At 40.5% G+C, this 144,179-nt stretch overlaps 2 protein-coding genes, 1 long non-coding RNA gene and 1 pseudogene across 8 annotated transcripts; 2 read left to right on the forward strand and 2 right to left on the reverse strand.

Annotated features, from left to right (window-relative positions):
• Positions 1–25,002: 25,002 nt before the first annotated feature.
• LOC116556409 lies at positions 25,003–28,120 on the forward strand (annotated as a pseudogene). The gene has a single exon (XR_004270982.1). The product of XR_004270982.1 is annotated as a transcription factor COE3 pseudogene (transcript).
• Positions 28,121–35,265: 7,145 nt separating this feature from the next.
• On the reverse strand, positions 35,266–46,506 carry LOC116556414. Its single transcript, XR_004270985.1, has 2 exons — positions 45,781–46,506; positions 35,266–35,856 (listed from the first exon to the last, which is right to left on the reverse strand). It is a non-coding gene; the product is annotated as an uncharacterized LOC116556414 (long non-coding RNA).
• On the forward strand, positions 44,788–105,267 carry TMEM123 (transmembrane protein 123). Of its 2 annotated transcripts, none has more exons than XM_032285764.1 (4): positions 44,788–45,286; positions 99,228–99,515; positions 99,725–99,878; positions 102,726–105,267. In XM_032285764.1, exons 1-4 carry the CDS (start codon positions 45,184–45,186, stop codon positions 102,748–102,750), a joined length of 570 nt encoding a protein of 189 aa, XP_032141655.1. In that variant the 5' UTR covers positions 44,788–45,183; the 3' UTR covers positions 102,751–105,267. The 2 variants fall into 2 exon arrangements, 1 of the variants encoding a protein (XP_032141655.1); XR_004270984.1 differs by lacking the exon at positions 44,788–45,286 and adding an exon at positions 47,441–49,253.
• Positions 105,268–121,248: 15,981 nt separating this feature from the next.
• On the reverse strand, positions 121,249–142,170 carry BIRC2 (baculoviral IAP repeat containing 2). Of its 4 annotated transcripts, none has more exons than XM_032285770.1 (9): positions 140,727–141,141; positions 137,486–139,647; positions 137,285–137,384; positions 131,244–131,322; positions 130,195–130,243; positions 125,425–125,667; positions 122,613–122,684; positions 122,312–122,353; positions 121,249–122,210 (listed from the first exon to the last, which is right to left on the reverse strand). In XM_032285770.1, exons 2-9 carry the CDS (start codon positions 138,378–138,380, stop codon positions 122,017–122,019), a joined length of 1,674 nt encoding a protein of 557 aa, XP_032141661.1. In that variant the 5' UTR covers positions 138,381–139,647; positions 140,727–141,141; the 3' UTR covers positions 121,249–122,016. The 4 variants fall into 4 exon arrangements, with proteins under 4 accessions (XP_032141661.1, XP_032141658.1, XP_032141659.1 ...); XM_032285767.1 differs by having other exon boundaries at positions 122,613–122,867; positions 140,727–141,138; XM_032285768.1 differs by lacking the exon at positions 140,727–141,141 and adding an exon at positions 141,199–142,170 and having other exon boundaries at positions 121,520–122,210; positions 122,613–122,867.
• Positions 142,171–144,179: the final 2,009 nt, after the last annotated feature.

Raw genomic sequence — 144,179 nt, forward strand, 5'->3', positions numbered from 1 at the left:
CTCACTTCTGCCATAACTCTACTGATAAAAGTAATCACAAACACAACCAGAGTTAAAATAAGGCAATCAATATACACTACCTCCTTGAAGCTGGGAATGCTAAATAATTTGCTGTTATGTTTCCAAATCGCCACATGGGGTCACCCTTTCTCTTATGAAACCACTAAGTTCCATCAATTTCACGAGACTTTTCATTCAAACCAGAAGAGATGTATTAATTCTAACCAAAAATATACTTGCTACAATAAAAACGCTATATGGATCAGCAAAGGTAAGTTCTAGTTTATAACCTCTTTTGTCATTACAGCCCAACTGTCAATGCCTCAATCAACAAAAAGGGAATTCAGATCTAGTGCTTTATAGTCCAGATGACATGAATCTAAAGACCAGGACCCTGTTGACCACAGTACTGTAGTTTCTATGAGGGTAAATTCTGTATTTTCTATAAGTATAGAAGGCTGTCATCCAGCATGAACCCTGGCCACTGACTCAATGATCATTCTAGGTGTGTGAAACTGTTACTCCTTTGATTACTAGCAAGCATACAGAGGAGAATAAATTGCGCCTGAGCCTAAACTCCAGCTAAGAGACAGCTGTGACCTACTGTTGCCTTTTGGAACTTTAATTGGGGAGGCATAAAACATGGAGTTATGGTCACCAAAGGATAATGAGCTAAACTTCAAAGGAACAACACAGTCTTATATACCTGTCATCTTTTGCTGAGGCATCTTCATAAAGATTAAGCACCTTAGGACCAGGCAGCAGTGACTTTCCTTGGTTACAAAGCAAGAGTGGATTTGCCATCCCAGTCATTGATAATGGTGAATGTCATTGATAATGTCATTGATAATGGTGAATTGTTTTGTGTGCATGTGTATGTGCTAAACATTCACCTGAAAGATACCTTGAGAACTATTTTGGTATAATACAAATGCATTCAACAGGCTTTTCTGTCTTGGCTCTCAAATTAGCAAATTTTTTTTTTTTTTTGAGACGGAGTTTCACTCTTGTGACCCAGGCTGGAGTGCAATGGTGCGATCTCGGCTCACCGCAACCTCTGCCTCCTGGGTTCAAGCAAGTCTCTTGCCTCAGCCTACTGAGTAGCTGGGACTACAGGCATGCGCCACCATGCCCAGCTAATTTTTGTATTTTTAGTAGAGGCAGGGTTTCACCATGTTAACCAGGATGGTCTTGATCTCTTGACCTTGTGATCCGCCCACCTCGGCCTCCAAAAGTGGTGGGATTACAGGCGTGAGCCACCGTGCCCAGCCAAATTAGCAAATTTACTTAGCCCTGAATAAAACCAAGAAACTACAGTATACGGAAAAACTTAGGAACCCTAAATAATGGATTGAAATTCTATTCAAACTTACCACCTAACTGTACTTTTTTAGTTATCAGTAACTAGACCACTCATTCAGGGATCAATCTATCTCAAAGTAAATAGATTACAATCTCTTAATCTAAGAAATCATTCAGTTATAAAAAATACGATTAACCTAGTACTTTTTTTTCAAGTTTTTCCTCCTCTACCATAAAATATTGATATGAAAAGTGGAGTTCTTGGCAGAAAAAGCAGAGTCTATGTCTGAATCGTTCAGAGTTAGAAACAATGTTTAGCGTAGTTTAGCACATAAAAGTTGTTCAACAGGCTGGGCGCGGTGGCTCAAGCCTGTAATCCCAGCACTTTGGGAGGCCGAGGCGGGTGGATCACGAGGTCAAGAGATCGAGACCATCCTGGTCAACATGGTGAAACCCCGTCTCTACTAAAAATACAAAACATTAGCTGGGCATGGTGGTGCGTGCCTGTAATCCCAGCTACTCAGGAGGCTGAGGCAGGAGAATTGCCTGAACCCAGGAGGCGGAGGTTGTGGTGAGCCAAGATCGCGCCATTGCACTCCAGCCTGGGTAACATGAGTGAAACTCTGTCTCAAAAAAAAAAAAAAAAAAAAGTTGTTCAACAAATATTTGTTGAAGCCAGGCACCATGGCTCGCTCCTGTAATTCCAGCACTTTGGGAGATCAAGGTGGGTGGGTCACTTAAGACCAGGAGTTTGAGACCAGCCTGGCCAACATAGCGAAACCCCATCTTTACTAAAAATACAAAAAATAAAAAATAAAATAAAATAGCTGGGTTTGGTGGTACACACCTGTAGTCCCAGCTACTCAGGAGGCTGAGGCAGGAGGATCGCTTGAACCTGCAAGGTGGAGGTTGTAGTGAGTCGAGATCATGCCACTGTACTCCTGCCTCAGCAACAGAGTCAGACTCTGCCTCAGAAAGTAAATAAATGAAATAAAATATTTGTTGAATGATTGAATGAATGGATGGATGGATGGATATTTATTTGTGTTAACTTACTCAATTAGAATTTTCATTTACACATCTTCCAGGAAGGAGTGGTATAAATTAAAAATAATAGGTAAGACAGAGGCTAATTTAAATTTGAAAGAGCTAAATGGTTTCTATTCAGTTTGTTAGCGATTAATACTTAGGTGTTAATTATAATTTACCTAGGACAGATTTACTTTGAACTTCATTTTTTACATGTCCATATCAGACAATTAAGCCTTTTTAGCTAAACCCTGACATTGTGGTTATCTTAATAACCATTACATCACCAACAATGATTAAAAGGTATTATCTTAATTACTTTCAGGCAAGAAATTTATCTACTTTGTTCAGCAGCAAGAAGGGCAAGTGACACCGAGTAAGCACCCATTAAATATCTGCTTAATAAGGCAATGAACTATTAAAATCCATTTCTTAATGTGAGTACATAACAAAGAATGTGCAACCATCCCCAATCCACCCTGCATACTTATATTCTGATCATTACAGCAACCCTGAAAAGTAGGTATTATTTCACTCATTTCATAAATGAAGAAATTCTCATGGCTAGGGTGTGATAGTACTTGGATTTGAAGCTATATTTATATCCCCCAAAGTCTTTTTAATTGCCTCTCCAGGCGCGGTGGCTCATGTAATCCCAACACTTTGGGAGGCTGAGACAGGAGGATCACCTGAGGTCAGGAGTTCAAGACCAGCCTGACCAACATTGTGAAACTCCGTCTCTACTAAAAAGAAAAAAAAAACACAAAAAAAAAATTATCCTAAAAAATTAGGGGGTGGCACATGCCTGTAATCCCAGCTACTCAGGAGGCTGAGACAGAAGAATCACTTGAACCAAGGAAGCAGAGGTTGCAGTTAGCCAAGATCGTGCCACTGCACTCCAGCCTGGATGACAGAAGCAGACTCCATCCTGAAAAAATAAAAAATGCTACTTATAATAATTGACTCTCCAATAACATAATTTTTAGGACATATAGAAAATAAAAACAAACAACAATTACTGGATATCTGACTTTGTGTCTGAACTTAGTCATTTACCTCATGACTGTCCCTGATAGCCATGTTCAGGGACAATCTACTTTCATACAAAATCATCCATCAGGGCTTTGTACCCCCTTTTGGCTCCAAATTCTCCCTCTTGGGGTTTCCCTATCAATTGTTGTCGACACAAAGACCAGACCACCATTCCATATTCAGCCTGGATTTCCTGTCTTTTCACAAACCAATTATTCAGCCATCAATAAATAACCATTCCTTGGTTCTTTTTTTTTTTTTTTTTTTTTTTTTAAATAGAGACCAAAACCACTTTCAGCTAGACCTTGGTTCTCTGAAAAAAGACGATGCTTGCCTGAGTTAACAACACAGAATTGACCTCTAGGCTAATTTGTTCTTATATAACCCAATAATTTTTTCTGATGTGTCCCCAGAGAATGCAAAATAGGTTAATACTGGCCTGATGATCAAATTCTTCTCTACTCCAAAATCCTAAAGATATTCTACATTTTATTTTCAGTTGTCGTTGAGACAGGTTCTTGCTCTGTCACCCAGTCTGGAGTACAGTGCAGGCTCACTGTTGCCTCAATTTCCCAGGCTCAAGAGATCTTCCCACCTCACCTTCTTGGATAGCTAGGACTACTGGCACATGCCACCACACCCAACAAATTTTTGTATTTTCTGTAGAGACAGGGATCTTATTATGTTGCCCAAGTTGGTCTTAAACTCCTGGACTCAAGCTACCCTCTCACCACAGCCTCCCAAAGTGCTGGGATTACAGGCATGAGCCACCATGCCTGACCTCTATATTTTCTTCTAGCAGTTACAATCTTTCACATTTAAGTCCTTAATGGTTTTTATATTCCCACCTTAGGCAGGGATCTAATTTTAATTTTTCCGTAAAAACTAATTTTTTCTCCAAAATAGACCAAATTCTCATTTGCTTGTTTCTGGGTTCTACTCAATTCCCTGGTCTATTCGTATGTTCCTGTACCAGTACTACATCGGCTTACCTACTATGGCTGGGAAATATATTTGAATATTTAATGGAATAAATCTGTCCCCTCTTTTCTTTTCTTTTTTTTTTTTTTTTTTTTTCAGTGATTGTCTTAGGCCAGAGTCAGGGAATTATAGGTCATGGGCCTAACCCTATTCACTCACTATTTTAATAAGTAAAGTTTTATTAAAACACAACTACTCTCATTTGCTTCTCAACAACCAAATTGGGTAGTTGCATCCAGCCACCAAAGACTAATGTTTACTATATGGTCTTGTATAGAAAAAGTTGACCAATCCATGGTCTTAATTACTCAGGGACATGTATGCTTTTACATGAATTTCAGAATCATTTTGTAAACTTCCCAGTTCCAAGTTATTGATTGTAAGAAACAGAAACTGATTCTAAATTAATACAGAAATAAACTTTATTGGAAAATAGAGAGCTTACAAAATCAGAAAGAAAGTTAGAGAAACAGGCTCAGAAAATGGGCAGGAACCAAGGGCGGCCTGGCAACAGGGAAAGTTACACTACAGCAGAGAGCCTGGTTAGGACACCACCAGGAGGCTGCCACAGAGAAAGTTCTTCCAAACTGTCCCCGCATCACCCTACCACTCACACAAGCTTCAATGTTCTGCAAAGGAGAATGTTATGTCCAAGTTAGGATCACATACTCATATCCTAGTCTCCAGAGAGAAAGAAGGTTCTGGTTCTTTTCCCACCACCACAAAGAGAGGCAGGGCCCTGCCCTCTATCAAGACTTAATCAATGGGGGTTCGTTCAAAATATGAGGAGGCAGATTCTCCCTAAAGGTGGCTATAATTTTGCTTGGAATTACCCCAAATTGGAGGAAAATGGTTATCTTAAATACTGCTGTCTCATTCATGAAGATGATTTTTCTGATTATTAATTCAGGTTTCTGTATGCCCTTTGGTAGAGTTTCAAAATGTTCTTCTGTGATGGTCTTATGAGTTTTTGTCTATTAAGTCCTTCATATTTTACAGGGTTTTTTTGTGCTTGTTTTAGACAGTATCTCCTTTACTATTATCTTCTTTATTATTTCTAGTATTGAAAAATACTACTGATTTTTGTATATTGATCTTGCAATCCACAAGCTTCTTATTACTTCTAAGAGTTTGTTGATATACTCTAATTTTCTATGTAAATGGTCATAGCAATCATAACACTTGCAAATGACAATTTTATTTCCTCAAATCCAATCCTTGTATTTCTTAGTGTTCTATTCTATGTTACTACATTGCCCTGAGCCTCCAGTGTGAGGCAGAACATTATGATAGTCAGTATTCTTGAATTATCCCTAATCTTAAAGTAAACGTTTTTCAAGATTTTCCAGGTAAACAGTAAATATCTTTTTATCATATTATGGAAATTTCCTTCTGTTCCTAGTTTTCTGCCAATTTAAACTGTAAATAAATATAGAACTTTATTGAATGCTTTCTCTGTTGAAATGTTCTATTTTTTTCTTTAGTTTCTTAGTATGGGAAATCACATTAATAAATTTTTCTAATGTAGAATTATCTCCTTACACGGGGCTATTTTTTGTATTTTTAGCAGAGACAGGGTTTTGCCATGTTAGCCAGGCAAAAAAGAATTTGTAAAGATTTTTTAAAAGTAGAAATGATTACAAAGATTACAATTTGTTCTTTAAAAAGTTAATAAGAATAAAGAAATTACCAAGTTTACTGACCACACAGGAAAACTCTGTTTTATACTTGTAGTCCTGAGATAATTATTAATAGCAGCCCCTCTCATTCTCAAATTACCACTATTGGGCAACAAACTATCCACTAGGGTAAACCTACAATAACTGACATAGATTTGAAGCCACATATTAGCCGTATTACTGTGATAAATTCCCCAGGCCTCTTTGAGCTTCAGGTTTCCCATCAGCAGAATGGAAACTGTGACATTTACCTCTCTGGGTAGTTTGAAGAACGAATGAAACAAAGCAAGTAAACTGACCAATTATTTTTTAAAGTTAGTTAATTTCAGCAATGGCCATCCCCAACAATTCACAAATTAGAGCAAAAATTCAGCACCCAGTACCAACAAAATTCCAAATCCTTCTTGACTAGAAGCAGGAAAGTAATATACAAGGTTAGATCACCAATGCCCAGCCCCCACCCCCACCACCTGCAGCCCTGTCTACTAGGTAACTGAGGGTATCCAGGTTTATCTATGGACCCTGAGGGCAGGCTCATTGCAATGCTGCATTCTAAAAATCAGGGAAGCCCAAGTCTAAAGACACCACCTTCAGTCACTGTTGGACCCATCATATGTCCTGCCAATTGTCTCATTCATTGAGTCCTTCCTGAGGCCTGGGTATTTCCTTGTACTTGCTGATCTTCCTCTCCACAAATATGTGACACGTTGTAGATGCTCACTACTTCAGTGCAAAATCTTAATTGTTTTTTGTTTTTCTTCCCTTTCTTTGATGGACTAGAAAGTGAAATGCAAATATTTTCCCTCACTTTGAATTAGTAATCCCTCTCTTCCCTGGAGCAAAGGGGAACATGTTTTTCAAGTTACGAATCTGACAAACGATGAAATCATATGGTGAAACAACAAGAGGGAGGAATATCCACCCAGACTAGAGACTAGTTTAGAGGTGCTGAGAAGAGATCTGTAGGTCTAGAAGCAAGAAGGACCCATTCTCTGCTTGGATCATTGTTACCGGAAGCAAGGCTCCAGGCAGGAGGTACCAAGTTCATCTAGGAAAACAGAGCCCTAGGCAATGGGTTGCAGAGCTTTGCCAAATAGTCCAGTGTCCTAAATATGTCATGCAGACTGCCAGATTCTTCCAGACATGCCAGTATTATGTAGACACAGACAATAGGCACGTCAGCATTGACTGGTGTGGGAGATGAAAGGAAGGCCTCCAGAGCCTTGGCAGAGTAAGGGAGTGTGACTGAGGTGGGACTCAAACCTACTGGAATGATTTACGTTCACCTTCCTACCAGCCTAATGCATGGCAGCCTGGAGTCAAAATTAGGTGGATTCATAGGTCATAAAGAAACTTTATGCTTCTCTCACACCTGAGCTTTAGGATTTAGGGTAAAACATAATACAGGATATTCCTAATTCAGGGTGTAAATCTAGTAGTTGAGAGACTATCCCCTGGAGAAAAGCACCATGATTATTTTCCATACAAAGGAAAAAAAAATTACCTTTAATGACTTGGCTTTGCTTGACCTAAGTAGAGCCTTTGAGCTTTCTTGGAGATTTTATGTCAAACTAACACCAAAAGAAGTAGAAAGATATTCTTTTTCTTTTTTTCTTTTTTTTTTTTTTTTTTTTTTTTTTTTGCTATTTTCAATTTCCATCTCCTTCTTGAATTATTCTTTTTTCTTTGAGTCAGGATCTCACTCTGTCACCCAAGCTAGAGTACAGTAGCATAATCACAGCTCATGACAGCCTCAAACTCCTGTGCTCAAGCAATTTTCCCACCTCGGCCTCCCAAGTAGCTGGGACTATAGGTGCACAACACTATACCCAGCTAAGTTTTTGCATTGTTTGTAGAGATGGGATCTCACCAAGTTGCCCAGGCTGGTCTTGAAGTCCACGCTAAACCTCCCAAAGGGCTTGGATTACAGGTGTGAGCCACTGTGCCCAGTGATATTATTTTCTTGGTCATGGATGCCATACCCTGTCATACATCCATTTTCCAAGTTAGTCCACCAGTACTCACACTGGCAGAAATGAAAATCAGGTTCTTTTGCATAATCTGGATGGCACTGACATAACCAGCAATCAGATTAGTTAACATGGCCAAGTTTGGAAAACTGGTGTAAGGGGGTGTTAGGTCTGCACTTAACCTGTTGAGAAAACAGTCAGGGCTAATAAAAGAGAGACATAGTTTCAAAAAAAGGTCATAGTGGAGGATCAGAGGGCACATCAAACAGACTGAGACAGTCATCTCCACAGTCAGCCCTTAAATAAAAGGCCAATAAAGCAACATGATGGAGGGGTTGGTGAACAGAATCTGTTCATAGGTAGCCTGTGATGAAGGAAGAGGGTTTGTTTGTTGTTTTCAGAGCTCTTTTGTTTTTATATTTATTGAAGTCGAGAGGCTGAAAAGGGGAAGAAAATATTAATAGAGGCAAGCAAAGTTTTTTGATCTGTGATCTTGAGAAAAACTGTCTACTTCGTGATACTGTTTGCTTCCAGGGCCTAGGTCTAGACTCTGGAAATCCTTACTTTAAGGTCACCTGTGGGGACGGTCTTCCAATTGCCCTGGGAGAAGTAACTCGGGTCTAGTTTGGCATGGCTTGCATTAATCCAGGAGGATTTTTCTTTTATTTTGACAGTAGCATAGGTGGTTAGCGGTACTTCGTAAGGGCCTTCCCTGTTAGGTGACAGCATATGTTTTCTTCTAAAAACCTTGATGTACTCCAATTTCTCAGTCAAAAAGTTTATCGTAAGGCTTGTCAGTCAGCAGAAGTCATGCCCCTTTTACCTGTTGATGATATGCTCTAAATATGATAGGGTCTGTGTATAGCTAGTCATAGCATCAAATTTTTCACTTAAGTCCCTGTAATGTTCATTCAATCCAGAAATGGAAAGTTTAGAGATGCCAGTAGGCATGGGGCAACCAAACACTATTTCAAAGGGAGTTAATCCATGTCTTCAATTTGGAGTATTCTATATTTTTATAAGGGCTGGGCATAATGCTTTCAGCCAATTAAGTCCAATTTCTTGACAGACTTCTAAAGTCACTTTTGTGTCTCAGTGTTATATATTCCACTTGCTCTGAGGATTGGGAATGATACAGGGTATTAAATTTCAATGAATATCCTAGAATTTTTATAAGCAACTGTTTTATTTCTGCTGTAAAATAAGTTCCAGTGGTCTGATTCAATCCATAATGGAATGCCCAAAAGAAGAATGACCTGTTATTTATTATTTATTAATTGATTAATTTATTTTCGAGACAGAGTCTTGCTCTGTCTCCCCGGCTAGAATACAGTGGCACAATCTCAGCTCACTGCAATCTTCATCTCCCAGGTTCAAGTGATTCTCCTGCCTCAGCCTCCCCAGTAGCTGGGACTAGAGGCATGCACCACCACACCAAGCTAAGTTTTGTATTTTTTGTAGAGATAGGGTTCTGCCATGTTGGCCAGGCTGGTATTGAACTCCTGACCCCAGATGATCTGCCCACCTCAGCCCTTCAAAGTGCTGGGATTACAGGTGGAAGCCACCATGCCTGACCTGTTATTAATTTCTTTATCACTGTCATGGTGTCAGCACATATAGTCAGATAGCATTCAGTCTATTCTCTAAACACACAGACAACAACCAAACCATGAGAAGAGCCTAAAGCCTAATGTCTTAGAGGACCTGCTGAGGCATGTTGGTCTCCTCCAAAAATTTGATGGGATTTATTGGTAGTGTACTGAGAATATTTCAGTCAGAAATTTTGTAAACACCCAAGGCAAAACCAATTATCTCTTCATTCCTTAACCTCTGTATGTACATACGTGTCACCTGAAGGGAGATAAGTGCTTTAAGCCAAAAAGGAAAAAAAAAGGGGGGGGATGGGCCATAGAAAGTCCATTGGCCCAATGCATAATACACCTGATAATTATCTGACTTCTTTTGTATTCATCTGTGGGGTTTTTTGCATTGTGGGGCATTCCTCTGGTAATCAATAACACCAGTAAGCAATAAAGGCAGGTTAATAAAGGGTGGAAAGTAACAGAATGGACCTTTTGGGCTGCATTCTTAGTAGCCTTCTCCACCCTCTCATTCCCTAGAGATGTAGTATCGGTTGCCTTAGGATGAGCTGAACAATGAACATTAGCAATTTTAGTAGGGAGGTGAATAGCCTGTAATAGGGCAGCAATTATATGCTTATTGGCAACAGGATTATCAGCAGAAGTTACAAATCTGCTGGATTTCCAGAGTGTCAATAGTGTGGCAGATGCCAAAGGCATATCTAGAGTCAGGGTAAATAGTGGCAATTTTTCTGTTTGCCATTATGCCAGCTCTAGCAAGAGCCATACATTCAGCAGCTTGGAATGACTTTATAGGGAACAAAGAGGATGCCTCAAGTATTTCACAAGGAAAAACTATGGCTTAATAGTTACATTTCCTGGAAATGTCATCTACAGAAGCCATTACAAAATAGAAATATGTCTAGAGGAGTATCTAGGAGGTCTTCCTGTGGCTTTGAGATATTTTCTATGGTTGCAAGGAAATCATATGGAATGGAGGCTCTCCATCATAGGGGGTAAGTAGAGCAGCTGGGTTTAAAGTGTTACAACAATGCAGCATGATGGAGGAGGTGGTGAACAGGGCCTGTTCATAGGTGGCCTGCCACCTGGAGAAAGGTACTGTATCTTACAAACTTGTAAATGAACGTACAGCATGGGGAACATATTGACAAATGAAGGAATCTAATAAAGAGTATACTGGCTGGGTGTGGTGGCTCATGCCTGTAATCCCAGTATTTTGAAAGGCGGAGGCGGATGGATCATGAGGTCAGGAGTTCTAGATCAGCCTGCCCAGTATGGTGAAACCCTGTCTCTACTAAAAATACAAAAATTAGCCGGGCGTGGCAGTGCACCTGTAGTCCCAGCTGCTCAGGAGGCTGAGGCAAGAGAATCGCTTGAACCCGGGAGGTGGAGGCTACAGTGAGCCAAAATTGTGCCACTGCACTGCACTCCAGCCTGGGTGACAGAACAAGACTCCATCTCAAAAAAAAAAAAAAAAAAAAGCTGGTCACGGTGGTGCGTGCCTGTAGTCCCAGCTACTCAGGAGGCTGAGGTGGGAGGATCACTTGAGCCCAGGGGTTCTGGGCTGTGGTGCGCTATGCCGATAGGGTGTCTGCACTAAGTTTGGCATCAATATGATGACCTTCTGGGAGCAGGGGACCACCAGGTTGGCCTAAGGAGGGGTGAACCAGCCCAAGTTGGAAACCGAGCAGGTCAAAATTCCCGTGCTGATCAGTAGTGGGATCGTGCCTGTGAAAAGCCACCGCACTCCTGCCTGGGCAATATAGCGAGACCCCGTTTCTAAAAAAAAATAAAAAAAAAAAAAAAAAAAAAGAGTATACTGGCTTTGTCGCTTTGTCAATTACTAAGGTGGTAGCTGTGGCTACTGCATACCAGCACGGGGGTCCAACTGACATGAGAAATATGCTACAGGGTGTATCAGAGAGGCCAAAAAAAATTGTTCTCATTATCTGCAGCAATCCCATTATTTCATGGCAAGATGGGTGAAAAGGTTTGTCAAAATCTCATTAGCTGAGAGCAGGGGATATGAACGTTAATTTTAAGGCTCCGGAGGATATTTATGGCTCTGCAGGCCAAGAAAATGGGCTCAGAAGTATTATCTGGGATAAGGGTATATAGGAGCTTAGCAAGGGCAACAAAATTAGGAATATACTGGTGCCAATAACTAGCTGCCCCTAGAAATTTATGTAGATATTTTTTGGGAGCGGAATGCACAAAATTGACTCTAGGCATTTTGGGGTGAGCTTTTGAGTTACCTGAGGTATGATAACCTAACAATTCAGTCCTACATAAGAAACAGTTACTTGTACCCACTGAAGTTTAGATCAGAAGGCTTTATGGCCTCTGTTGATCTAGTGCCTTTAGGAGAGTGAGGGAGTCTAGAAGAGCAGCCGGCTTAGTTCATTAACAAACTAATGGATCATCAGAATAGTGAACAAGAGTGGAGCCTGGGGTAAAGGACACAGAATCTCAGTTGGCTTTAAGGACTCCAGAAAACACTGAAAAGGACTCACAGTATCCCTAAGGTAGATAAGTTCATGTTAATTGTCTCCCTCTAAATGTAAATGTAAATAGAAATTTTGAGTCAGAGTGCAATGGGATTGAAAAGAAAATTGAGCAGGTGTTAATCATTGTAAACCAGGCTGTATCAGCAGAAATTGAAGTAGAAATGTCAGCTGGATTCTGGACTAAGGGGTGGTGAAAAAGCACAAAGGAGTTTACGGGCTCTTAGATCTTGTACAAATCAATAGATTTTATTCCAGTTATCAAATGTTCCTTCTTTCTTTACTGACAAGATTAAGGTATTACAGAGTAAGAAAGGAAGTAAAGACAAGAGCACCCTCTGTAAAAGAGAGTCTATTAGAAATTTCTTGACCTAAAAGGAAGAAGCTGAGGCAAAATTAAAGAATTTATCTGCACCAAGGCTGAGGATTGCAGCCTGATTCCAGGTTGCCTTGGCAAGCCTTCAGGAGAACAAAGGAGAGGCTCAAGTTTTTAAAGAAAAAGGACGAATCAGGAGAGGGGTGATTACAAAATACATTCGTCAAGAATTCAGAAATACATTGGTTAGTGATTAGCTATACATTGTTGAACTATAGAGTATATGACATTTTATAGCTACATGGCATCAATTAGTCTACAGCTCACACAGAACATATAGCTTTAAGAGATAATTCTTTAGCTCAAGGGCGAATGAAACCTAACTACTATATTATAAATACCTCTCTGGGCCTGGTAATTTAAAGGGGTTTGCATTCCTCAGATAAAAGGGGTTGTGTTTTTTTTTTTTTTTCTTTCTCTTTCAGGTTTAGTTTCTTGCTCTGCATTTTGTGAGAGGACATACTGAGAAACTAACAGGGAAGGTTTATTCTTTTCCAGGCAATACCTACAGGCTCTGCATACAGTAGCAATTCAACCTCATTGGCATGTGAGGCTGGCAGATGAGTTGAGACATCTTTTAAGGTTGCATCCTCTTTAGAGGATTAAAATCAAGATGAATTTCCATTAGGGAAAGGAGGAAGTCTAAGGCCAGGGAAATAAAAATGTCTCTCTCCTTACATTGGATAACACACCTCCAACTAAAAAGTTTGTTGGTAAGGACTCAGAAACTAGAAAGGCTTGACTGAAACCACTCCCACAGGGTTGACAAGCATTGAATATCAGTTTCTAGACAGAAATACAGTTATAATTCAGCATTAATCAGGCTGCACTTTGGCACACTTCCTTGTTGCTGAAAGTCACATAGTACTAGAATCTCAGCCATCTGCAGATGCAACTGTTTTGTTCCTTATGGAAAGGATTGCTGACATTCAGGTCATAACACTGTTTAAGAATTGATTTGCATCCCCATTGTTCCTACAAACAGGATCTCTGACATTAGAATCATGTATTTTCTTTCACACCCTGAATTCCAGCAACCAGTTTAAAGAACAGCACAGAGGAATGGGATCAGCATGAAAATACAGCTTCTTCATCTCCCATGTCATTACTTTATCCTGTACTCTTCAACCAATTAACAATCTCCATGCGTTGGCCTACTTCAAAATCCTTAAAAACCTTAACCTCAAATTCCTCAGAAAGGTGGATTTGAGGTTTCCTCTCATCTCCTCATTTGGTACAATTAAACCTCTTTCTCTGCTGCCCCCAATATGTGTTTCAGCATGTTGACTTGCTGTATACATTGTACAATGAACCTATTAGAGTTACATGATGGGCGTTAAGAAGACCTAAGCGTTTCTTGGTTCAGTGGCTCACGTCTGTAATCCTAGCACTTTGGGAGGCCAAGGTAGGAGAATCACGAGGTCAAGAGATCGAGACCATCCTGGCCAAAATGGTGAAACCCTGTCTTTACTAAAAATACAAAAATTAGCTGGGCATGGTGGTGCACGCCTGTAGTCCCAACTATTTGGGAGGCTGAGGCAGAAGAATTGCTTGAACCCAGGATGCAGAGGTTGCAGTGAGCTGAGATTGCGCTACTGCACTCCAACCTGGTGCCAGAGTGAGACTCCTTCTTATAAAAAAAAAAGGAGGCCTAAGGGTGTTGTAGTGACCTGATACATGGGCAGTGAAATAGGTTGCCCAGAAACTCCGATAGCTTGAACAGAATGAGGTAACAGGGCGAGACAGATTCTGTAAGCAGATAGTAGGGAAAGTTGCACCAGTGGCAATTAAGTATTACAGTTCCCAGCTGGCCCTGTGGCCCATGTCTGTAGTCCTAGCTACTGAGGAGGCCAAGGAGGGAGGGTTGCTTGAGCCCAGGATTCCAGTATGTGCAACATGGCAAGACTTTTTCTCTTTATATTAAAAAAAAAAAAAAAAAAAAAAAAAAAAAGCAAGAGAATTTCCGTTCCCAATCCACTGCTATAAGTTTAATAGTGGGATCTAGGGTGTGATTGAAAATTAGCTGATCCCATCAATCGATGGGGTACTGTGCTGCAGGAGAGAGAAAGCTGACCTCATGAAGGTGCTGGGGTCTAGGGAGAGTGTTATTTAAGTTTTCCTTTCTCGTATACATAGGACAGTTGTTTTTCCAATGCCCTTGGTTTTTACAATATTTGCAAACATCTGAAGACAAAACTCTGTAGTTGGTGAGAAAGATGGGTGGGTTTTGAGTTTTCCCTGGAGTTATGATTTTGTTTTTGAAAAGAATCAATTTGCAAAGCAAGTATATTGACTGTAATATACTTGTAATATGTTACAGTATATATATTACAAGTATATATATATACTTGTAATATGTTACAGTATATATATTATAAGTATATATATATACTTGTAATATATTACAGTATATATATATACTTGTAATATACTTTTTCCTCTTATTTTCCTGCAAGTTATTTTTATTTTTTATTTATTTTATTTTTGTTTAAAGACAGGGTTTCACCATGTTGGTCAGGCTGTTCCTGAACTCCCAACCTCAGGTGATCCGCCCACCTTGGCCTCCAAAGTGCTTGGATTACAGGCGTGAGCCACCGCGCCCGGCCTCCTGCAAGTTATTTTTAAATAATTGCATAGGTCCTTCTATAACGTTGAGAGACTGACCTGTCCAGCCAATGACACTATTTTTGATTTGCCTCTTTATATCAGGGTGATTTCTAACCAAGACAGAATTTTAATTTTTTTAAATGTCCTAGTGAAGCAGAAGCAGCCGAAAACAAATCTCTCAAACACTAAACAGGAAAGGAAATGGTGATTTATTCAGCCAGGAGCTGCGGCAGGTGAAAATACCATAAACAACCGAGCTCCCTGACAAAGAAAATCCTTGCCATTTTAAAGGCTTAGAATTCTAGAAATTACATGTGAAAGGGTCTTGAGCCATGAAGTAGGCATGAGGTACGTGACTAGGTGGGGGTTTTATCATGTTTAAGCAAAAACAATGCCTTCCGGAAAGATTCCTCCATACCATGCCTGCAATCTACAGAAGTGCAATTAAGGGTGGCCCCTGGTCTGCCAGCCTTTACTTCTCCTATTGAAATGAAATTTAGAAGTTTAGGGGGAAGGGCTCTTAGAAGCTTAAGAGGATTAAGGGTCTCCTTCCTCACTAGAACGTCAGGATTTAATGCAGTACACCTTCCAAAAGTTTGTATAAATCATTCCACATAGGCCTTTCTTCTGAGTATGTAATTCAATTCTAGACCAGCTCACCTTAGAATAAAAGCCCTCTGACCCTATCAGGCCCCATAACTCAGCCATTTCCTGGGAAGACTTGGGAGAAGTTTTGGCCACCTGTTCCCTCTATAGGTAAGATATTCATCTGGAGGCTTTCTGGAATATCTGATAACCACAGTATAATCATGGGTAGAAAGAACACCCCTTAGTAGCCAGTGGAGGTTCCTATGAATGGGAGCCTTCACTGGCTACCAAGTTGTAAATGACTACTAATGTTTCTAACTCCTTTCTAAATTTGATAAGCTCTTTCAAAAGCGGAGGCAAAGGGGCTTTGTCATTTAAAAGATCTGTTTCTGTCTAAGGGACATGAATTCTTTGCCATGGGGAGCCAGGATATATTCTCAGGCATTGTATAGGAAGGTCTGTGACTGAAGGAGTTTGATAATAGAACACCAGGAAGTAGGAGGAGTTGTAAGGTATAGCAAAGCAAGACTAGCTGCACGTACCAGGGCCTGTGCCAGGTTTATTTTCTGGCTGTCAGTATTGACGTGAGTGACCTACATACTCTGAGCCTAGAGATCAGGCTGGTGTGCTTTCTGAAAATTTTGCAAGGAAAGGGAAGATGAAGCAGACAGTTGATGTTTAAAGGATTTTCAAGGGAAGTAGGAGTTTTAGAACTTACATAGGAATGTGTTGAGGAGGTGGGACTGGATTTTGGAGAGCAGAGTTTAAGCCACTGCCCCAGAGATCAAAAGATCTTCTATCTTCTAGAGGACCAGTGACTGGGAGCTGGAGATAAAGGGGCCTACAGGAACTGAAATTGTCTCCTTGCAAGTTTCACCCATTGCTTTTGGAATACATGTTTGCCGTCTTCACATGAGAGATCCCATATTTTTCAGAGAAAGAGATCTCATACCTTTTCCATCGTGAATCACTTTTTCCAAGCTCAACATCATCTGTTCATCCAATTCTTCCTAATTTGTTCCTAGACCTTTCACCATCTCCATACATGCCCTCTTCTCAGCATCCTTCTGATATTGAACAAAATATTCAAGAAGAGCTGGGAAACAGGCGAGTACAACATAATTGAAACTGATAGCCCTAGTCCTGTTTTAACAGTTTAAACATTTCAGAGCAGGGACTCCCTAAAAAAGGATCTAAAGATGATCTAGTCTCGGCCCTTTACTTCACAAATGAAGAAACTGAAATTAATTACTCATTAGAGCAAGATGCAAGACCTGCTCTTGGTCCAAGATCTGCCTAGTTGTAATTGAGAACTTCCTAGAAAATGAACAATAAACACGTAAAATTTTTACTTTTATGTTTACTACAAACTTCAGCCCTCCATAATTTGCACAAATTATTTTGGGGAGAATCCTATATGCTCTTCTTTCTGAAAGACTGGTAATTTAAAATAGGAAAATGCATACTCATACAGTATTAGAATTGCCTTAGACAGTAACATAAAGACCACTCTAGTTTTTTTGTTTTTTGTTTTGAGATAGGGTCTTACTCTTGTCGCCCAGGCTGGAGTGTAGTGGCACGATCTCGGCTCACTGCAAACTCTGCCTCCCAGGTTCAAGCAATTCTTCTGCCTTAGCCTCCTGAGTAGCTGGGATTTACAGGCACGCACTACCATGCCCAGCTAATTTTTGTATTTTTAGTAGAGACAGGGTTTCACCATGTTGACCAGACTGGTGTTGAACTCCTGACCTCAGATGATCCACCTGCCTTGGCCTCCCAATGTGTTGGGATTACAGGCATGAGCCACTGCACCCGGCCCACTCTAAATTTTTATCTTGGGAATTTCAGTTAACTCTATTGGGTCGATTTTCTTATACTGTAATCATCCCCACTTTTGATACTTCCATCTACTTCAGTGGTTTGCAAAGTGTGGCCTGGTAGTGTAGACAACATCTGGTGACTGGTTAGAAATGCAAATTTTCAAATCTCAAGCTAGACCTACTGAGTCAAACTTGGGGTTGGGGCCCAGCCCTTCATGTCTTCATAAGTCTACCACGAGATTCTAATGCATGTCAAAGTTTGAGGCTCAATGCTAGTCCTCTATAGCAATCCACCACATTTTGTTCCTTTATCCTTCCAGTGTTTTTACCTTTACACAGGAACTGTATCACCCTACAGAGGTAAGAAAGGAAAAAGCAACCCTTGACAACTGAAAGTTGGCCTGGCACTCACAGTTAGGCCTTGATGTGGAGCATAAACAGTTTCACTGAACATCAACATCAGACCGGAGCACTCTGTGATCAAGACAAAAACAAGACCACTCCATTATCCTGTCTGAACAGAAAAACAAGCATGTCCAAACCACAAAAATAACCAAAATATCCCCCATACTAGCTAATATGAGAGGATCGGCCGGGTGCAGTGACTCACGCCTGTAATCCCAGCACTTTGGGGGGCCGAGGCGGGTGGATCACAAGGTCAAGAGATCGAGACCATCCTGGTCAACATGGTGAAACCCCATCTCTACTAAAAATACAAAAATTAGCTGGGCGTGGTGGCGCACACCTGTAGTCCCAGCTACTCAGGAGGCTGAGGCAGGAGAATTGCTTGAACCCAGTAGGCGGAGGTTGCGGTGGGCCGAGATCACACCACTGCACTCCAGCCTGGGTAACAAGAGTGGACACTCCATCTCAAAAAAAAAAAAAAAATATATATATATATATATAAAAGAGGATCTTGCCTCTGCCAGTTAAAGCTTTAGAATCAGTTTATTTCAGCCCCCTTCAATAAGATTTGTTAAAATACCCAGTCATAAAGTTGCCTCTGCTCCCTGACAGCAACCAATCCAGGCAAAGTTCCACTTCTCAGTTATCACCTAATACAAGCCCAAATCCTAAAATAAGCCTTTCTTACTTGCTTCTACTAAGATGTCCCAGGATGTGCAATCTCTCTTGCTATAAACGTAACCACCTGATGTGATTGTTACAGTAGGTAACTAGTCAGACATGAGCAGGGCAGCAGAGGACCCCCACCCCCCACCACCACCAGGAATGTCAGGCAACCATCAGGTGATGGCCAGGTGGTTGTGAATTCTCTCTCTAAAATAATACTTGGTCACTGGGGAAAGTGCCAGGGGAAAGGCAGTTCCCCAATAAGTAGAAAAAATCTGAAACTGGTGATCAACAACTTTCCAGTAAGATTTTAGGAGTTGAGCAAGTGGGTTCAAGCATGTGTACTAGGAGGCAAAAGGGTGGAGCTAAACTGGTATAAGACCTTCCTCTAGCAACAGTAGACTGGTAAGGGAAGAACACCTTAAGTTAGCATGCTCACAACTCCAGTAACCACACCTTACATACAGCCCCTCCCAAGCACTGGCGGGGCACTGTGCATGTGGACAGCTCACCCCAAGGGAAGAATCAGGGCAGAAGTCATGCAAGGCCCTGGAAGTATGCCATCATATAAAACTCCACATCAAACCCTGCACTTGATCTTGAAATCACCTTTGCAAACTTATGATTGAGACAGTGAAAGAGATAAAGTATACTTTATTTCCTTCCTTTCCTGCTCGTAAGCTTTTTAATAAACTTTCACTCCTGCTCTAAAACTTGCCTTAGTCTCTCACTCTGCCTTATGCCCCCTCCATGGAATTCTTTCTTCTGAGGAGGAAAGAATTGAGGTTGCTGTGGACCCATATGGATTTGCCGCCACTAACATACTTTGGTGCCGCGTCTCTCAGATACTTCTGCTGCTAACAGGTCTTCCCACCCACTGCACAGACAAAACCAATTCACTGTGACCATGATGTTGCAATAAAGAAAGAGTTTGACATGATGCTGACCATGACACATGGGAGACAGAGTTATTACTCAAAGCAATCTCCATGAAAATTTGGAGAATTTTAGGAAGTTAGGAGAATTGACAGCAATTTGACAAAGTAATTTTATGTCTGTCAGTTGGATCTAAAAATAGAACGTTGGGCTTGTGTTTCCATATGCCAATTGTTTAAATTTAATTTTGCTAGTAAGTTTTAATTCTATCTTACAGGTGACCTGCAAAAGATTAAAAAAGAAAGAAACTGTCTCCTCATCAGAAATAGTTTGAGAAGCACTATCCTAAAGTGTCCTAACACTGTCCTATTCTCTAAAGCTCTTCCTTTCAACACTGCTATGACATTAAGATTCTTAAAATTCTGCTTTTAATATGTAACATTCTTTCCTGAGCATCTTTAACATTACAATCTCATTTTCTAGTTGAAGATGGAGAAAACTAATATATTTTGAGTACCTACTACATGCTATAAATTGTGCAAATCTAAACATACTCTAATACCCATGACTTTTTTCTTTTTTTTTTTTTTTTTTTGAGACGGAGTTTCGCTCTTGTTACCCAGGCTGGAGTGCAATGGCGCGATCTCGGCTCACCACAACCTCCGCCTCCTGGGTTCAGGCAATTCTCCTGCCTCAGCCTCCTGAGTAGCTGGGACTACAGGCACGCGCCACCATGCCCAGCTAATTTTTTGTAGTTTTAGTAGAGACGGGGTTTCACCATGTTGACCAGGATGGTCTCGATCTCTTGACCTCGTGATCCACCCGCCTCGGCCTCCCAAAGTGCTGGGATTACAGGCTTGAGCCACCGCGCCCGGCCATACCCATGACTTTTTAAAAAAAATTTCGTTAAATAAATTTGATTGTGTATGTGTGTTTAAAGCATACAGCATAATGTTGTAGGATACACATAGATAGTAATATGGTTATTATAGTGAGGCTAATTAAACTATCAATCATCTCATGCAGTTACCCATTTGTGTGTGTGTTTATATGTGTGTCACGAGGAGCTAAAATCTCATTTAGGAGAACTCCCAAATAAAGTACAATTTTATTAACTATAGACTTCATGTTGTACATTAACTAGATTTGTTCATCCTATGCATCTGCTACTTTGTAACCTCTAACCTTCATGTCTCCATTTCCTCCCTCCTCCCAACCCCTTGCCCTTCCCCTGGTAACCACAACCACAATTTTATTCTCTATCTCTGCATATTTGGCTTTTTTTTCTAAGATTCCACACGTAAGTGAGATTTTCAGTGGCGGAGGGTGTCAATGCCTAAAGGGTCGAAGACCAGGAGCAATGACTGGATTACAGAATGAAAAGGATTTCGTGAACAATTGGCTTCCAAAAGAAAAAGGAGGGCGGGGGGGGGGGGGGGGGTGGTAGCTCACACTTGTAATCCCAGCACTCTGTGAGGCTGAGGCAGGTGGGGCGGATCACGAAGTCAGGAGTTCAAGACCAGCCCAACCAATATGGAGAAACCCCATCTATACTAAAAATACAAAATTAGCCGGGCGTGGTGGCGCATGCCTGTAATCCCAGCTACTCAGGAGACTGAGGCAGGAGAATCACTTGAACCCGGGAGGTAGAGGTTGTGGTGAGCAAAGATCACACAATTGTACTCCAGTTGGGGTGACAAGAGTAAAAGAAGTCCAGGGGTCTCGTCCCCACTGCTCTGTGTCCTGTTCTCCTAGACGCCCAGCTTGTGTGGCCCTGTGACCTGCAGGTGTTGGAGATCCACAGCTACGACGCCAAGATCCCTTGGAAGCCTAGAAATGGAACCGCTGACATTTGGGGATGTGGCCATAGAATTCTCTCTGGAGGAGTGGAAATGCCTGAACCCTGCACAGCGGAATTTATATAGGAATGTGATGTTAGAGAACTGCAGAAACCTGGCCTTCCTGGGCAGACAAGCAACCTCATCAAGCAGTTCCCTGACACCACAGCCAGGTAAATCCACAAAGATGGGAAAAAAACAGCACAAAAAAGATGAAACCATCAAAGACCAGAACACCTCTTCTCCTTCAAGGCATCACAACTCCTCAACAACACAGGATCTCAACTTGATCGAGGAGTGTGATGAATGGACAGAAACAGGCTTCAGAAGGTGGCTAATGACAAACATTTCTGAGCTAAAGGAATATGTTCTAACTCAAAGCAAAGCAATCAAAAACCTTGAAAAGAAGTTAGACAAAATGCTAATTGGAATAACCAGCATAGAGAAGAACATAAATGACTTGATGGAGTTCAAAAACACAGCACAAGAGCTACATGAAGTAAAAACAAGTTTTAATAGCCAGATTGATCAAGGAGAAGAAAGGATATCAGTGATTGAAGATCAATTCAATGAAATAAAAAGAGAAAGCAAGACGGGGGAAAAAAGAGTGAAAAGAAATGAACAAAGCCTCCAAGAATTATGGGATTATGTGAAAAGACCTAATCTACGCTTGATCGGTGTACCTGAATACGATGGGGAGAATGAATCCAAGCTGGAAAACATGTTCCAGGATATTATCCAGGAAAACTTCCCAAGCCTAGCAAGGCAGTCCAAATTTCAAATTCAAGAAATACAGAGAACTCCCCAAAGATATTCTTCAAGAAGAGCAACCCCAAGGCACATAATCGTCAGATTCACCAGGGTTGAAATGAAGGAAAAAATGCTAAGGGCAGCCAGAGAGAAAGGCCAGGTCACCCACAGAGGGAAGCCTATCAGACTCACATCAGATCTCTCTGCAGAAACCCTACAAGCCAGAAGAGAGTGGGCACCAATATTCAACATCCTTAAAGAAAAGAACTTTCAACCCAGAATCTCATATCCAGCCAAACTAAGCTTCGTAAGTGAAGGAGAAATAAAATCCTTTACGGACAAGGAATTATTGAGAGATTTTGTCACCACCAGACCTGCCCTGCAAGAGCTCCTGAAAGAAACACTAAGCATGGAAAGGAACAAGTACCACTGCAAAAGCAAACCAGTTGGCAAAGACCAAAAATGCAATGAGGAAAATGAGGCAACGAATGGGAAAGAAAACCAGTCAGTAACAAAATGGCAGAATCAAATCCACACATAACAATATTAACATTGAATGTAAATGGCCTAAACGCTCCAATCAAAAGACATAGACTGGCAAACTGGATTAAAAAGTCAGAACCCATCTGTGTGCTGTATTCAGGAAACCCATCTCACATACAAAGACACACATAGACTCAAAATAAAGGGATAGAAGATTTACCAAGCAAATGGAGAACAAAAAAAAGCAGGAGTTGTAATTGTAGTCTCTGATAAAATGGACTTCAACAAAGATCAAAAGAGACAAAGAAGGACACTATATAATGGTAAAAGGATCAATCCAACAGGAAGAGCCAAGTATCCTAAATACATACGCCCCCAACACAGGAGCACCCAGATACATAAAGCAAGCTCTTTTTTTTTTTTTTAAAGAAGAAAGAAAGAAAGAAAAAAGAATAAAAAAAAAAAATGAAGGAGAGGAAGAGGGAGTGAGAATGGCAGTGTTGCTTTATTGCCCAGGCTAGAATGCAGTCTAAAAATGGGTATGCCTATAATTGTGCTTAATAATAGAGACATGAAAAAAAAATGAGGGAAGAAAATAACAAACAAGCAGCCAACCAATATTTCATTTAAACCTGTATATAGGTGTGATGTGATACTGATAAGAATGTATATTTTGTGTATTTAAAGTGGAGAGTTCTATAAATGTTAATTAAGTTAAAAAAAAAAAAAAAGAAGTCCATCTTAAAGAGAAAAAAAAAAAAAAAAAAAAAAGGAAGAAATCCAAGAAGACATCAACACTTCCACCTTTTGTCTTCAGGTCTTGACAGGGGTCTGCTATTCCACCCTTAACTTAGGTGAGTCTGTTTGCAGCAGTGAATCTGAATCCGTTTGGGTCTGCAGCAACCTCAATTCTTGCCTCCCCAGAACAAAGAATTTGACCAAGGGGCATAAGGCAGATGGATAGATTGAGGCAGGTTTTAAAGCAGGAGTGAAAGTTTATTAAAAAGCTTTAGAGCAGGAACAAAAAGAAGTAAAGCATACTCGGAAGAGGGCCAAGCAGGTAACTCGAGAGATCAAGTGTGTAGTTTGACCTTCGACTTGGGGTCTTATACACTGGCATCTGCATGCACAGTGACCTGCCAGCACTTGAAAGAAGCCGCTTATGCACTGTGTTTATTGGAGTTGCATGCATGCTCACTTGAGGCATACTTCCCTAACCAGTTGAGTGTTTCTAGAAGGTCTTATGCCACTTGAACTCTGCCATTTTGCTGCTAAGTAAGCATGCATGAACCCATTCGCCCAACTCCACTGGGAAGCTGCTGATCACCAGTTTCAGAAGTCTCTATCTATTGGGAGATTGCCTTTCCCTGGCGTTGGCTGCAACAAATTGTTAATTTTAGAGAGGCAGTTTAACAGCTGTCTGATCATCACCTGATGGTTACCAGACATTTCTGGTGAAGGAGGGGGGGACTCTCCTGTCCTGCTCATGTCTGCCTGGCTACCTACTGTAACAAGCCTTGGCTCCAGGTCATTTGGGCTTCTCAAGGACGAAAACCAGAGTTTGCTTTGGCAAATGTCTCCATGGTACAAGTCAACTTCTTCTTTGACCTTTTTATGTTTCTGCTTTCACTTACATTTTAGCCCCTGAAAAATCCTAACTTCCTCATCAATCTATTGAAGTCTTCCCTATTAAATGTCATTTTGTATTATACTTTATCCAATACTTTTATGCATTTTCACTGTGAGTAGGCCAAGAAAAATGGCTTGCTGACTGGTAGTTTTATTTACTGTTCATTTGGAATTTTGCTCTTTGCATTTCAAAAATGTTTTCTTTATTTAGTGTGTTAAAGCAAACTAAATATGGCCTGAGAAGGACTCCACACATTTTTTTTTTTTTTTGAGACAGAGTTTCGCTCTTATTGCTCAGGCTGGAGTGCAAAGGCCTGATCTCAACTCACCACAACTTCTGCCTCCCAGGTTCAAGATTCTCCTGTCTCAGCATCCTGAGTAGCTGGGATTACAGGCATGTGCCACCATGCCTGGCTAATTTTGTATTTTTAGTAGAGATGGGGTTTCTCCAAGTTGGTCAGGCTGGTCTCAAACTCCCAACCTCAGGTGGTCCACCCTCCTTGGCCTACCAAAGTGCTGGGATTCCAGGCATGTGCCACCACATCTGGCTAATTTTGTATTTTTAGTAGAGATGAGGTTTCTCCATGTTGGTCAGGCTGGTCTTAAACTCCCAACCTCAGGTGGTTTGCCTGCCTTGGCCTCCCAAAGTGCTGGGATTACAGGTGTGAGCCACTACACCCTGCCAGGAAGGACTCTATACTTTTATATTTGAGTCCTTGTGGATGAACTCAATAGGTAGGGTGAACTCAATACCTAACTTAATAGGTAGGCAAGATTGAAAACCTAACTTAGGAGTATGTGCCTGTAACAATCACTGAGTCTTGGCCAATCCCAGCAGCCATACTTCAACGAGTCATATACTGCTGAGTGTTCAAATATGGCAAATGCTGAGCTGTAACCAATCCAGCTGTTTCTGTAGCTCACTTCCAATTTCCATACATCACATTACATTTTTGTCTATAAATTTGTTCTGACCACGAGGCAAGCCTCGTGGTCATTTATTTTTGATATAAATGTACATGACACGTCTTGACAATCAGCCCACCCACCACCACACGGGTAAGGCCTGGCCCCCAGGGAAGAGGCCGGATGGGGAGAGAGCTGGTGGGTGCCACCATCTGCCTCTCCAGCCTTCCCAGGCTGCGCAGCCAGGTTCCCAGGCCTCCAGAGGGTGGGACCACAACAGGTGCAGGTAGTGATGATGGGTGCTGGCCTCGCAAGGGTTATGGGGAGAGGACTCAGCTCCACAGCCACCAGCTGAGTCAGGGACCCCGGGGAGCCAGCCCCAGGCTCAGGTGCTCAGTCCTCTGCCCTGGCCAGCACACGTTCCCCCTCCACACAGGAGCAGGAGAAGATGGAGGGAAGTGGTTTTCAATTGAAGTTCATAAAGAGGCGACAGTGGGGAGGGATCAGGGAGGCAGAGGGCAGGACCACAGCTGGTTACTTGGGCAGCCCCTGGCTCCAGGTGGGGAAGAGAAGCTGACCCCCACGCTGGTCCCACTGCTCTGGTCCCCTCACCCCTCAAAACTCCAGATGAACCAGGCCTCCGGAACGGCACTGCCGCTCGCACACTCACAAGCAGGCACGCAGGGACACTCAGTTACCACAAAGTTAAAATTAAGGGGTGGGAAAGAAGAAAAGAAAAAAAAAGACTTTCCAGTGTTTGCTGCTGGGGACCCCAGCACACAGGTTGGGGCCTGTGCTCTAGGCAGGGGCCATTTGGCATTAAAGGGAGAGCAGCAAGGGGCTGGTGGCTACAGGGCAGGGGCATCCACAGATGTCCTCTTTGTGGAGAAAGAGAAAGAGCCAAACAACGAGAAAACCAATAACGGCATCCACTATAAACTTCAGTTATCGTACAGCAACGGAGTCAGGACAGAGCAAGATCTGTATGTTCGCCTCATAGATTCAATGACCAAACAGGCCATCGTATACGAGGGCCAGGACAAGAACCCCGAGATGTGCCGTGTGCTGCTGACCCACAAGATCATGTGCAGCTGGTGCTGTGACAAGAAAAGTCGTGGCAATAGAAACGAAATGCCCTCAGACCCTGTAATCATGGACAGATTCTTTCTAAAGTTTTTCCTCAAGTGCAATCATAACTGTTTGAAGAATGCCAGCAACCCTCGAGATATGTGGAGATTCCAGGTTGTTGTATCGACAACAGTCAACGTGGATGGCCACGTGCTGGCCATGTCAGACAACATGTTTGTGCACAACGATTCCAAACACGGGAGGCAGGCCTGCCGCCTAGACTCGTCAGAAGCCACTCCGTGCATCAAGGCCATCAGTCCCAGTGAAGGCTGGACCAGGGGGGATGCCACTGTCATCAGAAATGGCGACAACTTCTTTGACGGGCTGCAAGTTGTGTTCGGCACTATGTTGGTGTGGAGTGAGCTGACAACTCCCCATGCCATCCGAGTCCAGATCCCGCCGAGGCACATTCCTGGCGTAATCGAAGTGACCCTCTCCTACAAATCCAAGCAGTTCTGCAAAGGGGCTCCTGGGCGCTTTGTCTACACCACCCTTAATGAACCAAACATAGATTACGGCTATCAGAGGTTGCAGAACGTGATCCCAAGACATCCGGGTGATCCTGAAAGGTTACTCAAGGAGGTGTTACTGAAGAGGGCGGCGGACCTGGTAGAAGCCTTATACGGAATGCCTCACAACAACCAGGAGATCATCTTGAAGCGAGCAGCGGACATCGCCGAGGCGCTGTACAGCGTTCCCCGCAATCACAACCAGATACCCACCCTGGGCAACACCCCTGCGCACACGGGCATGATGGGCGTCAACTCCTTCAGCAGCCAGCTAGCCGTCAACGTGTCGGAGACATCACAAGCCAATGACCAAGTCGGCTACAGTCGCAACACAAGCAGCATGTCCCCACGAGGCTACGTCCCCAGCAGTACTCCCCAGCAGTCCAATTACAACACAGTCAGCACTAACATAAAACAAACAAACAAACAAAAAAACAGATATATGCTATAAAATATGTGAACTTAGAAGAAGCAGATAACCAAACTCTTGATAGTTACCAGAACGAAATAGCTTATTTGAATAAACTACAACAACACAGTGATAAGATCATCCGGCTTTATGATTATGAAATCACAAACCAGTACATCTACATGGTAATGGAGTGTGGAAATAATGATCTTAATAGTTGGCTTAAAAAGAAAAAAATCCATTGACCCATGGGAATGCAAGAGTTACTGGAAAAATATGTTAGAGGCAGTTCACACAATCCATCAACATGGCATTGTTCACAGTGATCTTAAACCAGATAACTTTCTGATAGTGGATGGAATGTTAAAGCTAATTGATTTTGGGATCACAAACCAAATGCAACAAGTATTGTTAAAGATTCTCAGGTTGGCACAGCTAATTATATGCCACCAGAAGCAATCAAAGATATGTCTTTTTTCAGAGAGAATGGGAAATCTAAGTCAAAGATAAGACCCAAAAGTGATGTTTGGTCCTTAGGATGTATTTTGTACTATATGACCTATGGGAAGACACCATTTCAGCATATAATTAATCAGATTTCTAAATTGCATGTCATAATTGATCCTAATCAAGAAATTGAATTTCCTGATACTCCAGAGATAGATCTTCAAGATGTGTTAAAGTGTTGTTTAATAAGGGACCCTAAACAGAGGATATCCATTTCTGAGCTCCTGGCTCATCCATATGTTCAAATTCAAACTCATCCAGGTTAACAAATAGCCAAGGGAACCACTGAAGAAATGAAATACGTTCTTGGCCAGCTTGTTGGTCTGAATTCTCCTAACTCTATTTTGAAAGCTGCTAAAACTTTATATGAACACTGTAGTGGTGGTGAAAGTCATAATTCTTCATCATCCAAGACTTTTGAAAAAAAGTGGGGAAAAAATGATTTGTAATTACTGGTAAAATGTTAAATACCACCTATAAAATATATTGGATTGTTACACTCTTGAGTCCCTGTGGAAATCTACAGGGAGATTTCCCTGTAGATTGAAGACAACATCACTCTGAAGCGTTATCAGCAAAAAAAATTCAGCAGATTATTTTCAAAAGAGAACTGTAAAAATAGCAACCACTTACAGCACTGTATATATTGTAGAATGGTTTTCTCTGTTTTATGCGCTTGTGTAATCTGTTTGATATCATTTCACTCTTGGAATAGTGGATGTATAACAAATATATTCCGAAAAACTTTTTTGTGGCATAAAATCACACACACACACACACACACACACACACACACACACAGAGTAATTCCATTTTAAATAGGGGCTTAAAAAAATAATGCTAAGACCTACTGGGCTACATTCCCAGTAAGTTAAGGCATTCTTAGTCACAGGATGAGACAGGAGGTCAGCACAAAATATAGGTCATAAAGACCTTGCTGATAAAACAGTTTGCAGAAAAGAACCCTGTTAAATCCCACCAAAACCAAGATGGCGATGAGAGTGACCTCTAGTCGTTCTCACTGCTACACTCCCACCAGCACCATGGCACTTTACAAATGCCATGGCCATGTCAGGAAGTTACCTTATATGGTCTAAAAAGGGAAGGCATGAATGATCCACCCTTTGCTTAGCATATAATCAAGAAATAACCATAAAAAATGGGCAACCAGCAGCCTTTGGGGCTGTTCTGTCTATGGAGTAGCCATTCTCTATTCCTTTATTTTCTTTGAATCTCTTTGGATTTGGGCTAGAAGTCCAAGGCACTATCCATTGCACCACAGAGCCTTCTTGCTATTTCTTTACTTCCTTAATAAACTTGCTTTCACTTTACCATATGGATTTGCCTCGAATTCTTTCTTGTGTGAGATCCAGGAACCCTCTCTGGAGTCTTGATCGGTACCCCTTTCCAGTAACAGTACTATTATTATCCTTATATTACAGTTGAAGAAATGGAAGTTCCAAGAAGCTAAGGGGCTTTGGTTTATAGATAGAGGAAAGGACAGATTGAAGGTCAGGCTGTCAGGTGGCACAGCAAATGTTTAACTAGGAAGATATGCAGCCATGCATCTCTGGGGTCAGCATACACTTGTGTCTCTTGGTTTGGTTCCGGGTTTGCTGTTGTTTTTGGCAGCTGGATGGGCACTAAGGACACCCTTGTCAATTGAACCCTATGTTATCGTCCATAAGAGGAAATAAATGTGTGGTTTGTGCTCCACAATTAGAAGTGGCAGAAATGAGATCAGAAGCCTCATCTTCCAACACTTATCAAGTGTCTATCAACCAAACTACACGGCTTCCTTAATCCTCAAGTCAGACATTTTGTTGGCATTTTATACACTATCTGAGCAAACTGATATGGGAGATATATAGATCGTATTATTTATATAGAAATCCAGCAAGTTGAAAATTGTTCTCACCGTAGGTCAGTTATTGTAACATTTATAATGTACAACAAGCAATAAAACAAGACAATACAAAACAAAGTAATCTGAACAGCATGAACCCTGAAAGAAGTAACAGATGTCCAGTTAGTCTATTATAATGCCACCATTATTAGAGCCACTCTACCTTTCTAATATGCCAGAGGGCCATGTGAACTAACAGGTTCAGCAAGGAAAAAAAATGTTTTAAGTCTAAGTAAAAAACTTCCTCCATCTGCTAAGGCATACTGATCTTCTGTGAACAGGTACAATAAAATATAATATAAATAAAAACCAAGGCTTCCCTGAATGAGAATGCAAATTATCACCTCCCATACTTAGCTCATCTCACCAGTCTCTTGTGTCTCAGGCACCAGCAAGCCACATGTTCGTCCCTTCCAACAAGGCTACGCAGGAGGGCATGCCTCTGGATGATCTTGACCCACCTAGATTTCTTACAGAATGCAGTGAGAATATGACATCTGGAGATAAGCGTTGCAGGCTATGTTCTGCAGCACTTGAGCTCAGCAAACCCTGTGGCACCCAGGATATGAAAGCCCAGGGTGGAGTGCTTTCAGTGTCCTTAGCTGTAGTGTGACATGGGGTCTGTGCAGACGAGACTCCACCCACCCTGGGCAGCTTTCGTAAGCTCCGGAGGACCAGCTTGTCATGGATCCTAGGCTTTGGTTTATTCTTGATACTTATCTGTGAGTAATACATCTGTTTGCCTAATGTGGTTGTATGAGTGTTCTCTCTTGCCAGACTCATACAAGTGGTAGAGAACCTTTGCAGGCTAACACTTATTAATAAGAATGAAGATCAGGCCTTGAAACAGATTCAAATCAGGGCACGCTACCTCTGAGACTAGGGTACTCAGATGTTCTAGCTAAGTAAGTACTCCACTTACTTGAGGTTCCACAAGGAAGGAAACCTGCCATGCTCACCTTTGTCTGCCTAATACCTAGCACAGCCCTAATGCATACTGAAGGACAATAACTATCATTGGAATGCTATCACAGCTAGATAATAAAGGACGCAATGAGTTAATGGATGTCATGGTGACTAAAAATCAGGGATAGAATGGTTCACACACAACATATTCCTCCTGTAGTCACAGACAATGTCTGTGTGGAAACACCAGAAGATTTCAGTTCATCTCAAACTCCAGATAAGCCACTAGTGAGATATGGCTGGTAAAAATGATGGCATAACCTTAAGATTGACTTAACAAAACTATGGTGCTCAGAAGAAAGAAGGTTAATAGGGGAGTCTCCACTGCTGTGTCACTTTCAGGCATTCTAAATATTGTGCTCAATCTAATGGGAGCTGGTCCTTCTTTTGTCCTTTCTCTTCACATTGTTTTTCTTATACTTCGAAGAAGACTTTCCATCCCATCTTTTATCTCTCTACCATCCTTGGAGCTCTTTCTGGTTCCACAATACCAGTCCCCACAATCAACTTATTTCTGTTTCCCCTGGAATCCCTATTACAATGTTATTGCAATTACATTTTGCCTAATATTTTAGCTATTTATATACACATCTTCTTTAACATTGCAAAGCACTGCTCAAAGGAAAGCGATTTTCATTATCTTTTGTTAGATTTGCTCCACGTGTGTTTTATATTACTTCTCTTTGCATCATTAGATTGTAACCTCTGCATTTATTTGTAAATTACACATTGCCCTAGCTAGTTGTTCTGAACAAAGAACAAATGTTGCTGATCTGGTGATCTATAAGCCAAACTAAGAGGAAGCTTACATGCTAGGAAGGAACAAGAACATACACTCCAAGCCAGGAGTGAGGTTTTGAAACATCCCTTAGTACATAGCTACACACATATATTTTCTGGTTACCTTATTTTCATGTCCACAGCTCAGTAAGTAACTCAGGATATAAACAGATAATTCCCAGGAGAGGGAATTAAAATGGCGAATAAACATAGGCAAAGATGTTCCATCTCAGTGGTTAAGAAGGGAAATTTAAATTAAACAAAATGAGATGCCGTCATTTGCCCATCACATTGGCAAAAACTGTGTCATTACATTTATATTAGTAAAAATCAGAGATAACTGAAATATCTGTCAAAAGTAAGATGCTGAAATAAATTACATCCATGCTGTGTATACTATGTAGCCTTCACAATGAAATATATCCATTTGGGTATATATATGGAAAAATGATTATGACATACAGTATTGTCAAATTTTTATAAAGCAAGTTGCAAAGCAGTGTGTTAAAAGTCTTGTATTTTGAGTGGAAAAACCCATATGTTCTATGTTTCTATGTTCATATAAATACATATTCAAATTACTATATAATTGTAGGAGCAAAGACACAAACGAAAACAACGGTCTGAAAAGAAAAACACTCAAGTGCTAAATGTGGTTACCCCTAGGGAGTAAAACAGAAAGGATTTTTTCTTTTTACTTTAGGTACTTCTGTGCATTGTTTAAGTTTTTTCAATGCTAAATTAATATTTTTGACTTTCTTTTAAATGAAAAATAAAACCAACAAAATGTGTGGACATAAAAATAGTTATAAAATGTTTACTTTAGAAAACAGTGATCCAACTTCAGGAACTGCATGCATGAATAGTCTAAGTATTCTTCAGAACTCTATGCTCACAAAATTATTCACACATATTTGTGTCAGTTACAGAAATGTGAAGCCCTATGTGGTAGTATAGGAGAGTCTAGCCTAGACTATGTAGCTATCACAATGAAGCATATCCAGTTGTGTATATATCTATGGAAAAATGACTATGACATATTGTCAACTTTTTTTAAAAAGCAACAACACTTCTAGCCTAGAAGAATTGTTTCCACATTGTAGATGAGGCAAGAGAGAAACCAAAAGAAAACAAAACATTTAACACTTTATGTAAATTGACAACCCAGGGACAGGGCCCTCAGACACAATTTACCTGATTATTATTTTATGCTAGGGACCAGAAATTCAAAATGCAAGTACCAGAAAAAAAGAAGCCAGCCAGAAATAAAACAATAAAGACCAGAAGTACTGTACAGAGTTCAAATTCTGCCTAAAGGAAGCAGCCATGTCATTATTCCTGCTGAGAGGATGGGTCTGGTATTACCAGATCATTCAATGTTTCAAGAGAAACCAGGAATTAGGATTTTTTTTTTTTTTGAGACAGCATCTCTGTCACCCAGGCTGGAGTACAGTGGCGTGATCTCAGCTCACTGCAACCTCTGCTGCCTGGGTTCAGATGATTTTCCTGCCTCAGCCTCCTGAGTAGCTGGGATTACAGGTGCAAGCCACCACGCCCAGCTAATTTTTGTAGTTTTAGTAGAGACGGGGTTTCACCATCTTGGCCAGGCTGGTCTTGAATTCCTGACCTTGTGATCCACCCACCTCGATCTCCCAAAATGCTTGGATTACAGGCATGAGCTAGCACACCCAGCCAGGGATTAGAACTTTTGTATCAATACTCTCAGGTTTTAAATTTTAGCAACCAATTTTTTAAAATCCTAAATGCTGTGTTGATAAACACTGTGAAAGCCAAATAAAACTTATCTCCCAGCTGGATTTCGCCTGCAGCCTCCTGTTTGCCATTTTGGGGTTTTCCCATCCTTGCAGCTAGAATTAGTGGACAAATTCTAACACAACAGCTCCCAACATTTTTGGCACCAGGGACCACTTTTGTGGAAGACAATTTTTCCATGGCGGTGGGAGATGGTTTCCGAATGAAACTATTGACCTCAAATCAGTCATTAGATTCCCATAAGGAGCACACAGCCTAGATCCCTTGTATGTGCAGTTCACAATAGGGTTTGCGCTTCTATGAGAATCTAATGCTGCAGCTGATCTGACAGGAATGGGAGCTCAGGTGGTAATGGCTTGCGCTGCCACCTCCGGCTGTGCTGCCCGGTTCCTGACAGGCCCAGAGCGAGTGATGGTCTGCAGCCCAGGGATTGCAGACCCCTATTTTAACATATCCTTCAAGGCTCAGATCAATTCCCTCTTCTTACACTAGCCCTTTGCCTGTGGTATTACAGAATATTAGAATTATAAAGTGAGCAGATCACCCAAGCTCAAGCTTTCAAGACCAGCCTGGGCAACATGGGGAAACCTCATGTCTACCAATAATAATTATATATATACACACACACATGGAGTTCAAAGTATTTCAGAAATATCTTGTCAAATTTCTCCTTTTTATTGTAATAAAATATAACATAAAATTTGCCATATTAACTAATTTTAAGTCCATAACTTAGTGGCATTAATTACAGACACAATGTTGTGCAACCACCACCTCTAGCTATTTCCAAAAATTTTTCATTGCCCCAAACAGAAGCTCTGTACCCATTAAGCAATAACTTTAATTATTGCCTCCCCTAGTCCCAGACAACCTCTAATCTACTTTCTGTTTCTATGACTTTGCTTATTCTAGGCACCTCACATAAATGGAATGATTCAATATATCTCCTTTTGTGTTTGGCTTATTTCACTTAGCATAATGTTTTCAAGGTTCATCCATGCCGTAGCATGAATCAGAACAGCATATTTCATGGCTCATTAATATTCCATTAAATGTGAATACCACATTTTCTTTATCCATTCTTCTTCTGATGGACAACTGAGTTGTTTTTACCTTTTGGATATTGTAGGTAACGATTAAAACATTTGTGTACAAGTATCTGTTTGAATACCTGCTTTTGATTCTACACCTAGGAATAGAATTACTGGGTAGTGTACACTGGGTATACTGGATTTTACTGGGTAATGTATGCTGGATGATTCTATATTTAACTTTTTGAGGAACCACCCAACTGTTTTCCATAGCGACTATACCATTTTACATTCCCCCCATCAATGCATGTAAAACGCTCATTTTTAAGATGAAGAACCCAAGGGCAACAACAGTGAGACAGCTTGACCACAGACACAGGGAGTCAGCTGCACTGCACAGCTTGACATCAAAAAGCAGGTATCTTGACTCTCAGTGTAGACATACCCTCTTTCCAAGGTTAAATCCACTAAGATTTAAACCACATGATCAGGCAAATGGCTGGAATGTCTACACAAAGACTGAGTCATTACAAATAGATCTCTTGATAAATTTAGAAGAAAGAATCTGAATAAGTTCTAGACTCTTTTCTCCATCATAAAATGTGGTTTTCTTTATCCTTTTCTTTCTCAGGCCTAGGCTCTAAAAGAAGATTAGATCATATTTTTTAGTCTGGTACCTAATTATAGGATAGTCAGAAAACTACAATTCTAAAATAACAGCTTAAAAAATTCCTTGAAATGCAACACATATTTATTTCAGAAAAACTGAAAAACTCAGAAAAGTAGAAAGAAAAAAAAAAGCACCCAGAGAACAGTTAACCAGAAAAATGACTATTAATTTTTACCTTTTTTTCAAGACTTTTTTTTTCTTGGAATGGTGTTTTTGTTTCATATGTATTATTGGAATTACAAAATCTTAAAGCTTAAAACAATTATTATAATTTTGGGGTGAAATTTAAAAATCGCATAAGGAAAAACAGATATTAAGTTCTACATTTCGTTAGTACGATATTTAGTTAGTACTTCTTCCTACCAACTTACAGGCCTCATAGTCTGGTGACAGTTTTGGGTGGAGTGCTATTACTTACCTTTCCACATGGAAATGTATGATTTATTTAAACATAACACCTGCAGGGGCATGGCCACACACTATACTATTTTGCTTTTTCTTCCATGCCTCATATGATGCCACACATACAACAGATGCTCAGAAAAAAAGCATTTGGATTATTTTTACTGATTTCATGCCATTATTAAGGTTAACACCCCTCAGAATCTCCATAGGCAGTAGCCCAACCCAGGCCCGGCAGGGCCATCTTGGCGATTTTCACATTCCAAGAAACTTGCTTTAGTAATCAAAGATACTTTAAAAGTTATTTGAATCTTTACTTTCATTACTTTAAGAATATTAAACAGAATTCAACTGGTAACCGATAATAGTATTCTTAAATCCTTCTTGGTCCCATTATTCTTTTTTTCCTCCCTTTTCTTTTCTCCTTTCATTCTTCTTGCTTCAGTATGTCTCAAGTTCATGACTGACTTAAAGCCCTAGTCTCAAAATTTCTACCAAAATTCTCTCTGAACTTGATGCCTTGTAATTTTTGGATTTTCTTTTCTTACCCTTTCCTTTGACTTCTATTCCTTCTCCCTCCCTGACAGGAAATCACAGCCCTTGGCATCATCTTGGTACTCACACTTGTTTCTTCACTCAGCCCTTCTCTCCTCGGTCACTGATTCTGCTCCATGAGCAGTCGGAAGTGGAGCTGGCAAGCTCAACCTCTCAGCAGGAGACACGGGAGTCAGGGCTAAAGGGAGGAGAGAGGAGAAGATCACAAATGCTTATCCTGTTATATCCTTTCTTTTATTTTCATTACACAATGAAATTTAATATAATACATATTAGAGGTGGGCTACATGAAAGGTCTCTGGAAAAAATACGTGGGGAAGGGGAAGGGTAAAATAACGAAATTTTCTTTGAGCAGGGAGGACACTGCCCATCCACCCTCCCCTCTTTAGGGTGTCACCTTGACAACATAATAGTTCTGACCTTTTGATTTTACATGCAAGGTCATGGGCCTTCTGACCTTTGAAACTGTGAACACTTATCTCTGGGATTTTGCTGAGGTCTCTCATAGATATAATGATGGGTGTAATGAGATATCACACAGTATACCCTTTTGTCTCTCATAGAAATAAGAGCTTTTAATTATTCTTTTACTTTTCTGTATCAATTTGTGTAAAAATCTCCAACTTTATAGTTGCTTTTGTGTTTTCTTACATGCATGTTATCTCTGATAATGCTTATCCAATGTTAAAATTATGTTCTCTCTCTCTTCTACATTGGGAAAGAGGGTCCTTTTGTTAGAAGGGCTATTTTATTTCTCTAACACTATGATGACCCTCCCAAAATCATTTTACCTAGTTAGCTAGAGTTCTTATTTCCTCCCTTTCCTCAGTCCAAGTGTTATAGTAGGTAGCTAGTCAGACATGAGCAGGCAGGGGAGGACCCCCTGCCCCCCTAACCAGGAATGTTAGGCAAGTATCAGGTGATAGTCAAGCAATTGTTAAAATGGTCTCTCTAAGATAATAATTGGTTGCAGCCAGGGCCAGGGAAAGGCAGTCAACCAACAGACAAAAAACCTGAAACTGGTGATCTTCCCAATAAGATCTCAAGAATTGGGTGAGTGGGCTCAAGCATGCACATTAAGAGGCAAAATGGCAGAGTTTACCTGGTAGATGGCCTTCCTCTAGGAAGGCTAGACTAGTAAGGGGAAAACGCCTCAAACGAGCATGTGTGCAATTCCAGTAAATACAGTATATGTATGGCCCATCCCAAATGCCATAGGCCACTGCATAGGCAGACAACACCCCCTTCCCCCACCTGCCGGGGAAGAATCAAGGCAGAGTGATGCAGACCCCAGAAGAATGTCAACATATAAAACTCAAAGTCAATGGTCAAACAGTACACTTGATCTCTCAAGTTGCCCGCTTGGCCCCCTTCCAAATGTACTTTCTTTCATTCCTGCCTTAAAGATTTTTGATAAAATTTCACTCCTGCTCCCAAAGTTGCCTCATTCTCTCACTCTTGTTTTATGCCCCTTTGTCAAATTCTTTCTTCTGAGGAGGCAAGAGTTGAGGTTGCTGCAGACCCATATGGATTCACCACTGCCAACACAAGTAATACTCAAAATGCATGCAGCATTCCTGGGTGAGAGTGAACTTAGGGAGCACCCAATAGTGCTTACTTCCCTCTTGATCCATGTAGATACCAATAGATGATCACTGAAATGCTGTATTCAATTTGGCTAACTCTGTATACGTTCCTGAGGGAGGCTGCTATGAGAGATTCAGAAATGACTGAAAGATAGTAGGACAGAATTCAAAAAGGTGGGTGAGTATTCCAAGATATGGGATGTGAAACTACCACTCACCCAGTTGCTCAAGTCACAAATTAAAGAGCTTAATTTCTCTTTTCCTCAGCCATCATATCCAATTGATGTTACTCTCAATCCACATCCTAAATCCATTCACTTCTTCCATTTTCACCACTTCTACCCCAGTTCAAGCCCCCAGCAATAGCCTCGTAACTGGTCTGTTTCTACTTTTATTCCTCTATAGCAGCTGGTGTGATTTCTTTTTTTTTTTTTTGAAACAGAGTCTCACTCTGTCTCCCAGGCTGGAGTGCAGTGACACGATCTTGGCTCACTGCAACCTCCGCCTCCCAGGTTCAAGCAATTATCTGCCTCAACCTCCCGAGTAGCTGAGATTACAGGCACCTGCCACCATGGCCAGCTAATTTTTGTACTTTTAGTAGACACTGGGTTCACCATGTTGGCCAGGCTGGTCTTGAATTCCTGACCTTTCAATATACCCCCCTCGGCCTCCCAAAGTGCTGAGAATACAGGTGTCAGCCACTGCACCCAGCCCCTGGTGTGATGTTTTAAAAAAATATATAAAGCATAAGGTGACTTGCCAACTCTCAAATGACTTCCCATCACATTTTGTTGTGTTGTTCCTGTTCCTTCTGTACATCACATTTAAAATAAAATCTAAATTCCTCATCTGAAAAGGCCCAGATCTCCCCTTATACCTCTCTGTTCTTGTTCACTGAGCTTCAGGCTCACTGGCTTTCTGTTTCCCCAACACACCATGCTGGTTGAAATGTACTTTCCTCCTGGTTTTCACATGGCTCCTTCTAAGGACTCAGTTTAACTGTTACCTACTACAGAGGACTTCCCTGACTACTTATTCTGAAGTCACTACCCAGCTGTACATCACATTGGTGTGTTTTCTCAGCATCACACTTATTTCTAGTTGTTTCTTTTGTGTGTGTATGTGTGTGTGTGTGTGTGTGTGTGTGTGCGCTCAACTGCTCAATTTTTGTTGAATGAATGGACTGGTAAGCCCTACTCCTCCATTTTTTAGATGAGCAGCAGAAAATACTGAGTAGGGGTTAAGAATCTAACAACTTTCATCCTTTTTTAACCTTCTCCACAACAGCAATGTTATCTTTTGTCAATTTCTCTGTCATGATTGCAATTAGACTTTTGCTATGGAAAGTGACTATGTTCAGAGGCAGCAAAGAGGAATGGTCTGGAGACTTGCAACTCACTCCATATGTAGATTTAAAGACATAAGAACACTAAAGGATGGGGGTGGAAAGCAGTGACTTTCAACAGAGAAATAAAACAGGCTGAGTTCCTATAGCCTCCTACAGAGAAGAAACAAAAAAAGTCAAAGCAGGAGCTAATAAATAACCTGGGACTTAACACTGGAAAGGCCCGTGAGGCTTCCCCACATGCCCCTTACAAAACCTCTGAACTCACATCTTTCCTCTTCCTACTGTCCTCATAGCACAATATAATCCTGCCTAGAACTGACACTGAAAACTCACATAACCACCTCTCATCAGCTCCCCCACTCCCTTTCTGAGAAATTATCCTTAAAAACTTCAGTCCACACAGAACTTTTTCTGATCTAATTTTGAAAATCCCAACTGCACTGGATTTCATTGTTCTCTGCTTATTTTTTGTTTGTTTGCTTACTTTTTGAGATAGGCTATCATCACTACTCAGGCTGGAATGCGGTGGTGAGATACTGCTCACTGCAGCCTCAACCTCCCAGGCTCAAGTGATCCTCCCTCCTCAGCCTCCTGAGTAGCTGGGACCACAGGCACATGCCACCATGCCCGGCTAACTTTTTATTTTTTGCAGAGATGAGATCTCACTATGTTGCCCAGGCTGGTCTTCAACTCCTAAGCTCAAGCAGTCCTCTTGACTCAGAATCCCAAAGTGCTGGGATTATAGGTGTTAGCCACCATGCCTGGCCTGTTTGGTTCATCTTGGCTTTTACTTGTTTTATTTTCACTTTTGCTCATCTGAATCTAAGAATCCTATAAGTGTTGAACACAAAATAATAAATTTCTTTTGATTAATTATATAGATTCATACTCTGTCTGCAGTTTGTACTATAAAGGAAGAAACAAGAAGGAAAAACCTAACAGTGAGGGAAGAAGAAGGTGCAAAAAATTAGGGGCTCTAGAATACAAGGGAAAGGAAGCAGAGGCACAGAAATGGGGAAAATACCCAGCAAATCAGCTTTCATTGTGAAAACTTAATCACAGTTTATAACATGTTATCAATCTGCTAAAATGGAAGTTGACGGGAAATTGGCAGGAATGGAAATGGACACAGGCCAATTTGCTCTCTTTTGTTAAATCTCTCCAGTGCCTTGCCTTATTTGCAACCACTTCAGTCTCAAAGCCAGGCAGATTCTGATTCTTTCGTTATGCAAATATTGATTTATTAACAGACTAATTCATACATAGAAGATAATTATCTGTGCACAACAAGCCAGATGAACCGTCCTCTGTCACCTGTTTCTTTTAAAAAATGAATCAAAATTTACTATGGAATATAAGCAAATCTCACTGAGAAAACATGCAATCTCTATATATTTTCACAATGATAACAGCAGCTTTTACCATTCATATTTAGAAACCAACTCACATTTTTCTCCTATCAACATTTTAAATTTTATTGTTCTATTTTGGGGGGCAGGGGTATAATTTTTTTCAATTGTGGTAAAATATATATAACATTAAACGTATCATCTTAGCCATTTTTACATGTACAGCTCAGTAGTATTATGTATATTCAAACTGTGTATAATCATCACCCCCATCCATCTTCATAACTCTTTTCATCTTGCAAAATTAAATTAATGCTCTGTACTCATTAAACAAAACTCCCCATTCTTCTCTTCCCAGCCTTTGGTAACCACCATTCTATAATACTTTCTGTCTCTATGGGTAGAAACCAACTAACTTTCAAAGGACTCATTGGTGTCTTTTTACAAGGCATATAGACTTGTGCTATTCTCTATTGTTTCCTAGCACCTAGCATAGTGTCTGGTACATGTCATGTGTTCAATAAATGTTTGAATATTGACTGAGTAAATGATAGTTCCAACTTCTGGTCTACCCTCAAGTGACCCTAAGTTAAAGACTCAGACATACAGGAAATACAGGTTGGATGCAAAGAGAACATTATTGATGGGAAGGACACCAGCATTCTGCTGCTGTTTATCTCCACCCAAAATTCATTCCACCAATATAAACTGAATGCTTCTATATGATGAAAGTGCATTAAAGCCTCAGATACAAAGATGAACACATAGACTGTGCCTCCAATGTGTGCTTTCCCATGATCACTTCATAGCATTTATCACATTCTAGTGTAATCATCTATGTATCTGCCCTGCCACTATACTGTAAGCTGGGCCAGGACATTGTCTATCACTGAGTAAGCACTCAATAAATATTTGGCAAATCATCTAATGGAGACTGTAGCCCACTGTGGGGAAAAACATGCACCATCATACAAAGTCAGGATCCTTAGTTGTATGAAAGAAAAGCTGCTGACTCTTGCCAAAATAGAAAAGAATTATATTGAAGATATTGGGTAGCTCTCAGGTGTGTTGGAAGGTGTAGAGATTTAGGACTGGGGCCAAGCCTCCAGGAATAATGCACAAAAGTACTGCAGAACTAGCCCAATGGGAAAACTATCACCATTGCAACTCTCCATCAATACCGCTATTACATTAGAAACTCAATGTTACAATCAGTGAGGAACTAATTTCACTGCTAGTGCTGCCAACAAATCCAACGCCTGGCTATTAGGGCTATTCATACCAGCAAGTTAAGGAGTTCCATAATGAGCCACTTTCCTCTGATTACTCATACCTGAATTTAAGTTTACTATGGATGAACCTGACTGGCAAAGCCTAGGTCATATTTTTGAGCCCAATTGTAATGAAGTCTGGAAATCTGAGTTCTAAATAAAAGAAAGCAGGCTGGGCATGATGGTTCATGCCTGTAATCCCGGCACTTTGGGAGGCTGAGGCAGGTGGATCACATCAGATCAGGAGTTTGAAAACAGCCTGGCCAACATGGGGAAACCTCGTCTCTACTAAAAATAAAAAAATTAGCCAAGCATGGTGGCACATGCCTGTGGTCCCAATTATGCAAGAGGCTGAGTAATCCTGTGAACCTGGGAGGCGGAGGTTGCAGTGAGCCGAGATCGTGCCACCATGCTCCATTCTGGTGACAGGGCAAGACTTTGTCTCAAAAGAAAAAAAAAAGTAAAGTGACTCCTATGACAAAAATTCAATAGCAATATGCAACAGGCATTAGGCCAAAAATATACATTCACTTTTTTATTTTCACGAACTTATATTCTTGTAGGATAGACAAAAACACATAAATGAACACAATGATGGACAGCACTAGATGCCACAAAGACAAGCAGAGCTGTAAACTAGGGAATTCAAGAAGAGTTTTTCTCGGACTAGCATAGTCTTGAAGGATGTGAGGAAGCAGAAAGTACAGAGGCTCTGGGAGGGGAACTGACTGGATGGACATTTCTAAATGCTGCAAGGAGGCTGCAACTGAGTAGGTGAAGAAGAGGGTAGAAAATGAGGTGGAAAGGGCAGCCATGGACCATGTCACATAGGCCTTAGACGCCATGGTTTTGGACTCTGTGAGGTGGCAAGGGAAGAGCATAATCTGACATTTTAAAAGAATCACATTGGCTGCTATGTGGGGAATATTTTATAGGGAACAAGGGTAAAAACCCATCTGATCAAAGTATGAGCAGAAGGATCCAAGCACTAAAATCTGCCCAGATGGCTGGGGAGATGAGATATGAAGGGAATCTTGCCACAGGATTGGAAACTGCCCAAGAGCAGAGGTTAGAGGGCATCTTAGGCAAAGTGAAGAACAGGAACAAGAACACAGGGGCATGGAAGGCCCCAGCATATTTGGAAAACTTTGAGTGGTCTGGTCAGGTTACAGAGAGGGATCCAGACATGAGGCTGGAAAGGAGGAGAGACTAAATGGCCAAGGGCTGACCGTACTGCTCTTTTAACTTTTCACATCACCAAAGTAAAATGTTGGTACAGTGACAGGGGCTGACTCCGAGGTACACCTGGGGCTACAACTTCCCCTGGGAGGAAAGTCCTCCCAACAGAGGTCCTAAGAGAGCAAGAAGGCCACACTTCCTTGCTCTTTCCCCTGTCCACAGAGTAGAAAAAACATGGGCAACCCACAGTACTGAACTGTTAGTATCAAAGAAAGCTGGGCACACTCATTCACTGTGGTGCGGCAATCAGATAGCAGAGATCTGAAGGTATCTCCATCAGGTCAGTTCCCAGGAAAAACTGCCCAAGTAGATATCTTGTTTTCCACACTGTCTTAGTCCATTTCTGCTGCTATAACACAAATAACTTAAATGTACTACTTTATAATCAAATTTATAAACAATAGAAATCTATTTGTGCCAGTTCTGGAGGCTGCGATGTCCAGAGATCAAGACATCAACAGATTTGGTGTCTGGTGAGGTCCCTGTGCTTCACAGATGGCTTCTTCCTGTTGTGCCCTCACAGGGCAGAAGGGTGAAACAAGTTCCCTCAGGCCTCCTTTATAAGGGCACTAATCCCATGCATTAGCAACCAAATCACCACCCAAAAGCCCCCTATCTTTTTTTTTTTTTTCCCTTGAGACAAGTCTCACTCTGTCTCCCAAGCTAGAGTGCAGTGGAGTGGTCTTGGCTCACTGCAACCTCCACTTCCCAGGTTCAAGCGAATCTTTCTCCCAGGCTGGAGTGCAGTGGAGTGATTGCGTCTCATTGCAACCTCCACCTCCCAGGTTCAAGCGATTCTTGTGCCCCAGCCTCCTGAGTAGCTGGGATTACAGGTGCGTGCCACCATCCCCATCTAATTTTTTGTAGTTTTAGTAGAGACCCGATTTCACCATGTTGGTCAGGCTAGTCTTGAACTCTTGACCTCAAACGATCCACCCTTCTCAGCCTCGCAAAGTGCTAGGATTACAGGCATGAGCCATCACACCTGGCCAAGCCCCACATCTTAATATCATCACCTTGAGGATTAGGCTTCAACACATGAATGTGGTAGGGATATACACATCCAGACCTCTTATTCCGCCCCAGATTCCCAGGCTATGAGTACACCGTGCCTTAAAGCAAGTACTAGCTGTGGGTTGGTGAAGAGAATGGAGGAGGGCGTTCCAGAAGGAAAAAACAACATATGCAAATGCCAGGAACCAGAAAGCACCAAGGCTGGAAAGACAGGTTGAGCCTAGACTGTGAAATGCTTAGATAATGGGGTAGTCACCAGAACGGTTTATTCCTAAACCAGATTCACCAGTTAAGTAACCAAAACCGAAATGTGCAGTGCTTGTTTTTTGTCCATAATAGATGCTGGGAAATATTTGCAGATTGGCTGATTGAATCCACAGACGGAAGTCTGTGTAAATTCAGGGCAGATTGTCCCAGTTAATCACTATGACCAGTCAGACCTCTGTAATGATGGATTTACCTGACACGAGAAAGTTCCACCTCTCATAACAGCTTTGAGAACTTAACTGCAAGGAGGCCTTTATGTGATGAAATCCGGCTCAGGTGCCAAAGATCTCCAACATTAAGACCTTTGCAGGTGGGGATTCACTGTGATTTTAGGCACCCTGGATCCTTCCGTCTTCTACCTCAGCTAAGGGTTCCCACCCAAGCCAGCACTCAGCCTTTGTTACTCACCTGCATCAGCCACAGGTCGCTACCTGTCACTTCAGAGTTCTGGGCACAATCAAAATGCAGACCTTACAAGCACTGCAAGTCAAGACAAGTTGAGCAGCATGGGCTCCAAGGCTTTAAGAGGAACTCGGCCAAAAATTGTTCAAAACTGGCCATTTCAACCGAACTGGGACAGCGGGGCCCAGGGAGAGAAGGGGCTGATTAGATTAATGCAGCCCCCCGCTCTCCGTGGCTCTACTGTATTTCGGTGCGAGTTGCTACCAACTCCAGCGCGGGCCCCCACCCGCCCACTACACTAATCTCGTCTTATCCAGAGATAACAAGGAAAGGAACCCGTGGAGAAGATGAGGTACAACTGGGATAAGGAGAGCGTGGGTGTTTTACGTTTGAATTTAAGAAACAAATCTGTCGAGCTGTTTTTCTTCACTTCCCGCTGGGTCACGCGAGTGGGAAGCTCCAACCGCCCAGGACTCTTTAAGAGTGAATCGCATCCCCTCAAGTTCCTCTCCAGGACCTCCCCCTCCTGCTGCCCCCGCCCTGCAGCTCCACCCTCTCACTCTGAGCCGCACGCACCCTTGTAAGCTCCCTGCCAGCAAAACTACTCTTCAAAGACTTCCTTCCGGGCACTGCGAAGCCCGCGTGGTTAGCATTCGGAGAGGCTGCGGCGCTCGCCTTCATCTAGGACAACAAAACTGCCATTTCTGAAAAGAAAGGAAACAGCTTCTGGGGTTCCCAGGCGCGCGCCTGCGAGGGAGGCGAGGCCGGGAGCCGCGTCGCCACGCCCAGAACCCCGAGCCCGCCCCCGCGCCACCCCGCCCGGCCTTGCCGCTCCGGCTGCGCACGCGACGCCCCCTCCAGGCCCAGCTCTTGCGCCCTATTTGGTCATTCGGGGGGCAAGCGGCGGGCGGGGAGACGTGCGCCGCCTGAGGGGACGCGGAGCCGGCACCGGTTACGCAGAGGAGCCGCTCTCGCTGCTGCCTCCGCGGCTGGGAACTCACGAGGCCGCCGCATCCTGCCCTTGGAACAATGGGACTCGGCGCGCGAGGTGCCTGGGCCGCGCTGCTCCTGGGGACGCTGCAGGTGCTGGCGTTGCTGGGGGCGGCCCGGGAGTACAACGCAAGCTCGGCGGGTAAGTAGCAGAGGGGGTCGCTCGCCCCCTTCGTGGGAGGCAGCGCGCTGCCGAGGCTTGGGTTCCCAAGTTGGGCTCTAGTACAGAAAGTTTGTGTGTCTCTGGCCGAACACACGGAGGGGACCCGGAGGTGACTGGGCGGGCCAGGGAGAAACTGAGACTTGGGCCGGCCTCCCGCTGGCTCCGGGGCCGCCTGCTGAGGAAATTCCCGGGCTCTTTCCCTCTCGCTTTCTGGAAGCGGCGGTCGCAGGCTGGGACGGTTGCGAATAACCTGTTGAGTTACCGCAAGTTGGTTTTTACAGCCATTCCCTGAAGTCAATGTTTACTGGGGTTAGAGTTTATCTAAGGCTTCCATTTGTAAACAAGATTAGCTGAGTTGAGAAATATGTCTACCGAGGCCCGCGGAAACGTCTCTCAGTTAGTTGGGGAGCCTTTCAAGCGTCTCCCCGGCATTTTAACGTCTACGATTGTGCAACATTATCTAGATGACTTACGGTCTTAAGGTCCTCCTGACGCTCGAAGTTAGACCTCGGGGCTCTTGAAGCTAGTTGGGAGCTTTTGGGGAGCGCGACTCGCCCTCGCGGCAGTTGACGCCGCCGCCCCCCTGGTGGGGCGCTTTCCGCGCCTCGCGTACAATAAACACCCGGCCGCGGCGCGCGTCAGCTGCGCAGCGTTAAGGGCACAGCTGCACGGTCGCAAGGGGCCCACCACGTCGCTAGTAAGGTCGTCACAGGATGATGTTGACATTGCTCTTCTGTGTGGGGCAGAATTTGTTTCCTTTTAGGCCCTTGGCTTTTTGGAGACTTCAAAAAGCCCTTTTTGGATGAAACCAGGAAGCTGGGATTTGCTGTGTAAATTCTGTTTTCCTTGGTCAACTGTTAAGTCAGGTCCCTAGGGTAGTGGTCAGTAAACTAGGAAAAGTTAACTTCAGGTGACCTAAGGCTTTCATGGTTTTAAATTCTATCCATCCACTGTATATTTAGCCTTAGGTTGGTTTTATTCAGCAAGAGAAAAGGCAGTTGTGAATCCGGAAGGTTCAGGCACATCACTTGCTTTTGCTGGAATAATCTGGGTGAATTGATTTTTGTTTTGTTGAAGTTTTTTTTTGTTTGCTTAATTGTGCATGTGACAAACTGGCTTTCCAGACCTAATTTTGAGATCATTTCAGAAAATGGTAAAATCATGTCCATCGAGGATCTTGGTGCTAATTTTAGACCACTTATTTCATGAGGTGAGGTCTTCATTTTTTAAAATTTGTTGCTATGTTTGTGAAAATAAATCTTACTGTTTCTCCAACGATCAGAGAAACTGTGAGTGACCATGCTTTTTTCTTTTGCCCTCATAACACCGATTTTCTTTTGCCCTGTTTTAACTCGCTGTTCTGTTTATTACTTAATGTCTTACTAGAGGTCAGTACCATTTGGAAAACTTAAAATGCTCTGCAGTAGGAGAGCCCTGAGTTCATGAACTAGTATAACCAACCTGAGGTGGAATCTCAGAATAATGTCACCTTGCAACTAGACTAAAAGAAGGTACGACAGAATATTTCTCAAAAAAGCAAGGAACTGTTATCCTAGTCTTCAAATATAGTGTCATCTGTATAAAATGTCATTATGAAGTGTAGTGATTTTTAACATACTAAAACTAATATGGCTAATTTTTACTGCGTACATTTTCTATGCAACCCCACGCAATGCTAATTTAGTTCCCTAAATCATCCCATTGGATCTTCACAGTTATTATTCCCATTTTATAGATAAGTAAGCTAATTTATGGAAAGTGAAACGATTAATACCTGTTTGGTTTCAGATCAGAATCCAAATTTTCTTTTTTTTTTTTTTTGAGACGGAGTTTCGCTCTTGTTACCCAGGCTGGAGTGCAATGGCGCGATCTCGGCTCACCGCAACCTCCGCGTCCTGGGTTCAGGCAATTCTCCTGCCTCAGCCTCCCGAGTAGCTGGGATTACAGGCACGCGCCACCATGCCCAGCTGATTTTTTGCATTTTTAGTAGAGACGGGGTTTCACCATGTTGACCAGGATGGTCTCGATCTCTTGACCTCGTGATCCACCCGCCTCGGCCTCTCAGAGTGCTGGGATTACAGGCGTGAGCCACCGCGCCCGGCCGTAGAATCCAAATTTTCAATTAACCATTTCACCACTAAGCCACATTTGGTGATGATAGCTCTTAAAGTAGATACGTAATGCTTTTATTCCACAGTACTACCATTGCCTAGAATATTGTGGGAGAAGATAAAAGCATTATTAAAATTCTACTTTTAAAATATTCTTCACAGTCTGCTGCATAGCTTTATAAATACCATCAGTTGAAGGAGGAGGGAGACTATGAACAAGTTTGCAAATCAGCAAACGATTTATTGTAGTAGTCCAATGAACAAGGTTAACAGGATGGGAGGGGAGGCTATTAGTCATTACTCTTAGTGGCAAGTAACAGAAACCCACTTTGAACAATCTTAGTGGAAAGAAGGAACCTTTTGACCATTGTAACTGAAAATTGCAAGGATTGAGGTGGCTTAAAAATTGCTGTATTCAAGATTTCAAATAAGTTGCCAAAAAATTAAGAAATCATCGCATAAGAGTGACAAGAGCAGGGCCACAAAAACAGGCTTTTGTGTTAGTGCAGGCAAAAGATGATAGCAATGGAGATAAAAGGGTGGATTCTAGATCTGTTGGGGTGGGTGGAACTAATCACTTGCTGATGGATTGGAGGGTGGGATGAGGAAGAGAAAAGAATCAAAGGATGACCTTCATTTTGGAGTTGAGCAGCTGGTAAGGCAACAATTGGGAGGGTTAGGGGGAGAAGCAGGTTTATAGTAGAAAATCAGTAGTTCCATTTTGGCACTCATGTCTGCAGGCTTAGGAATCAAACAGCCTGTTCCAATTTCAGACTCTGCCACTTTCTATCTGGGTGGCCTTCTCTGGGCCTCAGTTCTTGTCTGCAAAACAATACTCCTAAGAATTTTTGGGAGGGTTAGATAGCTAATGCACATAACCCTGGCTTGTGATAGGCACCTAATGATGTTGGCAATTATTTGATACCTGCTGCTGAATACATCTATGTAGTCTATTGACCTTGATCTTTTTTCACTGTATCCTTTTGTGATAAACAGATGGTAGTCCCATCAAGAAGAAGAAATTCTCACAAGAAAATTTGCCCAAGAAGGAAAGATGAATCCTTCAAAGTTATTGCTTTTCTTTGTACTTTGAGGATTTTTAAGTGGGGGAGAGTTCATCTTTGTGAAAAGGACCCAATAATGTATTTGCTGTCTTCCTTTGTCGTATGCATAATCTTCATTACACAAAGACTCAAAATGAATAAACCGCTCTGAAAAGTTGCTTAATTGGGACATAGAAATCTCTTATGTTTTTTCCAAATCTAAAGATACTAGTTTAAAAATTAAAATGGTACTGAGAAGGCTTGCAGTTAGATGAGAAAATCCTGTTTATCCCTCCATGGTGTGAAATTAGGGTGTTGGTGGTGCGGGACCTAGAGATGCCTATGAGTACAAAGGCCTCTCTCCTGAAATGGTCCCCTCCACTCAGGAGAGCAAAGCTGTCAGTGCAGAAATTGGCCCATCTGTCCCCAATTGTTCTGTCTTTATATGGGTGAATGAATTTTGGCAAAGCTATTGCATTCAGTGGCTGGTACATAGTAAGTACTATGTAAGTGTTACATAAGCTAGATGTTTTTTATCTTGAAAAACCCGATTATACAGTTTGTTTTACTGAGAGCTTCAAGATATGTTTCGTAACAACAGGGGCAAAAGTAGAACTTACTGTGGAATAATCTACCTTCCCCCACACCACTACCCCGCCTCCCCTTAGGCAGAAAACCACATTGCCAGTATTCTTAAATGTTCTTTCATAACAGGATGTTTCTTTCTTCTTACACCATCTGCAAACATATAGAATTCTGTGCCTCCACACAACTCTAGTGCTAATTCAACAGGTGAGTTTTAAAAGATTAAAAAAATAGATTTTATTTGTCTAGGGTACGTGAAGTAATAACAGCCAGGGAGGTAGGTGTAAGCTGTACACTAACCTGTCTTAACCCCGAGTTATTCACCTGTGAATCCCAATAACCTGCCCTAATGTTCCATAGTAGGTATCCGTAAGTGATAGTTCACTGGATTAATCTTTCTCAGTCTTGTCAAGATGTGAATATATTCTAAAAAAGCATATCAGAATTTCATGTTAGGAGTTTTTGAAGTACATTTTTAGATGTGAGGGTTTTGTAGTTTGCCTGTAGATATGAAATGTCAGTACAGAAGTATGCAGGTCTTGCTGATGAAACAGGTCACATGAAGCTAGTCAGCTGTGGCCTTAATATACCTCTGCTGACTCTAAGGTGACCCTATTTACATTTCACCCATTATGCAGACTTCAACTCAAACAATTGGTGAGGCCCCTTAACCTGTGGTTTTAGTTTGGGACAAAGCCTTGGGCTTCTGAGTTCACTAGCCTGGAATGATATAGGAGCTAAGCTGATGTCCTCAATAGCAGTAGTAAATCATCAAGGTATGTTTCTTGTAAACAATTTTTAGGTTATCTCCTCACTACCCATATTCTTCATAGTTGACTGAGTTGGAAACTAGAAATCCTATCCTATCACTAACCTATCACTATCACTAACTTGTTTACTTTTATTCAGGGAATAGTTATTGAATCTAATGAGCTGTCACATTCTAGGTTCTAAGAATACAAAATGGACCAAGCCCTGACTTCTAGGAGTTTTTGTTTATTTTGTGGCAAAATATACATGACATAAAATGTGTAATTAACCATTTTTTTTTAAGTGTAAAGCTCAGTGGCATTAAGCACATTCACACTGCTGTGGAACTTGCTGGAGTTTTTATTCCTGTGGAGCATTCCAGTGTTTCGCTTAGTTTATGTTCTTAGTTTACTGCAGTTCTTTCGTTTTCTCTGCCTTTTTGACTGGTGTCTGATGGCACATAGTCGGAACATACTTTTATTCTAGTTTTAAGTAATTGTACAGGAAACATTTTCATTGAGAGGAAAAAAGCCTAGATAGATTACTCTATCTTTTTCTTTTTTTTTTTTTTTTTTTTTGAGATGGAGTTTCGCTCTTGTTACCCAGGCTGGAGTGCAATGGCGCGATCTCGGCTCACCGCAACCTCCGTCTCCTGGGTTCAGGCAATTCTCCTGCCTCAGCCTCCTGAGTAGCTGGGATTACAGGCACACGCCACCATGCCCAGCTAATTTTTTGTATTTTTAGTAGAGACGGGGTTTCACCATGTTGACCAGGATGGTCTCGATCTCTTGACCTTGTGATCCACCCGCCTCGGCCTCCCAAAGTGCTGGGATTACAGGCTTGAGCCACCGCGCCCGGCCTATTACTCTAAAATGTAATAGTAGTTGTCACTGGGTAGTTGTGAGAGGGTCTTAGTTAAAAAATATTTTATTACACTATTAGGTACCTTTTCCTTTTGTCCTTTATTGAATCTAATTCAGGACTACTGAACTTTTAACTTTGGATAAACGAAGGGGGTAGAAGAAATGTAATAATGATAAAGACAGTAATATTAACATTAGACAACATTTATTGAATGCCAACAACTTATAAGCTACTCCTCATACATTTACTAATCTAACAGTGGAGATAGGTGTCATTTCTGTTTTACACATGGGGAAATTGAAACTTAGAGTGGTTCGGAAATGGCCAAGATCACATGACACTAAGTGTCACATTCAGGATTTGAAACCTAATTGTATTCTAAAACCTATATCCCTTTATCACACTTTCTGAAATGGTGGTGTGATCTTTTAAAAAATGCTTTTCACTGTGAATGATTATTAAAAAATCAACTCTATATACTCTGAGGGCAGCTCTAGAGTCAGAGGGATGATTTTGGATGCCCCTTCTAGAACAGGGAAATTTTTTTGAGAAAAAAGAAAAACGTTGCCTCAAATTTTTCTAGAAGGAAACCAGTTAATACAACCATTTAAAAATGGTTTTGGTCAATATGTTATAATTCTTATAACTAGGCCGGGCGCGGTGGCTCAAGCCTGTAATCCCAGCACTTTGGGAGGCCGAGGCGGGTGGATCACGAGGTCAAGAGATCGAGACCATCCTGGTCAACGTGGTGAAACCCCGTCTCTACTAAAAATACAAAAAATTAGCTGGGCATGGTGGTGTGTGCCTGTAATCCCAGCTACTCAGGAGGCTGAGGCAGGAGAATTGCCTGAACCCAGGAGGCGGAGGTTGCGGTGAGCCGAGATCGCGCCATTGCACTCCAGCCTGGGTAACAAGAGCGAAACTCCGTCTCAAAAAAAAAAAATAATAATAATAATAATAATAAATAATTCTCATAACTGTTGCATTCCTCTTTGAATCTTGAAAACACTTTTGAAACATGCTAAGTTTGTGTATTTTTATAGGATGGATGCTTAACTTTTTAGTAACATAGACCCTTTCATTGTTGAAGCATTGTTTGTTTGAACATATTGTTTATCAGTTTGTTTGGTGCTGTTCATTTAGCGCAGTTTCTGTGGGGCTATCTCAGTAGGAATATAGCATCTTTGGCAAATTCCGTTATGTATTCCAGGAATGTACTCTTGGAAAAAGCGGCGACTTCCTGCAATACTACTTAGAATGCTGGATGCCTGTCACTTTTATAGGACTCACCATGTTGGAATTTCGGAGACGTTTTTTCTCGTTTGTTTTGGTCTCTAGCTAAGTCCTTGAGAGTGAAATCCATGATTTATTCATTCTAACATCTCACTCTATGCCTGGTGCATAGTAGGTATGCAGAATATGTGTATTTTTGATTGGTCGAACTGAATTGTGGAACGAAATACATATTTTGTAATTGCTGACTTTCCTTATCAAAACACTGTTATATACATTTTGCAGATATGTACTGGTTTGTGCTCCAATCCTGTCCATTATTATAGTTGTTTTTCTGTTTATACAGTAATATAGGTACTTGAAGTCAAACAATGGGAATGGTTGTTCCTTTCCTATATACCACTGAATTATATGTAACAGTTCTACTTTTTTATGACCGCTAATCATTATTTGAGGACAGCTACACTTTTGACATTCTTGTCTGCAGGGACTTGTTAGACACTTTCAGCTTATAGAGAAAATAATTTCCCTTTAATTCATTTGTAGTCAGAGTATTTTATTTTAGATTTTGTGGATGGATGAATTTACTCTTTATAGTGCACGAAAGGCACATACCCAGATTATTTTTCATAATGGGTTTGGGCAAGGATGTAAGGAAATGTGACATGGTCTAGAATGGAGTATAGTAACTTGCACCTGGCTTACATTTAGGTTTCTACAAAAGTTCATCAGTAACTAGAACAGCAGCTCAGTATCATTCAGGATACAGCCGTCTCCTTGATCATCTGGCATTGATGCTTCCCAAGAAAGAGAGATCTGAGAGGGCTGGGTTACCATCATCCAATCTGAAGCTCTTTTCTTGGACATAATTTGCACCAACTCCTTTCCAAAGCAGTTTATCTTCTAATCGTGTATGTTCCATTTATTACGATTGCCATTGGTTTGGTTACTCATCCTTGGTCTAGTCATTTGGCCCACTCTAGTGAAGTTAATTTTATCCATAGACATGGCAGGGATGGGTAGCTGAGAGAGGGTCTTATTTAAGAAACACTTCGTTACACTATTAGGTACCTTCTCCATTTGAATCTAATTCTGCGCTGCTGAACTTTTAACCACAATTTTGAGCACTTGCACCTGGCTTACATTTAGGTTTCTACAAAAGAAGGCAGTCAAAATTCTGTATTCCAATTTTTACTCCCAAATGCAGCAGTGAAAATCTAACTGAAGTGGAAAGAATTTATTAGGTATATAATCCCATATGCCACACTACCTTCTTTATTTTAAATGAAATGTTTTATATGTGAAAAGAATATTAGATGAAAACTTTCTGAGTTTGTAAGTCAAAGACAGGAACCAGTTGGCCTGACAGGTTTCTTTAGTTGCAAATGGTGAGATGGATGGATGGACGGATGGATGGATAGATGCATGCAAATGGTGATAGACAGACATAGAGATATCAATACTGGTTTTTATCTAGAGATTTGATGTAGGAAATAATTTTTCTAACTAAAGAATTCATAGTGCACTTAACTGCTTAAACTCCTCAAAGTTAATTGTGTTCAATTTATGTTTTTGAGATTGCATCTGAAAATTGCTGGTAATGTTTAACATCATCTAATTTTGTTTAAAGGAATGTAATGTGGGAAAATCATGCAATATTATGCTCACTTAATCAGTTAACAGTTATTAGTTTGGACTGCCCACTCCACTGGTCACTATTTAGGCAGAAGACATAAGTGGTAAATAAGATGGGTAAGTTCCTGCTCTCATGAAGATAATATCCAGGTGGAGAGACATGGACTATAAAGAAATAAACAGAGAAGATACTTTTGGATTTTGATGTAAAATAAATAGGACAAGGAATGGTGGCCCGTGCCTGTAATCCCAGCACTTTCAGAGGCCATGGTGGGCAGATCACTTGAGGTCAGGAGTTCGAGACCAGCCTGGCCAACATGGTGAAACCCTGTCTCTACTAAAAATACAAAATTAGCTGGGTGTGGTGGTGCATGCCTGTAACCCCAGGTACTCAGGAGGCTGAGGCAGGAGAATTGCTTGAAACTGAGAGATGGAGGTTGCAGTGAGCCTAGATTGTGCCACTATACTCTAGCCTGAGTGACAGAGCAAGACTCTGTCTCAAAAATAATAATAAGTAAAAAGGGTAAAATACATGTCTATCAGCATGCATAAAGAAGGTAATGTGGAAGAGAATGACTAGGGAAGGGCTGTGGGTAGGTTGGTCAGGGAAGCCCCCTCTGAAGTGGGATTAGCTGAGACCTGCGTGACAGGAAGGAGCTAGCCCTACAAATACTAGGGGGAGGAACATTCCAGGCAGAAGGCCTGAAACAGGACTGAGGAACATATATTTTAGATCAAACGATTATATTTTGAGACATCAAAAACAGAGCAGGCCCCGGTAGAGGAGACCAGAAATGTGGATTCTGACAACTTAGAATGTGGATTCTTGTTGATGTCTCTGCACCTTTTTTAATTTTACAGTGATTCTAAACCACTGTGTACTCCATACTCCCTGCAATCCCAAGACAGCAGATAAAATAATAAATTGGAACTGCACTGGGGCTTTCTTTTCTGAAGTATACCTCCATTCTTAAAGTTGTAATTAGGACCCAATTGAAATGCTTTGAGTTCAGATTAAGGACTACTGCCGTACTTCATTGTGATATGAGCTATAAAGGGGAATGTTTAACATTTTAAACTTTAAATTTTGTTTGTTTTGTTTTTTTGAGACAGTCTCATTCTGTCACCCAGGCTGGAGTACAGTAGCATGACCTTGGCTCACTACAACCTAGGCTTCTTGGGTTCAAGCAGTTCTCCTACCTCAGCCTCCCTAGTAGCTAGGATTACAGGTGTAATCCAGCTAATTATTGTATTTTAAGATTTAGAGTGATGAGGCTGAGTAACCAACCAGCCTGTCATGTAAATGCTGGGAAAACGCAGGAAATACTGAATATGCCTGTGGTATGGTGGGAGCAGGGAGAGGAGGTCATGATGAATGGGGATTAGAAGAGATAAATAGTCGGGGGAAGTTACACAAACTGAAAAAGCCTGCAAAAATCCCAAAAACAGTACAGAACAGCAATAAAACTAACGGGAAAACAAAACTTGGGACCATTTTTAAATACTTGTTTTTTACCTTTTCAAAAGCAGAAAAAATAAAAGATGGTATAGAAGATAAAACATAGGCTGTAAAGCTGGGCGTGGTGGTTCACGCCTGTAATCCCAGCACCTTGGGAGGTCAAGGTGTGAGGATCACTTGAGGTCAGGCGTTGGAGACCAGCCTGGCCAACATGGTGAAACCCCATCTTTTTTTTTTTTTTTTTTTTTTGCGTTTTTAAAACATATTTTAATGAAAACACTTTCTCACTATCTTTAAATAAAAACAATTTGGATTTTACAATTGGAAGCTGCCCAGGCACTAGGCCTCATCTGCTTTCTGCTCCACAGGTTTCAGATGCCACTGCACTACTAATACCCCAGTGCTTTTGAGGCATGCGTTAGACATGTTCTCCTCTGTTGAAAGTCCTTGTGGCAACTTCAAGGGCTTGATTCTTATCAAATGCTTAACCACTTTCGATTTTGCATTCACTAAAGGGATATTCTTGTGAACTTGAGGGGTATGTGCTTTTTCTAATTTAAGCATCTTTATTATATCTTTTTCCCAATATGGACGTCTTCTTGTACTTTTTATTCTGGTAACAATATGCCGTTTATGAGGGTTCTGTGGATCCCCACCATATTTTTCATGATCTTCAGGTGAGGCCTGAAATACTTTATCTGGTATTTTTACAGATTAATAAAGATACTTTATTAATACTTAATTAATTAATAAAGTATTTTGTTAATAAAGAACAAAATACTTTATTCTTGATTTGGTGAATTTGTGACGAATCCAATCTGTACAAATAAGAGACTCCACACCTTTTGTCACTGTCTGTAGTCTGCCTGGGGGCCTCTGAGCAACTAAGCGCAAAATCCCAGCCATAAGTGTAGTGATTGCTCTCTTTAGAGGCAGCACCTACTCAACGTTCAGCCCTGAAGTTTTCCACCAAAGGCGAAACCCCATCTTTAAAAAAAAAAAAAAAAAAAAAAAATGGTCAAAAAAAGTAGACCTAGGCCAGAAAAGTCAACTAACCAAACTCTGGGTTCCTGTTGTCTTTCGATAATGAAACTATCTGGTACACAGTGGGTTGAATCTAAATTCTAGTGTGAATAGGAGAATGGACTCAAGTGGCATTGAATGCTTGGCATTCTTTTTTATTCTCTTTCTTTTGCATTAAATACTCCTTTTTCACAGAGAACTGACAGGTGTGCTCTAGAGTCCCATGACTTCCGTCTTTTAGACTAAAATTGATGACTTACCCCATCATGTTGAGTAACACAAAGATTTCTCAGGAATAATTTTTCCCAGATGCATGAAGTCTTAGGAAGAAACTTTGAGTTAAGTAATAATTAGAGTTAAGCAATAATTGGTACTGAACGTTAGCTGCATGGCTCTTGATCTCTTTGAGTGTCTGTTAAGTACATATTTTTGTTTAAAATCTATTGATAAAGTAATGCATGCACCAGTGTTCCTGGCTTTGAATTACATTTCTTTATAAGGAGTTAAATTGAGGTTGGGCATGGTGGCTTACGCCTGTAATCTCAGCTCTTTGGGAGGCTTAGAGGGGCAGATCACTTGAGTTCAGAAGTTTGAGACCAGCCTGACCAACATGGTGAAACCCTATCTCTACTAAAAATGGAAAAATTAGCCAGGTGTGGTGATCAGCACCTGTGGTCCCAGCTGCTTGGGAAGCTGAGGCAGGAGAATCACTAACCCAAGGGTGGAAGCTGCTTTGAGCCGAGATTACGCCACTGCACTCCAGCCTGGGCAATAGAGGGAGACTCTGTCTCAAAAAAAATAAAAAATGAGTTAAACCGAGAACATTTCATAATGGCTTTTGGTTTCTTTGTCTTTGTTAAGGAAGCTTTATGCTTTTTTAAAAAAAAATCTTCACTGAGATGTAATTCACATACCATGTAATTAAATTTATATAATCACACACCCCATTTCAAGTGTACAGTTCAGTGATTTTTAGCATATTCACAGGTATATGTAACCATCACCACAGTCAATTTGAGAACATTCCCATCACCTCAAAAAGAAATGCTGTGCTCTTTAGTTATCACCACCTTACCTACTTGCTGTTGCCCCCACCAGCTCTAAGTAACCACAGATCTACTTTAATTTTCCTGTTCTGGACTTTCATATAATGCCATCATGTAGTATATAGTCTTTTGTGACTGTCTTCTTTCCGTACTTCATTCTCTTTTATGGCAGCACAATTCACTGTGTGGATATGTCAGGTATGGTTTATCCATTCCTCTGTTGATGGATATTGGAGTTTCTTCCGCCTTTTGCTTCCACATTATTATGAATAATGCTCCTATGAATATTTCTTTACATTTGTGTGGAAATATATTTTCATTTTTATTGGGAATATATGTAGGAGTAGAATTGCTAGGTCATATGGTAACTGTTTAATGAATTGCCAAGGCCAGACGTAGTGGCTCACGTCTGTAATCCCAGCACTTTGGGAGGCTGAGGCAGGCGGATCACCAGAGATCAGGAGTTCAAGACCAGCGTGACCAACGTGGAGAAACTCTCTACTAAAAACACAAAATTAGCCAGGTATAGTGGCACATGCCTGTAATCCCAGCTTCTCGGGAGGCTGAGGCGGGAGAATCACTTAAACCCAGGAGGTAGAGGTTGCGGTGAACTGAGATTGCGCCATCGCACTCCAGCCTGGGCAACAAGAGCGAAGCTCTGTCTCAAAAAAAAAAAAAAACCTGCCAAACTGTTTTCCAAAGTAGCTACACCATTTTACATACACACCAGCAGGGTATAATGGTTTTATTTTCTTCATATTCTCACCAGACTTTGTTGTTGTATAGCTTTTTGGTTGTAATTATCCTAATGGGCATGATGTGTTTTTGATTTGCATTTCCTTGTTAACTAATGAGTTGGAGATTTTTTCATGTGATTATTGGTCATTTTCTGTGAAGAAGTGTCTATTTAAGTCCTTTGCTGGTTTTTAAATTGGGCTCTCTTTTTGTTAGCTTATCTGTGTTTTTTAATTATTTTTTCTGATTATAAAGATAATACAGGTTCTTGTAGAAATTTTTTTTGTCAGTATAGTTGCAATTATATTTTTGTTTGATCTGCATTGGTTGAATCCATAGATACAGAACCCATGAATATGACGGGACAATTATAATAATATTATTTTATTTTTCATTTTATAGTTTATTTTTTTAAATCATACTTTAAGTTTTGGGGTACTTGGGCAGAATGTGCACGTTTGTTACTTAGGTATGCACATGACATGGTGGTTTGCTGCATCCATCACATTAGGTATTTCTCCTAAAGCTGTCCCTCCTCTAATCCCCCACCCCATGACAGGCCCTAGTGTATGATGTTCCCCTCCCTGTGTCCACGTGTTCTCATTGTTCAACACCCACTTAGGAGTGAGAACATGCAATGTTTGGTTTTATGTTCTTGTGTCAGTTTGCTGAGAATGTTGGTTTCCAGCTTCATCCTGTCACTGCAAAGGGCATGAACTCATCCTTTTTTATGGCTGCATTGTATTCCATGGTCTATATGTGCCACATTTTCTTTAGTCTATCATTGGTGGGCATTTGGGTTGGTTCCAAGTCTTTGCTATTGTGAACAGTGCTGCAATAAACATACATGTGCATATGTCTTTATAATAGAATGATTTATAATCTTTTGGGTATATACCCAGTAATGGGATTACTGAGTCAAATGGCATTTCTGTTGCTAGATCCTTGAGGATTTGCCACACTGTCTTCCACAACAATTGAACTAATTTACACTCCCACCAATAGTGTAAAAGTGTTCCTATTTCTCCACATCCTCTCCGGCATCTGTTGATCACCATTGTAACTGGTGTGAGATGATATCTCAACATGGTTTTGATTTGCATTTTTCTAATGACCAGTGATGATGAACTTTTTTTCGTTTGCTGGCTCCATAAATGTCTTCTTTTTTTTTTTTTTTTTTTTGAGACGGAGTTTCGCTCTTGTTAACCCAGGCTGGAATGCAATGGCGCGATCTCGGCTCACCGCAACCTCCGCCTCCTGGGTTCAGGCAATTCTCCTGCCTCAGCCTCCCGAGTAGCTGGGATTATAGGCACGCGCCACCATGCCCAGCTGATTTTTTGTATATTTACTAGAGACAGGGTTTCACCATGTTGACCAGGATAGTCTCGATCTCTTGACCTCGTGATCCACCCACCTCGGCCTCCCAAAGTGCTGGGATTACAGGCGTGAGCCACCGTGCCCGGCCCAAATGTCTTCTTTTAAGAAGTGTCTGTTCATATCCTTTGCCCACTTTTTGATGCTGTTGAATTTCTTTTTCTTTTAAATTTCTTTAAGTTCTTTGTAGATTCTGGTTATTAGCCCTTTGTCAGATGGGTAGGTGGAAAAATTTTTTTCCTGTTCCGTTGGTTGCCAGTTCACTATAATGATAGTTTCTTTTTTTGTTCAGAAGCTCTGTAGTTCAGATCCCATTTGTTTATTTTGGCTTATGTTGCCTTTGCTTTTGGTGTTTTAGTCATGAAGTGCTTGCCCATTCCTATGCCCTGAATGGTATTGCCTAGGTTTTCTTCTAGGGTTTTTATGGTGCTAAGTCTTATGTTTACATCTTTAATCCATCTGGAGTTAATTTTTTTATAAGGTGTAAGAAAGGGATCCAGTTTCAGCTTTCTGCATATGACTAGCCAGTTTTCCTAACACCATTTATTAAATAGGGAATCCTTTCCCCATTGCCTGTTTTTGTCAGGTTTGTCAAAGATCAGATGGTTGTAGATGTGTGGCATTATTTCTCAGGCCTTTGTTCTGTTCCGTTGGTCTATATCTCTGTTTTTCGTACCAGTACCATGTTGTTTTGATTCTGTAGCCTTGTAGTATAGTTTGAAGTCAGGTAGCATGATGCCTCCAGCTTTGTTCTTTTTGCTTAGGATTGTCTTGGCTATGTGGGCTCTTTTTTGGTTCCATATGAAGTTTAAGGTGGTTTTTTTTCCAATTCTGTGAAGAAGGTCAATGGTAGCTTGATGGGAATAGCATTGAATCTATAAATTACTTTGGATAGTATGGCCATTTTCACAATATTGATTCTTTCTAACTATGAGCATGGAATGTTTTTCCATTTGTTTGTGTCCTCTCTTATTTCCTTGAGCAGTGGTTTTAGTTCTTTTTTTTTTTTTTTTTTTTTTTTTGTTTGGGGGACGGATTTTCCCTTCGTCCCCAGGTGCCAAGCTGGAGTGCAGTGGTGCGACGTCAGCTCACTACAACCTCCTCCTCCCGGGTTCAAGCAATTCTCCTGCCTCAGCCTCCCAAGTAGCTGGGACTACAGGCGCGCGCAACCATGCCCAGCTAATTTTTTTGTATTTTTAGTAGAGATGGGGTTTCACCATGTTGGCTAGAACAGTCTCGATCTCCTGACCTCGTAATCCGCCTGCCTCGGCCTCCCAGAGTGCTGGGATTACAGGTGTGAGCCACCACGCCTGGCCTGGTTTTTAGTCCTTGAAGAGGTCCTTCACATCTCTTGTTAGTTGTATTCTTAGGTATTTTATTCTCTTTGTAGCAGTTGTAAATGGGAGTTCACTCATGATTTGGCTCTCTGTTAATGGTGTATAGGAGTGCTTGTGATTTTTGCAGATTAATTTTGTATCCTGAGACTTTGCTGAAGTTGCTTATCAGCTTAAGGAGATTTTTGGACTGAGACAATGGGGTCTTCTAAATATACAGTTGTCATCTGCAAATAGAGACAATTTGACTTCCTCTTTTCTAATTGAATAAACTTTCTTTTTCTTGCCTGATTGCCCGGGCCAGAACTTTCAATACTATTTTGAATAGGAGTGGTAAGAGAAGGCATCCTTGTCTTGTGCCAGTTTTCAAAGGGAATGCTTCTAGTTTTTGCCCATTCAGTATGACATTGGCTGTGGGCTTGTTATAAATAGCTCTTATTATTTTGAGATATGTTCCATTGATACCTAGTTTATTGAGAGTTTTTAGCATAAAGGCTGTTGAATTTTGTTGAAGGCCTTCTCTGTATCTATTGACATAAGCATGTGTTTTTATTTTTATTTTTTATTTTTTATTTTTTTTCCTTTGGGACGGAGTTTCGCTCTTGTTACCCAGGCTGGAGTGCAATGGCACGATCTCGGCTCACCGCAACCTCCGCCTCCTGGGTTCAGGCAATTCTCCTGCCTCAGCCTCCTGAGTAGCTGGGATTACAGGCATGCGCCACCATGCCCAGCTGATGTTTTGCATTTTGTCCTAAGCCTTTATTGTATCCTAAGGTACTTCTCTTTATGACAGACCCATACAGAAAGACACACAAAACCCACCAGATTTGCTACAGCTTAAGAATAGCCTTAGAATCCTTTGTTGCATTAAGAAAAACTTTACAGAGGCCGGGCACAGTGGCTCAAGCCTGTAATCCCAGCACTTTGGGAGGCCGAGGCGGGTGGATCACGAGGTCAAGAGATCGAGACCATCCTGGTCAACATGGTGAAACCCTGTCTCTACTAAAAATACAAAAAATTAGCTGGGCATGGTGGCGCGTGCCTGTAATCCCAGCTACTGAGGAGGCTGAGGCAGGAGAATTGCCTGAACCCAGGAGGCGGAGGTTGCGGTGAGCCGAGATCGCGCCATTGCACTCCAGCCTGGGTAACTTGAGTGAAACTCCGTCTCAAAAAAAAAAAAAAAGAAAAGAAAAGAACATGCTCCTTTAGTTTGGAGAAGTTTGTTATTACCCACCTTCTGAAGCCTTCTTCTGAGTATTTGTCAAACTCATTTTCCATCCAGTTTTGTTCCCTTGTTGGTGAGGAGTTGTGATCCCTTGGAGGAGAAGAGGCCTTCTGGTTTTTGGAGATTTCAGCCTATTTACACTGGTTTCTTCCTTTCTTTGTAGATTTTCTGCCTTTGTTCTTTGATGTTGTTGATCTTTGCATGGGGTCTTTGAGTGGATATCCTTTCTGTTGATGTTGAAACTATTTCTTTCAATAGGCTCCTCTGCTGAAGGTCTGCTGGAGTTTGCTGGAGGTCCACTCCAGACCCTGCTTGCCTGGGAATCACCTGCGGGGGCTGCAGAACAGCAAAGATTGCTGCCTGTTCCTTCCTCTGGTAGCTTCATCCCAAAAGGCCACCCACCAGATGCCATCTAGAGCTCTCCTATATGAGGTGTCTCCCAGTCAGGATACACTGAGTCCAGGGAGCCACTTGAGGAGGCAGTCTGTCCCTTATTGGAGCTCAAGTGCTGTGCTGGGAGATCCATTGCTAGCTTCAGAGCTGTTGGGCAGGGACGTTTAAGTCTGCTGAAGTGGAACCCACAACTGCCCCTTTTCCCAGGTGCTGTGTCCCAGGCAGGTGGTGGCTTTATTTATAAGTTCCCTGACAGGCTGCTGCCTTTTTTCAGAGATGGCCTGCCTGGCAAGAAGGGAGTCTAGTGACAATCTGCCTGCAGAGGCCTTGCTTAGCTGCTGTGAGGTCCGCTCAGTTGCTGTTTAAACTTCCCGGCAACTTTGTTTACACACAGGCAAGGTTAAAACCTCCTACCTGAGCCTCAGCAGTGGCGGACGCCCTTCCTCCCACCAAGCTCAAATGTCCCAGGTCGAGCTCAGACTGCTATGCTGGCTGCAAGAATTTCAAGCCAGTGGATCTTCACCTGCTGGTCTTTGTGGGGATGGGACCTGCCGAGCCAGATCACTTGGCTCCCTGGCTCCATCCCCCTTTTTCAGGAGAATGAGCAGTTTGGTCTTGCTGGTGTTCTAGGCGCGACTGGGGTATGAGAAAAAGAAAACTGCGGCTAAAATGGCCATCCAGTTTTGTGTTGGAAACCCTGGGTACTGGTGGTGTAGGCACCAAAGGGAATCTCCTGGTCTGCGGGTTTTGAAGACCGTGGGAAAAGCGCGGTATCTGAGTCAGAGTGCTGGAGTATCAGGAAAAGTCCCTAATGGCTTCCCTTGGCTAGGAGAGGGAGTTCTCCCGCCCCATGTGCTTCCCGCGTGAGGCAGCACTCCACCCTGCTTTGGCTTGCCCTCCTTGGGCTGCACCCAGTGTCTAACCAGTCCCAATGAAATGAACTTGGTACCTCACTTGGAAATGTGGAGATCACGTGTCTTCTGTGTCGCTGTCACTCTGTATTTATTTCTATTGAGACAGAATCTCAATTTGTTGCCCGATGTGGTCTCAAACTCCTGGGCTCAAGCAGTCCTTCTGCCTTGGCCTTCCGAAGTACTGGGATTACAGGTGTGAGCCACTGCACCCAGCCTGTTGTAGAAATTTCGGAAAATAAAGCAAAGTATGTATTTTTAAATCATTATTCAGAGTACTCCTACCAGAAATCTATCGTACATTGTGGTGACTATAGTTAACAATATGTTGTGTACTTGAAAATTAAGAGAGTAAGCCAGGCGCAGTGGCTCAAGCTTGTAATCCCAGCACTTTGGGAGGCTGAGGCGGGTGGATCAAGCCTGTAATCCCAGCACTTTGGGAGGCTGAGGCGGGTGGATCACGAGGTCAAGAGATCGAGACCATCCTGGTCAACATGGTGAAACCCTGTCTCTACTAAAAATACAAAAAATTAGCTGGGCTTGGTGGCACGTGCCTGTAATCCCAGCTACTCAGGAGGCTGAGGCAGGAGAATTGCCTGAACCCAGGAGGCGGAGGTTACGGTGAGCCGAGATCGCGCCATCGCACTCCAGCCTGAGTAACAAGAGCGAAACTCCGTCTCAAAAAAAAAAAAAAGAAAATTAAGAGAGTAGATTTTAAGAATTACCATCACAAATGGATGATCAATTGATTTCAGACGAAGGTGCAAGAATACAAAATGGGAAAAGGACAGTCTCTTCAATAAATGATGTTGGGAAAACTGAATATGCACGTGCATAAGAATGAAATAATACCCTTATCTCAGACCACATGATTTCCATATGGAAAAAAATCAAAATGAGTTAAAGATTTAACATGAATCCTGAAATTGTAGAACTACTGGAAAAAAGGAAAAACTATACAACATTGGTCTGGGCAGTGATATTTTAGATTTGGCCCCAAAAGCACAGGCAGCAAAAACAAAAATACACAATATTCCATGAAACTGAAAAGCTTCTGCATTAAAAGGAAACAGCAGAATGAAGAGACATCCTACAGATTGAGTGAAAATATTTGCAAGCCATACATTTAAATAATCCAATTAGAAAATGGGCAAGCAACCTGAATAGACAGACATTTCTTCAAAGAAGACATGCAGATATCCAACAGTTACATGAGAAATTGCTGAATGTCAAGAATCATTAGGGAAATTTAAATTAAAACCACATTGAAATCATCTCACACCTAGAGGAATGGCTGTTCTCAAAAATACAAAAGATAAATGTTGGTGATGATGTGGACAAAGAGGGACTCTAGTACATTGTTGGTTAGAATGTAAATTAGTACAGCCATGATAGAAAATAATACATAAGTTCCTCAAAAAATTACAAATAGAATTATCATGATTCAGCAATCGCACTTCTGGGTATTTACACAAAAGATTGGAAATCAGTGTGTCAAAGAGATGCTTGCACTCCTGTGTTTGTGACAGCACTATTCGCAATAGCCAAGTATATTCATTTGTTCTTGCTGCTACAAGGAAATACTGGAGACTGGGTAGTTCATAAAGAAAAGAGATTTAATTGACTCATAGTTCTGCATGGCTAGGGAGGCCTCAGGAAACTTTTAATCATGGCAGAAGGCATCTCATCACAGGGTGGCAGGAGAAAATGAGTGCCAGAGGGGGGAAATGCCAGATGCTTATAAAACCATCAGGTCTCATGAAAACTCACTATCATGAGAACAGCATAGGGGAATTCACCCCCATGATTCAATCAACCTCCCACCAGGTCACTTCCACGACACGTGGGGATCATGGGGATTACAACTCAAGATGAGATTTGGGTGGGGACACAGCCAAACCATATAATTCTACCACTGCCCCCTCCCAAATCTCATGTCCTCACACTTCATGCCTTTCCAACAGTCTTTCAAAGGCTTAACACATTCCAGCATTAACCCAGAATTCCAAGTCCAAAGTCTCAACTGAGACAAGGCAAGTCCCTTCTGCCTATGAGCCTATGAAATCAAAAGCAAGTTAGTCGCTTCCTAGATACAATGGAGGTACAGGCATTGGGTAGATACACCCATTCCAAATGGGATAAATTGGCGAAAACACAGTGGCCTCAGGCCCCATGCAAGTCTGAAATCCAGTAGGGCAGTCATTAAATCTTCAAAGTGCCAAAGTTTTCCTTTGACCCTGATGTCTCACAACCAGGTCATGCTGTTGCAAGCGGTGGGCTCCCACAGCCTTCGGTAGCTCCATCCCTGTGGCTTTGTAGGGTACAGCCCCCTTCCTAGCTTCTTTCAGTAGCTGGCATTGAGCACCTGCAGCTTTTCCAGGCACATAGTGCAAGCTGTTGATGGATCTACCATTCTGGGCGCTGAAGGACAGTGTTCCTCTTCTCACAGCTCTATTAGGCGGTGCCCCAGTGGGGACCCTGTGTGAGGGCTCTAGCCCCACATTTCCCTTCCTCACTGCCATAGCAGAGGTTCTCCATGAGGGCCCTGCTCCTGCAGTAAACTTCTGCCTGAACATCCAGGCATTTCCGGACATCCTTTGAAATCCAGGCAGAGGTTCCCAAACCTCAATTCTTGACTTCTGTATATCCAGCAGGCTCAACACTACATGGCAGCTACCAAGACTTGGGGTTTACACCCTCTGAAGCAGTGGCCTGAAGTGTACTTTGGCCCCTTTTGTCCCTTTTTAGCCATGGCTGGAGCAGAATAATCTGGGACCCAGGGCACCATGTCTCAAGGCTGCATAGAGCAGGGGGCCCCTGGCCCTTTTTTCCATTTTCTTCCATTTACCATTTTTCCTTCCAGGCTTGTGATGGGAGGGGCTGCTTGTGAAGGTATCTGATATGTTCTGGAGACATTTTTCCCATTGTCTTTGTGGTTAACATTTGGCTTCTTGTTGCTTATGCAAATTCCTGCAACTGGCTTGAATTTCTCCTTGGAAAATGGGTTTTTCTTTTCTGTCACATCATCAGAATACAGATTTTCCAAACTTTTATGCTCTGCTACCTCTTGAATGATTTGCTGCTTAGAAATTTCTTCTGCCATATACCGTAAATCATCTCTCTCAAGTTCCAAGTTCCACACATTTCTAGGGCAGGGAAAATGCCACCAGTCTGTTTGCTAAAGCAAGAGTGACCTTTATTCCAATTCTCAACAAGTTCCTCAGATCTCCATCTGAGACCACCTCTGCCTGGACTTCATTGTCTATATCACTATTGGCATTTTGGTCAAAGCTGTTCAACAGGTGTCTGGGAAGGTCCAGATTTTCCCAAGTCTTTTTGTCTTTTGAGTCCTCCAAGTCTCTAGGAATTTCCAAACTTTCCCACATTTTCTTGTCATTTTCTAAGTCCTCCAAATTGTTTAAACCTCTGCCTGTTAGCCAGTTCCAAATTCACTTCCACATTTTCAGATGTCCTAATAGTACCCTACTCCCAGTACCAATTTACTGTATTACTCTGTTCTCACAATACTATGAAGAAATATGCAAAACTGGGTAATTTATAAAGAAAGTTTAATTGGCTCAGTTCCACATGGTTAGGAAGGCTTCAAGGAGGTCATAATTATGGCAGAAGGCACCTCTTCAGTGTGGCAGGAGAGATAATGAGTGCCAGCAGGGGAAATGCCAGATGCTTATAAAACTATCAGATCTCTTGAGAATTCACTCACTATTATGGGAACAGTGTGGTGAAAATCGTCCCCATGATTCAGTTACCACCGGGTCGCTACCATGACACATGGGGATTGTGGGGATTACAATTTCAAGATGAGATTTGGGTGGGGACACAGCCGAACCATATCACCAAGTTATACAATCAACGTAATTGTTCATTAGCAGATGAATGGATAAAGTACAGGTAATACATAGATACAATGGAATACTATTCAGCTTTATAAAAGAAGCAGACGTGCACATTCTGTCATTTGAGACAACGTGGATGGAACTGCAGAGCAGAGAAATACTGCATGTTCTCACTTATATTTAGAGTCTAAAACAGTCAACTCAGAGGCAGAGAGTAGAATGGTGGTTCCAGAGGCTGCAGGGTGGGGTAAAAGGGGAGAGATGATGTTTCTTAAAGGGTACAGAGCCTCAGAGAGGAGGAATATTTTTTAAATTCTATTGCACAGCATAGTGAATATAGTTAATAGTGTATTGTACCTTGCAAAATTGCTGAGTAAATTGTTAATGTTCTCACTACAAAATTGGTAAGTATTTGAGGTGATAGATGTGTTAATTAGCATGATTTAATTATTCCACATGTAGTCATAGATCATAATATCACTTTGTACCTATAAATTTATACAGTTATAATTTGTCAACTGACAAAGATATGTATGTGAGGTAATACATATATTAATTAGCTTAATTTAGTAATTCCACAGTGTGTACATATATCAAAACATGATGATGTACACCATATATAGTTTTTTTTAAAAAAAGATTCCACCAACTATTTTTAGTGTTGCTGTTTTTTTTTTTTTAACCCAACCACATAAGCACAATTTCCGAAAATGGGAACTGACCCTCTGCTATAAAACATTTCATTATGGTTACATCTTTTTTTTTTTTTTTTTTTTTTTGAGACGGAGTTTCGCTCTTGTTACCCAGGCTGGAGTGCAATGGCACAATCTCGGCTCACCGCAACCTCCGCCTCCTGGGTTCAGGCAATTCTCCTGCCTCAGCCTCCTGAGTAGCTGGGATTACAGGCATGCGCCACCATGCCCAGCTAATTTTTTGTAGTTTTAGTAGAGACGGGGTTTCACCATGTTGACCAGGATGGTCTCGATCTCTTGACCTCGTGATCCACCCGCCTCGGCCTCCCAAAGTGCTGGGATTACAGGCGTGAGCCACCGCGCCCGGCATGGTTACATCTTTATGACATGAGAACAACTAGTTGAAAAGCGATGATTTTTTTAGTCCGTTATCCGACTGTTCAGTAAGAACCAATTTGACTACTTTTTTCACCCCACAATCAATTTGGTTCACTAGTTTAGTGGTCCCTCCTCCATGTCATCCCCACCGAGTATGTGTATTATGTTGTATATGGGGGAAGATACAAAGAGAAAAGTAATTGATTTACTATTAATTGAATTTGGACAACCAACTGAATCTCTGCTTCTCACTTCCTGCTGTAAAATAGAACTGATGATAGAGAGATGGCTGTCTTAGGGGCTAAGAGTATAGCCATCTCATGGGATAAATGAAGTAACATGTATAAAGCACCTGGCACAAAACCAAGACCTAAATAAATGTGTTTCTCCTAGCTCTGGCCACACTTAACTTTTTGGTTCCTCCTTGCTCTGCCCTTTCTGCCACAAGACCTTTGCATTTCTGTTCTCACGACCTGAAGAGCTCCTTCCATTCTTTGCCTTTTCCTGGCTAACACCCTTTGAGCCTTTAGACTGCTCAAGCTTCGTTTCCTCAGGGACAGTCCTAGACCTCTAGGCCTATAACCTGCCTTCAGAGCATGTTGTGGTATACTGGTGTACAGTAATATAATGTGATGCTTTATCTCACTCTGCCACCCCAACTAGAAAATTAGCTCCTTTAGGGGGTAGGCTGATGTACTCACCACTACCTCCCCAGCACCCAATGCTGTTTTTGTTGAAACAGTAAACGATGTGTGAATGCTATGGGAGGAGTAAACTAGTTTTTGAGGTTTTTTTGCTTGCTATCCTAGCCTTAGATGTGAGATAGAGTCCCTTGGTCAAAACAAATCACCACTTGCATTCTGGTCTTCTCACTTAACAGTTAGAACAGGGGAGTGTTGCCACAATTGTCTTCTGTGTTCCTAGGCAACTCTGTTCTTTGCCTCTTTGTTTCCATAAAGATAAAGCCCCTCCAGAAAAGGCTTTGATGCTGGCTGGGGGAGGTGGCATGGGGAAGGGGATGGACAGAGCAATTTCGAAGATCAGAGAGGCCTCTGCCGCCACCCGGGCTATACTTGCAACCAGTCTTCCTGCTGTGTGGTGCTCCCATCTCACAGGCTGCTGCTGGAGATGCTCAGGTTGCTCAGGCCCTGTGGCTGTTGGCAAGGTGGGAGCATCTGTGGTCCTGCTGACATAAAGGAGGGTAATAAAAGTGACACAGGAAAGGGATGTTGTGAGGCTTTTGTGATGGTGGGGCAGCGTTGCTGAAGTCCCTCAGGGAGTTTGGATTTGATTGCAGTGAGTCTGGCTGCATCTGAATGCCTATAGTAGTTTACAGTAAAAGATGCTATGTATAAAATGTCATACATTTGCTTGGTAGAATGCTGTGATTGTCAGGAGTTAGCTTTTGTGCTAAAAATAGTCTTCTTGGTTTGGTGTAAGTAGAGTCACATTACAGCACACACACACAGGCATTCATGCTTTTATGTTTGCTAATTGTAAGGAAATGTTTTCTCAAGACAAGAGTGAAAGGTTTACAGAGTGCCAAAGATCTTTTCGAAGAGGAAAGTTTATTTTTAGAAACTTTATTCTGTATGCCAAAACTTGTGTTTCAGTAGTTTCATGTAATGTTTCTGCTGACACGAGTTGAAAAGTGCATTCTGTTGTAAAGAAAAAAAAAAAAACTGAAGAGAAACCATAAGCATGATTATGAAGAAGAGGAGAGAACAGGAAGAAAGTAGACATCACCCTAGATTAAAATTTCATAGTCTTAAAATCATTTGGTTGCAAGCAGCAGCAACCATCTGTAACTAGCTTAGATAAACAAGGACTTGTTGAACACCTGCTGTCCAACACTTAACAAAACTTGAAAAAAACTGAACTAGATCTAGTGTGGCTAGGGACTTCAGAGGTGGGAATTAACAGATCTCCTGAGGTGATTGCCATCAAAATGACTGTGTTAACTCTTGTCCATCCTTGTATGCTACTCACAGTTCATACTCCTAGGAGAGGCTGATTGACCTGGTTTGAATCTAATGCCTGCCCACTCATAGTCCTTCCAAGCCCCAGGGGATGAGAGAAGGGTGGTTGCCTGAAGAAAGAGTGGAACAGGAGCTGGGCAGGGAAAAAAGAGCAGATGTTCACTCTACCAGCCCCATAGCTACAGTCAGTGGTAATGAGTTTGCCTGGCCAGAGTAAGTGGCCAGTAGTTACTAGTTTTCTTTCTCTTCAGAAACATCTGCTCTTGTCGGAGTTGTAGTCTGTTCTCAGTGAGCTGCAGTGAAGATGTTTTAAATTGGAGATGGATCTTTTCCCAAGGATCTCAGAATGTCTTTTTCAGTAAGCTTTATAAAATAATTGTCCAGGTAGCCATTTAATTTCTGTTACAGGATAAATTAATCTAGGGGAAAATTTCTTTAAAATGACTTTCTTTTTGGCCGAGCTCACTGGCTTACACCTGTAATTCCAGGTGTAAGCATTTTGGGAGGCCAAGGTAGGTGGATCACCTGAGGTCAGGAGTTCGAGACCAGCCTGGCCAACATGGCAAAACCCTCTCTCTACTTTTAGTACAAGGAACTACTAAAAAATACAAAAACATTAGCCGGGTGTGGTCGTGGGAACCAGTAATCCCATCTACTCTGGAGGCTGAGGCAGAATTGCTTGAACCCGGGAGGTGGAGGTTGCAATGAGCCAAGATTATGCCACTGCACTCCAACCTGGGTGACACAGTGAGACTCCATCGCAAAAAAGTAAAATAAAATGACTTTTTTTAAATTGTGAAGAATACAGGTTAAGATTATATTACAGTAGTGACATATAATAATGTATTCAGGATAAAAAATTGAAGGTAGATCTGAAATGCCAACAACCTAAACTAAGGAAACCTTTAAAATTAACCTACTCTTTTTTTTTTTTCTTTTTAGCTAATAGTAAATAACCATAGAATCAAACTCCAGAAAGGGTGAGGAAGGGACAATTCAGACCACTCTAGACTCCATGCATGGCCTGGTTAAATCACTTTTTTTATCGGCATCTGATTTTTTTCCCCCAGCAAGTTTATATCCTTGTTGAGAAGGTGTGTCTTGCCGGAAAATTATTGTGATAATTTTTGTAAGATATGTATATTCTTTCTGAATCTCACAAAAAATATTCTTTGTCTTCCTAAATGAACTGACAGAGTGTTTACATTTGAATTCTATTTCCTTAGAATTTATGTCCTCCCTGTTCCTTCTCTCCCACTTGTGCCTTCTCCCCTTGTTCCTCATAGTTCTTAGGTATGTACTACTTCAGCAGAGACCTGGGTCCTCTTTTGTGAAACCCAATCAACAAAAAGTTTAAGGAAAAGTCAAGGCTGAAGACCGATTGAGTTCATTTAAGTATGGTAGGATTGCATGGTGCCATTTGATATTAAAAGGCATGTATTGTTTAAGAAACTAAACAAAAGCCAACTGTGTTTGAACAACGGTGTTTGTCAGAGAACTCGCTAGATATGGAGGATAAAGATACGTATAATGTGTTCCAGCCACAGACTAGATTGTGAAAAAGAGAACCAGCAGAAAACCGCAAAACAGAAAACCCTGCAACTTAGTTCCAGAGCTTGCTCCTGCAATAGACAGTAATATATTTATAGTTAGAAAACTTCAATTTGGGTTGGCAACATCCCAACTACAGAAGATGAAATAACTGATGTATAATACCCAGACACAAAACTTTTTATCAACCGAATAGCCAGTGTGGATTTTGATCAATAAGTGGGGAGAAAAAGCAACTTTAAAAACATTAAACCATGAGTTTATTCAATCTATATCTTTGTATTCTAATACGTAAATTTGCTTTCATTGTTAAACAACATCAACAAAGGGACGTCAGAGATCTTTGCATATCTTATTTGGTTGTAAGCTTTTTGAAGTCAAAGGTAATTTTTCTAACTTCTTTACAGTAGCTAAACATAGCAACCTCTTTAAGCAGGGAAAATTATCATAAAGAAATTGATCTTAGATAACTTTCAACTAAGGGTTTTAACCTTTTTGTTTTGCTTTAAAAGTCTTTCAGGATGAACACTTAAAGTCTACTAGTTAGCTCAAAGCAGTTTTCCTTGAGGACCCACATCTACTCCAGGCTGGGAGACAGAGCAAGACCCCGTCTCTTAAAACAAACAAACAAACAAAAAAAAGATAATAAATATAGATAGAGGGAAATGAATTGCGATTGGGCTGTAAAAGCGCTGTGTGCATCGGCTCCCTTCTATTACTGCTTCCTAAAGTTGTTACGAAGATTAAATGAGTTAATGTAGGTAAAGTGCTCAGAACAGTGCTGGCACATAATAAGTGCTATGTATGTGTTAACTATTGTTAAGAGCATGGTGCCTCACAGTTGGGAACCAGCCCAACCCTGTACGTGGGTGCCCCATGTCCTGGCGAGGGAATGCGAAAAATAAGGCAGAGATGAGTAGAATTCAACAGCATGGGTCCAGGGGTCCAACGCATTCTCATGTGGGGTGAACTGCGTTGGCACTGAGCTCTGGGCTCCACACACTTTTATTGGATGCATTATCTTGTTAACCTTTCGGGCTATGGGGAAAGGGGGTTGAGAAGGAAGATGGTAGGGGAAGAGCCTGTGTCTGCAGCAATCAGTAGCAAATGTGGTTTTTCTAAGAAATGCTAACTAAGGACACTGAGTTTTTCCCACCCATTGTCTATCCAGGCGCATTTGCAAAAGAGACATAGTGGATAAGGTGCCAAAAGGTCTGACTACACACAGTGCATCAAGGGGTTTACAATGCATCAAGGGGGTTTTATCTACGGAGCGTTGCAGACACAGAGCAATCAGAATCACTCCATATTCTGAGAACATAGGCAGAGCTTGTGGCTTTCAGGTTGTCTCTGCCCTGCAAGACTTTCTTGTCCTGCAAGCTCCCATCTGCAAAGACTCCCCCCTCCCCCCAACCCAGTCTTGGTAGCAGAGGTTGTGTTCCTTCCCAGAGTTGTTGCATAAGCTCTCTTGACGAGACCTTCGCGCAGACCCTATGTTGGGAAGAAATATGGGACCAAAGCAGTTTTTCCTGCTTTGCAACCACATGTCAGCGTTCCGAGGTTTAAAGCGCTTTACTGTAGGCCTCCTGTTACCACTTGATCTCTGCTTTTATTTTGCTGCACCACAGTTTAGAGTTTTCTTAATTCAATATTTGATCCGTGGCACAAATCTCAGTGTATAAATAGCAAAGCAAGCTTGTAATCTTTTAACTGTAAGTAACACAGGTATGCCCCTGGCCATCTTTTCCTACAGCTCATACCTGTAATCCCAGTACTTTGGGAGGATGAGGTGGGTCACGAGGTCATGAGTTCAAGACGAGCCTGACAAATACGGTGAAATCCCATCTCTACAAAAAATAAAAAAATTAGCCTGTCGTGGTAGCGCGTACCTGTAGTCCCAGGTACTCGGGAGGCTGAGGCAAGAGAATTGCTTAAACCTGGGAGGCGGAGGTTGCAGTGAGCTGAGATTGCACCACTACTCTCCAGGCCAGGTGACAGAGCGAGACTCCATCTTAAAAAAAAAAAAAAAAAAAGGTAATCTAAACACAGTGGTCAGGAGTGGCAAAGTCAGAATTCTGATAGGACACTGTGGTTATTTAGACTCAAAACCAGAGCAGCAAAAATCCATCTGACCTTTTTTATATTTAGAGAAAATTCTACTACCTAAGCCTCTGATATTTCTTTATAGTCACTCAACAAATGTTCATTTGGTACCTTTTATGTGTTGGGCAGTGTGCCAGGTACTAAGGGTGCTATAGAGACTTGACATAAATATCACCATTAGGGTGTTCATAATTTAATTGGGAAGTTAATAAAACCAAAAATAACTATAGTAAAAGACCAGTATGCTAAGTACAATAATAAAGGTGCAGATAACATAAGTGAGCCCTCAGAAAAGGGAGAGATTACTTTCAGTTAGGAAAAACTTGAGGGCCAGGTACAGCGGCTCATGCTTGTAATTCCAGCACCTTGGGAGGCAGATGGCTTGAGCCTAGGAGGCAAGACTAGTTTGTGCAAGATGGCGAAATCCTGTCTCTACAAAAAATACAGAAATTAGAAATGTAATGGCTCGTGCCTGTAGCTTCAGCTTCTTAGGTAGGTGAAGTGGGAGGATCGCCTGAGCCCAGGAGGTTAAAGCTACAGTGAGCTGTGACCATGCCACTGCACTCCAGCCTGGGGCGACAGAGTGAGACCTTGCCTAAAAATAAAAACTGGAGGAAATAATGCTTGAACTAGGTCTGAGTGGATGTGACATTGATAGATGGATGGAGAAAAAACAGACATTGCTTTTTATCAGTATTATTGGAGGATACAACATGAACATTGATGAGGAGGAAGGAAATGGGTTTGTGCTCAAAAGAAGGTCCAGGCCAACCATCTTTATTATTTGCACATCACCTGTTGCAAAATGATGTTGCTGGTGCTTATAACAGTGATAACCATTTATTGCACATAATGCTGTTGCTAGGCATTGTTGTTCAAGGTGTTTCATACTTGTTATTGCATTCCACACAATAACCATATGAGTTAAGTATTACTTTTGCTATTTTAGAGATGAAGAAAGATCTACACAGAAAATAGACTGGGCCACAAAGCACAGGACTGGTTGGTGCAAAAGCCTGTGTTTCTTTCTGAAATGCCTGGGTGCTTCCCGGAGATCTCAAGTAATTGATTGACAGATAATAGACATACATGCTATCATCTTGATAATAGAAACAGATACAAATTAGGATATTCTTCATTCTCACTTCTACATTTTCTTTTTTCTTTTTTTGGAGACAGTTTCACTCTTGTTGCCCAGGCTGGAATGCAATGCCACAATCTCAACTCACTGCAACCTCCACCTCCTGGGTTCAAGTGATTCTCCTGCCTCAGCCTCCCGAGTAGCTGAGATTACAGGCATGCACCACCACACCCGGCTGACTTTGTATTTTTAGTAGAGACAGGGTCTCTCCATGTTGGTCAGGCTGGTCTCGAACTCAGCCTCAGGTGATTGACCCGCCTTGGCCTCCCAACATGCTGGGATTACACGTGGAGCCACCATGCCCAGCTTACATTTTCAGTAAACAGAGATTTTCTGCCCTCTAGTGTTTCCTGGAAACACCAAGTAAAAACATATTTTTATTTGTTTATGTGCTTTTGAAAAACTTGGCTCAATGAGCATGCAATCAGTACAGCATTGGGTAGTCTGGAGGGAACATTCATTCTGGCTGTAGTGGCTTGAGGACCCACATCTACAAGCTTTGACCCGCTCCCTTTTCAGTGTCAGAGAAGTAGTCTTACCTATGTAAATCAAATTTGAACTTTTAGAATGGAACTCAGGGTTTTCTGTGCCCTGACTCCCCTCACTTCCTGAGTTTCTTTCTTTCCTTTTCTTTTCTTTTCTTTTCTTCTCTTTCTTTCTTTTCTTCTTTCTTTTCTTTTTCTTTTCTTTCTTTTCTTTCCTTTCTTTCCTTCTTTCATTCTTTTTCCTCTCTTTTCTTTCTTTTCTTTCTTGACGGGGTCTTGGTCACCCAGGCTGGAGTGCAGTGGTGTGATCTTGGCTTACTGCAGCCTCTGCCTCTGGGTTCAGGCAGTTCTCCCACCTCAGCCTCCCAAGTATCTGGGACTGCAGGTGTACGCCACAAAGCCCAGCAAATTTTTGTCTTTTTTAGTAAAGATGGGGTTTTGCCATGTTGGGCAGGCTGGTCTGGAACCTCCTGGCCTCAAGTGATCCACCTGCCTCAGCCTCTCAAAGTGCTGGGATTACAGGCGTGAGCCACCACACCAGGCCTTGAGTTTATTTTCAAACTAAAATGGGAGTAAGTGTACTTCTATAAAGTATATGGGATGCTTAATAAAATATTCACTGCTTTATAAATATTGTTTTTATAATAGTCTTGTGAGACAGCATTCTCAGACGTTTCTTTCTAAATACGTAGTGGTCTTTGTTCCTACATTTGAGTGGCTTCAGATGACTTATATTAGCTTTTGTCTCCCTTTTGGTGACAGACTTAACTGTCCTGTCTTTGTATTGGCATTATGCCTCCCTCTGATAGCCCACTCCTTCCTCAATTTGCTGCTTTTAATCAGCAGTCAACTAGGAAACCATGTAATAGAACTTGTTAGCAGCATGTCTAAAATTAAAACCATAGGTGATTTTGTAAAACAATCTGAATTGGTTTAAAACTTTTATATATATATGTTTTTAAAATCTTGATAGCCTTTTAAAAATTGTAGAAGTTAATATATGCACTTAATATTTCAAGTAGAGCGAAAGTGTATAAAAAATAAATCTTCCCTCCCTTTGTCTTCCCAATACCTCCCTAGAAATAACCACTGTTAGCTGGTGTGACTATACAAAAGAGATATATATAATATTGTACAAGTTGCTTTTTTGACTGAACTATGAATTACTGATTTTTTGTTAGTGGTTGTCTGTTGATACGTAGCAGAACCCCAGAACTAAGTGGTTTAAAACTGCACTTATCTTATGGTTCCTATGTGTCAGGAGTTTAGAAGTAGCTTAGCTGGGGTCAGACCTGAGGTTGCAGTCATGAAGCCTTAACTGGGGATAGAGTATTTTCTTTCAGTGTGACTTGTTCACATGGCTGGCTGTTGGCAGACAGCCTCAGTTCTCCATATGGTTCCCTGTGGGACTGCCTGAGTGTCTTCACAGCATGGTGCCAGGCTTCCCCAAAAGGCAGTGGACTCTAGAGGGAACTGGGAGTGAGCTATCCATTCTTATTATGATGTAATCTAAGAAGTCATATAGCATCATTTCATTCTGTCCTGTTCTCAGAGTCTGGTTAGGTCCATCAAAAACGGAAATGGAAGGAGCCTTCGCTTTTTGAAGGGAAGCTTATCAAAGAATTTATGGACATACTTTAAAACCACCATAGTATGTATAGCTGTATCTCATTCATTTACATGTTTGTACTGTGTTGCATAGTACGGATATACCATAATTTTTCTTTAGCCATGCCCCCTTGTGGATATTTTTACTCTTCTAAACTGCTGCAGTGAACATACATAGACACCTTTAGCAGCTTGAGGTAGGATTTAGCTAGATTTTTTTTTTTTTTGAGGCGATGTCTATCTCTGTCATCCAGGCTGGTGTGCAATGGCATGATCTCAGCACACTGCAACCTCCGTCTCCCAGATTCAAGCAATTATCCTTCCTCAGCCTCCCAAGTAGCTGGGAATAAAGGTGCCCGCCATGACGTTCAAGTAATTTTTTGTATTTTTACTAGAGCCGAGGTTTCACCATTTTGGCCAGGCTAGTCTCTTAACTCCTGACCTCGTGATCCTCCCACCTTGGCCTCCCAAAGTGCTGGGATGACAGGCCTGCGCCACTGCACCCGGCCTTAGCTAGATTCTTAAAAGTGGGATTGTTGGGATGGATGTGGTGGCGCACACCTGTCATCCCAGCACTTAGGGAAGCCCAGGCAGGTGGACTGCGTGAGCTCGGGAGTTTGCAACCAGCCTGGGCACCATGGTGGAACGCCATCTCTACTAAAAATACAAAAAATTAGCTGGACGTGGTGGTGCAGGCCTGTAGTATGAGCTACTTGGGAGGCTGAGGCAGGAGAATTGCTTGAACCCGGGAAGCAGAGGTTGCAATGAGCTGAGATCATGCCACTTCACTCCAGCCTGGGTGACAGAGCGAGACTCTGTCTCAAAAAATGAAAAAAGAAGTGGGATTGTTGGGTCAGTAGGTGTTGGGTTTTGAGGGCCTGAGAGGTAGGTCTGCTATAACTAAAAAACTTGAATGGGTACTAACATGTTTTACCTTTCAGCTCTGTTCTGGGTGGGTTGTTCCGAAAGGTATTGGAATTAATCACTGCGTGATGTCAAACTCATGGAAACATAAAACATCTTAAAACATAGCTCTTAGGATGAAAAATTTACATACTGTTTGGTTCAGCTAAAAAAAAAATTTTAAATACTGTGAGAAATGAATGAAATAGAGTTAAAGATGTCAACATGAAATTCATAAACATAATAGTGAGTGCAAAAAGCAAATAAAATACATTTTGCATGATGCTATTTATATAAAATTTCAATGTATGAAAAGCATGGTATTACGTTCCTTAGAAATAGGTTGGAGTGAAGTAAAAATACAAAGAAATGTATGAGAATGATAAATCCAGAATTCAGGAAGGGATGCATTTGAGGAGGGACACACTTTTTGGGGATTTCTTAATTGGCAGAGTGGTGAGAACACAGATGTTTGTATTATTCTTTTCACTTTTTTTTAAAATTTGAGATGGAGTCTTGCTGTGTCACCTAGACTGGAGTGCAGTGGCATGATCTCGGCTCACTGCAACTTCCACCTGCCAGGTTCAAGCCATTCTCCTGCCTCAGCCTGCTCAGTAACTGAGATTACAGGTGTGTGTCACCTTACCTGGCTAATTTTGTATTTTTTAGTAGAGACAAGGTCTCACCATGTTGGCCAGGCTGGTCTCAAACTCCGGACCTCAATTGATCCTCCCCTCTCGGGCTCTCACAGTGCTGGGGTTACAGGTGTGAGCCACCGCACTCAGCCATTCTTTTCACCTTTACCTTCAACATTAGTGATGAAGTGTGTACATTTTATTGATTGATTATTATTCTAGTGCGTGAAGGCAGTCAGTGGTAAAATTAATGCCTAATCTTATGTACAGTTAATAGCAAATATGGCAGACTCTAGAATTCAGGTGTATTTTTGTTAGGAAACAGTAAACTACTGTTAGTAGTTCCAGTCACACTGGAAGACAAGAGCACCAGGCTCAGAGAAGTCAAAGTGACTTGACTGCCACCTCTGACAGCAATTCGGGATATTTATTTAACCTTCTGGGTCAGTTTTCTTATCTGCAAATTGGGGAGAGCAAACCCATCTACGATTGCTGTTCTACAGATCATGTGAAATTTTTTAAAAATAGGAAAAGCACCTAGCATGGTGACTGCACATGGCAAATGTTCAGTATTTTCATCCTGCTTCCCCAGATTACTGCCATCTCCAGTTTGGTACTGTTGGTAACATTAAACAAGTATGTGTTTTTAGTAACTGGTGAAGTTTCCATTTTTATTTTGTCTTGCAAGAAAACATATTCAGTATTAAATTTTCTACTGCCTTTATACAATGAATTAAAATTATTTACTAGTAGATACTAAACTGTACAGTTGTCACCTCTAGAGATTTCTTTCATGCTGACATTTGAGCAGACAGGTTTTTTTTTTTCTGACTGAATATCTCTTTGTTGTGGTGCGTTGAGCTTGTTAATGACCAAATTCTTATGTGGCAGCTGCACATTACACATGCTTATTCCCTGTGTTTAGACCATAAATCTTCTGTAACTGAATGACAGCACCACCTGCACAGCCTTTCAGGGCTGCAAATATAGCTCTAATAATATTTGAAAATATTTCAGACCTCTTTTCTCACACATTTTAGTACCGCTCTGACAGTAAAATATTTTAGAATATGAGAAGTTGTTATTATTTTATGTGGATTTTATAATGGAGGCAGACTGATAGTATGTCTTATATGTAGGCTTATAGAACATGAGATATCAAGAGTATTTCGTACATACCCAGTGGAGGTTTATAAAATAGTTGGAGTAATTCTGAGCATGTTTATATCGTTATTTTTTTGTACCTAAAATCTACTTATCCCCTAGATTTTTCTGTTGTTGTTGTTTTCTTTTGAGATGGAGTCTCACTCTGTCACCAAGGCTAGAGTGCAGTGGTGCTATCTTGACTCACTGCAACTTTTACCTTCCGGGTTCAAGTAATTCTTGTGCCTCAGCCCCCAGAGTAGCTGGGATTACAGGCATGCACCACCACGCCTGGCTAATTTTTGTATTTTTGCAGAGACAGGGTTTCACCATGTTGACCAGGCTAGTCTCGAACTCCTGACCTCAAGTGACCCACCTGCCTTGCATTTCCAAAGTGAGCCACCGCACCTGACCCCCTAGTTTCATATTCTTAGCCAGCAATATGTTAAAAGTTAACATTGGAACATTGACACGTTCACTTACCCATCCTAACCAAAGCTTCTTGACTTTGTGACACTGCTTCTTGTGACTGGCAGCCTAATAGTGATGAAGTTCAGGGACTCCTTAGCCAACCTCAGGAAGTCCAAATCTTGGTTCTTCCCCTTACTAGCTTGTGACCCTAGGCAAGTTACTCAACCTCTGTATGCCCTGGTTTCATGTGTAAAATGGGAATGACAATAACATGTGCCTCCGAGGGTTATGAAAATTACAAATGTTTATAAAATATTTATAACAGTACTGGATGCAGAATGAGCCTTGTCAAAGTATTCATTGAAAACTGCTGGGACAGACAGATACCTGTAGAGCACACAGGGCTCAGCTTTGTGAGCTCATTCCAGGAGCTCATTCCAGGTCAGATCTATGCCTAGACAATGAAAGACACTTACTATCCTCTTAGTCACATTAATACAAATCGATAAGTATAGTAAGGAATATAAAACATCAACAATGATGCTTTCCCTTTGGCCAAACCTAACCAGAAGCCTTTGGGGGAAAGGGAGGCTGTCAGTACAGTCTATAAGTATCACCTCTTAGGGCAGAGAGCAGGCTGGATGAGAGTGGGGAGGGGATCTGGAGATGCAAATAGTTTCTAAGACAGAGTGTCTTAATTCATATATAATTCATATATTTTTGCATATTTCTATATAAAAATAAGTCTTCCCCGTTGCCTTCTAATATACTTTCTGAGTTTCCACAGAAAGAAATTTGGCTTCAGCATGTAACTGGAAGGGAATATAAAAATTCCGAGTTGCTTACAGTGTTATTTCCTAGATTAATATTTCAAGGCTTAAAACAAGGGAGAAATAGTTCATTTTCTTTTTCTTTTTTTAAAGTTCATTTTCTACCTAATCCTTAAAAGCCATTCCAAGCATGGGAGAAATGTTGAAGAGCTGATGGATAGAATTGATAATGCTGCCTCCCATGTAGAAATGCAGGCCAAACGACTCACCCCATCTTAATAGTTCCAATCCACACTAATAACTTGTGTTCATAAATAGAAAAATTGAATTCTCCTTTTAGATTGATATCTGTTCCTTATTCAGCTATCTCATTATTCTTCCAGTAGAAACCCATTGAGCTCACTCTGCTGTTTACATCTTCAAGGGTATAATGCTAGTGTGGAATATACTGAATTTTAAAAGTAGTTTAAAAAATGTTTTTTAAGAAGCCTAACACACTGGATACACAGTTGCCCTGGGGAGTTTAGGTAGCTGATGAAAGAGGAGACTTTTTTTTTTTTTTTTTGAGACAGAGTATTGCACTGTTGCCCAGGCTGGAGAGCAGTGCTGCTGTTTCGGCTCACTGCAACCTCTGCCTCCCGGGTTCAAGCGATTCTCCTGCCTCAGCCTCCCAAGTAGTTGAGATTACAGGCATCTGCCACCAGCCCAGCCAATTTTTTGTAGTTTCAGCAGAGATGGGGTTTCACTGTAATGGTCAGGCTGGTCTCGAACTCCTGACCTCGTGACTGCCTGCCTCGGCCTCCCAAAGTGCTGGGATTACAGGTGTGAGCCACTGTTCCCAGCTAAGGTGGAGACTTTCTAATTCTCTTGGTAATTTCTTGATAGAGTACCATTTAAAACTCCTTATCGGGGTTTGTGAAGGAGGCTTCCTTGCCTCATACCATTGGATTAATTTCATGTTTAGGTACATGATTAACCCTGGTTTGACAATTGATGTTGGTAGCTAAAATTACTTAGGATATGAGGAAACATGAACAAAGATTGAAATTAAATATGGATGAAGAATGAATGACCTTTAGTATAACATGTACCTTAATTTTTTTTTTTTTTTTTTTAAGTTGGAGTCTCGCTCTGTAGCCCAGGCTGGAGTGCAGTGGCACAATCTCAACTCACTGCAACCTCCGCCTCTCTGGTCCCGGTTCAAGCAGTTCTCCTATCTCAGCCTCCCAAGTAGCTGGGATTATAGGCATGAGCCACCATGCCCAGCTAATTTTTGTATTTTTTAGTAGAGGCGGGGTTTTCACCATGTTGGCCAGTCTTGTCTTGAACTCCTGACCTCATGATCCGCCTGCCTCAGCCTCCCAAAGTGTTGGGATTATAGGTGTGAGCCACCTGCGCCCGGCCCATGCACCTTAATTTTTAGGTTAGTGAACATGAAAGCTGAAAAGTCATAAACTTGAATGCGTACACTTTTTTTTCTTTCCAACTTTTATTTTAGGTTCAGGGATACACGTGCAGATTTGTTACATGGGTAAATTGTGTGTGACAGGAGTTTGGTGTAGATTATTATATCACGCAGGTAATGAGCATAGTACTCAAAAGGTAGTTTTTTAATCCCCACCCTCCTCCCTACTTGTACCTTCAGGTAGGTCTTAGTGTCTTATTCTTCGCTTTTTAGTGTCCATTGTGTACACGTTATTTAGCTGCCACTTAAAATTGAGAACATGCAGTATTTGACTTTCTTTTCTGTGTTAATTTGCTTAGGATCATGGCTTCCAGCAGCATCTGTGTTGCCGCAAAGGATGTGATTTCATTCCTTTTTATGTCTATGTAGTAGTCCATGGTGTGTATTAATACCACATTTTCTTTATGCAGTCCACCACTGTTGGACATCTAGGTTGATTTGATACCATGTCTTTGCTATTGTGAATAATGTTGCAATTAACATATGTGTGCATATGAATTTATAATAGAATGATTTATATTTAGGGTATATACCCAGTAATGGGATTGCCAGGTCAAATGGTACTTCTATTTTAAGTTCTTTGTGAAATCTTCAAACTGCTTTCCACAGTGGCTGAACTAATTTACATTCCCACCAGCAGTGTATAAGCATTTATTTTTCTCCATACCTTGCCAATATATATATATATATATATATTTTTTTTTTTTTTTTTTTACTTTTTACCATTCTGATGCATGAGATGCTGTCTCACTGTGGTTTGATTTGTATTTCTCTAATAGTTAGTGATGTTGAGCATTTTTTTTGTATGCCTGTTGGCTGCGTGTGTGTGTCTTCTTTTGGGAAGTGTCTGTTCATATCCTTTTAATAAGGGTTGTTTTTTGCCTGTAAATTTAAGTTCCTTATAGATTCTAGATATTAGACTTGTGTCAGATGCATAGTTACCAAATATTTTCTCCCATGCTATAGGTTTTATGTTTACTCTGTTGATAGTTTCTTTTGCAGTACAGTAGCTCTTTAATTAGGTTGCACTTCTCAACTTCTGTTTTTGTTGCAGTTGCCTTTGGTGTGTCTGTCATGAAAGCTTTGATGGGGCCAAAGGCCGGAATGGTGTTTCCTAGGTTTTCTTCTAGGGTGTTTTTTTTTTTTTTTCCTTGACTTCCTCTCTTCTAGGGTTTTTATAGTTTTAGGTTTTACATTTAAGTCTTTAATCCATCTTGAGTTGATTTTCACAAGTAGTGAAAGGAAGGAGTCCAGTTTCTATCTTCTGCTTATGGCTAGCCAGTTATTGCAGTACCGTTTGTTGAATAGGGAGTCCTTTCCCCATTGCAAGTTTTTGTTAACTTTGTCAAAGATCAGATGGCTGTAGTTGTGAAGCTTTATTTCTGGGTTATCTAACCTGATCCGTTGTTCTGTGTTTGTTCAGTTTTTGTACCAACACCATGCTGTTTTGGTTACTTTAGCCTTGTAGTATAAAGTCAGGTAGCATGATGACTCTAGCTTTGTTCTTTTTGCTTAGGATTGCTTTGGCTAGTTGGGCTCTTTTGGTTCCATATGAATTTTAGAAGAGTTTTTTTTTTCTTCCCACTTATGTGAAGAATGGCCTTGGTGATTTAATATCAGTAGCACTGAATCTGTAAATTGCTTTGGGCAGTATGGCCATCTTAAATAATACTGATTCTTCTATCCATGAGCAAAGAATGGTTTTCTATTTGTGTCATTTCTGTTTTCTTTAAGCAGTGTTTTATAATTCTCCTTATGGAGATCTTTCACTTCCCTGGTTAACTGTATTCGTAGGTATTTGTATGTGTGTGGTGGGGAAAGAGGAATGCTGCTGTGAATGGGATTGCATTCTTGATTTGGCCCTCAGATTGGGCATTATTGGTGTATAGAATTGTCACTCATTTTTGTATATTGATTTTTGCATCCCGAAACTTTGCTGAAGTTATTAGTCATATCTAGGTGCCCTTGGGCAGAGACTGGGGTTTTCTAGTTAGAGAATCATGTCATTTTATGTAGAGAGAGTTTGACTTTCTCTTGGCTACCTGTTATTTCTTCCTCTTGCTTGACTGCCCTGGCTAGAACTTCCAGTACTGTCTTTAATAGGAGTGGTGAGAATGGGCATTTTTGTCTTGTTCTGGTTCTCAAAGGGAGTACTTCCAGCTTTTGCCCACTCAGTATGATGTTAGCTGTAGTTCTGTCATAGATGGATCTTATTACTTTGAAATATGTTTCTTTAATACTTAGATTGTTGAGGGGTTTTTAACATAAAGGGATTCTGAATTTTATCAAAAGCCTTTTGTTTACTGAGATGATCACGTGGTTTTCTTAGTTTACTTTATGTGATAAATCACATTTATCAATTTGCATATGTTGAACCAACCTTGTATCTCAGGAATAAAGCCTACTTGATCATGGTGGATTAGCTTTTTGATGTACTGCTGGATTGGTTTGCTAGTATTTTGTTGAGGATATTTGTATCTATGTTCATCAGGGATATTGGCCTGAAGTTTTCTTTTTTTGTTGTATCTCTGCCAGGTTTTGGTATCAGAACGATACTGGCCTTATAGAATGAGCTAGGATAGAATAACATCTCAATTTTTTGGAATAATTTTGTATTTTATTAATATATGTCTGGTAGAATTTGTGACTGTCTGGTCCAAGCCTTTCCCAATTGGTAGGATTTTTATTACTGATTCAACGTCAGAACTCATTATTGGTCTATTCAGAGTTTCAGCTTCTTCTTGGTTCAATCTTGGGAGGTTGTATGTTTCCAGGAATTTATCAATTTCTTCTTCTAGGCTTTCCAGTTTGTGTACATAGTCGTGTTCATAATAGTCTCTGAGGTTTTTTTGTATTTCTGTGGGGTTGGTGGTAATGTTTCCTTTGTCATTTCTGATTGTGTTTATTTGGATCTTCTCTCTTTTTTTATTAGTCTAGCTAAGGTCTTTCAGTCTTATTTTTTCACATAACTTCTTGGGCTGGGCATGGTGCCTCATGGTAAAAATTAGCTGGGCATGGTGGCACATGCTTTTAGTCGCAGGTATTTTGGAAGCTGATGCAGGAGAAACACTTGAACCTAGAAGGTGGAGGTGCAGTGAGCTGAGATCGCACCATTGCACTCCAACCTGGGCAACAGAACGAGATTCCATCTCAGTAATAATGGCCAACATTTTGTTTCATCGATCTTTTGTATGGTTTTTCACATCTCAATTTCATTCAGTTCAGCTCTGATTTTGATTATTTCTTTTCTTCTGCTAGCATTGGTATTGGTTTGCTTTTGTTTTTCTAGTTCCTCTAGGTGTAATGTTAGGTTGTTTATTTGAGATCTTTTTAATGCTTTCATATGGGCATTTAGAGCTATAAACTTCTTAACACTGCTTTAGCCATGTCCCAAAGATTCTTGTATGTTGTAGCTTTGTTTTAATCAGTTTTGAAGAATTTTTCTATTTCTGCCTTAATTTCATTGTTTAGCCCAAAGTTAGTAATCAGCGGATTATTTTGTGAGAGATCTTCCTGGTATTGATTTCCATTTTTGTGCTGTGGTCTGAGAATGTGGTTGGTATGATTTTAAGAATCATAATTTGTTGAGAATTGCTTTACGGCTGAGCATATGGTATGTGTCATGTGCAGTTTTAGAGTATGTGCCTTGTGCAGATGAGGAGAATGTATATTCTGCTGTTGGGTGGAGTGCTCTGTAGATATCTGTTAGGTGCATTTGGTCAAGTGTTAAGTTCAGGTCCTGAATATCTTTGTTACTTTTCTGCTTCAGTGACCTGTCTAATACTGTCAGTGGGGTTTTGAAGTCTGCCACTATTATTGTGTGGTTATCTTAAGAGTCTATAGGGGCCGGGCGCGGTGGCTCACGCCTGTAATCCCAGCACTTTGGGAGGCCAAGGCGGGTGGATCACGAGGTCAAGAGATCGAGACCATCCTGGTCAACATGGTGAAACCCCGTCTCTACTAAAAATAGAAAAAATCAGCTGGGCATGGTGGCACGTGCCTGTAATCCCAGCTACTCAGGAGGCTGAGGCAGGAGAATTGCCTGAACCCAGGAGGCGGAGGCTGCGGTGAGCCGAGATCGCGCCATTGCACTCCAGCCTGGGTAACAAGAGCGAAACTCTGTCTCAAAAAAAAAAATAGTCTATAGGTCTCTAAGAACTTGCTTTATGAATCTGGTTTCTCCAGTGTTAGGTATATATTCATTTAAGATAGTTAAATTGTCTTGTTAACCCTGTACTATTATGTAATGCCCTTCTTGGTCCTTTTTGATTGTTGTTGGTTTAAAGTTTTTTTTTTTTTTTTTTGGGGGGGGGGGGACATAGGAATGGTAACATCTGTTCTTTTTTGATTTTCATTTGCTTGATTTTTGTTTATCCCTTTATTTTGAACCTATGGGTGTTATTGCAGATGAGATTGGTCTCTTGAAGACAGCATACAATTGTGTTTTGCTTCTTTATCCAATTTGTCATTCTGTACCTTTTAAGTGGGGCATTTAGTTTGTTTACATTCAAGGTTAATATTGATATTAATATTATTATCGGTGTGGATTTGATCTGTTACTGTGTTGTTAACTGGTCATTATGTAGACTTGGTTATGTAGTTGCTTCAAAGTGTCATTGGTCCGTGTACTTCAGTGTGTTTTTGTGGTGGCTGGTAATAGTCCTTCATTTCCATGCTTATCACTCCTTTAAGGACCTCTTGTAAGGCAGGTCTGGTGGTAATGGATTCCCTTAGCACTTGCTTGTCTGAAATGAATTTTATTTCTCCTTTGCTTATGAAGCTTAGCTTGGCTAAATATGACATTCTTGGTTGAAATTTCTCTTTTTTAAGGATGCCGAATATAGGCCCCCAATCTCTTCTGGCTTGTAGGGTTTCTGCAGAAAGGTCTGCTGTTAGCCTGATGGGTTCCCTTTGTAGGTGACCTGCCTCTTCTCTCTGTCTTTAGTATTTTTTCTTTTGTGTTGACCTTGGAGATTCTGATGACTGTATGTCTTGGGGATGGTCGTCTTATATGGTATTGTGCAGGAGTTTTCTGAGTTCCCTGAATTTGAAAGTCGACCTCTCTAGTGAGTTTGGGGAAATTTTCACGGATGGTATCCTCAAATAGTGTCTTCCAAGTTGCTTGCTGTCTCTCCCTCTCTTTTAGGGATGCTAGTAAGTCGTAGGTTTTGGTCTCTTTGCATAATCCCCTATTTCTAGGAAGTTTTCTTCATTTCTTTTCGTTCTTTTTTGTTTCTTTCATCTGACTGAGTTGATTGAAATAACTCTCTTTGAGCTCTGGGAGTCTTTCCTCAGATTCTCCTTTTCTGTTGTTAATACTCGCAAATAATTATGAAATTCTTGTTGTGAATTTTTCAACTCTATCAGACCAGTTTGGTTCTTTCTTAAAATGGCTATTTTGTCTTTCAGCCCTTGTATTATTTTATTGGATTCCTTAAGTTACATGGATTGGGTTTCAACTTTGTCCTGAATCTCTATCTTTGTTGCCCTCCAAATTCTTAATTCCACGTCTGATGTTTCAGCCATTTCAGCCTCACTAAGAACCATTGCTGGAGAGGCAGGCAGTATGGTCGTTTGGAGGTATGACACTTTGGTTTGTTGAGTTGTCTAGTTCTTGTGCTGGTTCTTTCTCAGCTATGTGGGCTTTGAAGTTGCTGTCGTTTGAATGAGGCTTTTACTTTTATATTCTTTGATGCCCTTGATCTGACTGTGGCATAAGTTGGGTTCATTTGACTGGCTTCATTTCAGAATGCTTTCGGGGGCCAAGGCTCAGCTCAGAACTCCTGAGCTGTGTGCTCTAACCCTGGAGGTCTGGGTCCAGGGCTATTGCTTTGTTCTCTGGCCCTTCAAAGTTAAGCACTTGGCATGCTGGAGGGACTGAGGTGTTCCTGGTCCGTTGGCAATAACATTCCAATGTGGGGGTGCCTGCAAAAGCACTTTGTCAGGGTGGTGGCAGCAGGGTCCACACACATATGCAGGTGGTTGTGGCGTGATGGGTTCTATGTGTGTGTGGTGATGGGGTGGTGGAGTCTGCGCCCATGTGCGCCAGTGGTGCATGCACTTTTAATTAGACTTACCTGGCTAGAGGAGCCATCATGAAATGGTTTCCAACAAAATTTTGACAAAGCAAGTCATTCCAACTACTTTCTCTTGGTGTAGACTAACATGTACCTTGACAGAAACTTCTGAAGTATAATATTCACATTTAAGAGGAATACAACTTTCAAAAGTTCTTAAATTTCTCTGAAATGGACACATTTGTATGAGTTGCTGGAAGATGATGTGCGTTTTTAAAGCTTATTCTCACATCAAAATTCATTTTACCTTTCTTTCCAATGCATACATTTATGCTATAAAGTTCTCTCTCTAAGCATAGCTTGAGTTGGATCCCACAAGTTTTTAGGTCATAGGTTCCTTATCAAAATATTTTTAAATTGATTTTAACTTTATCATATCAATAACTGGAAAATATGTTTCGTATTTTCTAATCCTTTGGGAATTAGTGTGAAGAATTCTGTAGCTTTTAGGCACAATATTTGAAAAAGATGTGAAAAAGTCACATTTGTTAACATTGTTGAGAACTTGTAATTTCCTTAAGAATTTCTTGGGTTCTATAATTTTGCTTAGAGCTGTTGACAAAAGTCCAACTTTATAAAAGTGTGTACGTTTCCCCATCAGGTCTGTCATATTTTGTTTTATATATTTCTCATCCTGTATATGAAATATACCTTCCTATTAGATTAATCCATTTATGAAATATCTTTTCTTTTTAAAAAATTTCTAGCGATAGTTTTCACCTTAAAGACGTGCATATCATATTAGTAGAGTTTGTTATCTTTTTTCTGGCCAGTACTTATATTGTAGAACTTCTTTTCTTTACTCTTACTTTCAATACTTTTAGCATTTCTGTATCTTATATTTAAGTTATATTACTTATAAACAGTTTATAGGTTTTTTAAAAATCCAATCTGATCATCTGTCTTTTAAATGGCCTATTGATTCTGTTTGCTTTTAATATACCTTTAATGTGATGTAGAGACTGGGCCTTGAACATGAGTAGAATTTCAACAGGGCTGAGAATGGGTAGGAAGCAGTCCATACACCGGAAGTAACATAACAAAACAACGGAAATAAAAATGAATTGCATGCCAGGGGATGGGTGGGTAGATAGATCTTCCTGCTGGTGCAGGACGAGTAGGCAGCAGAGGGTGACTGGGGACTTGTCTGTAATAGTGAAGAATTTAGACAAATCTTGGGTGCCCCCCAACAGTATATGCTCCAGACTGTGCTAGGTCCTTGCCCAGGTCGGAGCATATACTAGAAATTATCACGTTTTCCCAGAACTGTTTCTGACACTTTGATATATTTTCATTTCATTCTAAGACATAGTTCTTGCGTTAATTCAATTGAAAAAATAAAACAAGATCTGGGAAAATATGCCAGATGTGTTGTTGTTTTCTCCACATGAGCCAGTTCTCAGACATCAGCTGAGTGTCCTACAATCCAATTCAATCCTGTCACTATCTACTACCTATCTGGATTTAGTGTCAGATCCCACCAGTTAAAGCCTCAGCCCACAAGACTGCCCTCAGTTCAGATGCTAATTGCAAGTTCAGCTCTTGTACTCCTAACTATAAATTAGGGGTTCCCATGACCCCCTCCTTGGGTTAGGCAATTTGCTAGAATGACTCCCAGAACTCAAGAAAACACTTTATTTACGTTTATTGGTTTATTATGGAGGACATAACTCAGAAACAGCCAAATGGAAGAGATGCTTAGGGTAAGGTGGAGCTTAGGGTAAGGTAGATACGTGGAAGAACAGTACACAGAGCTTCCGTATGCTCTGTAGGAACACCGGCTTCTCAGCACCTCCATGTCTTCACCAACCCAGGAGGGGTTGTTTTTTTTTTAAAATTTTGTTTTTGTTTTTGAGACAGTCTTGCTCTGTTACCCAGGCTGGAGTATAGTGGCACAATCTTAGCTCACTGCAGCCTCCGCCTCCTGGGTTCAAGTAGTTATCCTGATTCAGCCTCCTGAGAAGCTGGGATTACAGGCATGCACCTGGGTAATTTTTGTATTTTTAGTAGAGACAGGGTTTACCTCATGTTGGTCAGGCTGGTCTTGAACTCCTGACCTAATGGTCTGCCTGCCTCGGCCTCCCAAAGTGCTGGGATTCACAGGCGTGAGCCACCACGACTGGCCAGTACAGGAGTTTTTACAGAGTTTAATTTCTAGCTTTCCCAGAGGTTGATGGGTGGGGCTGAAAGTTCCAACCCTCTAATCACCTGGTATTTCTGGTGAGGAGCCCAACCTGAGGCAATCTATGGGCCCTATCCTGTAGCAGTTAATTAACCAAAAACTTCCTGAGTACAAGGGAATCCTCATGAATAACAAAAGACACTGCCATCATTCAGGAAATCCCAAGGGTTTTAGGAACTCTGTGCCAGGAACCAGGGACAAAGACCAAATACATTTTGTATTATATCACACAAGATATAATACAATATTATTGTAATTAATATTACAATAATATTAATATTGTAATATTAAAGTTATAGTAATAAAGTAATTAAAAAAGTAAAATTAATAAAGTAATATTAAAAGTTCAGAAAAATGAACAATAGGTGTTTAATAAAAAGGAGTATGGGCTGGGCGCGGTGGCTCACGCCTGTAATCCCAGCACTTTGGGAGGCCGGGGCCAGTGGATCATGAGGTCGAGACCATCCTGGCCAACGTGGTGAAACCCCATCTCTACTAAATATACAAAAAATTAGCGGGGCGTGGTGGTGTGTGCCTGTAGTCCCAGCTACTCGCGAGGCTGAGGCAGGAGAATCGCTTGAAACCGGAAAACGGAAGTTGCGGTGAGCTAGGATCGCAACTGCACTCCAGTCTGAAGATAGAGTGAGACTCTGTCTCAAAAATAAAATAAACAAAAAGGAATATGCCTGAGGAGGAAGTGAAAATCGAACTGGCCCCCGGCATACATGCTGTAACTGTATTTTTTCCTTGTTGTCCTTACTAGACCACCAAATCCATGCTGGTAAGGATCACATCTCTTCTGTGGCTGCAGAGCTTCGCGCGTAGTTCTTGGTACAGAGAAGGTACTCAACAAGTATGTGGAAATGAATGAGGGAGGAGCGAGCTGCCAGCCTAACAGCAGAGTGTTAAGGAGGAAGAGCAGAGTGAATTCTGCTCCCTGGAGAGCGAGGATGCCAGGATGAGAGGCTCATGGGGTTTTGAGCAGGAACAGAGGGAAAATATCGGTCTAGCATGATGTCCTTGTGGCTGTCAGTCATGCCTTTCTTTGTCACTAGCAGGGGTTATTAATTGTGGATTGAGTCTGTGGAAATGGAATGGAATGGGGAAGACCTATGGGAAAAGCATAAGGAATCCTGGACACTGTCTGTACTGCTCAGTAAGCTCTGCCCATCTGGCAGTCTCATGCCCTAGGAAGCCAGACTGCTTTTTTCACCCTCTGCTCAGCTGCTTTCCAGTTCAATTCCAGTTCTGAGAATGAACAGGATCACCCTTCAGAATGTTTCCCTACACAGACCTGGACTGTGTCTCAGTTGCTAGTTCTCATTGTCCTTAAGACAGGTCATTGTTGCTTTAACTACAAGTACGTCTTTCATTTCTTGCCAGAGGAAACAAATTTTCTGTTTATGTTCACAGATTTCAGTGGAATGAATGAAAGTTTAAAATGTGGTAGTAAATTTACTGCAGATATACTGTAACTTACTGGAATCCCTAATTGTTACTTTTCTGTGATCACATATATACCATTGTTTTTCCCTTTTAAAATTTTAATTGTTGAGTTAAAAAATTTAGAAATTGTCGGGCGCAGTGGCTCACGCCTGTAATCCCAGCACTTTGGGAGGCCGAGGCGGGTGGATCATGAGGTCAAGAGATCGAGACCATCCTGGTCAATATGGTGAAACCCTGTCTCTACCAAAAATACAAAAAATTAGCTGGGCATGGTGGTGCGTGCCTGCAATCCCAGCTACTCAGGAGGCTGAGGCAGGAGAATTGCCTGAACCCAGGAGGTGGAGGTTGCGGTGAGCCGAGATCGCGCCATTGCACTCCAGCCTGGGTAACATGAGTGAAACTCCGTCTCCAAAAAAAAAAAAAAAAAAATTTAGAAATTTATATAACATTTTCAGAAAATGTACAGTTCTTTATCATGATGATACTTTTTAAGCTCAGTTTTCTTAGATTTAATAATACTTTTTAATCTAGATTTATCTAGGGTTTTTTGCGTTCCCCCCCACCCCGAGAGATGGAGTCTTGCTCTTTTGCCCAGGCTAGAGTGTACTGGCATGATCTTGGCTCACTGCAACCTCCGCCTCCCGAGTTCAAACGATTCTCCTGCCTTAGCCTCCCTAGTAGCTGGGACTACAGGCATGCGCCACCACGCTCGGCTAATTTTTGTATTTTTAGTAGAGACAGGGTTTCACCGTGTTGGCCAGGCTGGCCTCGAACTCCTGACCTCAGCTGATCTGCCCTCCATACCTGGCCTGTCTAGGTTTTGTTAACGTCATTTTTTAAATACAGATTTTCAATTGTGTGCATTTTTGATCCCCAGGTGATTTGAATTCAGAAGAATGTTTACAGTGAGTCTTTTTGACTCTGTGCAATGAGGAAAGGCCTCTTTACTTTCTAAACAATGTATGTTTATAGACTTACACTGATACTTAGTTGATGGCGTAAGGCTGTACTATTCTATAGGAAAGAGATTCCCAAGGTTTTCCTGTTTTAAAAATTTCCAAATGACGCATAAGAGTATTCTTAAATTTACTCAAGCTGCAGACCATCCTTAGAATCACAGACCTCTCAAAATAACTATAGCACCAGAAATCTATGGTCCAGGTCTTGAATAGCTCAGTACTTTCGAGAACTAAAATAGGAAATGAAAACCATTTACTGTCCCATTTAAAAATAACTATTGAGATTTTTTAAAAATTGGATGTTTATTTTCAACTCTAGTTTAAGTGTATATTTGATGCTCTGATGAAAACAAATTGTCATCCTTTGAAATATTTAGGTTAAAGGAAAACAATGGCACTTAGATACTTTTGGACTCAAGGTTACAGGAATAAGGTTAAGTTATTTCAACACAGCAGAGGGTAGAGATAGTGGGAATGAATCCAGACTTCGAGTACTTTTACTTGAAACTAGAAAAATGGACTGCTTCATAGTGTCCTGGGCCTTGTTGCAACATGGTGGCTGGCTGACTAGTATTAACAGAAAAAGGTCTGGGCCTCAGTTTTTTCTTTTTGGATGTTTGCATTGATAAACCAAATATTTCCCAATAGTGTCTTCTTCCATATGATGTTATTCAGATGGTAGTTTGGTAACTATGGGAGCTCGAAGATCTCACAGTGCCTCCTCCTCAGCCTCCCATAGGGAATTGTACAATGAAACTAATGGTTAAAAAGAATTAATTGAGCTCTTCTCAGGCACTGTGGGAGACGGCTTAACACAGATTATGTCAGTGAATTCTCCCAAACTCTTGTGATAGCTCTGATTTATAGACGAGGAATGTTGTGAATCTCAGAAAAATTAAGTAACTTACCTAAGGTACCCAAGCAGGTAAATTGCTGAGCTGATCCAGAGCTTGAGCTTCTTAAACTCACCATGTGTGGGAAATATCACCAGGCTTGGTAAAGAGAAGAGCTCAGCAAGTGGAAGCTCTAATTCTAATCACAGAAAAATTAGGAGTAGTCATTTTATCACCAAACAGGAATGGAGAACTGATTGGGCTGTTGGAATATATTTTTTACAGCAGTCCTGGACATCACTCACAGCCATGTGTACGTTCTTTGTCTTTCATTGTGGGCTGAACCCTGCAGCTGCTGGGAAGGAAGGTGCATGGATGCTGTTATTATAGCCCTTCATTTCATTTTTCCTGTAATTATGTTAGTTGAAACCTCTGATTGACATCTATATATGATCCGAACTTGCATTAAAACAAGTTTTGTGAGTGGTCTGACGAGTATTTATGGACTTAATTCATATCATGGTGACTGGTTTCAATTAATTCATATCATGGTGACTGGTTTCAAAGATCTGCAAAAGGAACCAGCTCAATACAATCACTAGTGCCAGTTGTACTGTTGCACAGAGATATATTTTTTATAAATGAAAAAACCTTTAAAGCTGAGTGTCTTAATTTGCTAGGGCTGCAGAAACAAAGTACCAGGAACTGGGTGGTTTAAACAACAGAAATTGATTGTCTCACAGTTCGGGAGGCTGGAGTCGGAGGTGAAGATGTTTGCAGGATTGCCTCCTTCTGGGGGCTGTGAGAAAATCTGTTCTATGCCTCTCCTCTGGCTTCTGGTATGGCAATCTCTCGCATTTCCCTGGCTTGTAGAAACATCACCATGATCTCTTCCTTCATCTTCACAGGGTATTTGCCCTGTGTGTGTGTGTGTGTGTGTGTGTGTCTCCAAATTTTCCATTTTAATAAGGACACCAACCATAATGGATAAATAAGCCTACCCTAATGACTTAATGATCTTTGTAAAGAGTCTCTCTCCAAATAAGGTCACATTCTGAAGTACAGGGAGTTAAGACTTCCCTTAACACTGAGCATGGCCAACTGTATATCACACACACCCTTTCTCTGGTGACTCTACCCTCCCAACTGCCTTAGCTGAGGTGTTATAGAATGTCCAATTCACTGAATAAGTTCTATTTCATAGGGTGCAGCTCCTGTCCAGAATAATATGAAAATAATAAAGCCACAGTGATTCAAAATTGAAAATTGTCCCTTCTGCCAGCCCAATCCTGCTTCAGGCTTAGAAGCCTGCAGTGGAAAAGTTAATGTCGTTGGCTTCCTTCCTCGCTCCACCTCTTCTCCTCACTTCTGCTGTTTGCAACCCTTACAGAATCGGGCCTAGAGAGGCTTAAGGGACAAAAGCTGTTCAGTTGATGGCTGGGATGTATGCCTTTGGCTCAGGTGCTTTCTGGATGGCAGATGTGTGCTTCTCCTTGGTATGTTCCTGGGAGATCCTCCTGCTAAGCCTCCCCCTTCAGCTCTCTTGATGCAGTGCGCCTCTCCTCCAGCTGACCCTTGCTTTTGGTGCTCCACCCCCTACTAGTGACCTCCCGCTCTCTAAGTTGTACTCTCTTGGAAAACTCTCTTTTTAAAAGCAACTCCATGTCAGTTATCTTCCATGGAGTTTGATTTGGTTCATGGGAAACAAGAACATTTGCTGTTAATGGAGGTGTGATCTACTCCCAGTGCAGCCTTTTAAACTCAGCTGATGGGTAGACAGAGCTCAGCCACAGTGTCTCACCTTTAGACTTACTATTCAGGCTTGAATCAAATCCTACTGTCTGTGTCCATCTAAGTCCGGTAGATGCTTGTCTAGCTCTTCAGGTAGTGCCCTAGAAGCCTTCGCAGGCAGGTGTGAGGTGAAGGATAGCATTCTCCTCTTTTCCCACAGACAGAGGCAGGAGCGGATACACTGTACACTCACACCCTCCAGCAACATATGCTTCTCAGACCTCTTCAACCTTAGCTTATAGGCAGCTAGAGGAGACTGAGTGGCTAAGATGAGCAGAGTTAGATAAAGCTTCACCCTTTGCAAGTCCCACATGGATGGGTCCATTCTGTGTCTCTATGCAGGTGTTAACTATGCCACTCCAGGAGGTATCTCAACAGCTAAAGGAGAGGGAAGAAGACTAGAGTTGGTATAGTATCATTTGCAGAGGAAAACAAATGACTCTATCTTGTTACAGAAGAAGACTGGGTCATCAAATGTGAATTTGGAGGGCATCCCTTCATTTCATTGAGACTTGTAAGCATCAGGAAACACATTTAAATACAAAATTTCTTATGTCTGTTTTGTCAATTTGTAGAAATTGACACAAATTTTTTTTCTTTCTTTCTGTTTCTGAGACGGGGTCTTGCTCTGTCCCCCGGGCTGGAGTGCAGTGGCACGATCTCGGCTCACTGCAACCTCCGCCAACTGGGTTCAAGTAATTCTCCTGCCTCAGCCTCCTGAGTACCTGGGATTACAGGCACCCCTCACCACCATACCTGGGTTTTTTTTTTTTTGGAGAGATGGGGTTTCATCATGTTGGCCAACCAGGCTGGTCTTGAACTCCTGACCTCAGGTAATCTGCCTGCATCGGCCTCCCAAAGTGCTAGGATTACAGGCATGAGCCACCACACCCAGCCTGTTTCTTTAGCACATTTGGATTGACTTAGCGAAAGAGAACTAACCTATTATAGCTTCCCATTTTTGCCCATGTGACTGTACAGTATCTCTGAAGAATGTTTTCTTATACCAGAGGGCAATGGAAAGGGTGTGTGTGTGTTGAATCCAAAAGCAGCACTGTGTTCATTGTTTTATTCTACAGGATCTTTCTGCTCTAAAGATACAATATAAACATTAGTTCTTTGCTGTATTTAATTTTATTGCAATAGAATCCATTCGACATTTTAAAACGTGATTGTATCTCTACAGAAAATCAGATCTGGAATAAGAAAAGATTAGCTCAAGTTCATTGCATTTGTATTATTTACTTGGATAATTATTGTTTATTTGCCTATGTAGTATAAAAGCATTAATTCCTTAGGCCTTAAGAAAATAGATCATACTAGGTAGAAGAGATCACAGGGACCCTAAGTTGAAGAAAGTAGAAATTTCAGTAATAAAACCTGATATGCAGATAAGCAGCACTATTAAAACCAACTTGTTTTGACAGTTAAGTTGAAAATAAATATAGGGGCCAGGCACGGTGGCTCACGCCTGTAACACCACCACTTTTGGAGGCCAAGGTGGGTGGATCACTTAATGTCAGGAGTTTGAGACCAGCCTGGCCAACATGGTGAAACCCTGTCTCTACCAAAAATAGAAAAATTAGCTGGGTTTGGTGGCACGTGTCTATAATCCCAGCTATTCAGGATGCTGAGGCAGGAGAATCGCTTGAACCTGTGAGGCAGAGGTTGCAATCAGCCAAGATTGTGCCACTGCATTCTGGCCTGGGTGACAGAGCGAGACTCTGTTTCAAATAAATAAATGTCAATCTGTCTGTCTTTCAAGAATAAGCCTAAAATAGTTGTGGAAGACAGGATAATATATGAAGTATCACTTGTTACTTGACGGTCGTGACGGGACAAGGAACCTAAAGACATTGGTACTGCTCTCACTGGGAAAGGAGAAGGGAGGCCCAGTGGTTAATTCTTTGTACCTTAAGTATTTGGACATAAAGAATAAAATGGGAGTACATAGGTGTCTTATTCCATTTTGTGTTGCTATAAAAGAATACCTGAGACTAGGTAATGGATAAAGAAAAGGTTTATTTAGCTCAAGGTTCTGCAGGCTGGGAAAGTTCTGCAAGCCCTGGTTTCTGGGGAGGCTTTTTATAAAGGTGTGTCACAACATAGCAGAGAAGGTCAAAGGGGAAGTGGATAACTGCAAAGATAGAAAACCTGAGGAGCATCCTGGCTTTATAACAGCCTCCGTTCATGGGAACTCATCCATTTCCACAGGAACCAATCAGTTTCATCAGAGCGAGAACTCACTCACTACTACGTGAAGGGCATCAAGCCATTTATTAGGGATCTGCCACCATGATTCGGATACCTCCCACTAGGCTCCACCTCCCAAGACTGCCACATTGGGGATCAAATTTCAGTATGAGTTTTGATAGGAACAAATCAAATCCAAACCATAGCAGTAGGCAGCATAGAAAACCAATAAACCTGAAAATAAACTGAGATAGGAAATGAATACAGAAATATATTACATATTAAATGGACAAAGACATATTAAAAGCTTGCATTCCCTAGACATTGTGTACTAATAGGACCTATAGTTGTAAACATTAAATTGTGGAGTTACAAAGATGCAATATGAAATAATACTAACACAGAAAAGTTTGCTTCTGGTTATATGCCATATTTTATACAAAAAGAAGGAAACCTCTAGTGGATGAAAACAAAAGTAATCAAAGTTTTTAATGAGTATTGGCCAAGCATGGTGGCTCACGCCTATAATCCCAGCACTTTGGGAAGCCAAGGCGGGCGGATCACTTGAGGTCAGGAATTCAAGACCAGCCTGGCCAACTTGGTGAAACACCATCTCTACTAAAAATACAAAAATTAGCCTGGCTTGATGGCAGACGCCCATAATCCCAGCTACTTAGGAGACTGAGGCAGGAGAATTGCTTGGACCCAAGAGTCAGAGAAGGTTGCAGTGAGCCAAGATCATGCCACTGCACTTCAGCCTGGTGACAAAGTGAAACTAAGTCTCAAAAAAAAAAAAAAAAATTTTTATTTTATTTTATTTTAAGGAGCATTAACAAGAGCAGTACCTATTTATTTTTGTACATCATATGCCCCCAAAAAGAAAAACCCAGTTTCAGGTATGAGCTAAGGTGTTGTTTGAGTTGTGTATTTTAAATCATCACTGATTTTTCTTTAATACAAAATTGGCTTTCGGATTTTTAGAACTTTCACAGATAGTTTTAGAACTGTCCTTCCAGCTATGGGAAATCATTATTAACCAGTATGACAACTAGCCACATTCTGTGATGGTATTTCACTTCCTAATGCATTGTGGGAAGTTGGCTTTCCTCTTAAAAACGCAATTGCACTTTCATCCTGCCAGAGGGCTTAGAAACATGCAGCTACCGATTTATTGTCCCCAAAGCCCCTAGAAGGTATAGCAGAGAACTGGAAATTTAAAAATCATTTTATATTTGTTAATTTATCCATCCATTTAAGTTATTTGTTGAAAGCTTCTTATGTGATAAACAAGTATGTTGAGATGTTCAGACAGAGTGATTAAGACATGTCCCTGCGCTGAAGGACCTCAATCTTCTGGGGTTTTTTTCTTCATATCTTCCCCCAAATTTTTAACTTTATATAAATTTAGACTTGGTTTCCGTTGAGTGTTTTAGTAATTTGAGACATTTTATTGCAGTACAGTGCAAAGTATTAATGGGCTAAGTATATTAAATGTTGTATTTGTAAGATCTCTTGCTTTGTCTGTGACCATGAAAGTCTCAGTGAAAAGGACCCTAAATCATAGCTCTGGTTTAAATGTTTCTCAACATTATTGCAGAGACTCTCCAACTTGTGCCTTCTGACCATGCAAATGAAACTTCCAACAGCACTATGAAACTACCAACTACAGCTGCCTCAGTCCCCAGCAATAAGACAGTCACCACCATGAAACCCACAGCAGCAGCTAATACGACAACACCAAGGATGGTCTCAACAAATACAACTGCCACCTTCAAGTCTACACCCAAAACAACAAGTGTTTCACAGAACACATCTCAGATAGCAACATCCACGATGCCCATAGCTCACAATAGTTCAGTGACATCTGTTTCTTCATCAGTAACAAGTATGTATTAAAGTTGACCTGTTTTTCCTATGCTGCAAGTAGTTAAATGCCACATTTAGGCCATCATCTTATCTGGCAAAAACATATAGAAATTTTATATGCCTAGATTTCCCTTAAATCCTAGTTTTAGAAAATCAGCATTATAATTATAATGTTTTAAAAAAAAAAAAAAAAAAAAAGCATTAAAGGCTTTTTTGTTTTTGTCCTAGTTACAGCAACTATGCATTCTGAAGCAAAGAAAGGATCCAGATTTGATACTGGGAGCTTTGTTGGTGGTATTGTATTAACGCTGGGAGTTTTATCTATTCTTTACATCGGATGCAAAATGTACTACTCAAGAAGAGGCATTCGGTATAGAACCATGTAAGTTTTGAATGGCCAGGACTTTAAAAAAAAAATTGTTTCTGCACATCTTTAATTATGATAGAATATCAGGCAAGTGTTCATTTCAGTGATGAATAATTGATAGATTTATGAGTTATATTCCCATTAACCCTTCTGGCCCAAAGTAAATTGTTTATGTACAAGCTTGTGATTATAATTTGCAAATGAAAATGGATGTATCTACTTACAAAAATGTATTTTACTAGTGTCAAACATACTTTGCAAGAGACCAAAGTTAACCCACCCCCAAATTTTCACTTACTCATACCACTAATCATAAGAAATACAGTTCTCAGCAGGCTTAATATGTCTGTGTCTGTTGTAGTACTAAATAGCATCCTTGGTAAAAACATGGCTTTTTCTTTCCATGACAAAGATAAACAAAAGAAATTCCTCTGACAGCCTCATTGTCCCTGATAATTTAAATGAGTGGTTAGTATAAATAATATAATTTATCACTTTATCTGTAGCAAAACTGTCTTTTTAGATGTGCATTATCAACAAGACCTAATCAACAAACTATGTTTACCCTACATGTAGCTCTATAGGTCTTATGGTTTGGGAATATATCCAAACTTTTGTTGTGCTAATAGTCCTTTCGGTTTTTGTTTTTTGAGTCTTACATGTTGTCCTAGTTCACACTGATACAACAAAGTATCATACAGCTGGGTGCCTTAAACAACGGGCATTTATTTCTCACACTTTTGGAGGCTTGGAAGTCCAAGATCAGGGTGCCAACAAGTTTCAGTTCTGCTAATGGCCTTCTTCCAGGATGCATACCACCAACTTCCCATTGTATCCTCACATGGCAGAAAGAAACTAGCTAGTTCTCTGACCTCTACTTGTAAGGGTATTAATTCTGTTCAAGGGGGCTCCACCCTCATGACTTAACTACCCCTCCAAGGCCCCACTTCAAAATATCATCACACTGGGATTAGGGTTTCAACATACTAATATTAATTAGGATTTCAACAAACCATTCCTCCTTTTGCATATATGCAAGAGCTAATTCATTTTTAAAAATTGTTAATGTATATAAATATCATCGAACGGATGACCTTTTCCAAAATTTGCTCTGTGGGTTAACATTTGACATACATGTGTCCCACACACAGAACTCCTATATCAAAAAGTTTGGGAAATGTTCAATTGAATAAAGTAAACTAAAACAGTTTACTGTAAGACTGCTTTAAGCCTTTAAAATGCTGATTTATATTATGATTTTCCAGGAAGGAATACAGTACGAATTGTTTCCCAAATTTTTAACCAAAATACTTGTTGAATGAATAAATCCTTCCTCTTGCCCCTTTTCAAGGGGAGCTAATACTGTCTGTCTCTTGGAACTAGTATTGTGTGGAATACATTTTGGAAAATGTTGGAATAGGCCATTGGAGGGAACCTTCCAGTTTTGATACTACATACGATTCAATACACATAAAAGCAAATCAAACTTCTTGACAAATTTGTAAGAAGTACTAAATATGAACATGGAAAAGTTTCCCAGATTTTCAATTTATTAATATAAGCTGAAAATAAACATCACATCATAAATGAAAATGGGATCTAACAGTTAACATTACTAATACTTAAATGAAATGATAATTTAAGAACAGATTTTATTTATTTTTTGAGATGGAGTTCCCCTTTTGTTGTCCAGGCTGGAGTGCAATGGTGCAATCTCAGCTCACTGCAACCTCCGCCTCCCAGGGGTTCAAGCGATTCTCCTGCCTCAGCCCCCCGAGTAGCTGGGATTATAGGTGCCTGCCATCATGCCCAGCTAATTTTTTATTTTTAGTAGAGATGGGGTTTTGCCGTGTTGGCCAGGCTGGTCTCAAACTCTTGACCTCAGGATGATGTGCCCACCTCGGCCTCCCAAAGTGCTGGGATTACAGCATGAGCCACCACGCCCAACCTTAAGAACAGATTTTTTAAAGTTATATTTAAATAAAATTACATTATATATATTTATCATAACAAATTCCCTTTAGCTTCCAAGATCAGATGAGATCAGACATCTTCACAGTGGTGTGGCTGTAGGCTCAAACTAATTTTAAAAGAATATCAAGGTGGTGTTTTGTCAGATTAAAGGCATATTCAGAAACATTCTTTCTTTTTTAAGATCAGTGCATGAAAGAATATATAAAGTATGACTAAAAAGAGCGCTTTGCAGTGGGCAGGTCTGGGTAAACCTACCCTTAAAGTCTGAGGAAGCTAAGAGGCCAAAGGAAAAAAGGCTGACATACCCAGTTTCTCGGAAACTTTTTTGTTTCTTTGAAACCTGGTCTGGCTCTGTCACCCAGGCAGGAGTGCAGTAGTACGATCTTGGGTCACTGCAACCTCAGCCTCCTGGGCTCAAGTGATCCTCTCATCTCAGCCTGCTGAGTAGCTGGGACTACAGGCATGCAGTGCCACACCAGGCTAATTTTTAAAGTTTTTGTAGAGATGACGGTCTCACTATTTTGCGTAGGCTGGTCTTCAAACTGTTGGGCTCAAATGATCCTCCGTTCTGACCTCCTAGAGTGCTGGGATTGTAAGTGTGAGCCACTGTGCCCAGCTAGAAGGAAATATTTAATAGGGATTTACAAACAGAAGCCATGTCTGTGTCTCTGATGGCAGCAAGACAAGACAGTGGTTCCCCATGCCATTAACCCCCAGATCCTTAACCACTACAGTATACTGGATACTTAAGGAACTTTACGCAGAACAATGACAATTTTGGTTGTGAAGCTTGAAATTGTCCTAATGTTACTTTACTAACAAATATGAACATAAGTGATTTTGACAACAATACAAAACAAAGTAATTGTAACTTTTAATATATTACAGAGATGAACATGACGCCATCATTTAAGGAAATCACGGACCAAGGAAGGAAGACAGATTGATGTAGCCCTATCAATTAATTTTGGTTTATTAATAGTTTAAAACAATATTCTCTTCTTGAAAATAGCATACAGGCCATGCATAAAATGTACAGTGTATTACATAAATATGTAAAGATTCTTCAAGGTAACAAGGGTTTGGGTTTTGTAATAAACATCTAGCGCTTATAGAGAGTTAATACAATGGTTTATATTCACTTTTTAGCAATTTCATAGTAAGACAAGTCCTATCTTTTTTTTTTTTTTTTTTGTGGCATTGGTCACGTATGACCAGTAATTGAAAGATGTCATCACTGAAAGACAGAATGCCATCTGGGCATACAAATCAGGAATTTGTCACAGCACTCAGGATTTTGAGTATCTTTGTAGCTCACACAAAGAACTTCAGTGCTTTTCGGAGCTGGATATATCCTAATTACTAATGCTACACAACAGAAATTATACAATCAAGTGAATCAGATCTGAAGCACAATTTAAGAAAAACATCAACATTTTTTGTGCTTTAAACTGTAGTAGTTGGTCTGGAAACAAAATATACCAAGAAAAAGAAAATTTTCAAATAAAACCCAAAATAATACCTGTGCTTAGCCCTGTTAGAGATCCATTGAAGTATTGAAGAGCATATATGTTCATTAATAACTTCTTTTGAGCTTTCAATGTTGATGTAATTTTTGTTCTCTGTGTAATTTAGGTAAACCACAGTGTTTAAACATGATAATGTTTTAAAGACTTAGTTACTATTAAATAATCCTGGCATTATAGGGAAAAACTCCTAGAAGTTAGATTATTTGCTACTGTGAGAATATTGTCACCACTGGAAGTTACTTTAGTTCATTTAATTTTTATATTTCATGAATATTTTAAGAACTGTAGAGCTGCTTTCTGGAAGTTTTTAATGGAGTGTAAACACACCTAACTTTAAGAAAAAGAACCCCTTGTATGATTTTCAAAATAACATTTAGAATTTGATAGTAGTCATAACTATAGAGTAATGCTGTGTTTATTAAGCCAAGGATTGTGGGACTTCCCTAGACTACTAAAGTTGCAGGACGAAAATGCTGTATTTTTTTTCATGCACTGTCAGTTTTACTCAGAGATTTGGGGAAATGACATTTTTATACTGAAACACCAACATTTTCGAATAAATTCTTAGGAAGTTTTGAGAGGAATTTTTAGACAGGACATTTTCTGCTTCCTGATTGGGATATTTCTTCAGATCCCTCCTCTTAGTCCATGCTGAAGGAGAGGTACTTTTAGATGCATTATGTTAATGAGAGAAAAAGCACAGTACTGCAGAGACACCAGTATTACCCAATGTATTCTGGAGTGTTTTCAGTTTTATAATAAAGTTTATATTCTAGCACATAAAACTCAGGGTCAAGTTTTAGCAAGAGAGGTATGTAGTCACAGTAAATACTAAGATTGCATTTCTATCTTAGAGGGCCAAAGTAAATCACACCAGTTTCTGAAGGTCCCAAAAACAGCTGAGATGTCCTAATGAACATGTGCCTACATTTAATAGGAATGAAATAAAACTGTTGTGGTCAGCTTTTGGTTTGCAGAGAATGCTAGATAATAAGAATTTTGAAATGGATTGTTTCTGCTTGCTGTGCATTATAACCAATAATCTGAATACAGAAAAAAAATTATCCAAAATATGGATATAATTAGATGTATGTAACGTGTAGACTATGGAAGAAATTTTTTGAAAAATCCATTTAGATTAGTTTGAAAAGAAATGTAGGCTGATGGCTGAGTTGTATATGTTGCTAACTTGGCCCTGACTGGTTATGCAACCATTGCTTCATTTCTTTGCAAAATGTAGTTAAGATATACTTTATACTAATGAAGGCCTTTTAAATTTGTCCACTGCATTCCTGGTATTTCACTACTTCAAGTCAGTCAGAACTTTGTGGACCGACCTGAAGTTTCTTCTTGAATACTTGTTTCTTTAGCACTTTGAAGATAGATAGAAAAACAACTTCTTAAGTACTAAGTCATTTTTTGGTTTCAAATAGTTCAGTTATGTCTTTTCTCTGTATATAAGTAGATAATTTGTTACTTTCAAATACCAGTACTAGGCAGGTTTTTTTGTTGTTGTTATCTATAAAAATTGAAGGAAGTGGTTATGCAAAACAATATTTTGCTTTGGACCATATTTCCTAAGCATAAACTTACCCTCCTAATTATATTTACTTAAGAAAATGCTCAATTTTGCTTGCATTCCTTGAGAATGTATTTATTTGAAGATCAAAACAATCCAGATGTATGTCTGTCTACTTGGCAGAAGCCAGTCTATAATCTTAAAATTTCCTTGAATAATCCATTAAAGGAATAATTCAAATACAGACAAACAAGAGTTGGCAGTATATTATAGTGATAATTTTGTATTTTCAGGAAAAAAACTCTTCTTTTTATTATAATGACCAGCTTTTGGTATTTCGTTGTTACCAAGATCTATTTTTAGAATAAAATTGTTCTCCATCTAAAAGTTTTAAGTGTGTGGTTTTGTTTCATTTCATTAAACTCAAGATAAATAGAAAATTCTCAAAATAAAAAGGCAGGTTGTAAGTGTGGTTGTCTGGGTAAGGAGCAGCAGCATTACCTTGAAACTTAGAAAATGCAAATTCTTGGGCGTGTTCCTGTAATCACAGCTACTCGGAAGGCTAAGGAAGGAGAATCACTTGAACTCAGGAGATGGAGGTTGTAATGAGCTGAGATCACGCCACTGCCCTTCAGCCTGGGTGACAGAGTGAGACTCCGTCTCAAAAACAAAACTAGATATAATTTAATTTATATCTGAGAATGGATTTAAATATGAAGACAACCAAGGTAAAATGACGCCTTAAGAAAAAAAAATTTTTTTGAGACTGAGTTTTGCTCTTATTGCCCAGGCTAGAGTGCAACGGCATGATCTCTGCTCACTGTAACCTCCTCCACCTGGGTTCAACTGATTCTTCTGCCCTGGCCTCCCTAGTAGCTGGGATTACAGGTGCCTACCACCACACCCAGCTACTACTTTTGTACTTCTAGTAGAGATGAGGTTTCACCATGTTGGCTAGGCCAGTCTCGAACTCCTGACCTCAGGTGATCTACCTGCTTCAGTCTCCCAAAGTGCTGGGGTTACAGGTGTGAGCCACCACGCCCAGCCAAAAAAATTTTTAAGTGCTGTCCTATAGGCAAGTTCTGATGTCAGATTGCTTGGGATTAAATGCTTGCTCTATCACATACTAGCTGTATGAACTTGGGTAAGTTACTCGTCTTATCCTCCATGTCATCTGTAAAATGGCGATGGTACAGTATATACTGCACAGGGTTATTGTATGAGGACTGTGTAAGATACTTTATGTAAAGTATTTAGGATACTGTATTGCACAAGTGCTTTTAAAAAGTCTTACTAATCCTGATAAAGCCAATTTGCTGATACCCAAGAAAAAAAAGTACCCTCTTTGGATATTTGTTCACAACTCTGCCTTCCTCCTTGCCTTGCTATGGCTTCACAGTGGGCAAGTTTACTCCCCCAACAATTTGAGGTGTGTGTGTGTGTCTTGGTTTTAGTCCATATGTATGAGAGTGGATGTAATAAACATCATGTCTGTTCTAGGGGGTAAAAATAGCCTCCTAACTTTCAGGTAATCACTTCTTTAAAAATTATGTTATACCTACCAAAAAATGCATAAATCACAAGTATATATTTTGGCAAGTGACATCACCAAAATGGTGGAGTAGGAGACACCAGCCTTCATGCCCCGTCAAAAGAAATAGACTGCTATCCACAAACCAAAATAGCCCTGAAGGGCTCAAGGGCAATTGTCTTTTAAGATACATCTGTATGAATTAATGAACGGCAAGGTCTCTCTCTCTGTTGCCCAGGCTGGAGTGCAGTGGTGTGAAGCTCACTGCAGCCTCAAACTCCTGGTGGGAGGATCACCTGAGTCTGAGGTGATCCTCCCACCTCAGACTCCCAAGTAGCTGGGACTCAGGTGCCACCATACTTGACTAAGTTTTTGGTGGTTTTGTTTTTGTCTTTCAGTAGAAAAGGGGCCTCACTATTGCCCTGGGCTGGTCTTGAACTACTGAGCTCAAGTGATCCTCCTGCCTCAGTCTCCCAAACTGCTAGGATTACAGGCGTGAGCTATTGCACCCGGCCTCAAGGGCCCATTAAAGAATGCAACAACCTAGTGGAGAATTTAAACAGAATATGTACATAAAGAATTGCTTATGAGATCAGAATTCCTGAGACATCAGGAGATGGCTAAGAAGAAAGGCAGGGGCTATCATCAGCCATGGGACTTGCTCTGCAGAGGATACCACCTTCTTTTGCCACTAAGGTAACCAACAGCCATGGTCAGAGAAAGCCAGTTTGCAAGCCAGAGCCAAGATCTCTCTGCATGTCCATACTCCAAACACCAACTCAGCTGTCACTGACAGCCTACGCTCCAGACCCTGACTCCAAGGCTGGGCTGTGCACACCTATGCTGCAAACAGTAAAGCCACTGCCACAGTAAGGGTGTTTGCACCCTGGACCCCAGAGCCAAGGTTTCTTTTTCCTTTTCTTTTTCTTTTTTGAGACAGTTTCACTTTTGTTGCCTAGGCTGGAGTGCAATGGTACGATCTCAGCTTACCACAACCTCCGCCTCCCGGGTTCAAGCGATTCTCCTGCCTCCCGAATAGCTGGGATTACAGGCATGTGCCACTACACCTGACTAATTTTTGTATTTTTAGTAGAGACAGGGTTTCTCCATGTTAGGCTGGTCTTGAACTCCTGATCTCGGGTGATCTGCCTGCCTCAGCCTCCCAAAGTGCTGGGATTATAGGTGTAAGCCACTGCATCCGGCCTAGAGCCAAGGTTTCTCTATGTGTTTACATCCTGGAGACCAGCTCAGTCATCATCAAGGGCTAGGCCTTGCCCCAACCCTAAAGCCATTGTAGCTGTGTGCACACTTGTGCTCTTGTCCCTGCCTGTTTCACAGCTCCCATACTTCACATACCATTAGCAACTGTCGGCAGGGTGTCTGTGCCCTGGGCACCAGTGCCATTACCACCCCGGAGCTATAGTCCCCTTACACATCATGCTCTGTGGGTGTCACTCATCAGACATCAGTTCCATTGCCACCTCAAGTGGGCTTGCACGCCAGTCCCAGTGTCAAAGAAGGATCCCTACAGAAGAGTTCCATGACCCCACAGACTTGGCAGAGGGAGCTAAGGAACTACCTGGTGACCACACAGAGGTCCCTTGAACTTGCATAGAACCACAAAGGCATCCATGTGCTGAACAACTTCAGCAAAGTGTGACTCTGGGCACTAACCCCCAAGACTCTCTGTCCTACCTTAAGCTATTGCAGCTGCTGCTGTCTGCCAGACCAGGCAGTAAGCAGGGTCCAGGCACTCACACTCTTATGTGCCACAAAGGCTACATCTGAGCATACCCCACGCCTGCTCATCCCTTCCAAGACTGCCTGCCTGGCCATTCCCATGGCTTGTTGGGAAAGGAAGGGATGAGTGTGGGCGAACCTGACCCCACAGTGTAGTCCACCATTCCCCATGAGCGTTTTGTTGGCAACCTGGGGGCAATCTGCTCCTCCCTATCACAGCTGGTGCTTGAGCCCAAGGGGCCAGCGGACAAGTCTACTGGCGTGCTACTGGTTCCCCAGGACTCAAGTACACCATCCAGGAGCATGGAGACTTGTGATCTGATCTCAAGTGGGTAGGAGCCCCCACTATCAGAACAGAGAGAAGAGGATGGTGTGGGATCATCATGCAGTGGCAGAGGAGCATGGTGGCCTTCCCTCTACAAGAGTAGACCAGGAGGAAGGGTATGGCCTAATAACCATGGTTTCTGCCCCCAAGGAGTCACATGGCCTGTGGCTAGGCAATCTGAATGCAGTTGGCTTGGGACTAGCCTAACCATTCTGTCCTGCTGCTGATAGCTAGATGCTGTAGAACTGCCAGCTCAGGAGTGTGAGAGCAGGGTGGGTCCCACTGCAATGTGGTGCAGTGAAAACCCTGGACTGTTCCAATTCCCGTGAATGGTCTCTGTGGCACAGGAGAGGCACCTCCAGCCTCTCTGGAAGATATCCCCAGTGGCCTAGAAGCTGACCCTAGAACCTTGCCAGCCACCTTGGCAGTAGAGCTGGGATGGGGACCACTGGGAACCCCATGGGCTCACTCACTGCCTAGGAGCTCTGATACCCCTCCTAATTAACAAAGGCCAAGTAAAAATTTTACACCATTGCAACTACCTTGTGCCTGCAAGCGTGAGCTACTGGCTGGGAGATCAACCTCCATGACCCCTTGGACAGTGTTTGGCCGGCTCTTGACCGCAAGCACCACCTACTGGCCTGTAGAGTGAACTGCACAACCCAATGTAATTCTGTGGACAACAGTACACACAGCTCTGGAGAACAAGATGAACCTCCAACTCCCCATCTCTGTAGGAGACAGTAAACCTGCTCACACGCACAGTACACCACTATTACAAACTAAAAACAACCAGCATTTGAGAAAATCACTACATTAAGGCTATTGGTAAATTAATTCAGAGCTTTGGCCCCCTAAAAACAAAGAGAAGTGGACTATGCACTTACCTTGCAATGCTCTACTTCAGGAATGGAGGTGAGAGAAAGACTCTCAAATAAAAGCTGCGACAGTTCATCCCCGCTAAACCTCCCTTATAAGAAATGTTAAGGAAATTCTTCAAGCTGAAATAAAAGGATGCTAATTATTAACAGGAAAACATGAATATAAAATCCATTGGTTAAAAAGTAAGTACATAGTCAACTCAGAATACTCTAATACCATAATGGTGGTTTGCAAATCAACTTACATCATTAGTATGAAAGTTAAAAGACAAAACTTTAGGCCGGGCACGGTGGCTCACACATGTAATCCCAGCACTTTGGGAGGCCAAAGTGGGCGGACCACCCGAGGTCAGGAGTTCGAGACCAGCCTGGCCAACGTGGCAAAACCCAGTCTCTATTAAAAATACAAAAATTAGCTGGGTGTGGTGGCGTGCACCTGTAATCCCAGCTACTCAGGAGGCTGAGGCAGGGAGAATGGTTTGAACCTGGGAGGTGGAGGTTGCCGTGAGCTGATATTGTGCCACTGCACACCAGCCTGGGCAACAGAGCAAGACTATGTCTCAAAAAAAAAAAAAAAAAAAGACACAACTTTAAAAAATAATGACTACAATAATTTGTTAAAGGATATATGATATAAAAAGATACAAATTGTGACATCAAAAACAAAATAGGGAGCACAGAGTAAAAGTATACAGTTTTTTTTAATGCAACAAAAATTATTAGTCTGAAATATCCTGTTGTTTTATGTAAGCCTCATGGTAACCACAAACTAAAAGCCAAGAGTATATGCACAATAAGTAAACAGTAAGGAGCCAGGTGTAGTGGCTTATGCTTGTAATCCCAGCACTTTGGGAGGCTGAGGTGGGTGGATCACGAGGTCAGGAGTTCAAGACCAGCCTGGCCAACATTGTGAAACCGTCTCTACTAAAAATACAAAAATTAGCCAGGCATGGTGGTGTGTACCTGTAATCCATCCCAGCTACTTGGGAGGCAGAGGCAGGAGAACTGCTTGAACTGGATGGAGGCAGAGGTTGCAGTGAGCCGAGCTCACACCACTGTACTACGGCTTGGGCTACAGAGCGAGATTCTGTCTCCAAAAAAAAAAAAAAAAAAAAAAAAAAAGTAAACAGGAATGGAAGCATGCCACTACAGAAAATCATCTAATCACAAAGGAAGACAGCAAGAGAGGAAGAAATAGACGGTCTGCTGAACAATCAAAAAACAATTAACAAAATTGCAGTAGTGAGTCCTTATTTATCAATAATTATCTTGAATGTAAGTAGGTTAAATTCTCCGATATGGTTTGTATATTTGTTCCCTCCAAATGTCATGTTGAAATGTGACCTCCATTATTGAAGGTGGGGGCCTGGTGGGAGGTGTTTGAGTCATTGAGGTGGATTTCTCATGGATGGTTTAGCATTATCCCCTTGGTGACAAGTGAGTTGTTGTTTGGAGTTCACGTGACATCAGGTTTTTAAAAAGACTGTGGCACCTCCCCCCCCTTTCTTCCTCTCACCATGTGACATGTGACTTTACCTTCTACCATGAGTAAAAGCTTCATAAGGCCCTCACCAGAAGCTGGGCAGATACTAGCACCATGCTTCCTGTATAGCCTGCAGAACTGTGAGGCAAGTTTTTCCTTTATAAATTACCCAGTCTTAGGTATTCCTTTATAGCAACACAAAATAGAGGAACACACTATCATATAAAAAGATGCAGAACAGTGAATGGATAAAGGAAAACAAGACCCAACTACATGCTGCCTCTAAGGACACACATGGTTTAAAAAAGAAGGGATGGAAAAAAGATATTCCATGAAAATGGAAACCAAGAATGCAGAAGATGCTATAGTTTTATTAAATAGCATAGAGTTTAATTCAAAAACTGCAAAAAGAGACAAGTATATGACAAAGGGGTGAATTCTGCAAGAAGATGTAACAACTTTAAATATATATGCTCCCAACATCAGACCACCTAAATACGGTCGTACCTCAGTATCTTGAGGGACTGGTTCCCCATGGCAGATACCAAAAGACACACATATTCAAGTCCCATAATCGGCCCTGTAGAACTCTGCAGATACAGATTTTGCATTCCATGAATACCATATTCTTTATACAGGTTTGGTTGCAGATATGAAACCTGCTAATACAGGGGGTCAACTGTATTTACTGCAAAAATCTGTATATCAGCAGACCCATGCAGTTCAAAGCCATATTCTTCAAGGGTCAGAGTAGAATATATGTAAAGAAAGAAAAAAAAAAAAAAAAAAAAAAAGCATTCCTTTCTGATCTGAAGGAAGAAATAAAGAGCAACACAGCTGAAGAGGACTTCAATACCCCACTTTCAACAATGGACTTATCATCCAGACAGAAAATCAGTAAGGATATATTAGACCTGAACTACATACATTAAACCAAACAGAGCTAAAAGACATATACAGAACATTCCATCCAACAGCAGCAGAATACAAATTCTTCTCAAGCACACACAGAATGTACTGCAGGAGAGATGATGTATTAGACCACAAAACAAGTCTTCATAAATTTGAGAGACTGGAGTGCCTTTCAAACCACAATGTCATATAACTAGAAACCTCAAAGGAATTTTAGAAAATTCAGAAATATATGGAAATAGCCAATGGGTCAAAGAAATTAAGAGAGGAGGTTTTAAAATTTCTTGAGACAAATGTGTAAACCCAATATACCAAAACTTACAGTATGCAGCAATAGCAAATCCAAAAGGAAAGTTTATAGCAATAATTGCCTATGTAAAAAAAAAGAAAAATCTGCTATAAACAACCTAACCTATTACCTTAATCAACAGAGTAAAGAGACAACCTACAGAATGGAAAATAATATATGCAAACCATACATACATCTGAAGAGGGGTTGATATCCAAAAATATATAAGGATCTGAAGCAATAGTAAGAAAAGATACAGGTGAAGGATCTGAATAGACATCTTTCAAAAGAGGACGTATAAATGGTCAACAGATACGTGAAAATATGCAAATTAAAATAATGATACCTCACAACTGTTAAAAATGGCTATCATCAGCTGGGTGAGGTAGCTCACGCCTGTAATCCTAGCACTTTGGGAGGGGACGGCAGGTGGATTGCCTGAGCTCAGGAGTTCAAGACCAGTCTGGGCCACATGGTGAAACCCGTCTCTACTAAAAATACAAACACTTAGCTGGGCATAGCGGTGTGGGCTTATAGTCCCAGCTACTTGAGAGGCTGAGGCAGGGAATTGCTAGAACCCGGGATGCAGAGGTTGCGGTGAGCCCAGATCGCCCCACTGCACTCCAGCCTGGGCAATAGAACAAGACTCCATCTCTAAAAAATAATAATAATAATAATAACAACAACAGCTATCTGGCCTGGTGTGGTGGCTCATGCCTGTGATCCTAGCACTTTGAGAGGCTTAGGCAGCTGGATTATATGAGCTCAGGAGTTTGAGTTCGGCTTGGGCAACATGGCAAAACCCCATCTACCAAAAAAATACAAAAAAATTAGCTAGGTGTGGTGGTGCACACCTGTAATCCCAGCTACTCGGGAGGCTGAGGCATGAGAAGTGCTTGAACCTAGGAGGGGGAGGTTGCAGTGAACCAAGATCATGCCACTACATGCCAGCCCAGGTGACAGAACAAGACTGTCTCAAAAAGAAAATGGCTATCATCAAACAGATGAAAGATATCAAATGTAGGTGAGTATGCAGGCAAAAGGGAACCCTTGTATGCTGTTGGTGAGAATGTAAATTAGTACAGGCATTATGGGAAACTTATGGTGGTTAAAGCAACTCCATCTTGGATGCTAATCCACCATGTTGACTTCTGATTAACTCCAGTTCTGGGAATGCCTGTAAGATTTCTACTTTCACATACTTTCTGTAAATCCTCCCCTTAGATCAAAACAATCTTGATGCTCTCATAAACACAAATGTACCATAAACCTTGCCCTTAGGCAAATTCCTTATGATAGATAAGCCTGGGTCTCAGGTGTAACAGTACAGGATCACAGCCACTGGAGACATGGCTTCTGTTTTTAAGTTCCTATTTTCTTTCTGAGAAACTGCATTTATCAGCTTCTTTCTTTGGCCTCACAGCTCCTCAGTTTTGGGGGGGTCAGTCTGCATATACCTACTCACCATGGAACAAAACTGTACTATGGAGCCTCCTCAAAAAATTAAAAATAGAACTACCATATGATCCAGCAGTCCTTTCAGATCTTTTAGTATTTACCTAAATTAAGATCTGAAATCAGCATGTTGAAGAGATATCTCTACTCCCATGTTCATGAATGAATAAAGAAAATGTGGTATATATACACTATGTAACACTATCTAGCCTTAGAAAAGAATGAAACCCTGTCATTTGTGGTAACATGAATGAACCTGGAGAGCATTATGTTAAGTGAAATAAGCCAGGCACAGAAAGACAAATACTGCATGATCTCACTATAATATGTGAAATATAAAAAAGTTGAACTCATAGAAGCAGAGTGTAATGGTGGTTCTCAGAGGCTGTGGGGATTGGGAGATGCTGGTCAAAAGTTTCAGACAGGAAGAATACATTCAAGAGGTCTATTCAATATCATGGTGACTATAGCTAATAACAGTATGTTGTATACTTGAAAACTGCTGAGAGTAGATTTTAAGTATTCTGACCACAAAAAAAAAAAAATGAGGTAATGCATATGTTAATTTTATTCATTTAGCCATTCCACATGGTATACATATGTCAAAACATGGTGTACATCATATATGTTTTGTCAACTTTAAAAGTTTTTTTAAAAGTACACAGAGCACAGTGAATTATCACAAAGTGAACAAACCTAATCCCCACTTAAGTCAAAAACTAGAATATTACCAGCACTCCAGAAGTACTCCTGATATTCCCAACCATTCTTCCCTCCTTATCCCCAAAGGTAACAAATGACTTTTAACACCATAGGTTGGTACTGCCCAATTTAGAACTTTATATAGCAGAATCATGCTTTTTTTCGCATATGGCTTCATTTTAATTCATTTAATTCATTAAATTATTCTTTTGCATATGGGTTCATTAAATTCATTTAATTTCATAGGAAAACTATATTTCCATTCTATGCAAGGAATCAATATATGGTATATACAATCTATATTTTCATTAAATGTTTACAGCCAAAACGGTTTTCATTATATCCTCTGAAAATGCTTCAAAGAAATGTTTGTTTTTGATCCTTGCAAGTGTTATGTATGAGAATGCAGAGAAACTGACAACTTCCAAAAAAAATGCATATTGAAACATTTGACAAATACAAACATTTTATAATGTACTCTGCTATTGTGTGATCATACGATTAGTGGGTTTGTAGTAGAGGTTAGAATCCAATTTAATAGACATCTCCGGATATAAGTAGCTGACAAGCTCACTTATAATCTTAAAAATCTTAAGAGAAATTCTCTTAAAAATCTTAAGAGAAAAATGAGTTGGACATCTAAGATTAAGACCTGGAAGATTTCTATAGTGAACAGAAAGAACTCAGCTTCCTGATCTTTTCCTGCAGCTATACCCATTCATCTGATATGGAAGCGGACCACGGAAGTGTTGGAAAGGTAAGGGCTTGGTCCCTTTAAATGATATGGAAGTGGGGAAGGGAAGTGCTGGGTAGAGGAGGGTGCAATCCCTGGCTAGGGCTCCAACCCCGGGCATTTTTGTTTTCCCGCCCAAATGTTGCATTTCCCAAGACCATGCTGGCCTGCCACAGCCTCATACTGTGCCTATAAATACCCTGAGACCCTAGTAGGCAGAAAAAAGGCAGCTGGATGTCAAGAGGGGCACATCAGCAGAGGAACACACAAGCGCTGAACGTCGGGAGGATGTCGAGGGGAGCATGCCAGCACACCAGCAGGCCATCAACCAGCGGAATGAAACGGAGAGTTTGTCTAGGGCAGTCGGAGGAGAGCCTGGGCCGTCAAGCTGTCTGACTCCAGAGGAAAACCATTTCCCTTCTGGCTCCCCCATCTGCTGAGAGCTTTTTCCACTCAATAAAACCTTGTAGTCATTCTCCAAGCTCACTTGTGATCTACTTCTTCTGGTACACCATGGCAAGAACCCCAAAATACAAAAAGCCCTCTGTCCTTGAGATAAGGCAGGGGTCTAAATGAGCTAACCAAGCCGCCTACGGAAGGCTAAACTAAGAGAGCATCCTGTCACACATGCCCACTGGGGCTTCAGCTGTAAACATTCACCCCTAGACACTGCCGTGGGGTCAGGGCCCCACAACCTGCCCATCTGTATGCTCCCCAGAGGTTTGAGCAGTGGGACACTGAAGAAGCGACTCACACCCCCGTGACATGCCCTGTGAAGGGGACAAGGGCACTTTCCCATTTCATATCCTAACCCTCTTCCTTGTCATCTCAGGAAAAGATGGCCTTTCTGTGCAAAAATGTCTCAATATATCACTTCCCAGCTACTCGAAGACTTTGCCCCTTTCTATTAAAACATTAATCATAATCACTTTAAAAAAATTTCTTAAGAACCAGTTGAAGTGCCAGCTCTTTTATATAGAACTTTTACCACGTTTCAAGCCTGTTCTTTTCCTATTTTTCTTCTACTCCTCGTTCTCTGGGGCTAGTGCTGCTGCTTCAAAAAGTTGAGAGGAGGGCATGTATCAAAAGGTCTCTCAGGACATGCTGTTCTATCCTGTTTCTTTGCTGTGGGATCAGGAATCGAATTTCCGGCAATCTCAAGTTCTCTGCACCCAGGGGTATATAAAAGGAAAAAAATCAGCTGAGAAGGAACACTTCCTAACTCATTCTATGAGACCAGTATTACCCTGATACCAAATCTAGACAAGCATACCACAAAAAGCTACAAACCAATATCTTTTATAAATACAGATGCCAAAATCTTCAACAAAATACTTAGATGCTTTATGAATTTGGCTTCAAGTCTAATCACCTTGCCTTCCCAAACCCCTTTAATATGGAAATCCAATTCTGCCACTACATTGTTCTTTGTAAATAACACTTAAAATCATATTATCTCCTCTGCTTAAAAACCAACAGCTCTTCTTTACCTATATAGAAAGAAGTCTAGATAGCAAAGCCCATAATTTGTAGTCCTCTTAAGCTTGGTTTCCATCCTATCTTCCCTACCCTATTTCCCATTATTCACCTTCACTGGCCCTACAACTACTTTTTGCAAAAATGATTCATACATTTTTGTCTTTCTTTGTTTTTCCCTCTGCCTAGAAAATACTTCCCAGTAACTCCATTCTCCAACTTTGCATAATTTACCCTATTTAATCCTCAATAACCAATTGAGACGCTATTTCATCTAAAATTATTTGAAAAAAAATCCCTATGGCACTTTATCTGAACCTTTCCTATGGCACTTACTTTACTGAGGCGTGGAGATATTTGAATTAAAATATCTCCACATCTCAGTAAAATAAGAGTCATATGTTTTAATTCATAGGACAACTCCCTGTTCTCTAGCAATGCTTGTTCTTTTGCACCTCTGTGCCTTCACGTGTCAACTAATCTCTAGACCTGATCCCATTTTTTCACCTGTGTGTGTGTAAAATATTCTCCAATTATCCTGAATTGTGCTATACTACAAATTACTCTAGCAACCAAAATAGCATCAAAATGGGTAAGCTTCCTCAAGAAGTAATGAATTCTGTCTGAAACAGATTATACATGTACTAGTCAGAAATGCTATAAAGAGATTTTATATATCAAATAGGACAGGGAAAATCTCTTAGTTTCCATGTAGCTTTGAAGCTGAAATTATGACTTCTATTTTTATAGAAAAATAATTGGGCACTTGTTTACTGACATAGAAAGCTAAAGATCTTCAAGACCTACTACTGAGTGAAAAAGTAACCTTAAGAACATTCCTATAACCACATGTATTTGGCATGTGTGTATATACATACCTCCACACACTGAATACATATGAAATTTGACAGTGATTACCAGGGAGGGGACTGAAAGTAGCAGTGGGGGTAATTAAAGGGAACTCAAACATTTTACTTTATATACTAATTTTGTTTGAAACTTTTACAACAAACATATATTCTAGAGTATTTACCTGGCCTGAAAACAAAACAAACAAAAACTGAGTGGAACACAATGCTATAACTCAGTCTATCCAGGTCTGATATGAAACAGGATGCTTGCTACTTGGGAATCAGACCTATGACACTGTCTTTAGCATAGCCCACTAATGAAGAACACAGACACCATGTGCAGCTCTACATTAGACCCCACTACAGCCCTGTGAGGAAGAAAGAGGGCAGAAATTCATCCTCATAGAAAAGCTGAGGATCAGAAAGAGTTGTAAAGGGCTTGCCAAAAGCCTCATTAAATGGTAGAACTAGGCTTAGAGGCAAGGTCTTTAGATTTGAAATTCAGGGCTCTTTACCTATTATCCTTTATTATCAGAGCTGCTAAGGCTTAAAAGCTCCAAGAACTCACTGGTTAAAGCCTATCTGGACACGATACCAGAAAGATAACAGGACCTAGCACAATGATCAATTATTACCATAGTCTTTGTATTTCTACTAAGCTATCTAAACCTTCCCCTGAATAATCACACACATTCCAACAGACCAAGTAGGCAAAAGAATCCATTATGGACTTGTGGGGCTCAATAAATAACATCTTTTACCCAAGTTTAGAACCAATAAAAGGTAAAAGGAGTCATCACGTAACAATGAAAACCTCTTCATCATCGATAAAAGATCTGGAGGACAACGCTTACATGCAGATTTCCTAATATGAATGCTAGAAGGAAACAAACTTTACCAGTCACTGGCAATACTGAAAAACTAAGAAAGGCCCCTGTGATGCCAACATCACAGAAGGATGGAGTATACTCTCTTCAGACAAGCTGGCACCCCAAGAGAAAGAAAAAAGATGGGATTGATTTCTCTTCCAAAAGTATCAAGATGATAAGTGCAGGGGCAAAAAGAGTTCCTTCTATGTCGAAGAAAATCTCAATAAATAAGACTAAATGTTCTCCCTCAATACAATTCTTCTTAGATTCATTTTTTTTTTTAAAAATGAGGCTAACGGTTTTACCATACACCAGTGGTTCTTAAAGGCTGGTCCACTGACCGCAATTGTGTCTACACCAATCATTACAAATGTTGGCACAGTGAAAATAGCAAACAGCATCTTCTATGCTTTGGGGTTTTTTTTAGACAGAGTCTCACTGTGTCACCCAGGCTGGAGTGCAGCGGTGCAATCTTGGCTCATTGCAACCTCCACCTCCCACGTTCAAACAATTATCCTGCCTCAGCCTCTCGAGTAGCTGAGATGATAGGCACCCACCACTATGCCCTAGAGTTAATTTTTGTATTTTTAGAAGACACAGGGTTTCACCATGTTGGCCAGGTCTTAAACTCCTGATCTCACGTGATTGGCCTGCCTCAGCCTCCCAAAGTGCTGGGATTACAGGCATGAGCCACCACACCAAGCCAGCATCTTAGTTTTACTTTTAATTTTTTTCAGAGCCCCCAAAGGGTTGAAAGAACTGCTACTATGTACTGATAGCGTATTTTTGTTTTTTGTTTTTTACATATAGTAGGAGATACGCATTGAAATGCTATACCTCTATAAAAAATTTAGGTGCGTCTTCAAAGCTGACAATCAGTTGTCCTTTGACTTACGGAATGGCAGTCAACAAGCAATAAATCTCTCAGATTGCTAGTGTTGAGAAGAGTAAACTCTATTCAGCTCTGGTACTTAAGCTCTTTTAAAAGAAAATGTGGGAAACAAATGAGAAGCCTAACTAATAATCATATGATTTCTACCCATGTAGGTTAAGACAGTGAAGAAAGAGACCCTTTCTTCAAGTAGAAAAGTAAGTAGAAAACTGAAGTACAGGCTAGGCACAGTGGCTCACATGTATAATCCCAGCATTTTGAGAGGCCAAGATGGGTGGATCACCTGAGGCCAGGGGTTGGAGACCAACCTGGCCAACATGGTGAAACACCATCTCTACTAAAAATACAAAAATTAGCCAGGCATGGTAGTGGGCACCTATAATCCCAGCTACTCAGGAGGCTGAGGCAGGAGAATCACTTGAACCTTGGAGGCAGAGGTTGTAGTGAGGCAAGATCGTACCATTGCACTCCAGCCTAGGCAACAAGAGCAAGACTCCATCTCAAAACAAAACAAAACAAAACCTGAAGTACGGTTTAGCAAGAGATTTTTTAAAAATGTAAATGTTATAGAGCCACTTCCACCTGAACTGTTTACAATTCACACTCTACCACTTGTTATCTCTAGCAATTTACATAGTTTCACTGGACCTCAATTTCCACATTTGTATTGTAAAAAAGAGGTATCATGTTTCCTAGGGTTTTGAGGATTATGGAAGGCAATAAATAAACCTAACAAAGCATCTGACATTCTTCTGTCTACTCAACATAAGGAGCACCTACTAGGACACTGATTATTATTATTAAGAGGGCAAAAAAGAGACTAAAACCCTAATCTCAAATCCAGGTCCATGTGAGAATTTGGCAAGCAGACAAAGTATAAATTACATTGTGTTTAGTTATATTTTTTGCATTATTTTTACTATGAAAAACATACAAGTCCTTAAAACTGACTAGCTGAATAAAACCAAGTAAGACAACTCTTTTATAAATAGAAGGCAAATCATAAGTTATTATAGTTATACTAGATGGCAGCCCATGTAATTTAAAAAAAGATCAATATTGCTTATTAGGACAGTTTGTTCAAAAAACATAAGATAAGGAGTCAGGCAGATCTGTGTTCAAATCTTACTTTGCAAATTGCTGAAAGGATCAAAGCCAATGTGCTTTAAAGTATCTATTAATGGCAGCCTGTGTTACTTTGTTAGGGCTGCCATAACGAAGTACCAATGGCTGGGTTGTTTAAACAACAGAAATTTATTTTCTTACAGTTCTGGAAGCTAGAAGTCCAAGATCAAGGTGTTGGCAGGTTTGGTTTCTTCTGAGGCCTGTTTCTCAGGTATCTTCACATAGTCACCCTCTGTCCATCTGTATCCTAATCTCTTCTTAGAAAACCAATTATGTTGATTAACAGTCAACTATATAATAACATTTTACCTTAACTGTCTCTTTAAAGCCCCTATTTCCAAATACAGGTACATTCTGAGGTACTGAGGACTTCAACATAAAAATTTTGGGGGAATACCACTGAACCTATAGCACATCTCAATTGTTTAAAGCGTTTAGCACACACAGGGGATCCTCAATAGAGCAGCTATTATAAGCAAAATAAAAAGAAAAAAAGAGAAGAGTTTTTAAAAAGATTTAATAGTATCCTGTGACAAGGGGGTTTAGTTCTACGACTTAGATATACTGGGTTGTTCTCACTAAAGAACTTTTAGTTTGATTCTTTGAGGGAGCTAATTATCCCTTCAGCAATCATAGGCCAGGTTGGCAGAGAAAAAAAGTTAACAATGTTTTAACATTGTTCTGAGTCAACAGAATTTGGGGAAAAAAGAATTCCCTCTTTATAGTCCCTCTGTAATGGCTGGGAGAGCATTTCTCTTATGAGGTCTTGAACCTAGGTATATATGCATTTGGACTTACATGCATCAGCATATCAGGATAGAAACAAAAGCAAGAGAAGAGACTGGAGGATACAGAAATTCTCATTCACTTTTCCCATATGTTCTTTAAAGGAATCTAAAAGAGTTGTGAAGTGAGAAGAAAAATGGAGAGTTTTTAATATTAGACCTCCTTATCCACCTGCTTCAGAAGTCTGCCACAGAGCCAAATCTAAGAAAGGTCAAATATGACTAGACCCAGAAAGGAGGTACTTACCATTCATTGCCTGTATGCCACCTCCTCACCCCATCAACACCTATGCAACAAAGCAATTACACAAATGTCTGAAAACAATGACTATTTATCTAATTTATTAAGAGTTTTTCAAAATTAATGTTGGATTCATTTTTCATCCAACATTGTATCTGTAACATACAAAGCAACAAGAGACTGTCATCTAAAGAAATTTCCCAAATAACATTATTTTTAAAACACTTGTTAATAATTTCTCATGAATGCAATTATTTACTTACTAGCTGGCATTTGAGTACAATGAAGAAACATGAAAATTACTTTTTAAATAAGGACAAAAAAAAATTCTGGTAACACAATCGTTTTAAAGCACTTTACTGAGATGTTTCTCACAAACTAAGGGGAGAGATAAGAGAAAAATCCTTATTTTAAAACACAAGTGAAAAGCACCAAAGACAATTTGGCACCATAACTCTGATGAACTCCAGAGTTCCTGGTTTCCAGTTATTTTAATCTACACTGTAATTTAGTATTCAAAGCTTTCTGAAAGAATACCAAATCCAGTAATTCCTGAAGTGATATATAACAAGCCGTGACACTACTCCCTTAATTCCTCTTATGTCCACACATACATACTAATATAGTTCACCAAACATAAATCTTCCATTGTAAATAAACAGATTAAGATTAAATATGATATCATCTTTTTAGAAACAAGATTATTAGTACCAAAGCAGACTAAAACATGAATGTTACTAATTGAAAAACTAATAATTCCCTTTTTGTTTCAGATGGCTTCAAGTGTTCAACAATATTTTAGAGACTTTTTTATACAGGTTAATAGATAGCCTATTTTTCTTTAAGAGAGAAATGTACGAACAGTACCCTTGATTATACCCCTGCAAATAGGGCATTTTCTTAGAGAAGGGGCACATTCCTGGCATACTACCAGATGACCACAAGGAATAAATACAATAGAAACTTCTTTGTCCATACACACTTTACAAGTTCTTTCTTCTTGCAACCTCCTCAATTGTTCTTCCAGTGGCAGACCTAGTAACAAAAAATAACTTGAGTGAAACTGTTTCCACTTCATTTCCCATTAAAAAAAAATAAGGGTAACAGTTTATGTTGGTTTTAAATCTTTGTTTTACCTGAAACATCTTCTGTTGGAATATACTTCATATTCTTATCCACTGAGGAAAGAAAACATATAAAAAGCATCACTCTACTAAATACAAAACTGCTTCACCTACTACCTATTTATGAAATGATGTAGATTGTAGCTATATATTATCAGGAACTGTTACATTTAGGTATACTACTTGGGAAATAAAAGGCCACTTTTTTGGAACAAGTGAAATACATACAGTTGCTAATTGGATTTATTTGCTTGTCTAACAGAGATGAACATAGTCCTAAGAATGTCTAAAATAATTTCCCCAACAAACTCACCAAATAAATTCTTATACAACGTAGAGTCAATTTCTTTTAGACAGTTTTTGAAGATGTTGGCTGCAGCATTTCCTTTAACTAAAATGGTATCAATCAGTTCTCTTGCTTGTAAAGGTATCTGTGTTTTTTGTTTAATAATATCATGTTCCTGTTTATTAATTACATTGGCCTTTAAAAGATTATCCAGGATAGGAAGCACACACGTCAACTGTTGAAAGAGAGCCATTCTATTCTTCCGAATTAATGACAAATCATCTTCATTAAAAAAAGAAAAAGAAATCCATTAGATTTTAAACTCCTTTAACTATACTTATATAGTCACTAATAACCAAACCTACAAATATTGTAGGCACTAAATAAGTTCAAAAAACAACAAAATAACTTGTTTGCATTTTAAAGTTTATTGTTTTGGAAAACTTCCAGAGAAGTCTGTTTCTGTAACTTTTAAGTCTATATATTCACATGTCCTAGAATTCTACTTTTACTTTATTTTGTTGAAAGACATTTTTAGAAGATAGTAAAAATTTATCCCACGCTATATAATACTGACTTATATTTCCATTATATCACTTTGCTTTTGTAAGTACTTTCATAGTAATTTGTCTCATTTGATACAGCAATCCCGTCAATTAAACAAGGCAAGTATTACTGCCTCTCATTTTCACATAGGGAGAAAAAAGACTCAGAAAAGAATGAGTGGCATGTCCCAGATGATAGAAAGAATAAGCTGCAGAACCAGGTCTCCTAGACCACTGTTCTTTTCAACACCCCATACCTAAGATGCAGCATTGTAGTGTTGTAGGGTTTGAGGAGTAAAGTCAACACAGACCTAGGTTCCAGTGTTGGCTGAGCCCACTCACTAGCCATGTGTCCTAATCTTTCCCCATAGACCTCAGTTTCTTCATCTGTAATAACGGTACCTTCCTCAGAGTTGTGAGGATTGAATAACACATGTAAAGCACTGGGCACAATATGTGGTACATAGTTAATGACCATTACTATTTCATAAATGTCTATGTTTATAGCAATTAAAAACAACTATGTAAGAATCAAGTCTGACTTTTTTTTTAAAAAAAGCAAATGTTTTTCAATATTGCATCCCATAAAACTCCATAGTTAATTTATATCAATGGAATATGGTAGATTCTTCTTTTGGTGTCTAAATCATTATAAAATTTAATTGTCTATTTTCAGAAAAAATCTTAAGAGTACATCTATACAAAGTACCAGTTTAATGAGTAATAAATTATAGAAACAGAAGTCTTCTTCTCCTTTACATCGTTCTAGAAGTGAACCACTCTATATTAATCTCAAAACTATAAAATTCCATTCTATGACCACAACTTCTTCTTCTACCTTAATCACTCCTCTCACTGCTAACAAATTTGTTCTTCACCTTTTCAAGATCTCCATGTCATTCCCAATTCTACTTGCACAAGAGCTGTATCCTGGCTTTGCGTCAAACATCCTATTCTAATCTAGGTATCACTCGGGTGTTTCAATGAGGTTCTCTATATTATCCTTTTAACTTGTCTTCCCTATTCCTTACTTGGCCTTTCCCCTATTAACACTGCCAAATCTGTAATTCAATACTATTCTCTGACCCACACAAAGTATGGGAAAGTCATAAATCTAAGGTGACAGTGATTTCATATAACCTTAGCTGGATTTTATTACTACTTAACAATCCTTAAATTGACTTGTCTTAGGCCCTTTCTTTCACCGAGTCCCTCCCACTTCCCAAGTCAATCTACCTAATGATTTAAAAAAAAACTGATGTGCTAGGAGCTATGTTCAAGTGTTTTATTTGCAATATCTCATTTAATTGCTACAGTAACCCTATGGGATTAGTACTATTACTATCCCCATTTTACAGATGAGAAAGCCGATGTCTGGTTGAATAAATAGCCAAGTTAGTAGATGATGGAGCTGGAATTTAAACACAAATCTGTTTCAGTGTGGAAATCCAGACTTTAAACATTTTGCTACATGGTCATGCCATAGGGTACTCAAGTTATTCCTATCTTTACATACAAGCTTAAAAAGAAAGCATCTTCCAACCCAATACTCCAATTCATATGCAACCTTCACGTCTCTGCTGGCCCTTTAACCTTGTCTTTTGCACACTAGTCTCCCTAGCTAGTGTATATACTCCTGGAGAGCAACCACTATGATTAGCACAGTATTTGGCACTGGTGCTCATCCTCAATAAAAATTTATTGAAGAAATAAATGATGACTCAAAATACTTGTTTTGAGGGGCTGAGACTTAATACTATTTGGATGAATAGAAAAATCAGTTTCCCTGTTATCCTTGGATTGGGCAGGTAGTTCTCATCAAACCCCAGAATTTCATAGTAAGTTCTATTTTTTGTATGAGGATCACTTAGCAAGGATTAGAAAGTAAAATATCATATTAAAAATATGATGTGCAGAAACTTAAAAAAAAAAAAAAAAAGGAGAAAAAAGACCTGCATCCAACTTTAACATCTTGCTCTTTCAAAACAATTTACATCAGTTATGTATGAGAAAGAAATGCAATACAGCTCAAGAAAGAGCTTATTATGCTAAAATTCTCTGATTGTCATAAATCAGGGAATCTCATCAGAAAATAAACATACAGAAAAAAGCTGTAGTCGATGGTTTTCAACTTGAAGCAATTGAGAGGGGTAGAAAAGGAGGGATGGTTTCAAAATGACTGGAGTACTACCAGCAGTTAGTGGATGTGAAACAAGCATGTTGTCCTGTAACACGTGAGACAGTCCTAAGAGCTCCTTTGAGAAATAATGCGAATGATTAACATTCCCAAATACCTGATGCCATTTCTTCAGCTTGCCTTTCCTTCTCCTCTTCTCTTTTTTCGTCTTCGGCATTAAGAAGTGCTGATACAATATCATTAACTGTTTTGTAGTTCTCTCCAGTTGTCAGGATTTTACTCTGAACTGTTTGTTTTACCAGGTCTCTACTAAAGCCCATTTCCAAGGCAGATTTAACCACAGGTGTATTCATCATGACGGCATCTTCTGAAGAACTTTCTCCTGATCCAAAATGAATAACTATTTGAAAAGACACATGCTAATATTAAACTCTACAAAACCTATGGAAAAAATTATTACAACACAATCTTTATTATTCGTCCTTTACTCTCACATTCTGAAAAGGAGATGAGCTATAAACATCAATTACCTATAACTCCAATAGAAGTTTAAACTTCATAATGGTCAAATTAGAATACAATTAATTGCTATACTTTTTTAAAAACCCACCTCTCTGGCTACATCCTAGACCTACTTAATGAAAGAGTCTCTACGGATAAGAATTAGGAATCTGTGTCTGGCATGGTGGCTCACACCTGTAATCCCAGCATTTTGGGAGGCCGAGGCGGGCAGATCACAAGGTCAAGAGATAGAGACCATCCTGGCCAACATAGTGAAACCCCATCTCTGATAAAATACAAAAATTAGCTGGGTGTGGTGGCGCATGCCTGTAGTCCCAGCTACTCCGGAGGCTGAGGCAGAAGAATTACTTGAACCCAGGAGGCGGAGGCTGCAGTGAACCGAGATTGCGCCACTGCACTTCAGCCTGGCGCCTGGTGACAGAGCGAGACTCTGTCTCAAAAAAAAAAAAAAAAAGAATTAGGAATCTGTATCTTTTAAATATTCTCCCAAATGATTCTGATGTATGGTCATTTTTGAATACCAATATGCTACACAAACTTAGAAATAAGAAATAATCTTCTGCACCCAGGAAAGTGGAGGAAAATCACAAAGACTTCGTGGAAAAGTAACATTAGAGTTTGGACTTGAAGGATGGACAAGGTCTAGATAAGTGGATAGCTGATGTAGAGAGAATAACATAAACAAAAATGGGAAGTGCAGTAAAATAGAAGATCACCCAGAAGATGTAGTGAAAAAGTATGGCTTAAGAAGTAATTAAAGCAATATGATTTTAGATAGTGACAGGTGCTCTGAAGAAAAAAGTAGTTAAAGGTCATTAAAAGAAACCAGGAAGCAGGAAGATACTTTAGATACGGTCGTCGGGAAAGCATTTCCTGCTAAGAGTCAATGCTAGCCCATATGATACTTCTGTGTAAAATACAAAATAACATAATTCTTCAAAACACTACTGCCATCTTCTGGGAAACTGTTATAATGAACATATAAATGTACAATGTCAACAATGTACTCTCTTGTTTAAACATGTGTGGAATCCCTGTCTGAAGAAATGGCACCAGAACAAAGACTTAAATAAGAAGGAGTGAGCTCTATTTCACTTTTAAGTGCATGCCTTCAGGAAATACTTAATGTTCAGGGTAAGAGACACGTTAGAGGATCATTACAGCAATATTTACACCAGGAAAAAAAAAATAACAGAAATAGCTCTCGGTAAGGATAAATAAAATGCAATATGATGGACTACTGTGAAGAAATTTAAAAATAAACAAATGAACTAAACTGGTATATACCTAACCCATGCTACGAAGCTCTGGGTGTTAGAAGTTAGAAATGGAACTGTATATAAGCATCAGAGGGGAATTTGGCATTGCCTACAGTATTTAGTTCTTTTTCTTTCCCTTATGAAGAATGCATACATCTATTAAATGTGCAATTATTAATACTAGGGGGAAAAAGGAATGAGGTATGGAAATATCTCAAAGATGTGTTCTAAGCAAAGAGAACAGCAAGTATAAAAGACTTAAATTAAGGGAAAAGCTTGACATGATCAACAAACAGAAAGAAGGTGGTAGAATATAATAGAGGAGGACAAGGTCCAGATGAGTAGAGCCTTCCTAAGAGTTTATATTTTATTCTAAGTTTGCTAGAATATTCTAGGAGTGTTTTAAGCATGCAACTGATGAAACTTGACTTGTATTTTCGGAAGATGACTCTGGCAGCTAGGTGGAGATGTACTTTAATGGGGTAAACTGGAATCAGGAAGACTTGTTAGGATGATAGACACAGATGATGGTAGGTTGGATTAGGTTAATAGTGGTAGAGATGGTGAGATGTAGTCAGATTTGGGATATTTTATGAAGGCAGAAATGAAAAGACTTCTAACAGATTAAATATACAAATTAAAGGAAGGAGGAGAATCAGAGATGATGCCTAATTTGAGCCAACTTTTAACCCTAGGAAATGAGTACCACTAACTGAGATGAGGAAGACAAAAGAAGACAAATCTGAGGGATGAAGAATGGGAAGAAAATTTCTGGTTTGGTCATATTAACTCTACAATGTCTGTTAAGCCAAGCACAGATTTAAACAGTCAGCTGGACATTCCAGCTTGGGGCTCAGGAAATGAAGAAATAAATTTAAGCTGAGCTTTGAGGGGAACCATCATTTTAAAGTTTGAAAAAGGAGCAGCCAACAGAGGAAATTGTTCAGGATCAACCAGGGAAATAGAACACCAAGAGTACGGGGTCTGATAATTCAAGCAAAAAAATGTGTCTTAAGAAAGATGAGGCCAGGTGTAGTGGCTCATGCCCATAATCCCAGGACTATGGGAGGCTGAGGCAGGCAGATTGCTTAAGCTCAAGAGTTTGAGACTAGCCTGGGAAATATGGTGAAACTCTGTATACACACACACACACACACAAAAATTATCTGGATGTGGAGGTGCATGCCTGTAGTCCCAGCTACTTGGGAGGCTGAAGTGAAAGAATCACCTGAGCTGGGAAAGTCAAGGCTGCAGTGAGCCATGATCGCACCACTACACTACAGCCTGGGTGACAAAATGAGACCTTGTTTCAAAAAAAGAAAAAAAAAAAAAAAGACAAAGCACTCAATGATTATCAAATGCTGGTTAACACGTCAAGCAGTAGATTTGCTAACATGGCAGTACTTGGCTACCATGATAAGAACAGTTTTTAGTAGAACAAGTAAAAGAAAGAATTCTGAAAGGTGAGGAAGTAAAAGAAAGCAAGCATAGATAAATCTTCCTAGGTATTTTGTTGTAAAGGGAAGCAGAGTAATGAGATAATAGCTGGATAGGGACACTGGTTCATGGAAGTTTTCCTAGGATTAGCAAAAGTACATTATGTTTATATGCTAACATGAATGATTTAGGAGAGATGGAAAAACTGATGACTCGAGAGAGAGGCTATATCACTGCCAAGGTAACATTCTTAAGTTGACAGTAAGGGATGGAAGAGAGGACAAGTGTATCGGCCTTAGATAAGGGCAAGGACAATTCATTTTTTATGAACGAACAGAAAGAAGAGTACATGGATAAATTACATAGTCTAGTGGTTTTGCTGGTGAGGCAATAAAGCAACTCTCATTTGGATTCTATTTTCTTAGAGAAGCAAGGTTATAAACTGACAGTAAGGTGGGAAGAGAGTATTAGAAAATTATCAAGGGAGAAAACAAGAAATAGCCATTTTAAAGATTGACAAAGTGATTTTATTAGGAACTATGGTAGAACTGCAGGGCAGCCTACTTGACAGCAGTGGTTATAAATTTTAAGAACAGTTCACACTGCTATCTATCTTTTCTAGGTCTATTGCACAGGAGATAGTTGTCATGTACCCAGGTACTCGTATTCCTATTTTCCAGTCAAATACTACTAAATCCTTCATGCAATCCTCCTGAGCCATGGTTTCTAAGACTCTTATACATCTTGGTCACCTTTCTGTGATCCAGTTAACAAATCTGCCAATATCTTTCTTAAAATGCCGTGCCACAAACAGAATGGCCCTTTGTAGATGTGACTGGTACATAAAACAGTGGATTATTACCTTAGCCATTTTAGATAACATAACATATGTATATTACATAAACTGACAGATGTGGCTAACATTAAGCTCTAATCAAAAGCTATACTATTTGCTGCCCTTGCATTGAAATACAACATACGTGACTTAAATACCCAACATCTAGTCCAATTCTTGAATCATATGTGAACGGACTTTTTCCAAATCATGCTAGCTCACGGCCACCTTTTCCTTTCTGGAGGGCTTATTATTTGCACCTCTTATTTGGTGTTACTTTGGGTTATTCATTTTTCTTTTGCTTGTGTCTCATTTCTCCAGTTGGAATGTCAGCACTAAAAGTGTTAAGTATAGCACGAGAACAAAGACTAGTATATTTTTAGGATCTTCCAGCATTATTAACAACTCTCCCTCTCGCTCTCTCTCTCTCTCTCTGTATATATATAGTATTACCTAAGTTCCCAGTTTTTTTTTTCTTATGGCTTCAGAAACACTTTTTAAAAATACATAGTTTGATTCCTAAAAAAATTTTTTTTTTGTGATGGGAGTCTCACTCTGTCACCCAGGCTGGAGTGCAGTGGCACAATCCCAGCTCACTGCAACCTCCACCTCCTGGTTCAAGCTTTTCTCTTGCCTCAGCTTCCAGAGTAGCTGGGACTATAGGCACATAACCCCTGGCTAATTTTTTGTATTTTTAGTAGAGACGGAGTTTCACTATGTTGGCTAGGCTGGTCTCAAACCCCTGACTTCAGGTGATCCACCCTCCTCGGCCTCTCAAAGTGTTGGGATTATAGGTGTAAGCCACTGCACCTGGTCCATTCCTAAAATTCTTATACAAATTTCCACTCTATATTTAAAATTAATTCATACATACTTGGTGGATCAGCAATTTCATCTCCAGTAGTGTCTGAAGTTAACAACAGCTATGAAACAAGAGAAAATAGGTAAAATCAGAAATCCCCAACAATCTGAAAGGAACATCACTTTTAAACTAAGTTTACTTTAAGTAAGTGTATACACTCTTTTGAGAACTGAGTGATTTATGACCATCACTTTGCTTTCTTTTACCTAAACACATAGATTTCCTTAAATTTCATGTTATCCTAAATTAGAATTCAAGCATTTGTCTAGCTTCAAGAAAGCAGAAAAATGTATTAGTGGTTTATCACTCCATTTGGAAAGTAAAATTTTAACTGGGGTTACTCTCAAAGGGTGTCAGCTCCTAAGAAGTTACTTTTTGTTTGTTTTTCTGGAAAACAGCAAAGAGACACTAAAGAGCCTTCTCCAATCCATCACAAATTTGTACAGTGGCAGCACAAATGATTTTTCAAAATAATAAAAACAAAAAACAGTATTTTTTAAAAAGCCCTAAACAATCAAGTTTGTTACCAAAATAAAAATCAAAGGTGTCATTAATATGAATGAAATATGTAACTACAATTAATAAAACAAGAACAAGTATAACTTCTTCTTTTTTCTTTTTTTGAGACAGAGTCTTGCTCTGTCTCCAGGCTGGAGTGCAGTGGCGCAATCTCGGCTCACTGCAACCTCCACTTCCCGGGTTCGAGTGATTCTCTTGCCTAAGCCTCCCAAGTAGCTAGTATTATAGGTGCACACCATGACACCTGGCTAATTTTTGTATTTTTAGTAGAGACGGGGTTTCACATGTTGGCCAGGATGGTTTCGATCTCTTCACCTTGTGATCTGCCCACCTCAGCCTCCCAAAGTGCTGGGATTACAGGTGTGAGCCACCGCGCCCAGCCAGAAATAAGTATAACTTCTAATATAGGTTGATGCAAAAGTAATTGCAGTTTTGCCATGACCTTCAATGGCAAAAACCACGATTACTTTTGTACCAACCTAATAATATTTTTGTTATTATAAAGCAGAATTCAATGTTGTTAATTTTAAAAATGTATTTACCTGTTCAAGAAGATGAGGATATCTACCTTGAATCTCATCAACAAACTCTTGCCCTTTCATTCTTATCAAGAACTCACACCTAAAACGTATGAGGAAAATTATTTTTTAAAATTATTTCATATCAAATATAACCTCATCATTCTAGAAAAATGGTTTTCAGATCATTTATCATACTTCACAGTAAAAACAATTTGTATCACAACCCAGAACACATACATAACAGGAACAAAATTATCATTAAAAAAATACATCTTACTGTATGTTATATATCATGATATTTTCTATTTCAATCCATTAACACAACAATAAAAAGAAAGGCATGTATATCCACAAAGGGGAACAAGCTGACTCCTGAAAAATGCTATTATACACAATTTATTTTGCACTTAAAGTGGACTACTTAACAATTTCAAATACTATTAACTCAGTATTCCTAAAATGTAATCTCTCACAATTTAACTGCTCATCTTTCTTTAATGCTCACCCTTCCATTACATTTGAACCACAATCAACTACCTTCCCTCCAAAAAATATAGAATCAAATATTTTTATCTATGTATAATATGACAGTGTTTCTCAAATATTTGTTTTTAAACTGATAGGGCTTCTCAAAGATGTTCCAATAAGTTCACATACCATCTATATCCATTCTATTCCTTTTGTTTCTTCAACAAATGATACTACACAACTGGATACTCATATGGAAAAAAAAAAACCCTCTGACTTATCCCCATATTATATGCAAAAGTAAAGTAAAAATGGATCATATACCTAAATATAAAACCCAAAATAATAAAACTTTAGAAAAAAGCTCAGGAGAAAAATCCTTTTGTCTTTATATTAGGTAAAGAACTATTAGATAAAAGACCAAAAACATAATCCACAAAAGATAAAATTGATAAACTGACATCATCAAAATTGAAAACATCCGCTCTTCAAAAGTCAATGTTAAAGAAATGAAAAGCACAGCTCAAAGTTTCCAAGAGTGATGTCAGCAAGATAGCAGACTAGGAGACAATAGCCTTCTTCCACCCAAAAAAGACAACAAAGACGCAGCTATCCACAAACAAATACAGCTCTGGGAGGATGCAATAGCCCAATTAGGTTACAGCAATACAGTGGGGAAAAAAAAGGGAGAATAACCACAAAGAAAGAACAGCTAGGAGATATGCTTAGCAGAGACATCTAGAGAAGGGGTGAAGGCTATCTGTATCAGTCATGCAGTGAGTGCCATCACAGTCCTCAGTGGCAAACACTGCTAGGCTCCTCCCCAGAGCAGGCCCCCAGAGACATCCAATAACTCTCAAGATAGCCATAGACTTCCTGTAGGTTTCACAGTGAAGGATTCCATAGTATTCACTGATGCCAATCCTAGCAGCCTACTCTGCAGAGGACACTGACAGCTTTCACCATTAAGGTAACCAACACCCGTTGCTGCTCTGAACCCCTGGAGAAGGAGATACTACTGCACTCCTCACCCTGAAAAGCACTCTTGCACTGCACTGTCCAGAGATAGTGCAGTCCCCTCACCCTACACATGCCCGGGACCTCAGAGCCACAGCTGCTTCACATGTACTATGCATGTAAAACCCTTGCTCTGTGGCTGCTCTAATCATATACTCTCCAGATCCCAGCTCTCTGGCTGCTCTGCACATCTGCACTCCACACCCAACTCAACAGCTGCCGTATGTGCACCCACATCTGAGGCACCAAAAGCACTATTGCTGCAGGGCAGTCAACATCCTGAACCCCAGAGCCACTGTCTTTCTGCAGGCACTTGCACTCCAAACCTCAGCTCTGTAAGCTGCTCCACAGGTGTCCATGCCATCAGAGACATCAGTGCTGCCACCACCAACAACACAACGGAGCCCAAAGCCGGAACCTGTGTCAAGAAGAAACCTCTTGGCCATGACATCTCCCATGGGAGAAAAAGTGATCAAGACGTCCCCAGCAGCCTCTGCCACTATATATCAAAAAAATCCTTGCTGCTGGTATGGATACGTGCACCCTTGGATGTTGAGGACCCCTGCAATCCCCACTGATGATGATCTGCTAATACAGCTGCACAGAGTTTACAGTGCTGGGTCTTTCACAGAGCTAGAACTACCACACCTACAGGCTGGTGCCTCACACTCATCCATAGGCAAAGGTCTTTCCTCAAAACAAAACAAAACAAAACAAAAACTAGTTTGTAATGCCTAGAAGTAATTCTTCCATCAAATACACAGATAACAACACAAGTCCACAAGAAATAGAACGGGGGAAAAAAAAAAAAGGATACATGACATTACCAAAGAAACACAGTAATTTTCCAGTAACCACCCCCAAAGAAATGGAGATCTATCAACTAAAGATAAAGAATTTAGAAATAACTGTTTCAAGCAAACTCAGTGAGCTACAAAAGAACACAGACAATGATATAAAAAACATATACAAACAAATAAGAAATTCAACAGAGAGATAGAAATAATAAAAAGAAACAAATTCAGGAGCTGAAGAACATTAAAAAAAAATGCAATAGAGAGCATCAATAGGAGACCTGATCAAGCAGAAGAAAGAACCTATGAACTAAAAGGCAGGTCATTTGAAATTATCTAGTCAAGAGAAGAAAAACAGAAAAAAAAAAAAGAATAGTGGAGAAAGCCTACCTGAATTATAGGACACTATCAAGCAAAACAATATTTGCATTTTAAGAATTCAAAGCCAGGCATAATGGCTCACACCTGTAATTCCAGCATTAAGGGAGGCCAAGCCCAGTGGATCACATGAGGTCAGGAGTTCAAGACCAGTCTGACCAACATGGCAAAACCCCATCTCTACTAAAAATACAAACATTAGCGGTGCATGGTGATGCACATCTGTAGTCCCAGCTACGTGGGTGGCTGAGGTAGGATAATCACTTGAACCTGGGAGGTGGAGATTGCAGTGAGTTGAGATCATGCCACTGCACTCCAGCCTGGGTGACAGAACGAGACACCATCTAAAAAAAGAAGAAGAGGAGGTAGAGGGAGAGAGAGGAGGAGGAGGAAGAAGGAGGGGAAAGGGAATAGGAGGAGGAGTAGGAGGAATACTTCCAAACTTATTTTACAAAGCCAAGCATTACTCTGATACCAAAGCAAGACCAGGACAACATAAGAAAAGAAAATTACAAGCCAATAGTCCTGATGAACACAGATGCAAAAATCCTCAACAAAATACTAGCAAACTGAATTCAGCAGCACACTAGAAGAATCATATATCACGATGAAGTGAGATTTATCCCTGGGATGCAAGGATGGTATGATATATGCAAATCAATAAATATGATACCACACATTGACAGAATGAAGGATAAAAATCATATAATCAGCTAGGTGCAGTGGCTCACACCTGTAATCCCAGCACTTTGAGAGGCCAAGGTGGGCAGACCACCTGAGGTCAGGAGTTGTAGACCAGCCAGGTGAAACTCATCTCACTAAAAATACAAAAATTAGCTGGGTGTGGTTGCATGAACCTGTAGTCTCAGCTACTCAGAAGGCTGAGGCAGGAGAATCGCCTGAGAGGCAGAGGCTGCACTGAGCTGAGATTGCACCACTGCACTTCAGCTTGGGTGACAGAGCGAGACTCCATCTCAAAAAAAAAAAAAAAGTTACTATATAAGGTGATGGATTTACTGAGATTAAAGATTATTCACAACTGAAATGTGGGCAGGGCTCAGTGGCTTATGCCTGTACGCTCAGCACTTTGGGAGGCCAAGGCAGATGGATCACTTGAGGTCAGGAGTTCGAGACCAGCCTAGCCAACATAGTGAAATCCCATCCCTACTAAAAATATAAAAACTACTGAGCTTGGTGGTGCACACCTATAATTCCAGCTACTCAGGAGGCTGAGGCTTGAACCCAGGAGGTGGAGGTTGCAGCTGAACTGAGATCTTGCCATTGCACTAAGCAATGATAGGTGATGGAATAAGACTCTGTCTCAAAAAAATAAAAAAAGGAAAAAAGAAATGTGTTGTTTTCATAGAAGTATTTACAAAATGCACCCCTACATCTTCACCCTTATTTAATCATTTAAAACAAAACACAAGTTACGAAAATAAAGATTTTGTTTTTGTTTTATAAAGTACAAAATGTAGTAGTTCCAATACTAGAATATGGAAGCTGTTTTTGTCTTTGATACCACAACATGAATTAAATTTCAAATTAAATGTATACAGTCCCATAGAATCAGCATAATTAAGTCATTTAAAAGTCTGATAAGACATGCTTTTTAATATAATTTTAAACATAATTAATAATTTAAGTAGAACATCACTTTTCAGAGTATAAAAACATTAAAATTTATCTTGATATATTATGAATATTAATGAGATAACTTTAACATACAACTTTTTAACAATGTACTGATCCATAATAAAGTATTTGTTACTTCAAGTTTCTTTTTCATCACATATCATACAAAATGAAGAAAATATTTTTTTAATTTCCTCAAGGGGTTCAAGAGATTCTTCATTATTGTGAAAGACACTCACAGGTAAAACATAATCTATACTGTATTATGATTTCACTTATATGTGGTGCCTAGAGTGGTCAAATCCAATAGAGATAAATAGAATGGTGGGGCAGGGGGTGGTGGCTCACATCTGTAATCCCAGCACTTTTGGAGGCAGAGGCAGGCAGATCACTTGAGGTCAGAAGTTCAAGACTAGCCTACCCCACATGGTGAAACCTTGTCTTTACTAAAAATACAAAAAAAATAGCCAGGCATGGTGGCAGGCACCTGTAATCCCAGCTACTCGGGAGGCTGAGGCAGGAGAATCGCTTGAACCTGGGAAGTGGAGGTTGCAGTGAGCCAAGATCATCGTGCCACTGCACTCCAGCCTGGATGACAGAGTAAGACTGTCTCCAAAAAAAAAAAAAAGAAAAGAAAAGAAATAAAATGAATGGTGGTTGCCAGGATGTTGGGGAAAAGGGTAATGGGGAGTTAGTACTTGATGGGTAGACAGTTTCAGTTTGGGAAGATGCAAAGGTTCTGGAGATGGATAGTGGTGTGATTGTACAACAGTATTAACATACTTTATGCCACAGAACTATACACTTTAAAATGGTTAAGATGGTAAATGTTATGTTATGCCTATTTTATCACTATTTAAAAAATTATCTAGGGCAACCCCTCCTCACTTTACCAATGTGGTCCAAGTTCACAGAGCTACTCAATCATAAAGACAATCTCTAATTCTACTTCTACCAATAATGCTGCCCCTAAATTCTTTCTAGGATATAATAAAAAAACACACTGCTAGAGACAAAGTGTCTAAAAGGAGGTAAATGACAGATTATAAAAAAAACTGTACAGAAAATTTACAATTACAATTAAAATGGGCAGTCAGATATGCCTTTTTTTTTAAATTACCCAGGTTGGAGTGCAGTGGCACAGTCTCGGCTCACTGCAGCCTCCACCTCCTTGGTTCAAGTGATTCTCCTGTCACAGCCTTCAAAGTAGCTGGAACTACAAGCATGTGCCTCCATGCCTGGCTAATTTTTGTATTGTTAGTAGATACAGGGTTTCACGATGTTGGTCAGGCTGGTCTCAAACTCCTGACCTCTGATGATCCAAGGACTGCCTCAGCCTCCCAAAGTGATGGGATTACAGGTGTGGGCCACTGCACCCAGCCCAGATATGCTCTTAATAAATGCATTTTTTAATTTGCCTTATTCCTGCATCCATTCTATGTCCCTTCTTGTTTTCCTTTTCTTACCTTTTTCTAACTTATCTTCTTTTTGTTCTATTTTATATGTCTTTGTAATCCTTAAGTACTCTTTAAGAAAAAATGGGAAATAAATAAAATGCATGGCCATAACTGTAACTGACTTATAAAAGAAAAGTACACAGAAGAATATTTTTCAACAAAATAATTACAGTTAAAATATGGTCTTTTAGAAGGATAATCCCTCAGGGCATAAAAGAGGCTTTGTTATCATTTAAATGTAAGCTTAATCACGTAAGCATGCCTACTTTTTGTTAGCAAAGTTTCTGGACAAATACCTTTTCAAAACAATTACCTTGGAAACCACTTGGCGTGTTCTACCCATGGATCATCTCCAGATTCCCAACACCTCAAGCCACCATCACAACAAAAGCATTTGACATCATCGTTGCGACCTACAGGGAAAAAAAAAAATAAACAAACAAATATTGAAAACCCATGTTCTAATATGTAAATCGAAATAAACTGATAAAATGTAGAGTTACTTGCTTCTTACCCACATAATAAAAACCAGCACTTGCAAGCTGCTCAGGCTGAACTGGAACACTAGATGGCCAGTACATAAATGTTCTCATTCGAGCTGCATGTGTCTGCATGCTCAGATTTGAAATGCTAAACCTCAGCGTTTCTAGAGAATTTTCCAAAAATGGACAGTTGGGAAAATGTCTCCGGTGTTCTGACATAGCATCATCCTTTGGTTCCCAGTTACTGAGCTTCCCACCACAGGCAAAGCAGGCTACCCTATCTCCAGGTCCTATATAGTAAAAACCAGCTCTTGCCAATTCTGATGGTGACAAAAATGTTAATGGCCACATATGGTAGGTAAGAAATCTGGCTTCTTCAGTACTCATTGCGTAACTGTAAGGGTTAGTCCTCAAGGGAGACAAGTCTTCGACTGCTCTAGAGTTAAGAGGGTTTGGTGAAAGGCTGGAGTAAGAACCACTGAACAAGCTACTATGTTCCAACGTGGGAGATAATGAATGTGCAAAATTGTTTCTCATTGGAGACGGATTCTTAGTGGTGAATGTCAGACTAGCTGAAATCAGATTCTGAATAAAGCTACAGCTAGGATATAGCTGTTTATGCTTTTCAATAGGATTGTCTCCTAGTTTCCAGTTATCCAGCATGAGGCCACAACAGAAGCATTTGACCTTGTCATTCACACCAGTATAATAAAAACCAGCACGAGCAAGACTTCTTTCTGAGACAGGAACACCGGCAGGGAAAGTTGAATATGTAGACATTCTGTAGAGTTCACAGGAAAAGTCATACTTCATTTTTTGTTTGCTGCTGTTTGTCCAATCTGACAAAATCGTGCTATCTTCCATTATACTGTTAATTTTTTGATACGAGGGACCTGGGAAAAGTCTTTGGGAGGCAGTTTTGTGCATGAGTAGGTGATAGTACTGTTTGATAGCTAAAACATTCACTTGAAATTTCTTCACACGAAATAAGACCTTTTATCACAAAAAGAAATCAATGATAGACTCTTATGTAGAATTCACTATACTTTCTTGACTGGATTTATCTCAGTTTATATTCAGGTAGGATGAGTATCTCCCTGAATTACCAAGATACTACTTAGAACACAACTCTTTGGGGTTGTAGTCACTCTTTTAGGTAACCTAAGTGCTATTTGTTCATAATCTGTATAATACTAACCAAAAGCACAGAAAAAGTCAATGCACTTCCGATAATGTTAAAACTCCTTGATTTTTCACCGAGATTTATATTCTCAAAATTTTAAGCAACTATAGAATACCTAAACTATGCCTTTTATTTATGTTTGGTTACAAGCTATTAAGCCTGGATAACAGGACAATTACTGATTATGCCACAAGGTAAAAAAATTATATGCAGGTGTCTTTCCCTATATGCACTTTAATATGACAACCCCAAAAAATCTCATTTTATTCCAATAAACAAAAGTAATTAAAATCTTCATATGGTCACACTACTTAAAGGCTAAATTCACACACTTTATCATCAGAGTATTTACATAAGTGGGCTATATTACTTCAGCTGACAACTTTTGGGGAAGCCAACACCCACAAGCTTTGTTGAACCTGCGCCAGTTACAGTGTTCGATGTCAAATGAACTTTGCTTAAAGTTCACAGACTGTAAACTCTTCTATCTTGGTTAAATATCATTTGTATTTGTTTCCATTTCCTGCAGCATCATGTCGACTTTCTGCCTAACTTTGTATACAATTTTATTATTCTTGATCAACTAAAGGTATTTTCTCCATAAACTTAGTTAACCGTAAAATTTCCACAGCACACTTTTTACACTGCATTTAAAAGCTAAATAACCTGTTCATCATTTAAGGACGATTCAGCTATAATGATCAGTCATGTTGTAATTAAGCATTACTCAATTTGTCACAAGATATAACTTGTTCTTTCTAGTGTTATCTGAAACGCCTAACAAAATATTATATTACCAAAAAAGTACTGCTTAGCATAATGTATCAATAATCAACTGTACTAGCCTTCTTTCTGAAAACTCTTCAATGTTTTAAAAATATAATTCATACACAAAATTACACTCGATAGAATTCAAACTATATCCCTTTATAAAGTTTCGAGGTCTTCATAATGGGATTTATTACTGCAGGGGGAAAAATAGGGAGAGGGAGATTCTTCAGGGCTGAAAATCTGAAAAGAAAAAACAAAAGGTATTTTAGAAAACTGTATTTGCATGGCAAATAGAACTTACATACTCTTCAATTTATTCAGTAAAGTCAAAGAATAATTTACACTTTAGAGAATACATCTTAGCCAGGCGCAGTGGCTCACGCCTGTAATCCCAGTACTTTGGGAGGCCGAGGCGGGCGGATCACGAGGTCAAGAAATCGAGACCATCCTGGCCAACATGGTGAAACCCTGTCTCTACTAAAAAATACAAAAATTAGCTGGACGTGGCGGTGCGCACCTGTAGTCCCAGCTACTCGAGAGGCTGAGAAAGGAGAATTTCTTGAACCCAGGAGGCGGAGATTGCAGTGGGCCGAGATTGCGCCACTGCACTCCAGACTGGCGGCTGGCAACTGGCGACAGAGCAAGACTCTGTCTTAAAAAAAGAAAAGAAAAGAAAAGATTATACATCTTAATTCCAGCAATTTGTCACTACAACTCTGTAACTGAAAAAGTACTTAGTTAAAATAAATAAATGCAATATACTTCCCAGACCACTAACTATACTGTTTCGAAAATGTACAACTTTGAAGACAAATGGACATTTTCACAGGGGAAAACATTTTGTCCTTGCGCTCCTCTCCTTTTCTGACCTAAAGGTATCTCTGGCACTCTCCTGGAGGCAAAGGAACATTGGTTCCTTTAGTGGACAGACACTCCACTAAACCCTGTCAGCAGCAGTACGGCAGTAGTCAGACAGCAATGTTAGTGTGTAAATATCAAGTCTCTCTACAACTAGGAAACCTACAGTAAAACAGGAGCTCATTAATATAAACTCTTTAAACTCCACCATTCCCTTACAATTCCAAAGCAACAACTACAGAAAGCAACTCAAAAACAAAACCTAACACAATGGTCTGTGAAACAGTGGTCCTGGCACGATGACCACTGCCATGACTGCTTTAATTACACCGTCTCATATCCTGTCTTTAAATGAAAGATTTTTATCTACAAACACCATACTGCTGCATTCTCTTTATGCAAACTGCAGCAGGGCAAAGGGATAGAATGGAAAGGAAAGGAATAGAAACTATGGGATTTACCCAATAATTTCCCAGAGCTGTTTCTCACAATACACAACGGGCGACTACTGGAGTGACAGCGCAGTGGGAACTATGAAATCTGAGATCTCGGGGCCACCGAAATGTCTTCGTTTCAATGTATTAAATTAAAAGAAAGCCGAGAGCTAAGCTTAAAACCTTGCAAAAAGCTGCGAGAAAACATCTTGGTCAAGGTCCAAGGGCCAGAAGAGTGGGCGGCGGCCAGAGGAGGCTTGAAAACGTCATATTTTAAAAATCGCTTTGACTGCAAGTCTTGAAGTTGGGGCTTCCGAATCAAATAAAACCTTGGTGAGAGTGGAAAGCAGAGAGCCCCCGGCGACCCTCAACCTTTGGCCGACGGGCCCCAGGCCCGGTCCTTCCTCCCCCAGCCACCACATTAGGGAAGTGGGCCCCCGCGGGCCCGCACGTCTCCACCCGTCCCGCGCCGCCCGAGTCCGGAAGGAGCAGCACTCACCGCAGTGCGGGCGCAGCAAACACGGAAGCTGCGCGGGTATCTAGAGGCCTCCTCAGAGCCGGGAAGCAGCCGCGCTGACAAGGAGATACGGCCAGCTCGGCTCGTATCAGCGCCCGCGCTCCCGAAGCCCGCCGCCCCAGCCGGGCCCACGCCGACGCACGGTGACGTCAGCACGCCCGGCCCGGAACAGGCGTTAGCCGCCGCGGGAGGGCGCCCGGGAGGCTGGGGCGGGAAAGCGAAACCGAGCGCGGGTTAGGCGGTGGGGAGACAAACCTCCGGGAAAGACGCCGAGTGGCCCTGGGAGGCCCGGGGCCACTAGGCGTCCACGGGAGTCGCCGGATTGGTTGTCAGGGGAATGGGGACTATCCGTATCAACTCGGTGTTTGTTCATTTTCTTTACCTTGCGGCTTGTGCCCCCCCTCACATTTCCTTTCTCTCTGTGGCTACCATTCTCCTGGGGGACGTGGCAAAACGTGAACCGCTGCGTTTGAATCGTTGGAAACCCTGCGGAAACACCCTGGCGCCGGTGGTTTTGCGCGTCCTACCATGTGTCATCTCAGGGTTATGGTCTGGCCCTGGCAAGTCTCCCCTAGTGTGATGCCTTCCCTCGTCGTCGAGATGACTGCATTTTGAGGATGGCGTCAGTCTGGTGGCATATTTTGCTTAAGTAAACAATTGTAACCGTTTGTGTAGCGTCAATGTCCAACAGTTGGCTGTGCAAATCGAAAAAAGCGAAGCGCTGGAAAGTAGGAAGCATCAGATGAATAATTTTGAAGATTTGACAATTGTTTTATAATCAACTAGAGTATCTTGTTTTTAAACTTTTGGTTTTCTGTTCCGGAGACCAACAGTGCTTATACACTGAGGAAAAGTGTCGTTATTTCAGTTGCTCCTTGCTAGCAACGGGAACGGTATTGCAAGCCAGGCTTCACTCCCTGGTATTTTCTGAATGTTTCAATAAAATGAAATACATACGTCTGCCTGTATATTGGTGTACACGCACATATAATTGTACATACACCACAGAGGAGCCCAATTTTTTTAAATACTTAGGTATTAGAAAATTTGTAGATTAAAAACCCTTGGCTTTTACTAGTCATGGACCTTTTGTATCCACCTCCATACTCCCTCCATGGTGCCATAGACACAATGGCATGCAGTAAATATTTGTAGTTTGACAAAGACTTTTGAAGTTGACGCTCTTTGCCCATTGAATCTGATGCTTGCTTCTCTCTGGGGAACTCCAAGGGACAAACATTTTAAAAACTTCCAAATAGCAAGCCACTTAATTAGGCAGCCGGGGGAATTCCGAGACCCTGAACCATTTCCCATTTCCTGTCCGTGTCATTTCTGCCTGCCAATCAGTCACAGAACAGGAGGTCTTCTGTTCCAATGTTAATACTCAAAGAGAGTGAGTGTAACCGTTTGTAATACAGAAAAAAGAAATGCCATGGTTCCCAATGACTAAACACATCCAAAAATGCACCTGGGGCTTGGTAGTAGTTTAGTATTTAGTTCAAGTCACTATTTCTCGGAAAGTTACAGAATATTCCTAACATATATGGGAAAATACATATAACAAGAATTGTTCATTCTGAACTCAAGATTATTTTCTCTTTTTCAGTTCTTGTCCTGACCAAAACAGTAAGATAATGAATATACTTAAGTATAGGGGAAAGCTTGCATTTCAAAAAAGCAAAAGCCTTAGATATTTTTGCCAAAAAAAGGTAATATCATTTAGGTATAATAAATAGTACTTCATAACTTTTAATCTTGTATAACTTTGTAGCCTGGTGTTAATTCAGTTACTCATTTATTCGGTTAATTTTTTTTTTCATTTTGCTAGTATAGAGTTGCTGTTCATTTTTAAAAATAAGCTATATATGTGTGCTAAAGTTGCCATTCTAACGTTTTTCATATTTATGTAGAAAAAAAATATTTACAGTATTTAAAACAATTTTGAAGAAGAAAAGTAAGATTGGAAGATCTTGTCCTAGCAGGTAATGAGTTATAATAAAGCCATAGTAATTGAAACAGTCTTCCACCAATGAAGCCTCACTCTGTCACCCAGGCTGGAATGCAATGGCTCTATCTTGGCTCCCTATCCCCTCCACCTACCGGGTTTGAGCAATTCTCCTGCCTCAGCCTTTCAGGTAGCTGGGACTACAGGCAAACGCCACCACGCCCAGCTAATTTTTGTATTTTTTGTAGAGATGGGATTTCATCATGTTGGCCAGGCTGGTCTCAAACTGCTGACCTCAGGTGATCGCCCACCTCGGCCTCCCAAAGTGCTCAGATTACAGGTGGGAGCCACCGCGCCCGGCCAGCTACACTATTCTTGGCCCCTCAATGACAACATGAATTTTCAGATCGGCCTGTCAAGTTCCAAAAACAATTCTATTGGGATTTGTCTGGGAATTGCTTGAATTTATAGATTAATTCAGTGAGAAATAATAGGTTTTAGCATCGAGTCCTACCATGCATAATATATATGGCTTATATTTCCATTCTTCCTTTAAGTCCATGGGTAATTTTTATATTTGTCTTAGTCTTTTTGTAGTGCAAAACACTTGAGACTGGGTAATTTACAAATAGCAGAAGTTATTCTCTCAGTTCTGGAGGGTGGGAAGAAGAAGATCAAGGCTCCAGCAGGTACAGTGTCTAGTGAGGGCCTGGTGTCTGCTTCCAAGATGGTACCTTGAATGCTGGTTCCTCTGGAGCAAATGCTATGTTCTCATGAGGCAAAAGGAACAAATGTACCACCACCTCAAGCCCTTTATAAGGCACTAATCTCATGCATGAGGGCTCACCCTAATGACTTACTCACTTCTTAAAGGCCCCACTTAATGCTATCATCCTGGCAATTAAGTTTTAACGGGAATTTTTGGAGACACATTCTGGCTATAGCAATACTCTTCGTGAAAGGTCTGTGTACATTTTGCTAGATATATTCTCAGGGTTTCGTTGCTATTGTGAATAGG

The sequence above is a fragment of the Sapajus apella genome, unplaced genomic scaffold (assembly GCF_009761245.1).
Source record: "Sapajus apella isolate SASKATOON/1434 unplaced genomic scaffold, GSC_monkey_1.0 scaffold16, whole genome shotgun sequence".
In the NCBI taxonomy this organism is placed as follows: Eukaryota; Metazoa; Chordata; class Mammalia; order Primates; family Cebidae; genus Sapajus; species Sapajus apella.

Coding starts and splice junctions, on each gene's coding strand:
- TMEM123 (XM_032285764.1), top strand. CDS start 45,184: ATGGGACTCGGCGCGCGAGGTGCCTGGGCCGCGCTGCTCCTGGGGACG. Junction 45,287..99,227: donor GTACAACGCAAGCTCGGCGG/GTAAGTAGCAGA, acceptor ACATTATTGCAG/AGACTCTCCAACTTGTGCCT. Junction 99,516..99,724: donor TGTTTCTTCATCAGTAACAA/GTATGTATTAAA, acceptor TTTTTGTCCTAG/TTACAGCAACTATGCATTCT.
- BIRC2 (XM_032285767.1), bottom strand. CDS start 138,380: ATGCACAAAACTGCCTCCCAAAGACTTTTCCCAGGTCCCTCGTATCAA. Junction 137,385..137,485: donor TGCTGGTTTTTATTATGTGG/GTAAGAAGCAAG, acceptor TTTTCCCTGTAG/GTCGCAACGATGATGTCAAA. Junction 125,668..130,194: donor TGAAATTGCTGATCCACCAA/GTATGTATGAAT, acceptor CTTTTCAAATAG/TTATTCATTTTGGATCAGGA.